The sequence below is a fragment of the Ixodes scapularis genome, unplaced genomic scaffold, assembly GCF_016920785.2.
Source record: "Ixodes scapularis isolate PalLabHiFi unplaced genomic scaffold, ASM1692078v2 PGA_scaffold6__148_contigs__length_123643588, whole genome shotgun sequence".
Classification (NCBI taxonomy): Eukaryota; Metazoa; Arthropoda; class Arachnida; order Ixodida; family Ixodidae; genus Ixodes; species Ixodes scapularis.
Window position 1 is genome coordinate 112,860,862 of NW_024609881.1, and position 144,179 is coordinate 113,005,040.

The window sequence follows — 144,179 nt, forward strand, 5'->3', positions numbered from 1 at the left end:
TTTTCTTCCTAAGCTGTGCAGCAGGGAAAGATAATTTGTATGGATTATGTGACACGATGTCATGTGAGAAGTGTCTTCACGAAACTTAGCGGAAAACTCTATCTTTTCATGGGCCACCTGAAATGAAATCTTGTGGTATCATTTTAGTGGGATATTGATAATTGGCGTTCAGGTAATGTGAAGTCGGTTTTCTCCCTAAGCTGTGCAGCAGGGAAAGAAAATTTGTATGGATTATGTGACATGATGTCATCTGACAAGTGTTTTCATGAAACTTAGCGGCAAACTCAATCTTTTCATAGGCCACCTGAAATGAAATCTTGTGGTATCATTTTAGTGGGATATTGATCATTGGCGTTCAGGTAATGTGAAGTCGGATTTCACCCTAAGCTGTGCAGCAGGGAAAGATAATTTGTATGGATTATGTGACACGATGTCATCTGACAAGTGTTTTCATGAAACTTAGCAGGGAACTCAATCTTTTTATGGGCCACCTGAAATAAAATCTTGTGGTATCATTTTAGTGCGATATTGATCATTGGCGTTCAGGTAATGTGAAGTCGGTTTTCTCCCTAAGCTGTGCAGCAGGGAAAGATAATTTGTATGGATTATGTGACACGATGTCATCTGACAAGTGCTTTTATGACACTTAGCGGGAAACTCAATATTTCATAGGCCACCTGAAATAAAATCTTGTGGTATCATTTTAGTGGGAAATTGATCATTGGCGTTCAGGTAATGTGAAGTCGGATTTCTCCCTAAGCTGTGCAGCAGGGAAAGATAATTTGTATGGATTATGTGACACGATGTCATCTGACAAGTGCTTTTATGAAACTTAGCGGGAAACTCAATCTTTTGATGGGCCACCTGAAATGAAATCTTGTGGTATCATTTTAGAGGGATATTGATCATTGGCGTTCAGGTAATGTGAAGTCGGTTTTCTCTCTAAGCTGTGCAGCAGGGAAAAATAATTTGTATGGTTTATGTGAAACGATGTCGTGTGACAAATGTTTTCATGAAACTTAGCGGGAAACTCAATCTTTTCATGGGCCACCTGAAATGAAATCTTGTGGTATCATTTTAGTGGGATATTGATCATTGGCGTTCAGGTAATGTGAAGTCGGTTTTCTTCTAAGCTGTGCAGCAGGGAAAGATAATTTGTATGAATTATGTGACATGATGTCATCTGACAAGTGTTTTCATGAAACTTAGCGGGAAACTCAATCTTTTCATAGGCCACCTGAAATGAAATCTTGTGTTATCATTTTAGTGGGATATTGATCATTGGCGTTCATATAATGTGAAGTCGGTTTTCTTCTAAGCTGTGCAGCAGGGAAAGATAATTTGTATGAATTATGTGACATGATGTCATCTGACAAGTGTTTTCATGAAACTTAGCGGGAAACTCAATCTTTTCATAGGCCACCTGAAATGAAATCTTGTGGTATCATTTTAGTGGGATATTGATCTATGGCGTTCAGGTAATGTGAAGTCGGATTTCACCCTAAGCTGTGCAGCAGGGAAAGATATTTTGTATGAATTATATGACACGATGTCATCTGACAAGCGTTTTCATGAAACTTAGCAGGAAACTCAATCTTTTCATGGGCCATCTGAAATGAAATCTTGTGGTATCATTTTAGTGGGATATTGATCATTGGCGTTCAGGTAATGTGAAGTCGGTTTTCTCCCTAAGCTGTGCAGCAGGGAAAGATAATTTGTATGGATTATGTGACACGATGTCATGTGAGACGTGTCTTCACGAAACTCAGCGGGAAACTCAATCTTTTCATGGGCCACCTGAAATGAAATCTTATGGTATCATTTTAGTGGGATATTGATCATTGGCGTTCAGGTAATGTGAAGTCGGTTTACTCCCTAAGCTGTGCAGCAGGGAAAGATAACTTGTATGGATTATGTGACACGATGTCATGTGACAAATGTTTTTATGAAACTTAGCGGGAAACTCAATCTTTTCATAGGCCACCTAAAATAAAATCTTGTGGTATCATTTTAGTGGGATATTGACCATTGGCGTTCAGCTAATGTAAAGTCCGATTTCTCCCTAAGCTGTGCAGCAGGGAAAGAGAATTGGTATGGATTATGTGACACGATGTCATCTGACAAGTGTTTTCATGAAACTTAGCGGGAAACTCAATCTTTTCATGGGCCACCTGAAATGAAATCTTGTGGTATCATTTTAGTGGAATATTGATCATTGGCGTTCAGGTAATGTGAAGTCGGTTTTCTTCCTAAGCTGTGCAGCAGGGAAAGATAATTTGTATGGATTATGTGACACGATGTCATCTGACAAGTGCTTTTATGAAACTTAGCGGGAAAATCAATCTTTTCATGGGCCACCTGAAATGAAATCTTGTGGTATCATTTTAGTGGGATATTGATCATTGGCGTTCAGGTAATGTGAAGTCGGTTTTCTCCCTAAGCTGTGCAGCAGGGAAAGGTAATTTGTATGGATTATGTGACACGATGTCATCTGACAAGTGCTTTTATGAAACTTAGCGGGAAACTCAATCTTTTCATGGGCCACCTGAAATGAAATCTTGTGGTATCATTTTAGTGGGATATTGATCATTGGCGTTCAGGTAATGTGAAGTCGGTTTTCTCCCTAAGCTGTGCAGCAGGGAAAGATAATTTGTATGGTTTATGTGAAACGATGTCATGTGACAAATGTTTTCATTAAACTTAGCGGGAAACTCAATCTTTTCATGGGCCACCTGCAATGAAATCTTGTGGTATCATTTTAGTGGGATATTGATCATTGGCGTTGAGGTAATGTGAAGTCGGTTTTCTCCCTAAGCTGTGCAGCAGGGAAAGATAATTTGTATGAATTATGTGACACGATGTCATCTGACAAGTGTTTTCATGAAACTTAGCAGGAAACTCAATCTTTTCATGGGCCACCTGAAATGAAATCTTGTGGTATCATTTTAGTGGGATATTGATCATTGGCGTTCAGGTAATGTGAAGTCGGTTTTCTCCCTAAGCTGTGCAGCAGGGAAAGATAATTTGTATGGATTATGTGACACGATGTCATGTGAGACGTGTCTTCACGAAACTCAGCGGGAAACTCAATCTTTTCATGGGCCACCTGAAATGAAATCTTATGGTATCATTTTAGTGGGATATTGATCATTGGCGTTCAGGTAATGTGAAGTCGGTTTTCTCCCTAAGCTGTGCAGCAGGGAAAGATAATTTGTATAGATTATGTGACACGATGTCATCTGACAAGTGCTTTTATGAAACTTAGCGGGAAACTCAATCTTTTCATAGGCCACCTGAAATAAAATCTTGTGGTATCATTTTAGTGGGATATTGGTCATTGGCGTTCAGGTAATGTGAAGTCGGATTTCTGCCTATGTCATCTGACAGGTGCTTTTATGAAACTTAGCGGGAAACTCAATCTTTTCATAGGCTACCTGAAATAAAATCTTGTGGTATCATTTTAGTGGGATATTGATCATTGGCGTTCAGGTAATGTGAAGTCGGATTTCTCCCTAAGCTGTGCAGCAGGGAAAGATAATTTGTATGGATTATGTCACACGATGTCATGTTAGAAGTGTCTTCACGAAACTTAGCGGGAAACTCATCTTTTCATGGGCCACCTGAAATGAAATCTTGTGGTATCATTTTAGTGGGATATTGATCATTGGCGTTCAGGTAATGTGAAGTCGGTTTTCTCCCTAAGCTGTGCAGCAGGGAAAGATAATTTGTATGGATTATGTTACACGATGTCATGTGAGAAGTGTCTTCACGAAACCTAGCGGGAAACTCAATCTTTTCATGTGCCACCTGAAATGAAATCTTGTTGTATCATTTTAGTGGGATATTGATCATTGGCGTTCAGGTAATGTGAAGTCGGTTTTCTCCCTAAGCTGTGCAGCAGGGAAAGATAATTTGTATGGATTATGTGACACGATGTCATGTGAGAAGTGTCTTCACGAAACTTAGCGGAAAACTCAATCTTTTCATGGGCCACCTGAAATGAAATCTTGTGGTATCATTTTAGTGGGATATTGATAATTGGCGTTCAGGTAATGTGAAGTTGGTTTTCTCCCTAAGCTGTGCAGCAGGGAAAAATAATTTGTATGGATTAGGTGACATGATGTCATCTGACAAGAGTTTTCATGAAACTTAGCGGGAAACTCAATCTTTTCATAGGCCACCTGAAATGAAATCTTGTGGTATCATTTTAGTGGGATATTGATCATTGGCGTTCAGGTAATGTGAAGTCGGATTTCACCCTAAGCTGTGCAGCAGGGAAAGATAATTTGTATGGATTATGTGACACGATGTCATCTGACAAGCGTTTTCATGAAACTTAGCAGGAAACTCAATCTTTTCATGGGCCACCTGAAATGAAATCTTGTGGTATCATTTTAGTGGGATATTGATCATTGGCGTTCAGGTAATGTGAAGTCGGTTTTCTCCCTAAGCTGTGCAGCAGGGAAAGATAATTTGTATGGATTATGTGACACGATGTCATCTGGCAAGTGCTTTTATGAAACTTAGCGGGAAACTCAATCTTTTCATGGGCCACCTGAAATAAAATCTTGTGGTATCATTTTAGTGGGAAATTGATCATTGGCGTTCAGGTAATGTGAAGTCGGATTTCTCCCTAAGCTGTGCAGCAGGGAAAGATAATTTGTATGGATTATGTGACACGATGTCATCTGACAAGTGCTTTTATGAAACTTAGCGGGAAACTCAATCTTTTCATAGGCCACCTGAAATGAAATCTTGTGGTATCATTTTAGTGGGATATTGATGATTGGCGTTCAGGTAATGTGAAGTCGGTTTTCTCCCTAAGCTGTGCAGCAGGGAAAGATAATTTGTATGGTTTATGTGAAACGATGTCATGTGACAAATGTTTTCATGAAACTTAGCGGGAAACTCAATCTTTTCATGGGCCACCTGAAATGAAATCTTGTGGTATCATTTTTGTGGGATATTGATCATTGGCGTTCAGGTAATGTGAAGTCGGTTTTCTTCCTAAGCTGTGCAGCAGGGAAAGATAATTTGTATGGTTTATGTGAAACGATGTCATGTGACAAATGTTTTCATGAAACTTAGCGGGAAACTCAATCTTTTCATGGGCCACCTGAAATGAAATCTTGTGGTATCATTTTAGTGGGATATTGATCATTGGCGTTCAGGTAATGTGAAGTCGGTTTTCTCCCTAAGCTGTGCAGCAGGGAAAGATAATTTGTATGGTTTATGTGAAACGATGTCATGTGACAAATGTTTTCATGAAACTTAGCGGGAAACTCAATCTTTTCATGGGCCACCTGAAATGAAATCTTGTGGTATCATTTTAGTGGGATATTGATCATTGGCGTTCAGGTAATGTGAAGTCGGTTTTCTTCCTAAGCTGTGCAGCAGGGAAAGATAATTTGTATGGATTATGTTACACGATGTCATGTGAGAAGTGTCTTCACGAAACCTAGCGGGAAACTCAATCTTTTCATGGGCCACCTGAAATGAAATCTTGTGGTATCATTTTAGTGGGATATTGATCATTGGCGTTCAGGTAATGTGAAGTCGGTTTTCTTCCTAAGCTGTGCAGCAGGGAAAGATAATTTGTATGGATTATGTGACACGATGTAATCTGACAAGTGCTTTTATGAAACTTAGCGGGAAACTCAATCTTTTCATGGGCCACCTGAAATGAAATCTTGATGTATCATTTTAGTGGGATATTGATCATTGGCGTTCAGGTAATGTGAAGTCGGTTTTCTCCCTAAGCTGTGAAGCAGGGAAAGATAATTTGTATGGATTATGTGACACGATGTCATGTGAGACGTGTCTTCACGAAACTCAGCGGGAAACTCAATCTTTTCATGGGCCACCCGAAATGAAATCTTATGCTATCATTTTAGTGGGATATTGATCATTGGCGTTCAGGTAATGTGAAGTCGGTTTTCTCCCTAAGCTGTGCAGCAGGGAAAGATAACTTGTATGGATTATGTGACACGATGTCATGTGACAAATGTTTTTATGAAACTTAGCGGGAAACTCAATCTTTTCATAGGCCACCTGAAATAAAATCTTGTGGTATCAGTTTAGTGGGATATTGATCATTGGCGTTCAGGTAATGTGAAGTCGGTTTTCTCCCTAAGCTGTGCAGCAGGGAAAGATAACTTGTATGGATTATGTGACACGATGTCATCTGACAAGTGTTTTCATGAAACTTAGCGGGAAACTCAATCTTTTCATGGGCCACCTGAAATGAAATCTTGAGGTATCATTTTAGTGGGATATTGATCATTGGCGTTCAGGTAATGTGAGGTCGGTTTTCTTCCTGAGCTGTGCAGCAGGGAAAGATAATTTGTATGGACTATGTGACACGATGTCATCTGACAAGTGCTTTTATGAAACTTAGCGGGAAACTCAATCTTTTCATAGGCCACCTGAAATAAAATCTTGTGGAATCATTTTAGTGGGATATTGATCACTGGCGTTCAGGTAATGTGAAGTCGGATTTCTCCCTAAGCTGTGCAGCAGGGAAAGATAATTTGTATGGGTTATGTGACACGATGTCATCTGACAAGTGTTTTCATGAAACTTAGCGGGAAACTCAATCTTTTCATGGGCCACCTGAAATGAAATCCTGTGGTATCATTTTAGTGGGATATTGATCATTGGCGTTCAGGTAATGTGAAGTCGGTTTTCTCCTTAAGCTGTGCAGCAGGGAAAGATAATTTGCATGGATTATGTGACACGATGTCATCTGACAAGTGCTTTTATGAAACTTAGCGGGAAACTCAATCGTTTCATAGGCCACCTGAAATAAAATCTTGTGGTATCATTTTAGTGGGATATTGATCATTGGCGTTCAGGTAATGTGAAGTCGGTTTTCTCCCTAAGATGTGCAGCAGGGAAAGATAATTTGTATGGATTATGTGACACGATGTCATGTGAGAAGTGTCTTCACGAAACCTAGCGGGAAACTCAATCTTTTCATGTGCCACCTGAAATGAAATCTTGTGGTATCATTTTAGGGGGATATTGATCATTCGCGTTCAGGTAATGTGAAGTCGGTTTTCTCCCTAAGCTGTGCAGCAGGGAAAGATAAGTTGTATGGATTATGTGAAACGATGTCATGTGACAAATCTTTTCATGAAATTTACCGGGAAACTCAATCTTTTCATGGGCCACCTGAAATGAAATCTTGTGGTACCATTTTAGGGGATATTGATCATTGGCGTTCAGGTAATGTGAAGTCGGTTTTCTTCTTAAGCTGTGCAGCAAGGAAAGATAATTTGTATGGATTATGTGACATGATGTCATCTGACAAGTGTTTTCATGAAACTTAGCGGGAAACTCAATCTTTTCATAGGCCACCTGAAATCAAATCTTGTGGTATCATTTTAGTGGGATATTGATCATTGGCGTTCAGGTAATGTGAAGTCAGATTTCACCCTAAGCTGTGCAGCAGGGAAAGATAATTTATATGGATTATGTGACACGATGTCATCTGACAAGTGTTTTCATGAAGCTTAGCAGGAAACTCAATCTTTTCATGGGCCACCTGAAATGAAATCTTGTGGTATCATTTTAGTGGGATATTGATCATTGGCGTTCAGGTAATGTGAAGTCGGTTTTCTCCCTAAGCTGTGCAGCAGGGAAAGATAACTTGTATGGATTATGTGACACGATGTCATCTGACAAGTGTTTTCATGAAACTTAGCGGGAAACTCAATCTTTTCATGGGCCACCTGAAATGAAATCTTGAGGTATCATTTTAGTGGGATATTGATCATTGGCGTTCAGGTAATGTGAGGTCGGTTTTCTTCCTGAGCTGTGCAGCAGGGAAAGATAATTTGTATGGACTATGTGACACGATGTCATCTGACAAGTGCTTTTATGAAACTTAGCGGGAAACTCAATCTTTTCATAGGCCACCTGAAATAAAATCTTGTGGAATCATTTTAGTGGGATATTGATCACTGGCGTTCAGGTAATGTGAAGTCGGATTTCTCCCTAAGCTGTGCAGCAGGGAAAGATAATTTGTATGGGTTATGTGACACGATGTCATCTGACAAGTGTTTTCATGAAACTTAGCGGGAAACTCAATCTTTTCATGGGCCACCTGAAATGAAATCCTGTGGTATCATTTTAGTGGGATATTGATCATTGGCGTTCAGGTAATGTGAAGTCGGTTTTCTCCTTAAGCTGTGCAGCAGGGAAAGATAATTTGCATGGATTATGTGACACGATGTCATCTGACAAGTGCTTTTATGAAACTTAGCGGGAAACTCAATCGTTTCATAGGCCACCTGAAATAAAATCTTGTGGTATCATTTTAGTGGGATATTGATCATTGGCGTTCAGGTAATGTGAAGTCGGTTTTCTCCCTAAGATGTGCAGCAGGGAAAGATAATTTGTATGGATTATGTGACACGATGTCATGTGAGAAGTGTCTTCACGAAACCTAGCGGGAAACTCAATCTTTTTATGTGCCACCTGAAATGAAATCTTGTGGTATCATTTTAGGGGGATATTGATCATTCGCGTTCAGGTAATGTGAAGTCGGTTTTCTCCCTAAGCTGTGCAGCAGGGAAAGATAAGTTGTATGGATTATGTGAAACGATGTCATGTGACAAATCTTTTCATGAAATTTACCGGGAAACTCAATCTTTTCATGGGCCACCTGAAATGAAATCTTGTGGTAACATTTTAGGGGATATTGATCATTGGCGTTCAGGTAATGTGAAGTCGGTTTTCTTCTTAAGCTGTGCAGCAAGGAAAGATAATTTGTATGGATTATGTGACATGATGTCATCTGACAAGTGTTTTCATGAAACTTAGCGGGAAACTCAATCTTTTCATAGGCCACCTGAAATCAAATCTTGTGGTATCATTTTAGTGGGATATTGATCATTGGCGTTCAGGTAATGTGAAGTCAGATTTCACCCTAAGCTGTGCAGCAGGGAAAGATAATTTATATGGATTATGTGACACGATGTCATCTGACAAGTGTTTTCATGAAGCTTAGCAGGAAACTCAATCTTTTCATGGGCCACCTGAAATGAAATCTTGTGGTATCATTTTAGTGGGATATTGATCATTGGCGTTCAGGTAATGTGAAGTCGGTTTTCTCCCTAAGCTGTGCAGCAGGGAAAGATAATTTGTATGGATTATGTGACACGATGTCATGTGAGAAGTGTCTTCACGAAACTTAGCGGGAAACTCAATCTTTTCATGGGCCACCTGAAATGAAATCTTATGGTATCATTTTAGTGGGATATTGATCATTGGTGTTCAGGTAATGTGAAGTCGGTTTTTTCCCTAAGCTGTGCAGCAGGGAAAGATAACTTGTATGGATTATGTGACACGATGTCATATGACAAATGTGTTTATGAAACTTAGCGGGAAACTCAATCTTTTCATAGGCCACCTGAAATAAAATCTTGTGGTATCATTTTAGTGGGATATTGATCATTGGCGTTCAGGTAATGTGAAGTCGGATTTCTCCCTAAGCTGTGCAGCAGGGAAAGAGAATTTGTATGGATTATGTGACACGATGTCATCTGACAAGTGTTTTCATGAAACTTAGCGGGAAACTCAATCTTTTCATGGGCCATCTGAAACGAAATCTTGTGGTATCGTTTTAGTGGGATATTGATGATTGGCGTTCAGGTAATGTAAAGTCGGTTTTCTTCCTAAGCTGTGCAGCAGGGAAAGATAATTTGTATGGATTATGTGACACGATGTCATCTGAAAGTGCTTTTATGAAACTTAGCGGGAAAATCAATCTTTTCATGGGCCACCTGAAATGAAATCTTGTGATATCATTTTAGTGGGATATTGATCATTGGTGTTCAGGTAATGTGAAGTCGGTTTTCTCCCTAAGCTGTGCAGCAGGGAAAGATAATTTGTATGGATTATGTGACACGATGTCATCTGATAAGTGCCTTTATGAAACTTAGCGGGAAACTCAATCTTTTTATAGGCCACCTGAAATAAAATCTTGTGGTATCAATTTTAGTGGGATATTGATCATTGGCGTTCAGGTAATGTGAAGTCGGATTTCTCCCTAAGCTGTGCAGCAGGGAAAGATAATTTGTATGGATTATGTGACACGATGTCATCTGACAAGTGTTTTCATGAAACTTAGCGGGAAACTCAATCTTTTCATGGGCCACCTGAAATAAAATCTTGTGGTATCATTTTAGTGGGATATTGATCATTGGCGTTCAGGTAATGTGAAGTCGGTTTTCTCCCAAAGCTGTGCAGCAGGGAAAGATAATTTGTATGGATTATGTGACACGATGTCATCTGACAAGTGCTTTTATGAAACTTAGCGGGAAACTCAATCTTTTCATAGGCCACCTGAAATAAAATCTTGTGGTATCATTTTAGTGGGATATTGATCATTGGCGTTCAGGTAATGTGAAGTCGGATTTCTTCCTAAGCTGTGCAGCAGGGAAAGAGAATTTGTATGGATTATGTGACACGATGTCATCTGACAAGTGTTTTCATGAAACTTAGCGGGAAACTCAATCTTTTCATTGGCCACCTGAAATAAAATCTTGTGGTATCATTTTAATGGGAAATTGATCATTGGCGTTCAGGTAATGTGAAGTCGGTTTTCTCCCTAAGCTGTGCAGCAGGGAAAGATAATGTGTATGGATTATGTGACACGATGTCATCTGACAAGTGCTTTTATGAAACTTAGCGGGAAACTCAATCTTTTCATGGGCCATCTGAAATAAAATCTTGTCGTATCATTTTAGTGGGATATTGATCAGTGGCGTTAAGGTAATATGAAGTCGGATTTCTCCCTAAGCTGTGCAGCAGGGAAAGATAATTTGCATGGATTATGTCACACGATGTCATGTTAGAAGTGTCTTCACGAAACTTAGCGGGAAACTCAATCTTTTCATGGGCCACCTGAAATGAAATCTTGTGGTATCATTTTAGTGGGATATTGATCATTGGCGTTCAGGTAATGTGAAGTCGGTTTTCCCCTTAGCTGTGCAGCAGGGAAAGATAATTTGTATGGATTATGTCACACGATGCCATGTTAGAAGTGTCTTCACGAAACTCAGCGGGAAACTCAATCTTTTCATGGGCCACCTGAAATTAAATCTTGTGGTATCATTTTAGAGGGATATTGATCATTGGCGTTTAGGTAATGTGAAGTCGGTTTTCTCCCTAAGTTGTGCAGCAGGAAAAGATAATTTGTATGGATTATGTGAAACGATGTCATGTGACAAATGTTTTCATGAAACTTAGCGGGAAACTCAATCTTTTCATGGGCCACCCGAAATGAAATCTTGTGGTATCATTTTAGTGGGATATTGATCATTGGCGTTCAGGTAATGTGAAGTCGGTTTTCTCCCTAAGCTGTGCGGCAGGGAAAGATAATTTGTATGGATTATGTGACACGATGTCATGTGAGAAGTGTCTTCACGAAACTTAGCGGAAAACTCAATCTTTTCATGGGCCACCTGAAATGAAATCTTGTGGTATCATTTTAGTGGGATATTGATAATTGGCGTTCAGGTAATGTGAAGTCGGTTTTCTCCCTAAGATGTGCAGCAGGGAAAGAAAATTTGTATGGATTATGTGACATGATATCATCTGACAAGTGTTTTCATGAAACTTAGCGGCAAACTCAATCTTTTCATAGGCCACCTGAAATGAAATCTTGTGGTTTCATTTTAGTGGGATATTGATCATTGGCGTTCAGGTAATGTGAAGTCGAATTTCACCCTAAGCTGTGCAGCAGGGAAAGATAATTTGTATGGATTATGTGACACGATGCCATCTGACAAGTGTTTTCATGAAACTTAGCAGGAAACTCAATCTTTTTATGGGCCACCTGAAATAAAATCTTGTGGTATCATTTTAGTGGGATATTGATCATTGGCGTTCAGGTAATGTGAAGTCGGTTTTCTCCCTAAGCTGTGCAGCAGGGAAAGATAATTTGTATGGATTATGTGACACGATGTCATCTGACAAGTGCTTTTATGAAACTTAGCGGGAAACTCAATATTTCATAGACCACCTGAAATAAAATCTTGTGGTATCATTTTAGTGGGAAATTGATCATTGGCGTTCAGGTAATGTGAAGTCGGATTTCTCCCTAAGCTGTGCAGCAGGGAAAGATAATTTGTATGGATTATGTGACAAGATGTCATCTGACAAGTGCTTTTATGAAACTTAGCGGGAAACTCAATCTTTTGATGGGCCACCTGAAATGAAATCTTGTGGTATCATTTTAGAGGGATATTGATCAATGGCGTTCAGGTAATGTGAAGTCGGTTTTCTCTCTAAGCTGTGCAGCAGGGAAAAATAATTTGTATGGTTTATGTGAAACGATGTCATGTGACAAATGTTTTCATGAAACTTAGCGGGAAACTCAATCTTTTCATGGGCCACCTGAAATGAAATCTTGAGGTATCATTTTAGTGGGATATTGATCATTGGCGTTCAGGTAATGTGAAGTCGGTTTTCTTCTAAGCTGTGCAGCAGGGAAAGATAATTTGTATGAATTATGTGACATGATGTCATCTGACAAGTGTTTTCATGAAACTTAGCGGGAAACTCAATCTTTTCATAGGCCACCTGAAAGGAAATCTTGTGGTATCATTTTAGTGGGATATTGATCATTGGCGTTCAGGTAATGTGAAGTCGGTTTTCTTCTAAGCTGTGCAGCAGGGAAAGATAATTTGTATGAATTATGTGACATGATGTCATCTGACAAGTGTTTTCATGAAACTTAGCGGGAAACTCAATCTTTTCATAGGCCACCTGAAATGAAATCTTGTGGTATCATTTTAGTGGGATATTGATCATTGGCGTTCAGGTAATGTGAAGTCGGATTTCACCCTAAGCTGTGCAGCAGGGAAAGATATTTTGTATGAATTATATGACACGATGTCATCTGACAAGCGTTTTCATGAAACTTAGCAGGAAACTCAATCTTTTCATAGGCCACCTGAAATAAAATCTTGTGGTATCATTTTAGTGGGATATTGATCATTGGCGTTCAGGTAATGTGAAGTCGGATTTCTCCCTAAGCTGTGCAGCAGGGAAAGAGAATTTGTATGGATTATGTGACACGATGTCATCTGACAAGTGTTTTCATAAAACTTAGCGGGAAACTCAATCTTTTCATGGGCCACCTGAAATGAAATCTTGTGGTATCATTTTAGTGGGATATTGATCATTGGCGTTCAGGTAATGTGAAGTCGGTTTTCTCCCTAAGCTGTGCAGCAGGGAAAGATAATTTGTATGGATTATGTGACACGATGCCATCTGACAAGTGCTTTTATGAAACTTAGCGGGAAACTCAATCTTTTCATAGGCCACCTGAAATAAAATCTTGTGGTATCATTTTAGTGGGTTATTGATCATTGGCGTTCAGGTAATGTGAAGTCAGATTTCTCCCTAAGCTGTGCAGCAGGAAAAGATAATTTGTATGGATTATGTGACACGATGTCATCTGACAAGTGCTTTTATGAAACTTAGCGGGAAACTCAATCTTTTCAAGGGCCACCTGAAATAAAATCTTGTGGTATCATTTTAGTGGGATATTGATCATTGGCGTTCAGGTAATGTGAAGTCGGATTTCTCGCTAAGCTGTGCAGCAGGGAAAGATAATTTGTATGGATTATGTGACACGATGTCATGTTAGAAGTGTCTTCACGAAACTTAGCGGGAAACTCAATCTTTTCATGGGCACCTGAAATGAAATCTTGTGGTATCATTTTAGTGGGATATTGATCATTGGCGTTCAGGTAATGTGAAGTCGGTTTTCTCCCTAAGCTGTGCAGCAGGGAAAGATAATTTGTATGGATTATGTGACACGATGTCATGTGAGAAGTGTCTTCACGAAACCTAGCGGGAAACTCAATCTTTTCATGTGCCACCTGAAATGAAATCTTGTGGTATCGTTTTAGTGGGATATTGATCATTGGCGTTCAGGTAATGTGAAGTCGGTTTTCTCCCTAAGCTGTGCAGCAGGGAAAGATAATTTGTATGGATTATGTGACACGATGTCATGTGACAAATGTTTTAATAAAACTTAGCGGGAAACTCAATCTTTTCATGGGCCACCTTAAATGAAATCTTGTGGTATCATTTCAGTGGGATATTGATCATTGGCGTTCAGGTAATTTGAAGTCGGTTTTCTTCCTAAGCTGTGCAGCTGGGAAAGATAATTTGTATGGATTATGTGACATGATGTCATCTGACAAGTGTTTTCATAAAACTTAGTGGGAAACTCAATCTTTTCATAGGCCACCTGAAATGAAATCTTGTGGTATCATTTTAGTGGGATATTGATCATTGGCGTTCAGGTAATGTGAAGTCGGTTTTCTCCCTAAGCTGTGCAGCAGGGAAAGATAATTTGTATGGATTATGTGACATGATGTCATCTGACAAGTGTTTTCATGAAACTTAGCGGGAAACTCAATCTTTTCATAGGCCACCTGAAATGAAATCTTGTGGTATCATTTTAGTGGGATATTGATCATTGGCGTTCAGGTAACGTGAAGTCGGCTTTCTCCCTAAGCTGTGCAGCAGGGAAAGATAATTTGTATGGATTATGTGACATGATGTCATCTGGCAAGTGTTTTCATGAAACTTAGCGGGAAACTCAATCTTTTCATAGGCCACCTGAAATGAAATCTTGTGGTATCATTTTAGTGGGATATTGATCATTGGCGTTCAGGTAATGTGAAGTCGGTTTTCTCCCTAAGCTGTGCAGCAAGGAAAGATAACTTGTATTTATTATGTGACACGATGTCATGTGACAAATGTTTTTATGAAACTTAGCGGGAAACTCAATCTTTTCATAGGCCACCTGAAATAAAATCTTGTGGTATCATTTTAGTGGGATATTGATCATTGGCGTTCAGGTAATGTGAAGTCGGATTTCTCCCTAAGCTGTGCAGCAGGGAAAGAGAATTTGTATGGATTATGTGACACGATGTCATCTGACAAGTGCTTTTATGAAACTTAGCGGGAAAATCAATCTTTTCATGGGCCACCTGAAATGAAATCTTGTGATATCATTTTAGTGGGATATTGATCATTGGCGTTCAGGTAATGTGAAGTCGGTTTTCTCCCTAAGCTGTGCAGCAGGGAAAGATAATTTGTATGGATTATGTGACACGATGTCATCTGACAAGTGCCTTTATGAAACTTAGCGGGAAACTCAATCTTTTCATAGGCCACCTGAAATAAAATCTTGTGGTGTCATTTTTAGTGGGAAATTGATCATTGGCGTTCAGGTAATCTGAAGTCGGATTTCTCCCTAAGCTGTGCAGCAGGGAAAGATAATTTGTATGGATTATGTGACACGATGTCATCTGACAAGTGCTTTTATGAAACTTAGCGGGAAACTCAATCTTTTCATGGGCCACCTGAAATAAAATCTTGTGGTATCATTTTAGTGGGATATTGATCATTGGCGTTCAGGTAATGTGAAGTCGGATTTCTCCCTAAGCTGTGCAGCAGGGAAAGATAATTTGTATGGATTATGTGACACGATGTCATCTGACAAGTGTTTACAGGAAACTTAGCGGGAAACTCAATCTTTTCATGGGCCACCTGAAATGAAATCCTGTGGTATCATTTCAGTGGGATATTGATCATTGGCGTTCAGGTAATGTGAAGTCGGTTTTCTCCCTAAGCTGTGCAGCAGGGAAAGATAATTTGTATGGATTATGTGACACGATGTCATCTGACAAGTGCTTTTATGAAACTTAGCGGGAAACTCAATCTTTTCATAGGCCACCTGAAATAAAATCTTGTGGTATCATTTTAGTGGGATATTGATCATTGGCGTTCAGGTAATGTGAAGTCGGTTTTCCTCCTAAGCTGTGCAGCAGGGAAAGATAACATGTATTTATTATGTGACACGATGTCATGTGACAAATGTTTTTATGAAACTTAGCGGGAAACTCAATCTTTTCATAGGCCACCTGAAATAAAATCTTGTGGTATCATTTTAGTGGGATATTGATCATTGGCGTTCAGGTAATGTGAAGTCGGTTTTCTCCCTAAGCTGTGCAGCAGGGAAAGATAATTTGTATGGATTATGTGACACGATGCCATCTGACAAGTGCTTTTATGAAACTTAGCCGCAAACTCAATCTTTTCATAGGCCACCTGAAATAAAATCTTGTGGTATCATTTTAGTGGGTTATTGATCATTGGCGTTCAGGTAATGTGAAGTCAGATTTCTCCCTAAGCTGTGCAGCAGGGAAAGATAATTTGTATGGATTATGTGACACGATGTCATCTGACAAGTGCTTAATGAAACTTAGCGGGAAACTCAATCTTTTCATGGGCAACCTGAAATAAAATCTTGTGGTATCATTTTAGTGGGATATTGATCATTGGCGTTCAGGTAATGTGAAGTCGGATTTCTCGCTAAGCTGTGCAGCAGGGAAAGATAATTTGTATGGATTATGTGACACGATGTCATGTTAGAAGTGTCTTCACGAAACTTAGCGGGAAACTCAATCTTTTCATGGGCACCTGAAATGAAATCTTGTGGTATCATTTTAGTGGGATATTGATCATTGGCGTTCAGGTAATGTGAAGTCGGTTTTCTCCCTAAGCTGTGCAGCAGGGAAAGATAATTTGTATGGATTATGTGACACGATGTCATGTGAGAAGTGTCTTCACGAAACCCAGCGGGAAACTCAATCTTTTCATGTGCCACCTGAAATGAAATCTTGTGGTATCATTTTAGTGGGATATTGATCATTGGCGTTCAGGTAATGTGAAGTCGGTTTTCTCCCTAAGCTGTGCAGCAGGGAAAGATAATTTGTATGGATTATGTGACACGATGTCATGTGACAAATGTTTTAATAAAACTTAGCGGGAAACTCAATCTTTTCATGGGCCACCTGAAATGAAATCTTGTGGTATCATTTTAGTGGGATATTGATCATTGGCGTTCAGGTAATTTGAAGTCGGTTTTCTTCCTAAGCTGTGCAGCTGGGAAAGATAATTTGTATGGATTATGTGACATGATGTCATCTGACAAGTGTTTTCATAAAACTTAGTGGGAAACTCAATCTTTTCATAGGCCACCTGAAATGAAATCTTGTGGTATCATTTTAGTGGGATATTGATCATTGGCGTTCAGGTAATGTGAAGTCGGTTTTCTCCCTAAGCTGTGCAGCAGGGAAAGATAATTTGTATGGATTATGTGACATGATGTCATCTGACAAGTGTTTTCATGAAACTTAGCGGGAAACTCAATCTTTTCATAGGCCACCTGAAATGAAATCTTGTGGTATCATTTTAGTGGGATATTGATCATTGGCGTTCAGGTAACGTGAAGTCGGCTTTCTCCCTAAGCTGTGCAGCAGGGAAAGATAATTTGTATGGATTATGTGACATGATGTCATCTGGCAAGTGTTTTCATGAAACTTAGCGGGAAACTCAATCTTTTCATAGGCCACCTGAAATGAAATCTTGTGGTATCATTTTAGTGGGATATTGATCATTGGCGTTCAGGTAATGTGAAGTCGGTTTTCTTCCTAAGCTGTGCAGCAGGGAAAGATAATTTGTATGGATTATGTGACACGATGTCATGTGAGAAGTGTCTTCACGAAACTTAGCGGGAAACTCAATCTTTTCATGGGCCACGTGAAATGAAATCTTGTGGTATCATTTTAGTGGGATATTGATCATTGGCGTTCAGGTAATGTGAAGTCGGTTTTCTCCCTAAGGTGTGCAGCAGGGAAAGATAATTTGTATGGATTATGTGACATGATGTCATCTGACAAGTGTTTTCATGAAACTTAGCGGGAAACTCAATCTTTTCATAGGCCACCTGAAATTAAATCTTGTGGTATCATTTTAGTGGGATATTGATCATTGGCGTTTAGGTAATGTGAAGTCGGATTTCACCCTAAGCTGTGCAGCAGGGAAAGATAATTTGTATGGATTATGTGACAAGATGTCATCTGACAAGTGTTTTCATGAAACTTAGCAGGAAACTCAATCTTTTCATGGGCCACCTGAAATGAAATCTTGTGATATCATTTTAGTGGGATATTGATCATTGGCGTTCAGGTAATGTGAAGTCGGTTTTCTCCCTAAGCTGTGCAGCAGGGAAAGATAATTTGTATGGATTATGTGACACGATGTCATCTGAGAAGTGTCTTCACGAAACTTAGCGGGAAACTCAATCTTTTCATGGGCCACCTGAAATGAAATCTTATGGTATCATTTTAGTGGGATATTGATCATTGGCGTTCAGGTAATGTGAAGTCGGTTTTCTCCCTAAGCTGTGCAGCAGGGAAAGATAACTTGTATTTATTATGTGACACGATGTCATGTGACAAATGTTTTTATGAAACTTAGCGGGAAACTCAATCTTTTCATAGGCCACCTGAAATAAAATCTTGTGGTATCTTTTTAGTGGGATATTGATCATTGGCGTTCAGGTAATGTGAAGTCGGATTTCTCCCTAAGCTGTGCAGCAGGGAAAGAGAATTTGTATGGATTATGTGACACGATGTCATGTGACAAATGTTTTAATAAAACTTAGCGGGAAACTCAATCTTTTCATGGGCCACCTGAAATGAAATCTTGTGGTATCATTTTAGTGGGATATTGATCATTGGCGTTCAGGTAATGTGAAGTCGGTTTTCTCCCTAAGCTGTGCAGCAGGGAAAGATAATTTGTATGGATTATGTGACATGATGTCATCAGACAAGTGTTTTCATGAAACTTAGCGGGAAACTCAATCTTTTCATAGGCCACCTGAAATGAAATCTTGTGGTATCATTTTAGTGGGATATTGATCATTGGCGTTCAGGTAATGTGAAGTCGGCTTTCTCCCTAAGCTGTGCAGCAGGGAAAGATAATTTGTATGGATTATGTGACATGATGTCATCTGGCAAGTGTTTTCATGAAACTTAGTGGGAAACTCAATCTTTTCATAGGCCACCTGAAATGAAATCTTGTGGTATCATTTTAGTGGGATATTGATCATTGGCGTTCAGGTAATGTGAAGTCGGTTTTCTCCCTAAGCTGTGCAGCAAGGAAAGATAATTTGTATGGATTATGTGAAACGATGTCATGTGACAAATGTTTTCATGAAACTTAGTGGGAAACTCAATCTTTTCATGGGCCACCTGAAATGAAATCTTGTGGTATCATTTTAGTGGGATATTGATCATTGGCGTTCAGGTAATGTGAAGTCGGTTTTCTTCCTAAGCTGTGCAGCAGGGAAAGATAATTTGTATGGATTATGTGACACGATGTCATGTGAGAAGTGTCTTCACGAAACTTAGCGGGAAACTCAATCTTTTCATGGGCCACCTGAAATGAAATCTTGTGGTATCATTTTAGTGGGATATTGATCATTGGCGTTCAGGTAATGTGAAGTCGGTTTTCTCCCTAAGCTGTGCAGCAGGGAAAGATAATTTGTATGGATTATGTGACATGATGTCATCTGACAAGTGTTTTCATGAAACTTAGCGGGAAACTCAATCTTTTCATAGGCCACCTGAAATGAAATCTTGTGGTATCATTTTAGTGGGATATTGATCATTGGCGTTAGGTAATGTGAAGTCGGATTTCACCCTAAGCTGTGCAGCAGGGAAAGATAATTTGTATGGATTATGTGACACGATGTCATCTGACAAGTGTTTTCATGAAACTTAGCAGGAAACTCAATCTTTTCATGGGCCACCTGAAATGAAATCTTGTGATATCATTTTAGTGGGATATTGATCATTGGCGTTCAGGTAATGTGAAGTCGGTTTTCTCCCTAAGCTGTGCAGCAGGGAAAGATAATTTGTATGGATTATGTGACACGATGTCATGTGAGAAGTGTCTTCACGAAACTTAGCGGGAAACTCAATCTTTTCATGGGCCACCTGAAATGAAATCTTATATGTATCATTTTAGTGGGATATTGATCATTGGCGTTCAGGTAATGTGAAGTCGGTTTTCTCCCTAAGCTGTGCAGCAGGGAAAGATAACTTGTATTTATTATGTGACACGATGTCATGTGACAAATGTTTTTATGAAACTTAGCGGGAAACTCAATCTTTTCATAGGCCACCTGAAATAAAATCTTGTGGTATAATTTTAGTGGGATATTGATCATTGGCGTTCAGGTAATGTGAAGTCGGATTTCTCCCTAAGCTGTGCAGCAGGGAAAGAGAATTTGTATGGATTATGTGACACGATGTCATGTGACAAATGTTTTAATAAAACTTAGCGGGAAACTCAATCTTTTCATGGGCCACCTGAAATGAAATCTTGTGGTATCATTTTAGTGGGATATTGATCATTGGCGTTTAGGTAATGTGAAGTCGGATTTCACCCTAAGCTGTGCAGCAGGGAAAGATAATTTGTATGGATTATGTGACACGATGTCATCTGACAAGTGTTTTCATGAAACTTAGCAGGAAACTCAATCTTTTCATGGGCCACCTGAAATGAAATCTTGTGGTATCATTTTAGTGGGATATTGATCATTGGCGTTCAGGTAATGTGAAGTCGGTTTTCTCCCTAAGCTGTGCAGCAGGGAAAGATAATTTGTATGGATTATGTGACACGATGTCATGTGAGAAGTGTCTTCACGAAACTTAGCGGGAAACTCAATCTTTTCATGGGCCACCTGAAATGAAATCTTCTGGTATCATTTTAGTGGGATATTGATCATTGGCGTTCAGGTAATGTGAAGTCGGTTTTCTCCCTAAGCTGTGCAGCAGGGAAAGATAACTTGTATTTATTATGTGACACGATGTCATGTGACAAATGTTTTTATGAAACTTAGCGGGAAACTCAATCTTTTCATAGGCCACCTGAAATAAAATCTTGTGGTATCATTTTAGTGGGATATTGATCATTGGCGTTCAGGTAATGTGAAGTCGGATTTTTCCCTAAGCTGTGCAGCAGGGAAAGAGAATTTGTATGGATTATGTGACACGATGTCATCTGACAAGTGCTTTTATGAAACTTAGCGGGAAAATCAACCTTTTCATGGGCCACCTGAAATGAAATCTTGTGATATCATTTCAGTGGGATATTGATCATTGGCGTTCAGGTAATGTGAAGTCGGTTTTCTCCCTAAGCTGTGCAGCAGGGAAAGATAATTTGTATGGATTATGTGACACGATGTTATCTGACAAGTCCCTTTATGAAACTTAGCGGGAAACTCAATCTTTTTATAGGCCACCTGAAATAAAATCTTGTTGTATCAATTTTAGTGGGATATTGATCATTGGCGTTCAGGTAATCTGAAGTCGGATTTCTCCCTAAGCTGTGCAGCAGGGAAAGATAATTTGTATGGATTATGTGACACGATGTCATCTGACAAGTGTTTTTATGAAACTTAGCGGAAAACTCAATCTTTTCATGGGCCACCTGAAATAAAATCTTGTGGTATAATTTTAGTGGGATATTGATCATTGGTGTTCAGGTAATGTGAAGTCGGTTTTCTCCCTAAGCTGTGCAGCAGGGAAAGATAATTTGTATGAATTATGTGACTCGATGTCATCTGACAAGTGCTTTTATGAAACTTAGCGGGAAACTCAATCTTTTCATAGGCCACCTGAAATAAAATCTTGTGGTGTCATTTTAGTGGGAAATTGATCATTGGCGTTCAGGTAATGTGAAGTGGGATTCCTCCCTAAGCTGTGCAGCAGGGAAAGATAATTTGTATGGATTATGTGACACGATGTCATCTGACAAGTGCTTTTATGAAACTTAGCGGGAAACTCAATCTTTTCATAGGCCACCTGAAATAAAATCTTGTGGTATCATTTTAGTGGGATATTGATCATTGGCGTTCAGGTAATGTGAAGTCGGACTTCTCCCTAATTTGTGCAGCAGGGAAAGATAATTTGTATGGATTATGTGACACGATGTCATCTGACAAGATTTTTCATGAAACTTAGCGGGAAACTCAATCTTTTCATGGGCCACCTGAAATGAAATCCTGTGGTATCATTTTAGTGGGATATTGATCATTGGCGTTCAGCTAATGTGAAGTCGGTTTTCTCCCTAAGCTCTGCAGCAGGGAAAGATAATTTGTATGGATTATGTGACACGATGTCATCTGACAAGTGCTTTTATGAAACTTAGCGGGAAACTCAATCTTTTCATAGGCCACCTGAAATAAAATCTTGTGGTATCATTTTAGTGGGATATTGATCATTGGCGTTCAGGTAATGTGAAGTCGAATTTCTCCCTAAGCTGTGCAGCAGGGAAAGAGAATTTGTATGGATTATGTGACACGATGTCATCTGACAAGTGTTTTCATGAAACTTAGCGGGAAACTCAATCTTTTCATAGGCCACCTGAAATAAAATCTTGTGGTATCATTTTAGTGGGAAATTCATCATTGGCGTTCAGGTAATGTGAAGTCGGTTTTCTCCCTAAGCTGTGCAGCAGGGAAAGATAATTTGTATGGATTATGTGACACGATGTCATCTGACAAGTGCTTTTATGAAACTTAGCGGGAAATTCAATCTTTTCATGGGCCATCTGAAATAAAATCTTGTGGTATCATTTTAGTGGGACATTGATCATTGGCGTTAAGGTAATGTGAACTCGGATTTCTCCCTAAGCTGTGCAGCAGGGAAAGATAATTTGTATGGATTATGTCCCACGATGTCATGTTAGAAGTGTCTTCACGAAACTTAGCGGGAAACTCAATCTTTTCATGGGCCACCTGAAATGAAATCTTGTGGTATCATTTTAGTGGGATATTGATCATTGGCGTTCAGGTAATGTGAAGTCGGTTTTCTCCCTAAGCTGTGCAGCAGGGAAAGATAATTTGTATGGATTATGTGACACGATGCCATGTGAGAAGTGTCTTCACGAAACCTAGCGGGAAACTCAATCTTTTCATGTGCCACCTGAAAAGAAATCTTGTGGTATCATTTTAGTGGGATATTGATCATTGGCGTTCAGGTAATGTGAAGTCGGTTTTCTCCCTAAGCTGTGCAGCAGGGAAAGATAATTTGTATTATTATGTGAAACGATGTCATGTGACAAATGTTTTCATGAAACTTAGCGGGAAACTCAATCTTTTCATGGGCCACCTGAAATGAAATCTTGTGGTATCATTTTTGTAAGATATTGATCATTGGCGTTCAGGTAATGTATAGTCGGTTTTCTCCCTAAGCTGTGCTGCAGGGAAAGATAATTTGTATGGATTATGTGACACGATGTCATGCGAGAAGTGTAGTCACGAAACTTAGCGGGAAACTCAATCTTTTCATGTGCCACCTGAAATGAAATCTTGTGGTATCATTTTAGTGGGATATTGATCATTGGCGTTCAGGTAATGTGAAGTCGGTTTTCTCCCTAAGCTGTGCAGCAGGGAAAGATAATTTGAATGGATTATGTGACACGATGTCATCTGACAAGTGTTTTCATGAAACTTAGCGGGAAACTTAATCTTTTCATGGGCCACCTGAAATGAAATCTTGTGGTATCATTTTAGTGGGATATTGATCATTGGCGTTCAGGTAATGTGAAGTCGGTTTTCTCCCTAAGCTGTGCTGCAGGGAAAGATAATTTGTATGGATTATGTGACACGATGTCATGTGAGAAGTGTCTTCACGAAACTTAGCGGGAAACTCAATCTTTTCATGGGCCACCTGAAATGAAATCTTATGGTATCATTTTAGTGGGATATTGATCATTGGCGTTCAGGTAATGTGAAGTCGGTTTTCTCCCTAAGCTGTGCAGCAGGGAAAGATAACTTGTATGGATTATGTGACACGATGTCATGTGACAAATGTTTTTATGAAACTTAGCGGGAAACTCAATCTTTTCATAGGCCACCTGAAATAAAATCTTGTGGTATCATTTTAGTGGGATATTGATCATTGGCGTTCAGGTAATGTGAAGTCGGATTTCTTCCTAAGCTGTGCAGCAGGGAAAGAGAATTTGTATAGATTATGTGACACGATGTCATCTGACAAGTGTTTTCATGAAACTTAGCGGGAAACTCAATCTTTTCATGGGCCACCTGAAATGAAATCTTGTGGTATCATTTTAGTGGGATATTGATCATTGGCGTTCAGGTAATGTGAAGTCGGTTTTCTCCCTAAGCTGTGCAGCAGGGAAAGATAATTTGTATGGATTATGTGACACGATGCCATCTGACAAGTGCTTTTATGAAACTTAGCGGGAAACTCAATCTTTTCATAGGCCACCTGAAATAATATCTTGTGGCATCATTTTAGTGGGTTATTGATCATTGGCGTTCAGGTAATGTGAAGTCGGATTTCTCCCTAAGCTGTGCAGCAGGGAAAGAGAATTTGTATGGATTATGTGACACGATGTCATCTGACAAGTGCTTTTATGAAACTTAGCGGGAAACTCAATCTCTTCATGGGCAACTGAAATGAAATCTTGTGGTATCATTTTAGTGGGATATTGATCATTGGCGTTCAGGTAATGTGAAGTCGGTTTTCTCCCTAAGCTGTGCAGCAGGGAAAGATAATTTGTATGGATTATGTGACACGATGTCATGTGAGAAGTGTCTTCACGAAACCTAGCGGGAAACTCAATCTTTTCATGTGCCACCTGAAATGAAATCTTGTGGTATCATTTTAGTGGGATATTGATCATTGGCGTTCAGGTAATGTGAAGTCGGTTTTCTCCCTAAGCTGTGCAGGAGGGAAAGATAATTTGTATGGATTATGTGAAACGATGTCATGTGACAAATGTTTTCATGAAACTTAGCGGGAAACTCAATCTTTTCATGGGCCACCTGAAATGAAATCTTGTGGTATCTTTTTAGTGGGATATTGATCATTGGCGTTCAGGTAATGTGAAGTCGGTTTTCTCCCTAAGCTGTGCAGCAGGGAAAGATAATTTGTATGGATTATGTGACACGATGTCATCTGACAAGTGTTTTCATCTAACTTAGCGGGAAACTCAATCTTTTCATAGGCCACCTGAAATGAAATCTTGTGGTATCATTTTAGTGGGATATTGATCATTGGCGTTCAGGTAATGTGAAGTCGGATTTCACCCTAAGCTGTGCAGCAGGGAAAGATAATTTGTATGGATTATGTGACACGATGTCATCTGACAAGTGTTTTCATGAAACTTAGCGGGAAACTCAATCTTTTCATAGGCCACCTGAAATGAAATCTTGTAGTATCGTTTTTGTCGGATATTGATCATCGGCGTTGAGGTAATGTGAAGTCAATTTTCCCCCTGAGCTGTGCAGCAGGGAAAGATAATTTGTATGGATTATGTGACACGATGTCATGTGACAAGTGTCTTCACGAAACTTAGCGGGGAACTCAATCTTTTCATAGGCCACCTGAAATAAAATCTTGTAGTATCGTTTTTGTGGGATATTGATCATCTGCGTTCAGGTAATGTGAAGTCACTTTTCCCCCTGAGCTGTGCAGCAGGGAAAGATAATTTGTATGGAATATGTGACACGATGTCATGTGACAAGTGTCTTCACGAAACCTAGCGGGAAACTCAATCTTTTCATGTGCCACCTGAAATGAAATCTTGTGGTATCATTTTAGTGGGATATTGATCATTGGCGTTCAGGTAATGTGAAGTCGGTTTTCTCCCTAAGCTGTGCAGCAGGGAAAGATAATTTGTATGGATTATGTGACACGATGTCATGTGAGAAGTGTCTTCACGAAACCTAGCGGGAAACTCAATCTTTTCATGTGCCACCTGAAATGAAATCTTGTGGTATCATTTTAGTGGGATATTGATCATTGGCGTTCAGGTAATGTGAAGTCAATTTTCCCCCTGAGCTGTGCAGCAGGGAAAGATAATTTGTATGGATTATGTGACACGATGTCATGTGACAAGTGTTTTCACGAAACTTAGCGGGGGAACTCAATCTTTTCATAGGCCACCTGAAATGAAATCTTGTAGTATCGTTTTTGTGGGATATTGAACATTGGCGTTGAGGTAATGTGAAGTCAATTTTCCCCCTGAGCTGTGCAGCAGGGAAAGATAATTTGTATAGATTATGTGACACGATGTTATGTGACAAGTGTCTTCACGAAACTTAGCGGGGAACTCAATCTTTTCATAGGCCACCTGAAATGAAATCTTGTAGTATCGTTTTTGTGGGATATTGATCATTGGCGTTGAGGTAATGTGAAGTCAATTTTCTCCCTGAGCTGTGCAGCAGGGAAAGATAATTTGTATAGATTATGTGACACGATGTCATGTGACAAGTGTCTTCACGAAACTTAGCGGGAAACTCAATCTTTTCATAGGCCACCTGAAATGAAATCTTGTAGTATCGTTTTTGTGGGATATTGATCATTGGCGTTGAGGTAATGTGAAGTCAATTTTCCCCCTGAGCTGTGCAGCAGGGAAAGATAATTTGTATAGATTATGTGACACGATGTCATGTGACAAGTGTCTTCACGAATCTTAGCGGGAAACTCAATCTTTTCATAGGCCACCTGAAATGAAATCTTGTAGTATCGTTTTTGTGGGATATTGATCATTGGCGTTGAGGTAATGTGAAGTCAATTTTCCCCCTGAGCTGTGCAGCAGGGAAAGATAATTTGTATAGATTATGTGACACGATGTCATGTGACAAGTGTCTTCACGAAACTTAGCGGGGAACTCAATCTTTTCATAGGCCACCTGAAATGAAATCTTGTAGTATCGTTTTTTTGGGATATTGATCATTGGCGTTGAGGTAATGTGAAGTCAATTTTCCCCCTGAGATGTGCAGCAGGGAAAGATAATTTGTATGGATTATGTGACACGATGTCATGTGACAAGTGTCTTCACGAAACTTAGCGGGAAACTCAATATTTTCATAGGCCACCTGAAATGAAATCTTGTAGTATCGTTTTTGTGGGATATTGATCATTGGCGTTCAGGTAATGTGAAGTCAGTTTTCCCCCTGAGCTGTGCAGCAGGCAAAGATAATTTGTATGGATTATGTGACACGATGTCATGTGACAAGTGTCTTCACGAAACTTAGCGGGAAACTCAATCTTTTCATAGGCCACCTGAAATGAAATCTTGTAGTATCGTTTTTGTGGGATATTGATCATTGGCGTTGAGGTAATGTGAAGTCAATTTTCCCCCTGAGCTGTGCAGCAGGGAAAGATAATTTGTATGGATTATGTGACATGATGTCATGTGACAAGTGTCTTCACGAAACTTAGAGGGGAACTCAACCTTTTCATTGGCCACCTGAAATAAAAACTTGTAGTATCGTTTTCGTGGGATATTGATCATTGGCGTTGAGGTAATGTGAAGTCAATTTTCCCCCTGGGCTGTGCAGCAGGGAAAGATAATTTGTATAGATTATGTGACACGATGTCATGTGACAAGTGTCTTCACGAAACTTAGCGGGGAACTCAATCTTTTCATAGGCCACCTGAAATGAAATCTTGTAGTATCGTTTTTGTGGGATATTGATCATTGGCGTTCAGGTAATGTGAAGTCAGTTTTCCGCCTGAGCTGTGCAGCAGGGAAAGATAATTTGTATGGATTATGTGACACGATGTCATGTGACAGGTGTCTTCACGAAACTTAGCGGGGGAACTCAATCTCTTCATAGGCCACCTGAAATGAAATCTTGTAGTATCGTTTTTGTGGGATATTGATCATTGGCGTTGAGGTAATGTGAAGTCAATTTTCCCCCTGAGCTGTGCAGCAGGGAAAGATAATTTGTATGGATTATGTGAAATGATGTCATGTGACAAGTGTCTTCACGAAACTTAGAGGGGAACTCAACCTTTTCATAGGCCACCTGAAATAAAAACTTGTAGTATCGTTTTTGTGGGATATTGATCATTTGCGTTCAGGTAATGTGAAGTCAGTTTTCCCCCTTCGCTGTGCGGCAGGGAAAGATAATTTGTATAGATTATGTGACACGATGTCATGTGACAAGTGTCTTCACAAAACTTAGCGGGAAACTCAATCTTTTCATAGGCCAAATGAAATGAAATCTTGTAGTATCGTTTTTGTGGGATATTGATCATTGGCGTTGAGGTAATGTGAAGTCGATTTTCCCCCTGAGCTGTGCAGCAGGGAAAGATAATTTGTATAGATTATGTGACACGATGTCATGTGACAAGTGTCTTCACGAAACTTAGCGGGGGAACTCAATCTTTTCATAGGCCACCTGAAATGAAATCTTGTAGTATCGTTTTTGTGGGATATTGATCATTGTCGTTGAAGTAATGTGAAGTCAATTTTCCCCCTGAGCTGTGCAGCAGGGAAAGATAATTTGTATAGATTATGTGACACGATGTCATGTGACAAGTGTCTTCACGAAACTTAGCGGGAAACTCAATCTTTTCATAGGCCACCTGAAATGAAATCTTGTAGTATCGTTTTTGTGGGATATTGATCATTGGCGTTCAGGTAATGTGAAGTCAGTTTTCCCCCTGAGCTGTGCAGCAGGGAAAGATAATTTGTATGGATTATGTGACACGATGTCATGTGACAAGTGTCTTCACGAAACTTAGCGGGGGAACTCAATCTTTTCATAGGCCACCTGAAATGAAATCTTGTAGTATCGTTTTTGTGGGATATTGATCATTGGCGTTGAGGTAATGTGAAGTCAATTTTCCCCCTGAGCTGTGCAGCAGGGTAAGATAATTTGTATGGATTATGTGACACGATGTCATGTGACAAGTGTTTTCACGAAACTTAGCGGTGGAACTCAATCTTTTCATAGGCCACCTGAAATGAAATCTTGTAGTATCGTTTTTGTGGGATATTGATCATTGGCGTTGAGGTAATGTGAAGTCAATTTTCCCCCTGAGCTGTGCAGCAGGGAAAGATAATTTGTATAGATTATGTGACACGATGTCATGTGACAAGTGTCTTCACGAAACTTAGCGGGGAACTCAATCTTTTCATAGGCCACCTGAAATGAAATCTTGTAGTATCGTTTTTGTGGGATATTGATCATTGGCGTTGAGGTAATGTGAAGTCAATTTTCCCCCTGAGCTGTGCAGCAGGGAAAGATAATTTGTATAGATTATGTGACACGATGTCATGTGACAAGTGTCTTCACGAAACTTAGCGGGAAACTCAATCTTTTCATAGGCCACCTGAAATGAAATCTTGTAGTATCGTTTTTGTGGGATATTGATCATTGGCGTTGAGGTAATGTGAAGTCAATTTTCCCCCTGAGCTGTGCAGCAGGGAAAGATAATTTGTATATATTATGTGACACGATGTCATGTGACAGGTGTCTTCACGAATCTTAGCGGGAAACTCAATCTTTTCATAGGCCACCTGAAATGAAATCTTGTAGTATCGTTTTTGTGGGATATTGATCATTGGCGTTGAGTTAATGTGAAGTCAATTTTCCCCCTGAGGTGTGCAACAGGGAAAGATAATTTGTATAGATTATGTGACACGATGTCATGTGACAAGTGTCTTCACGAAACTTAGCGGGGAACTCAATCTTTTCATAGGCCACCTGAAATGAAATCTTGTAGTATCGTTTTTTGGGGATATTGATCATTGGCGTTGAGGTAATGTGAAGTCAATTTTCCCCCTGAGATGTGCAGCAGGGAAAGATAATTTGTATGGATTATGTGACACGATGTCATGTGACAAGTGTCTTCACGAAACTTAGCGGGAAACTCAATCTTTTTATAGGCCACCTGAAATGAAACCTTGTAGTTTCGTTTTTGTGGGATATTGATCATTGGCGTTCAGGTAATGTGAAGTCAGTTTTACCCCTGAGCTGTGCATCAGGCAAAGATAATTTGTATGGATTATGTGACACGATGTCATGTGACAAGTGTCTTCACGAAACTTAGCGGGAAACTCAATCTTTTCATAGGCCACCTGAAATGAAATCTTGTAGTATCGTTTTTGTGGGATATTGATCATTGGCGTTGCGGTAATGTGAAGTCAATTTTCCCCCTGAGCTGTGCAGCAGGGAAAGATAATTTGTATAGATTATGTGACACGATGTCATGTGACAAGTGTCTTCACGAAACTTAGCGGGGGAACTCAATCTTTTCATAGGCCACCTGAAATGAAATCTTGTAGTATCGTTTTTGTGGGATATTGATCATTGGCGTTGAAGTAATGTGAAGTCAATTTTCCCCCTGAGCTGTGCAGCAGGGAAAGATAATTTGTATAGATTATGTGACACGATGTCATGTGACAAGTGTCTTCACGAAACTTAGCGGGAAACTCAATCTTTTCATAGGCCACCTGAAATGAAATCTTGTAGTATCGTTTTTGTGGGATATTGATCATTGGCGTTCAGGTAATGTGAAGTCAGTTTTCCCCCTGAGCTGTGCAGCAGGGAAAGATAATTTGTATGGATTATGTGACACGATGTCATGTGACAAGTGTCTTCACGAAACTTAGCGGGGGAACTCAATCTTTTCATAGGCCACCTGAAATGAAATCTTGTAGTATCGTTTTTGTGGGATATTGATCTGTGGCGTTGAGGTAATGTGAAGTCAATTTTCCCCCTGAGCTGTGCAACAGGGAAAGATAATTTGTATAGATTATGTGACACGATGTCATGTGACAAGTGTCTTCACGAATCTTAGCGGGAAACTCAATCTTTTCATAGGCCACCTGAAATGAAATCTTGTAGTATCGTTTTTGTAGGATATTGATCATTGGCGTTGAGGTAATGTGAAGTCAATTTTCCCCCTGAGCTGTGCAGCAGGGAAAGATAATTTGTATAGATTATGTGACACGATGTCATGTGACAAGTGTCTTCACGAAACTTAGCGGGGAACTCAATCTTTTCATAGGCCACCTGAAATGAAATCTTGTAGTATCGTTTTTGAGGGATATTGATCATTGGCGTTGAGGTAATGTGAAGTCAATTTTCCCCCTGAGCTGTGCAGCAAGGAAAGATAATTTGTATAGATTATGTGACACGATGTCATGTGACAAGTGTCTTCACGAAACTTAGCGGGAAACTCAATCTTTTCATAGGCCACCTGAAATGAAATCTTGTAGTATCGTTTTTGTGGGATATTGATCATTGGCGTTGAGGTAATGTGAAGTCAATTTTCCCCCTGAGCTGTGCAGCAGGGAAAGATAATTTGTATAGATTATGTGACACGATGTCATGTGACAAGTGTCTTCACGAATCTTAGCGGGAAACTCAATCTTTTCATAGGCCACCTGAAATGAAATCTTGTAGTATCGTTTTTGTGGGATATTGATCATTGGCGTTGAGGTAATGTGAAGTCAATTTTCCCCCTGAGCTGTGCAGCAGGGAAAGATAATTTGTATAGATTATGTGACACGATGTCATGTGACAAGTGTCTTCACGAAACTTAGCGGGGAACTCAATCTTTTCATAGGCCACCTGAAATGAAATCTTGTAGTATCGTTTTTTTGGGATATTGATCATTGGCGTTGAGGTAATGTGAAGTCAGTTTTCCCCCTGAGATGTGCAGCAGGGAAAGATAATTTGTATGGATTATGTGACACGATGTCATGTGACAAGTGTCTTCACGAAACTTAGCGGGAAACTCAATCTTTTTATAGGCCACCTGAAATGAAATCTTGTAGTATCGTTTTTGTGGGATATTGATCATTGGCGTTCAGGTAATGTGAAGTCAGTTTTCCCCCTGAGCTGTGCAGCAGGCAAAGATAATTTGTATGGATTATGTGACACGATGTCATGTGACAAGTGTCTTCACGAAACTTAGCGGGAAACTCAATCTTTTCATAGGCCACCTGAAATGAAATCTTGTAGTATCGTTTTTGTGGGATATTGATCATTGGCGTTGAGGTAATGTGAAGTCAATTTTCCCCCTGAGCTGTGCAGCAGGGAAAGATAATTTGTATGGATTATGTGACATGATGTCATGTGACAAGTGTCTTCACGAAACTTAGAGGGGAACTCAACCTTTTCATAGGCCACCTGAAATAAAAACTTGTAGTATCGTTTTTGTGGGATATTGATCATTGGCGTTGAGGTAATGTGAAGTCAATTTTCCCCCTGGGCTGTGCAGCAGGGAAAGATAATTTGTATAGATTATGTGACACGATGTCATGTGACAAGTGTCTTCACAAAACTTAGCGGGGAACTCAATCTTTTCATAGGCCACCTGAAATGAAATCTTGTAGTATCGTTTTTGTGGGATATTGATCATTGGCGTTGAGGTAATGTGAAGTCAGTTTTCCGCCTGAGCTGTGCAGCAGGGAAAGATAATTTGTATGGATTATGTGACACGATGTCATGTGACAAGTGTCTTCACGAAACTTAACGGGGGAACTCAATCTTTTCATAGGCCACCTGAAATGAAATCTTGTAGTATCGTTTTTGTGGGATATTGATCATTGGCGTTGAGGTAATGTGAAGTCAATTTTCCCCCTGAGCTGTGCAGCAGGGAAAGATAATTTGTATGGATTATGTGAAATGATGTCATGTGACAAGTCTCTTCACGAAACTTAGAGGGGAACTCAATCTTTTCATAGGCCACCTGAAATGAAATCTTGTAGTATCGTTTTTGTGGGATATTGATCATTGGCGTTCAGGTAATGTGAAGTCAGTTTTCCCCCTGAGCTGTGCAGCAGGGAAAGATAATTTGTATGGATTATGTGACACGATGTCATGTGACAAGTGTTTTCACGAAACTTAGCGGGGAAACTCAATCTTTTCATAGGCCACCTGAAATGAAATCTTGTAGTATCGTTTTTGTGGGATATTGATCATTGGCGTTCAGGTAATGTGAAGTCAGTTTTCCCCCTGAGCTGTGCAGCAGGGAAAGATAATTTGTATGGATTATGTGACACGATGTCATGTGACAAGTGTCTTCACGGTACTTAGCGGGAAACTCAATCTTTTCATAGGCCACCTGAAATGAAATCTTGTAGTATCGTTTTTGTGGGATATTGATCATTGGCGTTCAGGTAATGTGAAGTCAGTTTTCCCCCTGAGCTGTGCAGCAGTGACAGATAATTTGTATAGATTATGTGACACGATGTCATGTGACAAGTGTCTTCACGAAACTTAGCGGGAAACTCAATCTTTTCATAGGCCACCTGAAATGAAATCTTGTAGTATCGTTTTTGTGGGATATTGATCATTGGCGTTGAGGTAATGTGAAGTCTATTTTCCCCCTGAGCTGTGCAGCAGGGAAAGATAATTTGTATAGATTATGTGACACGATGTCATGTGACAAGTGTCTTCACGAAACTTAGCTGGGGAACTCAATCTTTTCATAGGCCACCTGAAATGAAATCTTGTAGTATCGTTTTTGTGGGATATTGATCATTGGCGTTGAGGTAATGTGAAGTCAATTTTCCCCCTGAGCTGTGCAGCAGGGAAAGATAATTTGTATAGATTATGTGACACGATGTCATGTGACAAGTGTCTTCACGAAACTTAGCGGGGAACTCAATCTTTTCATAGGCCACCTGAAATGAAATCTTGTAGTATCGTTTTTGTGGGATATTGATCATTGGCGTTGAGATAAAGTGAAGTCAATTTTCCCCCTGAGCTGTGCAGCAGGGAAAGATAATTTGTATAGATTATGTGACACGATGTCATGTGACAAGTGTCTTCACGAAACTTAGCGGGGAACTCAATCTTTTCATAGGCCACCTGAAATGAAATCTTGTAGTATCGTTTTTGTGGGATATTGATCATTGGCGTTCAGGTAATGTGAAGTCAGCTTTCCCCCTGAGCTGTGCAGCAGGCAAAGATAATTTGTATGGATTATGTGACACGATGTCATGTGACAAGTGTCTTCACGAAACTTAGCGGGAAACTCAATCTTTTCATAGGCCACCTGAAATGAAATCTTGTAGTATCGTTTTTGTGGGATATTGATCATTGGCGTTGAGGTAATGTGAAGTCAATTTTCCCCCTGAGCTGTGCAGCAGGGAAAGATAATTTGTATGGATTATGTGAAATGATGTCATGTGACAAGTGTCTTCACTAAACTTAGAGGGGAACTCAACCTTTTCATAGGCCACCTGAAATAAAAACTTGTAGTATCGTTTTTGTGGGATATTGATCATTGGCGTTGAGGTAATGTGAAGTCAATTTTCCCCCTGGGCTGTGCAGCAGGGAAAGATAATTTGTATAGATTATGTGACACGATGTCATGTGACAAGTGTCTTCACAAAACTTAGTGGGGAACTCAATCTTTTCATAGGCCACCTGAAATGAAATCTTGTAGTATCGTTTTTGTGGGATATTGATCATTGGCGTTCAGGTAATGTGAAGTCAGTTTTCCGCCTGAGCTGTGCAGCAGGGAAAGATAATTTGTATGGATTATGTGACACGATGTCATGTGACAAGTGTCTTCACGAAACTTAGCGGGGGAACTCAATCTGTTCATAGGCCACCTGAAATGAAATCTTGTAGTATCGTTTTTGTGGGATATTGATCATTGGCGTTGAAGTAATGTGAAGTCAATTTTCCCCCTGAGCTGTGCAGCAGGGAAAGATAATTTGTATAGATTATGTGACACGATGTCATGTGACAAGTGTCTTCACGAAACTTAGCGGGAAACTCAATCTTTTCATTGGCCACCTGAAATGAAATCTTGTAGTATCGTTTTTGTGGGATATTGATCATTGGCGTTCAGGTAATGTGAAGTCAGTTTTCCCCCTGAGCTGTGCAGCAGGGAAAGATAATTTGTATGGATTATGTGACACGATGTCATGTGACAAGTGTCTTCACGAAACTTAGCGGGGGAACTCAATCTTTTCATAGGCCACCTGAAATGAAATCTTGTAGTATCGTTTTTGTGGGATATTGATCATTGGCGTTGAGGTAATGTGAAGTCAATTTTCCCCCTGAGCTGTGCAGCAGGGTAAGATAATTTGTATGGATTATGTGACACGATGTCATGTGACAAATGTTTTCACGAAACTTAGCGGGGGAACTCAATCTTTTCATAGGCCACCTGAAATGAAATCTTGTAGTATCGTTTTTGTGGGATATTGATCATTGGCGTTGAGGTAATGTGAAGTCAATTTTCCCCCTGAGCTGTGCAGCAGGGAAAGATAATTTGTATAGATTATGTGACACGATGTCATGTGACAAGTGTCTTCACGAAACTTAGCGGGGAACTCAATCTTTTCATAGGCCACCTGAAATGAAATCTTGTAGTATCGTTTTTGAGGGATATTGATCATTGGCGTTGAGGTAATGTGAAGTCAATTTTCCCCCTGAGCTGTGCAGCAGGGAAAGATAATTTGTATAGATTATGTGACACGATGTCATGTGACAAGTGTCTTCACGAAACTTAGCGGGAAACTCAATCTTTTCATAGGCCACCTGAAATGAAATCTTGTAGTATCGTTTTTGTGGGATATTGATCATTGGCGTTGAGGTAATGTGAAGTCAATTTTCCCCCTGAGCTGTGCAGCAGGGAAAGATAATTTGTATAGATTATGTGACACGATGTCATGTGACAAGTGTCTTCACGAATCTTAGCGGGAAACTCAATCTTTTCATAGGCCACCTGAAATGAAATCTTGTAGTATCGTTTTTGTGGGATATTGATCATTGGCGTTGAGGTAATGTGAAGTCAATTTTCCACCTGAGCTGTGCAGCAGGGAAAGATAATTTGTATAGATTATGTGACACGATGTCATGTGACAAGTGTCTTCACGAAACTTAGCGGGGAACTCAATCTTTTCATAGGCCACCTGAAATGAAATCTTGTAGTATCGTTTTTTTGGGATATTGATCATTGGCGTTGAGGTAATGTGAAGTCAGTTTTCCCCCTGAGATGTGCAGCAGGGAAAGATAATTTGTATGGATTATGTGACACGATGTCATGTGACAAGTGTCTTCACGAAACTTAGCGGGAAACTCAATCTTTTTATAGGCCACCTGAAATGAAATCTTGTAGTATCGTTTTTGTGGGATATTGATCATTGGCGTTCAGGTAATGTGAAGTCAGTTTTCCCCCTGAGCTGTGCAGCAGGCAAAGATAATTTGTATGGATTATGTGACACGATGTCATGTGACAAGTGTCTTCACGAAACTTAGCGGGAAACTCAATCTTTTCATAGGCCACCTGAAATGAAATCTTGTAGTATCGGTTTTGTGGGATATTGATCATTGGCGTTGAGGTAATGTGAAGTCAATTTTCCCCCTGAGCTGTGCAGCAGGGAAAGATAATTTGTATGGATTATGTGACACGATGTCATGTGACAAGTGTCTTCACGAAACTTAGCGGGAAACTCAATCTTTTCATAGGCCACCTGAAATGAAATCTTGTAGTATCGTTTTTGTGGGATATTGATCATTGGTGTTGAGGTAATGTGAAGTCAATTTTCCCCCTGAGCTGTGCAGCAGGGAAAGATAATTTGTATGGATTATGTGACACGATGTCATGTGACAAGTGTCTTCACGAAACTTAGCGGGAAACTCAATCTTTTCATAGGCCACCTGAAATGAAATCTTGTAGTATCGTTTTCGTGGGATATTGATCATTGGCGTTCAGGTAATGTGAAGTCAGTTTTCCCCCTGAGCTGTGCAGCAGGGAAAGATAATTTGTATGGATTATGTGACACGATGTCATGTGACAAGTGTCTTCACGAAACTTAGCGGTAAACTCAATCTTTTCATAGGCCACCTGAAATGAAATCTTGTAGTATCGTTTTTGTGGGATATTGATCATTGGCGTTGAGGTAATGTGAAGTCAATTTTCCCCCTGAGCTGTGCAGCAGGGAAAGATAATTTGTATGGATTATGTGACACGATGTCATGTGACAAGTGTCTTCACGAAACTTAGCGGGGAACTCAATCTTTTGATAGGCCACCTGAAATGAAATCTTGTAGCATCGTTTTTGTGGGATATTGATCATTGGCGTTGAGGTAATGTGAAGTCAATTTTCCCCCTGAGCTGTGCAGCAGGGAAAGATAATTTGTATGGATTATGTGACACGATGTCATGTGACAAGTGTCTTCACGAAACTTAGCGGGAAACTCAATCTTTTCATAGGCCACCTGAAATGAAATCTTGTAGTATCGTTTTTGTGGGATATTGATCATTGGCGTTGAGGTAACGTGAAGTCAGTTTTCCCCCTGAGCTGTGCAGCAGGGAAAGATAATTTGTATGGATTATCTGACACGATGTCATGTGACAAGTGCCTTCACAAAACTTAGCGGGGAACTCAATCTTTTCATAGGCCACCTGAAATGAAATCTTGTAGTATCGTTTTTGTGGGATATTGATCATTGGCGTTGACGTAATGTGAAGTCAATTTTCCACCTGAGCTGTGCAGCAGGGAAAGATAATTTTTATAGATTATGTGACACGATGTCATGTGACAAGTGTCTTCAGGAAACTTAGCGGGGGAACTCAATCTTTTCATAGGCCACCAGAAATGAAATCTTGTAGTATCGTTTTTGTGGGATATTGATCATTGGCGTTGAAGTAATGTGAAGTCAATTTTCCCCCTGAGCTGTGCAGCAGGGAAAGATAATTTGTATAGATTATGTGACACGATGTCATGTGACAAGTGTCTTCACGAAACTTAGCGGGAAACTCAATCTTTTCATAGGCCACCTGAAATAAAATCTTGTAGTATCGTTTTTGTGGGATATTGATCATTGGCGTTCAGGTAATGTGAAGTCAGTTTCCCCCCTGAGCTGTGCAGCAGGGAAAGATAATTTGTATGGATTATGTGACACGATGTCATGTGACAAGTGTCTTCACGAAACTTAGCGGGGGAACTCAATCTTTTCATAGGCCACCTGAAATGAAATCTTGTAGTATCGTTTTGTGGGATATTGATCATTGGCGTTGAGGTAATGTGAAGTCAATTTTCCCCCTGAGCTGTGCAGCAGGGAAAGATAATTTGTATGGATTATGTGACACGATGTCATGTGACAAGTGTTTTCACGAAACTTAGCGGGGGAACTCAATCTTTTCATAGGCCACCTGAAATGAAATCTTGTAGTATCGTTTTTGTGGGATATTGATCACTGGCGTTGAGGTAATGTGAAGTCAATTTTCCCCCTGAGCTGTGCAGCAGGGAAAGATAATTTGTATAGATTATGTGACACGATGTCATGTGACAAGTGTCTTCACGAAACTTAGCGGGAAACTCAATCTTTTCATAGGCCACCTGAAATGAAATCTTGTAGTATCGTTTTTGTGGGATATTGATCATTGGCGTTGAGGTAATGTGAAGTCAATTTTCCCCCTGAGCTGTGCAGCAGGGAAAGATAATTTGTATAGATTATGTGACACGATGTCATGTGACAAGTGTCTTCACGAATCTTAGCGGGAAACTCAATCTTTTCATAGGCCACCTGAAATGAAATCTTGTAGTATCGTTTTTGTGGGATATTGATCATTGGCGTTGAGGTAATGTGAAGTCAATTTTCCCCCTGAGCTGTGCAGCAGGGAAAGATAATTTGTATAGATTATGTGACACGATGTCATGTGACAAGTGTCTTCACGAAACTTAGCGGGGAACTCAATCTTTTCATAGGCCACCTGAAATGAAATCTTGTAGTATCGTTTTTTTGGGATATTGATCATTGGCGTTGAGGTAATGTGAAGTCAATTTTCCCCCTGAGATGTGCAGCAGGGAAAGATAATTTGTATGGATTATGTGACACGATGTCATGTGACAAGTGTCTTCACGAAACTTAGCGGGAAACTCAATCTTTTCATAGGCCACCTGAAATGAAATCTTGAAGTATCGTTTTTGTGGGATATTGATCATTGGCGTTCAGGTAATGTGAAGTCAGTTTTCCCCCTGAGCTGTGCAGCAGGCAAAGATAATTTGTATGGCTTATGTGACACGATGTCATGTGACAAGTGTCTTCACGAAACTTAGCGGGAAACTCAATCTTTTCATAGGCCACCTGAAATGAAATCTTGTAGTATCGTTTTTGTGGGATATTGATCATTGGCGTTCAGGTAATGTGAAGTCAGTTTTCCCCCTGAGCTGTGCAGCAGGGAAAGATAATTTGTATAGATTATGTGACACGATGTCATGTGACAAGTGTCTTCACGAAACTTAGCGGGAAACTCAATCTTTTCATAGGCCACCTGAAATAAAATCTTGTAGTATCGTTTTTGTGCGATATTGATCATTGGCGTTCAGGTAATGTGAAGTCAGTTTCCCCCCTGAGCTGTGCAGCAGGGAAAGATAATTTGTATGGATTATGTGACACGATGTCATGTGACAAGTGTCTTCACGAAACTTAGCGGGGGAACTCAATCTTTTCATAGGCCACCTGAAATGAAATCTTGTAGTATCGTTTTGTGGGATATTGATCATTGGCGTTGAGGTAATGTGAAGTCAATTTTCCCCCTGAGCTGTGCAGCAGGGAAAGATAATTTGTATGGATTATGTGACACGATGTCATGTGACAAGTGCCTTCACAAAACTTAGCGGGGAACTCAATCTTTTCATAGGCCACCTGAAATGAAATCTTGTAGTATCGTTTTTGTGGGATATTGATCATTGGCGTTGAGGTAACGTGAAGTCAGTTTTCCCCCTGAGCTGTGCAGCAGGGAAAGATAATTTGTATGGATTATGTGACACGATGTCATGTGACAAGTGCCTTCACAAAACTTAGCGGGGAACTCAATCTTTTCATAGGCCACCTGAAATGAAATCTTGTAGTATCGTTTTTGTGGGATATTGATCATTGGCGTTGACGTAATGTGAAGTCAATTTTCCCCCTGAGCTGTGCAGCAGGGAAAGATAATTTGTATAGATTATGTGACACGATGTCATGTGACAAGTGTCTTCAGGAAACTTAGCGGGGGAACTCAATCTTTTCATAGGCCACCAGAAATGAAATCTTGTAGTATCGTTTTTGTGGGATATTGATCATTGGCGTTGAAGTAATGTGAAGTCAATTTTCCCCCTGAGCTGTGCAGCAGGGAAAGATAATTTGTATGGATTATGTGACACGATGTCATGTGACAAGTGTCTTCACGAAACTTAGCGGGAAACTCAATCTTTTCATAGGCCACCTGAAATTAAATCTTGTAGTATCGTTTTTGTGGGATATTGATCATTGGCGTTCAGGTAATGTGAAGTCAGTTTTCCCCCTGAGCTGTGCAGCAGGGAAAGATAATTTGTATGGATTATGTGACACGATGTCATGTGACAAGTGTCTTCATGAAACTTAGCGGGAAACTCAATCTTTTCATAGGCCACCTGAAATGAAATCTTGTAGTATCGGTTTTGTGGGATATTGATCATTGGCGTTGAGGTAATGTGAAGTCAATTTTCCCCCTGAGCTGTGCAGCAGGGAAAGATAATTTGTATGGATTATGTGACACGATGTCATGTGACAAGTGTCTTCACGAAACTTAGCGGGAAACTCAATCTTTTCATAGGCCACCTGAAATGAAATCTTGTAGTATCGTTTTTGTGGGATATTGATCATTGGTGTTGAGGTAATGTGAAGTCAATTTTCCCCCTGAGCTGTGCAGCAGGGAAAGATAATTTGTATGGATTATGTGACACGATGTCATGTGACAAGTGTCTTCACGAAACTTAGCGGGAAACTCAATCTTTTCATAGGCCACCTGAAATGAAATCTTGTAGTATCGTTTTCGTGGGATATTGATCATTGGCGTTCAGGTAATGTGAAGTCAGTTTTCCCCCTGAGCTGTGCAGCAGGGAAAGATAATTTGTATGGATTATGTGACACGATGTCATGTGACAAGTGTCTTCACGAAACTTAGCGGTAAACTCAATCTTTTCATAGGCCACCTGAAATGAAATCTTGTAGTATCGTTTTTGTGGGATATTGATCATTGGCGTTGAGGTAATGTGAAGTCAATTTTCCCCCTGAGCTGTGCAGCAGGGAAAGATAATTTGTATGGATTATGTGACACGATGTCATGTGACAAGTGTCTTCACGAAACTTAGCGGGGAACTCAATCTTTTGATAGGCCACCTGAAATGAAATCTTGTAGTATCGTTTTTGTGGGATATTGATCATTAGCGTTGAGGTAACGTGAAGTCAGTTTTCCCCCTGAGCTGTGCAGCAGGGAAAGATAATTTGTATGGATTATGTGACACGATGTCATGTGACAAGTGCCTTCACAAAACTTAGCGGGGAACTCAATCTTTTCATAGGCCACCTGAAATGAAATCTTGTAGTATCGTTTTTGTGGGATATTGATCATTGGCGTTGACGTAATGTGAAGTCAATTTTCCCCCGGAGCTGTGCAGCAGGGAAAGATAATTTGTATAGATTATGTGACACGATGTCATGTGACAAGTGTCTTCAGGAAACTTAGCGGGGGAACTCAATCTTTTCATAGGCCACCAGAAATGAAATCTTGTAGTATCGTTTTTGTGGGATATTGATCATTGGCGTTGAAGTAATGTGAAGTCAATTTTCCCCCTGAGCTGTGCAGCAGGGAAAGATAATTTGTATAGATTATGTGACACGATGTCATGTGACAAGTGTCTTCACGAAACTTAGCGGGAAACTCAATCTTTTCATAGGCCACCTGAAATAAAATCTTGTAGTATCGTTTTTGTGGGATATTGATCATTGGCGTTCAGGTAATGTGAAGTCAGTTTCCCCCCTGAGCTGTGCAGCAGGGAAAGATAATTTGTATGGATTATGTGACACGATGTCATGTGACAAGTGTCTTCACGAAACTTAGCGGGGGAACTCAATCTTTTCATAGGCCACCTGAAATGAAATCTTGTAGTATCGTTTTGTGGGATATTGATCATTGGCGTTGAGGTAATGTGAAGTCAATTTTCCCCCTGAGCTGTGCAGCAGGGAAAGATAATTTGTATGGATTATGTGACACGATGTCATGTGACAAGTGTTTTCACGAAACTTAGCGGGGGAACTCAATCTTTTCATAGGCCACCTGAAATGAAATCTTGTAGTATCGTTTTTGTGGGATATTGATCATTGGCGTTGAGGTAATGTGAAGTCAATTTTCCCCCTGAGCTGTGCAGCAGGGAAAGATAATTTGTATAGATTATGTGACACGATGTCATGTGACAAGTGTCTTCACGAAACTTAGCGGGAAACTCAATCTTTTCATAGGCCACCTGAAATGAAATCTTGTAGTATCGTTTTTGTGGGATATTGATCATTGGCGTTGAGGTAATGTGAAGTCAATTTTCCCCCTGAGCTGTGCAGCAGGGAAAGATAATTTGTATAGATTATGTGACACGATGTCATGTGACAAGTGTCTTCACGAATCTTAGCGGGAAACTCAATCTTTTCATAGGCCACCTGAAATGAAATCTTGTAGTATCGTTTTTGTGGGATATTGATCATTGGCGTTGAGGTAATGTGAAGTCAATTTTCCCCCTGAGCTGTGCAGCAGGGAAAGATAATTTGTATAGATTATGTGACGCGATGTCATGTGACAAGTGTCTTCACGAAACTTAGCGGGGAACTCAATCTTTTCATAGGCCACCTGAAATGAAATCTTGTAGTATCGTTTTTTTGGGATATTGATCATTGGCGTTGAGGTAATGTGAAGTCAATTTTCCCCCTGAGATGTGCAGCAGGGAAAGATAATTTGTATGGATTATGTGACACGATGTCATGTGACAAGTGTCTTCACGAAACTTAGCGGGGGAACTCAATCTGTTCATAGGCCACCTGAAATGAAATCTTGTAGTATCGTTTTTGTGGGATATTGATCATTGGCGTTGAAGTAATGTGAAGTCAATTTTCCCCCTGAGCTGTGCAGCAGGGAAAGATAATTTGTATAGATTATGTGACACGATGTCATGTGACAAGTGTCTTCACGAAACTTAGCGGGAAACTCAATCTTTTCATTGGCCACCTGAAATGAAATCTTGTAGTATCGTTTTTGTGGGATATTGATCATTGGCGTTCAGGTAATGTGAAGTCAGTTTTCCCCCTGAGCTGTGCAGCAGGGAAAGATAATTTGTATGGATTATGTGACACGATGTCATGTGACAAGTGTCTTCACGAAACTTAGCGGGGGAACTCAATCTTTTCATAGGCCACCTGAAATGAAATCTTGTAGTATCGTTTTTGTGGGATATTGATCATTGGCGTTGAGGTAATGTGAAGTCAATTTTCCCCCTGAGCTGTGCAGCAGGGTAAGATAATTTGTATGGATTATGTGACACGATGTCATGTGACAAATGTTTTCACGAAACTTAGCGGGGGAACTCAATCTTTTCATAGGCCACCTGAAATGAAATCTTGTAGTATCGTTTTTGTGGGATATTGATCATTGGCGTTGAGGTAATGTGAAGTCAATTTTCCCCCTGAGCTGTGCAGCAGGGAAAGATAATTTGTATAGATTATGTGACACGATGTCATGTGACAAGTGTCTTCACGAAACTTAGCGGGGAACTCAATCTTTTCATAGGCCACCTGAAATGAAATCTTGTAGTATCGTTTTTGAGGGATATTGATCATTGGCGTTGAGGTAATGTGAAGTCAATTTTCCCCCTGAGCTGTGCAGCAGGGAAAGATAATTTGTATAGATTATGTGACACGATGTCATGTGACAAGTGTCTTCACGAAACTTAGCGGGAAACTCAATCTTTTCATAGGCCACCTGAAATGAAATCTTGTAGTATCGTTTTTGTGGGATATTGATCATTGGCGTTGAGGTAATGTGAAGTCAATTTTCCCCCTGAGCTGTGCAGCAGGGAAAGATAATTTGTATAGATTATGTGACACGATGTCATGTGACAAGTGTCTTCACGAATCTTAGCGGGAAACTCAATCTTTTCATAGGCCACCTGAAATGAAATCTTGTAGTATCGTTTTTGTGGGATATTGATCATTGGCGTTGAGGTAATGTGAAGTCAATTTTCCCCCTGAGCTGTGCAGCAGGGAAAGATAATTTGTATAGATTATGTGACACGATGTCATGTGACAAGTGTCTTCACGAAACTTAGCGGGGAACTCAATCTTTTCATAGGCCACCTGAAATGAAATCTTGTAGTATCGTTTTTTTGGGATATTGATCATTGGCGTTGAGGTAATGTGAAGTCAGTTTTCCCCCTGAGATGTGCAGCAGGGAAAGATAATTTGTATGGATTATGTGACACGATGTCATGTGACAAGTGTCTTCACGAAACTTAGCGGGAAACTCAATCTTTTTATAGGCCACCTGAAATGAAATCTTGTAGTATCGTTTTTGTGGGATATTGATCATTGGCGTTCAGGTAATGTGAAGTCAGTTTTCCCCCTGAGCTGTGCAGCAGGCAAAGATAATTTGTATGGATTATGTGACACGATGTCATGTGACAAGTGTCTTCACGAAACTTAGCGGGAAACTCAATCTTTTCATAGGCCACCTGAAATGAAATCTTGTAGTATCGGTTTTGTGGGATATTGATCATTGGCGTTGAGGTAATGTGAAGTCAATTTTCCCCCTGAGCTGTGCAGCAGGGAAAGATAATTTGTATGGATTATGTGACACGATGTCATGTGACAAGTGTCTTCACGAAACTTAGCGGGAAACTCAATCTTTTCATAGGCCACCTGAAATGAAATCTTGTAGTATCGTTTTTGTGGGATATTGATCATTGGTGTTGAGGTAATGTGAAGTCAATTTTCCCCCTGAGCTGTGCAGCAGGGAAAGATAATTTGTATGGATTATGTGACACGATGTCATGTGACAAGTGTCTTCACGAAACTTAGCGGGAAACTCAATCTTTTCATAGGCCACCTGAAATGAAATCTTGTAGTATCGTTTTCGTGGGATATTGATCATTGGCGTTCAGGTAATGTGAAGTCAGTTTTCCCCCTGAGCTGTGCAGCAGGGAAAGATAATTTGTATGGATTATGTGACACGATGTCATGTGACAAGTGTCTTCACGAAACTTAGCGGTAAACTCAATCTTTTCATAGGCCACCTGAAATGAAATCTTGTAGTATCGTTTTTGTGGGATATTGATCATTGGCGTTGAGGTAATGTGAAGTCAATTTTCCCCCTGAGCTGTGCAGCAGGGAAAGATAATTTGTATGGATTATGTGACACGATGTCATGTGACAAGTGTCTTCACGAAACTTAGCGGGGAACTCAATCTTTTGATAGGCCACCTGAAATGAAATCTTGTAGTATCGTTTTTGTGGGATATTGATCATTGGCGTTGAGGTAATGTGAAGTCAATTTTCCCCCTGAGCTGTGCAGCAGGGAAAGATAATTTGTATGGATTATGTGACACGATGTCATGTGACAAGTGTCTTCACGAAACTTAGCGGGAAACTCAATCTTTTCATAGGCCACCTGAAATGAAATCTTGTAGTATCGTTTTTGTGGGATATTGATCATTGGCGTTGAGGTAACGTGAAGTCAGTTTTCCCCCTGAGCTGTGCAGCAGGGAAAGATAATTTGTATGGATTATCTGACACGATGTCATGTGACAAGTGCCTTCACAAAACTTAGCGGGGAACTCAATCTTTTCATAGGCCACCTGAAATGAAATCTTGTAGTATCGTTTTTGTGGGATATTGATCATTGGCGTTGACGTAATGTGAAGTCAATTTTCCACCTGAGCTGTGCAGCAGGGAAAGATAATTTTTATAGATTATGTGACACGATGTCATGTGACAAGTGTCTTCAGGAAACTTAGCGGGGGAACTCAATCTTTTCATAGGCCACCAGAAATGAAATCTTGTAGTATCGTTTTTGTGGGATATTGATCATTGGCGTTGAAGTAATGTGAAGTCAATTTTCCCCCTGAGCTGTGCAGCAGGGAAAGATAATTTGTATAGATTATGTGACACGATGTCATGTGACAAGTGTCTTCACGAAACTTAGCGGGAAACTCAATCTTTTCATAGGCCACCTGAAATAAAATCTTGTAGTATCGTTTTTGTGGGATATTGATCATTGGCGTTCAGGTAATGTGAAGTCAGTTTCCCCCCTGAGCTGTGCAGCAGGGAAAGATAATTTGTATGGATTATGTGACACGATGTCATGTGACAAGTGTCTTCACGAAACTTAGCGGGGGAACTCAATCTTTTCATAGGCCACCTGAAATGAAATCTTGTAGTATCGTTTTGTGGGATATTGATCATTGGCGTTGAGGTAATGTGAAGTCAATTTTCCCCCTGAGCTGTGCAGCAGGGAAAGATAATTTGTATGGATTATGTGACACGATGTCATGTGACAAGTGTTTTCACGAAACTTAGCGGGGGAACTCAATCTTTTCATAGGCCACCTGAAATGAAATCTTGTAGTATCGTTTTTGTGGGATATTGATCACTGGCGTTGAGGTAATGTGAAGTCAATTTTCCCCCTGAGCTGTGCAGCAGGGAAAGATAATTTGTATAGATTATGTGACACGATGTCATGTGACAAGTGTCTTCACGAAACTTAGCGGGAAACTCAATCTTTTCATAGGCCACCTGAAATGAAATCTTGTAGTATCGTTTTTGTGGGATATTGATCATTGGCGTTGAGGTAATGTGAAGTCAATTTTCCCCCTGAGCTGTGCAGCAGGGAAAGATAATTTGTATAGATTATGTGACACGATGTCATGTGACAAGTGTCTTCACGAATCTTAGCGGGAAACTCAATCTTTTCATAGGCCACCTGAAATGAAATCTTGTAGTATCGTTTTTGTGGGATATTGATCATTGGCGTTGAGGTAATGTGAAGTCAATTTTCCCCCTGAGCTGTGCAGCAGGGAAAGATAATTTGTATAGATTATGTGACACGATGTCATGTGACAAGTGTCTTCACGAAACTTAGCGGGGAACTCAATCTTTTCATAGGCCACCTGAAATGAAATCTTGTAGTATCGTTTTTTTGGGATATTGATCATTGGCGTTGAGGTAATGTGAAGTCAATTTTCCCCCTGAGATGTGCAGCAGGGAAAGATAATTTGTATGGATTATGTGACACGATGTCATGTGACAAGTGTCTTCACGAAACTTAGCGGGAAACTCAATCTTTTCATAGGCCACCTGAAATGAAATCTTGAAGTATCGTTTTTGTGGGATATTGATCATTGGCGTTCAGGTAATGTGAAGTCAGTTTTCCCCCTGAGCTGTGCAGCAGGCAAAGATAATTTGTATGGCTTATGTGACACGATGTCATGTGACAAGTGTCTTCACGAAACTTAGCGGGAAACTCAATCTTTTCATAGGCCACCTGAAATGAAATCTTGTAGTATCGTTTTTGTGGGATATTGATCATTGGCGTTCAGGTAATGTGAAGTCAGTTTTCCCCCTGAGCTGTGCAGCAGGGAAAGATAATTTGTATAGATTATGTGACACGATGTCATGTGACAAGTGTCTTCACGAAACTTAGCGGGAAACTCAATCTTTTCATAGGCCACCTGAAATAAAATCTTGTAGTATCGTTTTTGTGCGATATTGATCATTGGCGTTCAGGTAATGTGAAGTCAGTTTCCCCCCTGAGCTGTGCAGCAGGGAAAGATAATTTGTATGGATTATGTGACACGATGTCATGTGACAAGTGTCTTCACGAAACTTAGCGGGGGAACTCAATCTTTTCATAGGCCACCTGAAATGAAATCTTGTAGTATCGTTTTGTGGGATATTGATCATTGGCGTTGAGGTAATGTGAAGTCAATTTTCCCCCTGAGCTGTGCAGCAGGGAAAGATAATTTGTATGGATTATGTGACACGATGTCATGTGACAAGTGCCTTCACAAAACTTAGCGGGGAACTCAATCTTTTCATAGGCCACCTGAAATGAAATCTTGTAGTATCGTTTTTGTGGGATATTGATCATTGGCGTTGAGGTAACGTGAAGTCAGTTTTCCCCCTGAGCTGTGCAGCAGGGAAAGATAATTTGTATGGATTATGTGACACGATGTCATGTGACAAGTGCCTTCACAAAACTTAGCGGGGAACTCAATCTTTTCATAGGCCACCTGAAATGAAATCTTGTAGTATCGTTTTTGTGGGATATTGATCATTGGCGTTGACGTAATGTGAAGTCAATTTTCCCCCTGAGCTGTGCAGCAGGGAAAGATAATTTGTATAGATTATGTGACACGATGTCATGTGACAAGTGTCTTCAGGAAACTTAGCGGGGGAACTCAATCTTTTCATAGGCCACCAGAAATGAAATCTTGTAGTATCGTTTTTGTGGGATATTGATCATTGGCGTTGAAGTAATGTGAAGTCAATTTTCCCCCTGAGCTGTGCAGCAGGGAAAGATAATTTGTATGGATTATGTGACACGATGTCATGTGACAAGTGTCTTCACGAAACTTAGCGGGAAACTCAATCTTTTCATAGGCCACCTGAAATTAAATCTTGTAGTATCGTTTTTGTGGGATATTGATCATTGGCGTTCAGGTAATGTGAAGTCAGTTTTCCCCCTGAGCTGTGCAGCAGGGAAAGATAATTTGTATGGATTATGTGACACGATGTCATGTGACAAGTGTCTTCATGAAACTTAGCGGGAAACTCAATCTTTTCATAGGCCACCTGAAATGAAATCTTGTAGTATCGGTTTTGTGGGATATTGATCATTGGCGTTGAGGTAATGTGAAGTCAATTTTCCCCCTGAGCTGTGCAGCAGGGAAAGATAATTTGTATGGATTATGTGACACGATGTCATGTGACAAGTGTCTTCACGAAACTTAGCGGGAAACTCAATCTTTTCATAGGCCACCTGAAATGAAATCTTGTAGTATCGTTTTTGTGGGATATTGATCATTGGTGTTGAGGTAATGTGAAGTCAATTTTCCCCCTGAGCTGTGCAGCAGGGAAAGATAATTTGTATGGATTATGTGACACGATGTCATGTGACAAGTGTCTTCACGAAACTTAGCGGGAAACTCAATCTTTTCATAGGCCACCTGAAATGAAATCTTGTAGTATCGTTTTCGTGGGATATTGATCATTGGCGTTCAGGTAATGTGAAGTCAGTTTTCCCCCTGAGCTGTGCAGCAGGGAAAGATAATTTGTATGGATTATGTGACACGATGTCATGTGACAAGTGTCTTCACGAAACTTAGCGGTAAACTCAATCTTTTCATAGGCCACCTGAAATGAAATCTTGTAGTATCGTTTTTGTGGGATATTGATCATTGGCGTTGAGGTAACGTGAAGTCAGTTTTCCCCCTGAGCTGTGCAGCAGGGAAAGATAATTTGTATGGATTATGTGACACGATGTCATGTGACAAGTGCCTTCACAAAACTTAGCGGGGAACTCAATCTTTTCATAGGCCACCTGAAATGAAATCTTGTAGTATCGTTTTTGTGGGATATTGATCATTGGCGTTGACGTAATGTGAAGTCAATTTTCCCCCGGAGCTGTGCAGCAGGGAAAGATAATTTGTATAGATTATGTGACACGATGTCATGTGACAAGTGTCTTCAGGAAACTTAGCGGGGGAACTCAATCTTTTCATAGGCCACCAGAAATGAAATCTTGTAGTATCGTTTTTGTGGGATATTGATCATTGGCGTTGAAGTAATGTGAAGTCAATTTTCCCCCTGAGCTGTGCAGCAGGGAAAGATAATTTGTATAGATTATGTGACACGATGTCATGTGACAAGTGTCTTCACGAAACTTAGCGGGAAACTCAATCTTTTCATAGGCCACCTGAAATAAAATCTTGTAGTATCGTTTTTGTGGGATATTGATCATTGGCGTTCAGGTAATGTGAAGTCAGTTTCCCCCCTGAGCTGTGCAGCAGGGAAAGATAATTTGTATGGATTATGTGACACGATGTCATGTGACAAGTGTCTTCACGAAACTTAGCGGGGGAACTCAATCTTTTCATAGGCCACCTGAAATGAAATCTTGTAGTATCGTTTTGTGGGATATTGATCATTGGCGTTGAGGTAATGTGAAGTCAATTTTCCCCCTGAGCTGTGCAGCAGGGAAAGATAATTTGTATGGATTATGTGACACGATGTCATGTGACAAGTGTTTTCACGAAACTTAGCGGGGGAACTCAATCTTTTCATAGGCCACCTGAAATGAAATCTTGTAGTATCGTTTTTGTGGGATATTGATCATTGGCGTTGAGGTAATGTGAAGTCAATTTTCCCCCTGAGCTGTGCAGCAGGGAAAGATAATTTGTATAGATTATGTGACACGATGTCATGTGACAAGTGTCTTCACGAAACTTAGCGGGAAACTCAATCTTTTCATAGGCCACCTGAAATGAAATCTTGTAGTATCGTTTTTGTGGGATATTGATCATTGGCGTTGAGGTAATGTGAAGTCAATTTTCCCCCTGAGCTGTGCAGCAGGGAAAGATAATTTGTATAGATTATGTGACACGATGTCATGTGACAAGTGTCTTCACGAATCTTAGCGGGAAACTCAATCTTTTCATAGGCCACCTGAAATGAAATCTTGTAGTATCGTTTTTGTGGGATATTGATCATTGGCGTTGAGGTAATGTGAAGTCAATTTTCCCCCTGAGCTGTGCAGCAGGGAAAGATAATTTGTATAGATTATGTGACGCGATGTCATGTGACAAGTGTCTTCACGAAACTTAGCGGGGAACTCAATCTTTTCATAGGCCACCTGAAATGAAATCTTGTAGTATCGTTTTTTTGGGATATTGATCATTGGCGTTGAGGTAATGTGAAGTCAATTTTCCCCCTGAGATGTGCAGCAGGGAAAGATAATTTGTATGGATTATGTGACACGATGTCATGTGACAAGTGTCTTCACGAAACTTAGCGGGAAACTCAATCTTTTCATAGGCCACCTGAAATGAAATCTTGTAGTATCGTTTTTGTGGGATATTGATCATTGGCGTTCAGGTAATGTGAAGTCAGTTTTCCCCCTGAGCTGTGCAGCAGGCAAAGATAATTTGTATGGATTATGTGACACGATGTCATGTGACAAGTGTCTTCACGAAACTTAGCGGGAAACTCAATCTTTTCATAGGCCACCTGAAATGAAATCTTGTAGTATCGTTTTTGTGGGATATTGATCATTGGCGTTCAGGTAATGTGAAGTCAGTTTTCCCCCTGAGCTGTGCAGCAGGGAAAGATAATTTGTATAGATTATGTGACACGATGTCATGTGACAAGTGTCTTCACGAAACTTAGCGGGAAACTCAATCTTTTCATAGGCCACCTGAAATAAAATCTTGTAGTATCGTTTTTGTGGGATATTGATCATTGGCGTTCAGGTAATGTGAAGTCAGTTTCCCCCCTGAGCTGTGCAGCAGGGAAAGATAATTTGTATGGATTATGTGACACGATGTCATGTGACAAGTGTCTTCACGAAACTTAGCGGGGGAACTCAATCTTTTCATAGGCCACCTGAAATGAAATCTTGTAGTATCGTTTTGTGGGATATTGATCATTGGCGTTGAGGTAATGTGAAGTCAATTTTCCCCCTGAGCTGTGCAGCAGGGAAAGATAATTTGTATGGATTATGTGACACGATGTCATGTGACAAGTGTTTTCACAAAACTTAGCGGGGGAACTCAATCTTTTCATAGGCCACCTGAAATGAAATCTTGTAGTATCGTTTTTGTGGGATATTGATCATTGGCGTTGAGGTAATGTGAAGTCAATTTTCCCCCTGAGCTGTGCAGCAGGGAAAGATAATTTGTATAGATTATGTGACACGATGTCATGTGACAAGTGTCTTCACGAAACTTAGCGGGAAACTCAATCTTTTCATAGGCCACCTGAAATGAAATCTTGTAGTATCGTTTTTGTGGGATATTGATCATTGGCGTTGAGGTAATGTGAAGTCAATTTTCCCCCTGAGCTGTGCAGCAGGGAAAGATAATTTGTATAGATTATGTGACACGATGTCATGTGACAAGTGTCTTCACGAATCTTAGCGGGAAAATCAATCTTTTCATAGGCCACCTGAAATGAAATCTTGTAGTATCGTTTGTTGGGATATTGATCATTGGCGTTGAGGTAATGTGAAGTCAATTTTCCCCCTGAGCTGTGCAGCAGGGAAAGATAATTTGTATAGATTATGTGACACGATGTCATGTGACAAGTGTCTTCACGAAACTTAGCGGGGAACTCAATCTTTTCATAGGCCACCTGAAATGAAATCTTGTAGTATCGTTTTTTGGGATATTGATCATTGGCGTTGAGGTAATGTGAAGTCAATTTTCCCCCTGAGATGTGCAGCAGGGAAAGATAATTTGTATGGATTATGTGACACGATGTCATGTGACAAGTGTCTTCACGAAACTTAGCGGGAAACTCAATCTTTTCATAGGCCACCTGAAATGAAATCTTGTAGTATCGTTTTTGTGGGATATTGATCATTGGCGTTCAGGTAATGTGAAGTCAGTTTTCCCCCTCAGCTGTGCAGCAGGCAAAGATAATTTGTATGGATTATGTGACACGATGTCATGTGACAAGTGTCTTCACGAAACTTAGCGGGAAACTCAATCTTTTCTAGGGATGTCGCGAACCACCCTAGGTTCGATTTCGAAAGGTTTCGATATTTGCGAAGCGAACTGAGGTTCGATTTCGAAAAATTTCGATATTTTCGTACCGACCGAGGTTCGATTTCGAAAAATTCGCAACTTTTGACCACAGCGGAGTTTCGAATTCGAAAATTTCGAAGCTTTCACGGTTTCCAAAACTTCGAATTCGAATATTTCGAATATTTTTTTACTTCAGGTTCGATAAATTCGAAGATCTCGAAATTCTTTGTAAAAAAAATTCGAAAACTTCGAACGCTTCGAATTTTTATAGACATGAAGTTCGAACAATTCGAAGATTTCGAATTTCTTTTTGCATACAGTTCGAAAAGTTCGAAGGGTTCGATTCTCTTTTAACGCTAAATTAAAAAAAAAAAAAAAAAAAAAAAAAAAACTTCGAAGATTTTGAATTTTTTTCTAATCCAAGTTTTCAAAGTTCGAAGTCCGATTTTCAAGTTTTTCCACAGTTTCAGTTTCAAATAACGTTTTCACGACTCACTGGTTTTCACGAAATCAAGTTTAGAAAAGTTAGGGTGTGATATCTAGATTCTGCGAAGTTGGTCAGGCAATTAAAGGGGACGACGAGTGTCCCGGACGTGCTAGAATATTTGCCAGTGCAGAATTGTGACCGCCAGCCCCGAAGGGGGAAGGGGGGGGGGGGGGGGGGGGTCTTTAACCTGCATCACGCAGTAGTGATTGCACGAACACACTGTTTTACGAGACTCATCCAGCCCGAAACGGCCATGGGCGAGCGGGAGGTTGAGGCTCAGATAAACCTTGAAGCGACCTGGCAAACTAGCTCGCCACCCCTTGCACGCTGGTAGTAATCCGATCCGGTGCAGTTTATAATTGTCCTGGAGGTTTATTTTCTGGGACGGAGGAATCGCCTCGCAAAAAGCACAAAAGCCGACACAACTCGAGGTCGAGGAGCGTTCTACCATACAAGTGGCGTCGGAAGAGGAAAAACGGGGGAAAGAGGGTAGCGGGGGGCTTCAGCCTCCTTCTCCTATTGCAGGTATTTCGAACTGTTAAAGAAAACAATACGGGGAAAGAGGGCGTGGTCGAGCTTATTTTAATCTGAAATTATTTATGCATATGTATAGCTACTGTCGCTCTTCACTGCATAAAAGGTTGCGTAGATGGTCATTGTTAGAAACTCGTTGTCAGAAGGCACTGCTCGTCACATGCTTAGTGGTTCGGAAGTTCAAAGCTGTCTTTTCGACCTAAACACCTGTGCCGATAGTAACAAAAAAAAAAAAAAAAAGAATAAATGCGGAAATAAAAAGCAGGAGAAAAAAAAAACTATCAAGAATTTGTCGGAAGTGTTCTATTCTTGCATATTCAGAGGTTTAGAACTTCGAAACAAGTTTCTTTTACCAAAATGTGTAGAGGCTAAAAGAAACACGTCCCAGGAACGTGAAGCGAAAAAAAAAAAAAAAGTTTTCTTTTAATGACGTGCTGAACTTGAACACTATTAGAAATCTTCTCCCATGAGTTAATTTATTCCTTAACGTGAAAAAACAATAAATATATTATTTCGTATTCTGCAGATGGCAATGATATGTACTGTCTGTGGTGTTAATTTAAATGCGATACCTCAAACAACTTAGACGAAAATAAATATCAAGTTTAGGTTATAATTGTATGCAGATACATGTTTGGACATTTCTTCGAAACTCACGTTGAATAACAATAATCACATCTTAAGACGGTACTTACCTAGGCTATACATAGATCATTCTTAAAAAAAGTATAACATATCTACCATAAATAGCTCCGGCTGCAGCGTGCTTCAAATCTGGCACAAACGATAATCGTCAAAAACCCGTCGTCCTTCCTCGCCCCTTCGGGGATTTATTTCTTTAAACCTAAGCATGCCAGAACATTGAAATAAACGACATTGTCTTTCGTAAGGAACGCAGCACCGCGTGTAAAAGTTCGAGAAAAAAAATTACGAATGTACCCCACTACTTGAAATCAAATGAAACCGTCCGCCGGTCTTTCGAAGTTCGGCGAACGTCGAACTTTTACCCTAAAAGTTCGAAGTTCGTCGAACTTCTGACTTTTCAGAATCCGAAAGTTCGAAACTTTTCGAATTCTCTTGATAAATAAGTTCGAAAGTTCGAAATACATCGAATTTTTTGGTCAGTCAAGTTCGAAAGTTCGACAAGCATCGAACCTTGCCGCGCAATAAGTTCGAAAGTTCGAAAAAGATCGAATTTTTTAGCGTAATAAGTTCGACGGTTCGAAAAGCGTCGAACTTCTTAGCTTAACAAGTTCGAAAATTCGACCTCCGTCGAATTTTACGATATAGACAATTCGAAAAATCGAAATCTTTCGAACCTTTCGAACCGCTTGATTCGATCATCGAAACTTCGATTCGAAAAAAGTTCGCGGCATCCCTAATCTTTTCATAGGCCACCTGAAATGAAATCTTGTAGTATCGTTTTTGTGGGATATTGATCATTGGCGTTCAGGTGATGTGAAGTCAGTTTTCCCCCTGAGCTGTGCAGCAGGGAAAGATAATTTGTATGGATTATGTGACACGATGTCATGTGACAAGTGTCTTCACGAAACTTAGCGGGGGAACTCAATCTTTTCATAGGCCACCTGAAATGAAATCTTGTAGTATCGTTTTTGTGGGATATTGATCATTGGCGTTGAGGTAATGTGAAGTCAATTTTCCCCCTGAGCTGTGCAGCAGGGAAAGATAATTTGTATGGATTATGTGACACGATGTCATGTGACAAGTGTTTTCACGAAACTTAGCGGGGGAACTCAATCTTTTCATAGGCCACCTGAAATGAAATCTTGTAGTATCGTTTTTGTGGGATATTGATCATTGGCGTTGAGGTAATGTGAAGTCAATTTTCCCCCTGAGCTGTGCAGCAGGGAAAGATAATTTGTATAGATTATGTGACACGATGTCATGTGACAAGTGTCTTCACGAAACTTAGCGGGGAACTCAATCTTTTCATAGGCCACCTGAAATGAAATCTTGTAGTATCGTTTTTGTGGGATATTGATCATTGGCGTTGAGGTAATGTGAAGTCAATTTTCCCCCTGAGCTGTGCAGCAGGGAAAGATAATTTGTATAGATTATGTGACACGATGTCATGTGACAAGTGTCTTCACGAAACTTAGCGGGAAACTCAATGTTTTCATAGGCCACATGAAATGAAATCTTGTAGTATCGTTTTTGTGGGATATTGATCATTGGCGTTGAGGTAATGTGAAGTCAGTCTTCCCCCTGAGCTGTGCAGCAGGGAAAGATAATTTGTATAGATTATGTGACACGATGTCATGTGACAAGTGTCTTCACGAAACTTAGCAGGGAACTCAATCTTTTCATAGGCCACCTGAAATGAAATCTTGTAGTATCGTTTTTGTGGGATATTGATCATTGGCGTTGAGGTAATATGAAGTCAGTTTTCCCCCTGAGCTGTGCCGCAGGGAAAGATAATTTGTATGGATTATGTGACACGATGTCATGTGACAAGTGTCTTCACGAAACTTAGCGGGAAACTCAATCTTTTCATAGGCCACCTGAAATGAAATCTTGTAGTATCGTTTTTGTGGGATATTGATCATTGGCGTTCAGGTAATGTGAAGTCAGTTTTCCCCCTGAGCTGTGCAGCAGGGAAAGATAATTTGTATAGATTATGTGACACGATGTCATGTGACAAGTGTCTTCAGGAAACTTAGCGGGAAACTCAGTCTTTTCATAGGCCACCTGAAATGAAATCTTGTAGTATCGTTTTTGTGGGATATTGATCATTGGCGTTGAGGTAATGTGAAGTCAATTTTCCCCCTGAGCTGTGCAGCAGGGAAAGATAATTTGTATAGATTATGTGACACGATGTCATGTGACAAGTGTCTTCACGAATCTTAGCGGGGGAACTCAATCTTTTCATAGGCCACCTGAAATGAAATCTTGTAGTATCGTTTTTGTGGGATATTGATCATTGGCGTTCAGGTAATGTGAAGTCAGTTTTCCCCCTGAGCTGTGCAGCAGGCAAAGATAATTTGTATGGATTATGTGACACGATGTCATGTGACAAGTTTCTTCACGAAACTTAGCGGGAAACTCAATCTTTTCATAGGCCACCTGAAATGAAATCTTGTAGTATCGTTTTTGTGGGATATTGATCATTGGCGTTCAGGTAATGTGAAGTCAGTTTTCCCCCTGAGCTGTGCAGCAGGGAAAGATAATTTGTATGGATAATGTGACACGATGTCATGTGACAAGTGTCTTCACGAAACTTAGCGGGGGAACTCAATCTTTTCATAGGCCACCTGAAATGAAATCTTGTAGTATCGTTTTTGTGGGATATTGATCATTGGCGTTGAGGTAATGTGAAGTCAATTTTCCCCCTGAGCTGTGCAGCAGGGAAAGATAATTTGTATGGATTATGTGACACGATGTCATGTGACAAGTGTTTTCACGAAACTTAGCGGGGGAACTCAATCTTTTCATAGGCCACCTGAAATGAAATCTTGTAGTATCGTTTTTGTGGGATATTGATCATTGGCGTTGAGGTAATGTGAAGTCAATTTTCCCCCTGAGCTGTGCAGCAGGGAAAGATAATTTGTATAGATTATGTGACACGATGTCATGTGACAAGTGTCTTCACGAAACTTAGCGGGGAACTCAATCTTTTCATAGGCCACCTGAAATGAAATCTTGTAGTATCGTTTTTGTGGGATATTAATCATTGGCGTTGAGGTAATGTGAAGTCAATTTTCCCCCTGAGCTGTGCAGCAGGGAAAGATAATTTGTATAGATTATGTGACACGATGTCATGTGACAAGTGTCTTCACGAAACTTAGCGGGAAACTCAATGTTTTCATAGGCCACCTGAAATGAAATCTTGTAGTATCGTTTTTGTGGGATATTGATCATTGGCGTTCAGGTAATGTGAAGTTAGTTTTCCCCCTGAGCTGTGCAGCAGGGAAAGATAATTTGTATGGATTATGTGACACGATGTCATGTGACAAGTGTCTTCACGAAACTTAGCGGGGGAGCTCAATCGTTTCATAGGCCACCTGAAATGAAATCTTGTAGTATCGTTTTTGTGGGATATTGATCATTGGCGTTCAGGTAATGTGAAGTCAGTTTTCCCCTGGGCTGTGCAGCAGGGAAAGATAATTTGTATGGATTATGTGACACGATGTCATGTGACAAGTGTCTTCACGAAACTTAGCGGGAAACTCAATCTTTTCATAGGCCACCTGAAATGAAATCTTGTAGTATCGTTTTTGTGGGATATTGATCATTGGCGTTCAGGTAATGTAAAGTCAGTTTTCCCCCTGAGCTGTGCAGCAGGGAAAGATAATTTGTATAGATTATGTGACACGATGTCATGTGACAAGTTTCTTCAGGAAACTTAGCGGGAAACTCAATCTTTTCATAGGCCACCTGAAATGAAATCTTGTAGTATCGTTTTTGTGGGATATTGATCATTGGCGTTGAGGTAATGTGAAGTCAATTTTCCCCCTGAGCTGTGCAGCAGGGAAAGATAATTTGTATAGATTATGTGACACGATGTCATTTGACAAGTGTCTTCACGAAACTTAGCGGGGGAACTCAATCTTTTCATAGGCCACCTGAAATGAAATCTTGTAGTATCGTTTTTGTGGGATATTGATCATTGGCGTTGAGGTATTGTGAAGTCAATTTTCCCCCTGAGCTGTGCAGCAGGGAAAGATAATTTGTATAGATTATGTGACACGATGTCATGTGACAAGTGTCTTCACGAAACTTAGCGGGGAACTCAATCTTTTCATAGGCCACCTGAAATGAAATCTTGTAGTATCGTTTTTGTGGGATATTGATCATTGGCGTTGAGGTAATGTGAAGTCAATTTTCCCCCTGAGCTGTGCAGCAGGGAAAGATAATTTGTATAGATTATGTGACACGATGTCATGTGACAAGTGTCTTCACGAAACTTAGCGGGGAAATCAATCTTTTCATAGGCCACCTGAAATGAAATCTTGTAGTATCGTTTTTGTGGGATATTGATCATTGGCGTTCAAATAATGTGAAGTCAGTTTTCCTCTGAGCTGTGCAGCAGGCAAAGATAATTTGTATGGATTATGTGACACGATGTCATGTGACAAGTGTCTTCACGAAACTTAGCGGGAAACTCAATCTTTTCATAGGCCACCTGAAATGAAATCTTGTAGTATCGTTTTTGTGGAATATTGATCATTGGCGTTGAGGTAATGTGAAGTCAATTTTCCCCCTGAGCTGTGCAGCAGGGAAAGATAATTTGTATGGATTATGTGACATGATGTCATGTGACAAGTGTCTTCACGAAACTTAGAGGGGAACTCAACCTTTTCATAGGCCACCTGAAATAAAAACTTGTAGTATCGTTTTTGTGGGATATTGATCATTGGCGTTGAAGTAATGTGAAGTCAATTTTCCCCCTGAGCTGTGCAGCAGGGAAAGATAATTTGTATAGATTATGTGACACGATGTCATGTGACAAGTGTCGTCACGAAACTTAGCGGGAAACTCAATCTTTTCATAGGCCACCTGAAATAAAATCTTGTAGTATCGTTTTTGTGGGATATTGATCATTGGCGTTCAGGTAATGTGAAGTCAGTTTCCCCCCTGAGCTGTGCAGCAGGGAAAGATAATTTGTATGGATTATGTGACACGATGTCATGTGACAAGTGTCTTCACGAAACTTAGCGGGGGAACTCAATCTTTTCATATGCCACCTGAAATGAAATCTTGTAGTATCGTTTTTGTGGGATATTGATCATTGGCGTTCAGGTAATGTGAAGTCAGTTTTCCGCCTGAGCTGTGCAGCAGGGAAAGATAATTTGTATGGATTATGTGACACGATGTCATGTGACAAGTGTCTTCACGAAACTTAGCGGGGGAACTCAATCTTTTCATAGGCCACCTGAAATGAAATCTTGTAGTATCGTTTTTGTGGGATATTGATCATTGGCGTTGAGGTAATGTGAAGTCAATTTTCCCCCTGAGCTGTGCAGCAGGGAAAGATAATTTGTATGGATTATGTGAAATGATGTCATGTGACAAGTGTCTTCACGAAACTTAGAGGGGAACTCAATCTTTTCATAGGCCACCTGAAATGAAATCTTGTAGTATCGTTTTTGTGGGATATTGATCATTGGCGTTCAGGTAATGTGAAGTCAGTTTTCGCCCTGAGCTGTGCAGCAGGCAAAGATAATTTGTATGGGTTATGTGACACGATGTCATGTGACAAGTGTCTTCACGAAACTTAGCGGGAAACTCAATCTTTTCATAGGCCACCTGAAATGAAATCTTGTAGTATCGTTTTTGTGGGATATTGATCATTGGCGTTCAGGTAATGTGAAGTCAGTTTTCCCCCTGAGCTGTGCAGCAGGGAAAGATAATTTGTATGAATTATGTGACACGATATCATGTGACAAGTGTCTTCACGAAACTTAGCGGGGGAACTCAATCTTTTCATAGGCCACCTGAAATGAAATCTTGTAGTATCGTTTTTGTGGGATATTGATCATTGGCGTTGAGGTAATGTGAAGTCAATTTTCCCCCTGAGCTGTGCAGCAGGGAAAGATAATTTGTATGGATTATGTGACACGATGTCATGTGACAAGTGTTTTCACGAAACTTAGCGGGGGAACTCAATCTTTTCATAGGCCACCTGAAATGAAATCTTGTAGTATCGTTTTTGTGGGATATTGATCATTGGCGTTGAGGTAATGTGAAGTCAATTTTCCCCCTGAGCTGTGCAGCAGGGAAAGATAATTTGTATAGATTATGTGACACGATGTCATGTGACAAGTGTCTTCACGAAACTTAGCGGGGAACTCAATCTTTTCATAGGCCACCTGAAATGAAATCTTGTAGTATCGTTTTTGTGGGATATTGATCATTGGCGTTGAGGTAATGTGAAGTCAATTTTCCCCCTGAGCTGTGCAGCAGGGAAAGATAATTTGTATAGATTATGTGACACGATGTCATGTGACAAGTGTCTTCACGAAACTTAGCGGGAAACTCAATGTTTTCATAGGCCACCTGATATGAAATCTTGTAGTATCGTTTTTGTGGGATATTGATCATTGGCGTTGAGGTAATGTGAAGTCAGTCTTCCCCCTGAGCTGTGCAGCAGGGAAAGATAATTTGTATAGATTATGTGACACGATGTCATGTGACAAGTGTCTTCACGAAACTTAGCGGGGAACTCAATCTTTTCATAGGCCACCTGAAATGAAATCTTGTAGTATCGTTTTTGTGGGATATTGATCATTGGCGTTGAGGTAATGTGAAGTCAGTTTTCCCCCTGAGCTGTGCAGCAGGGAAAGATAATTTGTATGGATTATGTGACACGATGTCATGTGACAAGTGTCTTCATGAAACTTAGCGGGAAACTCAATCTTTTCATAGGCCACCTGAAATGAAATCTTGTAGTATCGTTTTTGTGGGATATTGATCATTGGCGTTCAGGTAATGTGAAGTCAGTTTTCCCCCTGAGCTGTGCAGCAGGGAAAGATAATTTGTATGGATTATGTGACACGATGTCATGTGACAAGTGTCTTCACGAAACTTAGCGGGAAACTCAATCTTTTCATAGGCCACCTGAAATGAAATCTTGTAGTATCGTTTTTGTGGGATATTGATCATTGGCGTTCAGGTAATGTGAAGTCAGTTTTCCCCCTGAGCTGTGCAGCAGGGAAAGATAATTTGTATAGATTATGTGACACGATGTCATGTGACAAGTGTCTTCAGGAAACTTAGCGGGAAACTCAATCTTTTCATAGGCCACCTGAAATGAAATCTTGTAGTATCGTTTTTGTGGGATATTGATCATTGGCGTTGAGGTAATGTGAAGTCAATTTTCCCCCTGAGCTGTGCAGCAGGGAAAGATAATTTGTATAGATTATGTGACACGATGTCATGTGACAAGTGTCTTCACGAAACTTAGCGGGGGAACTCAATCTTTTCATAGGCCACCTGAAATGAAATCTTGTAGTATCGTTTTTGTGGGATATTGATCATTGGCGTTGAGGTAATGTGAAGTCAATTTTCCCCCTGAGCTGTGCAGCAGGGAAAGATAATTTGTATAGATTATGTGACACGATGTCATGTGACAAGTGTCTTCACGAAACTTAGCGGGGAACTCAATCTTTTCATAGGCCAAATGAAATGCAATCTTGTAGTATCGTTTTTGTGGGATATTGATCATTGGCGTTGAGGTAATGTGAAGTCAATTTTCCCCCTGAGCTGTGCAGCAGGGAAAGATAATTTGTATAGATTATGTGACACGATGTCATGTGACAAGTGTCTTCACGAAACTTAGCGGGGAACTCAATCTTTTCATAGGCCACCTGAAATGAAATCTTGTAGTATCGTTTTTGTGGAATATTGATCATTGGCGTTGAGGTAATGTGAAGTCAATTTTCCCCCTGAGCTGTGCAGCAGGGAAAGATAATTTGTATGGATTATGTGACATGATGTCATGTGACAAGTATCTTCACGAAACTTAGAGGGGAACTCAACCTTTTCATAGGCCACCTGAAATAAAAACTTGTAGTATCGTTTTTGTGGGATATTGATCATTGGCGTTGAGGTAATGTGAAGTCAATTTTCCCCCTGGGCTGTGCAGCAGGGAAAGATAATTTGTATAGATTATGTGACACGATGTCATGTGACAAGTGTCTTCACAAAACTTAGCGGGGAACTCAATCTTTTCATAGGCCACCTGAAATGAAATCTTGTAGTATCGTTTTTGTGGGATATTGATCATTGGCGTTCAGGTAATGTGAAGTCAGTTTTCCGCCTGAGCTGTGCAGCAGGGAAAGATAATTTGTATGGATTATGTGACACGATGTCATGTGACAAGTGTCTTCACGAAACTTAGCGGGGGAACTCAATCTTTTCATAGGCCACCTGAAATGAAATCTTGTAGTATCGTTTTTGTGGGATATTGATCATTGGCGTTGAGGTAATGTGAAGTCAATTTTCCCCCTGAGCTGTGCAGCAGGGAAAGATAATTTGTATGGATTATGTGAAATGATGTCATGTGACAAGTGTCTTCACGAAACTTAGCGGGGAAACTCAATCTTTTCATAGGCCACCTGAAATGAAATCTTGTAGTATCGTTTTTGTGGGATATTGATCATTGGCGTTCAGGTAATGTGAAGTCAGTTTTCCCCCTGAGCTGTGCAGCAGGGAAAGATAATTTGTATGGATTATGTGACACGATGTCATGTGACAAGTGTCTTCACGGAACTTAGCGGGAAACTCAATCTTTTCATAGGCCACCTGAAATGAAATCTTGTAGTATCGTTTTTGTGGGATATTGATCATTGGCGTTCAGGTAATGTGAAGTCAGTTTTCCCCCTGAGCTGTGCAGTAGGGAAAGATAATTTGTATAGATTATGTGACACGATGTCATGTGACAAGTGTCTTCACGAAACTTAGAGGGGGACTCAACCTTTTCATAGGCCACCTGAAATAAAAACTTGTAGTATCGTTTTTGTGGGATATTGATCATTGGCGTTGAGGTAATGTGAAGTCAATCTTCCCCCTGAGCTGTGCAGCAGGGAAAGATAATTTGTATAGATTATGTGACACGATGTCATGTGACAAGTGTCTTCACGAAACTTAGCGGGGAACTCAATCTTTTCATAGGCCACCTGAAATGAAATCTTGTAGTATCGTTTTTGTGGGATATTGATCATTGGCGTTGAGGTAATGTGAAGTCAATTTTCCCCCTGAGATGTGCAGCAGGGAAAGATAATTTGTATGGATTATGTGACACGATGTCATGTGACAAGTGTCTTCACGAAACTTAGCGGGAAACTCAATCTTTTCATAGGCCACCTGAAATTAAATCTTGTAGTATCGTTTTTGTGGGATATTGATCATTGGCGTTCAGGTAATGTGAAGTCAGTTTTCCCCCTGAGCTGTGCAGCAGGGAAAGATAATTTGTATGGATTATGTGACACGATGTCATGTGACAAGTGTCTTCATGAAACTTAGCGGGAAACTCAATCTTTTCATAGGCCACCTGAAATGAAATCATGTAGTATCGGTTTTGTGGGATATTGATCATTGGCGTTGAGGTAATGTGAAGTCAATTTTCCCCCTGAGCTGTGCAGCAGGGAAAGATAATTTGTATGGATTATGTGACACGATGTCATGTGACAAGTGTCTTCACGAAACTTAGCGGGAAACTCAATCTTTTCATAGGCCACCTGAAATGAAATCTTGTAGTATCGTTTTTGTGGGATATTGATCATTGGCGTTGAGGTAATGTGAAGTCAATTTTCCCCCTGAGCTGTGCAGCAGGGAAAGATAATTTGTATAGATTATGTGACACGATGTCATGTGACAAGTGTCTTCACGAATCTTAGCGGGGGAACTCAATCTTTTCATAGGCCACCTGAAATGAAATCTTGTAGTATCGTTTTTGTGGGATATTGATCATTGGCGTTCAGGTAATGTGAAGTCAGTTTTCCCCCTGAGCTGTGCAGCAGGCAAAGATAATTTGTATGGATTATGTGACACGATGTCATGTGACAAGTTTCTTCACGAAACTTAGCGGGAAACTCAATCTTTTCATAGGCCACCTGAAATGAAATCTTGTAGTATCGTTTTTGTGGGATATTGATCATTGGCGTTCAGGTAATGTGAAGTCAGTTTTCCCCCTGAGCTGTGCAGCAGGGAAAGATAATTTGTATGGATAATGTGACACGATGTCATGTGACAAGTGTCTTCACGAAACTTAGCGGGGGAACTCAATCTTTTCATAGGCCACCTGAAATGAAATCTTGTAGTATCGTTTTTGTGGGATATTGATCATTGGCGTTGAGGTAATGTGAAGTCAATTTTCCCCCTGAGCTGTGCAGCACGGAAAGATAATTTGTATGGATTATGTGACACGATGTCATGTGACAAGTGTTTTCACGAAACTTAGCGGGGGAACTCAATCTTTTCATAGGCCACCTGAAATGAAATCTTGTAGTATCGTTTTTGTGGGATATTGATCATTGGCGTTGAGGTAATGTGAAGTCAATTTTCCCCCTGAGCTGTGCAGCAGGGAAAGATAATTTGTATAGATTATGTGACACGATGTCATGTGACAAGTGTCTTCACGAAACTTAGCGGGGAACTCAATCTTTTCATAGGCCACCTGAAATGAAATCTTGTAGTATCGTTTTTGTGGGATATTAATCATTGGCGTTGAGGTAATGTGAAGTCAATTTTCCCCCTGAGCTGTGCAGCAGGGAAAGATAATTTGTATAGATTATGTGACACGATGTCATGTGACAAGTGTCTTCACAAAACTTAGCGGGAAACTCAATGTTTTCATAGGCCACCTGAAATGAAATCTTGTAGTATCGTTTTTGTGGGATATTGATCATTGGCGTTCAGGTAATGTGAAGTCAGTTTTCCCCCTGAGCTGTGCAGCAGGGAAAGATAATTTGTATGGATTATGTGACACGATGTCATGTGACAAGTGTCTTCACGAAACTTAGCGGGGGAGCTCAATCGTTTCATAGGCCACCTGAAATGAAATCTTGTAGTATCGTTTTTGTGGGATATTGATCATTGGCGTTCAGGTAATGTGAAGTCAGTTTTCCCCTGGGCTGTCCAGCAGGGAAAGATAATTTGTATGGATTATGTGACACGATGTCATGTGACAAGTGCCTTCACGAAACTTAGCGGGAAACTCAATCTTTTCATAGGCCACCTGAAATGAAATCTTGTAGTATCGTTTTTGTGGGATATTGATCATTGGCGTTCAGGTAATGTAAAGTCAGTTTTCCCCCTGAGCTGTGCAGCAGGGAAAGATAATTTGTATAGATTATGTGACACGATGTCATGTGACAAGTTTCTTCAGGAAACTTAGCGGGAAACTCAATCTTTTCATAGGCCACCTGAAATGAAATCTTGTAGTATCGTTTTTGTGGGATATTGATCATTGGCGTTGAGGTAATGTGAAGTCAATTTTCCCCCTGAGCTGTGCAGCAGGGAAAGATAATTTGTATAGATTATGTGACACGATGTCATTTGACAAGTGTCTTCACGAAACTTAGCGGGGGAACTCAATCTTTTCATAGGCCACCTGAAATGAAATCTTGTAGTATCGTTTTTGTGGGATATTGATCATTGGCGTTGAGGTATTGTGAAGTCAATTTTCCCCCTGAGCTGTGCAGCAGGGAAAGATAATTTGTATAGATTATGTGACACGATGTCATGTGACAAGTGTCTTCACGAAACTTAGCGGGGAACTCAATCTTTTCATAGGCCACCTGAAATGAAATCTTGTAGTATCGTTTTTGTGGGATATTGATCATTGGCGTTGAGGTAATGTGAAGTCAATTTTCCCCCTGAGCTGTGCAGCAGGGAAAGATAATTTGTATAGATTATGTGACACGATGTCATGTGACAAGTGTCTTCACGAAACTTAGCGGGGAACTCAATCTTTTCATAGGCCACCTGAAATGAAATCTTGTAGTATCGTTTTTGTGGGATATTGATCATTGGCGTTCAAATAATGTGAAGTCAGTTTTCCTCTGAGCTGTGCAGCAGGCAAAGATAATTTGTATGGATTATGTGACACGATGTCATGTGACAAGTGTCTTCACGAAACTTAGCGGGAAACTCAATCTTTTCATAGGCCACCTGAAATGAAATCTTGTAGTATCGTTTTTGTGGAATATTGATCATTGGCGTTGAGGTAATGTGAAGTCAATTTTCCCCCTGAGCTGTGCAGCAGGGAAAGATAATTTGTATGGATTATGTGACATGATATCATGTGACAAGTGTCTTCACGAAACTTAGAGGGGAACTCAACCTTTTCATAGGCCACCTGAAATAAAAACTTGTAGTATCGTTTTTGTGGGATATTGATCATTGGCGTTGAGGTAATGTGAAGTCCATTTTCCCCCTGGGCTGTGCAGCAGGGAAAGATAATTTGTATAGATTATGTGACACGATGTCATGTGACAAGTGTCTTCACAAAACTTAGCGGGGAACTCAATCTTTTCATATGCCACCTGAAATGAAATCTTGTAGTATCGTTTTTGTGGGATATTGATCATTGGCGTTCAGGTAATGTGAAGTCAGTTTTCCGCCTGAGCTGTGCAGCAGGGAAAGATAATTTGTATGGATTATGTGACACGATGTCATGTGACAAGTGTCTTCACGAAACTTAGCGGGGGAACTCAATCTTTTCATAGGCCACCTGAAATGAAATCTTGTAGTATCGTTTTTGTGGGATATTGATCATTGGCGTTGAGGTAATGTGAAGTCAATTTTCCCCCTGAGCTGTGCAGCAGGGAAAGATAATTTGTATGGATTATGTGAAATGATGTCATGTGACAAGTGTCTTCACGAAACTTAGAGGGAAACTCAATCTTTTCATAGGCCACCTGAAATGAAATCTTGTAGTATCGTGTTTGTGGGATATTGATCATTGGCGTTCAGGTAATGTGAAGTCAGTTTTCGCCCTGAGCTGTGCAGCAGGCAAAGATAATTTGTATGGATTATGTGACACGATGTCATGTGACAAGTGTCTTCACGAAACTTAGCGGGAAACTCAATCTTTTCATAGGCCACCTGAAATGAAATCTTGTAGTATCGTTTTTGTGGGATATTGATCATTGGCGTTCAGGTAATGTGAAGTCAGTTTTCCCCCTGAGCTGTGCAGCAGGGAAAGATAATTTGTATGGATTATGTGACACGATATCATGTGACAAGTGTCTTCACGAAACTTAGCGGGGGAACTCAATCTTTTCATAGGCCACCTGAAATGAAATCTTGTAGTATCGTTTTTGTGGGATATTGATCATTGGCGTTGAGGTAATGTGAAGTCAATTTTCCCCCTGAGCTGTGCAGCAGGGAAAGATAATTTGTATGGATTATGTGACACGATGTCATGTGACAAGTGTTTTCACGAAACTTAGCGGGGGAACTCAATCTTTTCATAGGCCACCTGAAATGAAATCTTGTAGTATCGTTTTTGTGGGATATTGATCATTGGCGTTGAGGTAATGTGAAGTCAATTTTCCCCCTGAGCTGTGCAGCAGGGAAAGATAATTTGTATAGATTATGTGACACGATGTCATGTGACAAGTGTCTTCACGAAACTTAGCGGGGAACTCAATATTTCATAGGCCACCTGAAATGAAATCTTGTAGTATCGTTTTTGTGGGATATTGATCATTGGCGTTGAGGTAATGTGAAGTCAATTTTCCCCCTGAGCTGTGCAGCAGGGAAAGATAATTTGTATAGATTATGTGACACGATGTCATGTGACAAGTGTCTTCACGAAACTTAGCGGGAAACTCAATGTTTTCATAGGCCACCTGAAATGAAATCTTGTAGTATCGTTTTTGTGGGATATTGATCATTGGCGTTGAGGTAATGTGAAGTCAGTCTTCCCCCTGAGCTGTGCAGCAGGGAAAGATAATTTGTATAGATTATGTGACACGATGTCATGTGACAAGTGTCTTCACGAAACTTAGCGGGGAACTCAATCTTTTCATAGGCCACCTGAAATGAAATCTTGTAGTATCGTTTTTGTGGGATATTGATCATTGGCGTTGAGGTAATGTGAAGTCAGTTTTCCCCCTGAGCTGTGCAGCAGGGAAAGATAATTTGTATGGATTATGTGACACGATGTCATGTGACAAGTGTCTTCATGAAACTTAGCGGGAAACTCAATCTTTTCATAGGCCACCTGAAATGAAATCTTGTAGTATCGTTTTTGTGGGATATTGATCATTGGCGTTCAGGTAATGTGAAGTCAGTTTTCCCCCTGAGCTGTGCAGCAGGGAAAGATAATTTGTATGGATTATGTGACACGATGTCATGTGACAAGTGTCTTCACGAAACTTAGCGGGAAACTCAATCTTTTCATAGGCCACCTGAAATGAAATCTTGTAGTATCGTTTTTGTGGGATATTGATCATTGGCGTTCAGGTAATGTGAAGTCAGTTTTCCCCCTGAGCTGTGCAGCAGGGAAAGATAATTTGTATAGATTATGTGACACGATGTCATGTGACAAGTGTCTTCAGGAAACTTAGCGGGAAACTCAATCTTTTCATAGGCCACCTGAAATGAAATCTTGTAGTATCGTTTTTGTGGGATATTGATCATTGGCGTTGAGGTAATGTGAAGTCAATTTTCCCCCTGAGCTGTGCAGCAGGGAAAGATAATTTGTATAGATTATGTGACACGATGTCATGTGACAAGTGTCTTCACGAAACTTAGCGGGGGAACTCAATCTTTTCATAGGCCACCTGAAATGAAATCTTGTAGTATCGTTTTTGTGGGATATTGATCATTGGCGTTGAGGTAATGTGAAGTCAATTTTCCCCCTGAGCTGTGCAGCAGGGAAAGATAATTTGTATAGATTATGTGACACGATGTCATGTGACAAGTGTCTTCACGAAACTTAGCGGGGAACTCAATCTTTTCATAGGCCAAATGAAATGCAATCTTGTAGTATCGTTTTTGTGGGATATTGATCATTGGCGTTGAGGTAATGTGAAGTCAATTTTCCCCCTGAGCTGTGCAGCAGGGAAAGATAATTTGTATAGATTATGTGACACGATGTCATGTGACAAGTGTCTTCACGAAACTTAGCGGGGAACTCAATCTTTTCATAGGCCACCTGAAATGAAATCTTGTAGTATCGTTTTTGTGGAATATTGATCATTGGCGTTGAGGTAATGTGAAGTCAATTTTCCCCCTGAGCTGTGCAGCAGGGAAAGATAATTTGTATGGATTATGTGACATGATGTCATGTGACAAGTATCTTCACGAAACTTAGAGGGGAACTCAACCTTTTCATAGGCCACCTGAAATAAAAACTTGTAGTATCGTTTTTGTGGGATATTGATCATTGGCGTTGAGGTAATGTGAAGTCAATTTTCCCCCTGGGCTGTGCAGCAGGGAAAGATAATTTGTATAGATTATGTGACACGATGTCATGTGACAAGTGTCTTCACAAAACTTAGCGGGGAACTCAATCTTTTCATAGGCCACCTGAAATGAAATCTTGTAGTATCGTTTTTGTGGGATATTGATCATTGGCGTTCAGGTAATGTGAAGTCAGTTTTCCGCCTGAGCTGTGCAGCAGGGAAAGATAATTTGTATGGATTATGTGACACGATGTCATGTGACAAGTGTCTTCACGAAACTTAGCGGGGGAACTCAATCTTTTCATAGGCCACCTGAAATGAAATCTTGTAGTATCGTTTTTGTGGGATATTGATCATTGGCGTTGAGGTAATGTGAAGTCAATTTTCCCCCTGAGCTGTGCAGCAGGGAAAGATAATTTGTATGGATTATGTGAAATGATGTCATGTGACAAGTGTCTTCACGAAACTTAGAGGGGAACTCAATCTTTTCATAGGCCACCTGAAATGAAATCTTGTAGTATCGTTTTTGTGGGATATTGATCATTGGCGTTCAGGTAATGTGAAGTCAGTTTTCCCCCTGAGCTGTGCAGCAGGGAAAGATAATTTGTATGGATTATGTGACACGATGTCATGTGACAAGTGTCTTCACGAAACTTAGCGGGGAAACTCAATCTTTTCATAGGCCACCTGAAATGAAATCTTGTAGTATCGTTTTTGTGGGATATTGATCATTGGAGTTCAGGTAATGTGAAGTCAGTTTTCCCCCTGAGCTGTGCAGCAGGGAAAGATAATTTGTATGGATTATGTGACACGATGTCATGTGACAAGTGTCTTCACGGAACTTAGCGGGAAACTCAATCTTTTCATAGGCCACCTGAAATGAAATCTTGTAGTATCGTTTTTGTGGGATATTGATCATTGGCGTTCAGGTAATGTGAAGTCAGTTTTCCCCCTGAGCTGTGCAGCAGGGAAAGATAATTTGTATAGATTATGTGACACGATGTCATGTGACAAGTGTCTTCACGAAACTTAGCGGGAAACTCAATCTTTTCATAGGCCACCTGAAATGAAATCTTGTAGTATCGTTTTTGTGGGATATTGATCATTGGCGTTGAGGTAATGTGAAGTCAATTTTCCCCCTGAGCTGTGCAGCAGGGAAAGATAATTTGTATAGATTATGTGACACGATGTCATGTGACAAGTGTCTTTACGAAACTTAGCGGGGAACTCAATCTTTTCATAGGCCACCTGAAATGAAATCTTGTAGTATCGTTTTTGTGGGATATTGATCATTGGCGTTCAGGTAATGTGAAGTCAGTTTTCCCCCTGAGCTGTGCAGCAGGCAAAGATAATTTGTATGGATTACGTGACACGATGTCATGTGACAAGTGTCTTCACGAAACTTAGCGGGAAACTCAATCTTTTCATAGGCCACCTGAAATGAAATCTTGTAGTATCGTTTTTGTGGGATATTGATCATTGGCGTTGAGGTAATGTGAAGTCAATTTTCCCCCTGAGCTGTGCAGCAGGGAAAGATAATTTGTATGGATTATGTGACATGATGTCATGTGACAAGTGTCTTCACGAAACTTAGAGGGGAACTCAACCTTTTCATAGGCCACCTGAAATAAAAACTTGTAGTATCGTTTTTGTGGGATATTGATCATTGGCGTTGAGGTAATGTGAAGTCAATTTTCCCCCTGGGCTGTGCAGCAGGGAAAGATAATTTGTATAGATTATGTGACACGATGTCATGTGACAAGTGTCTTCACAAAACTTAGCGGGGAACTCAATCTTTTCATAGGCCACCTGAAATGAAATCTTGTAGTATCGTTTTTGTGGGATATTGATCATTGGCGTTCAGGTTGTGTGAAGTCAGTTTTCCGCCTGAGCTGTGCAGCAGGGAAAGATAATTTGTATGGATTATGTGACACGATGTCATGTGACAAGTGTCTTCACGAAACTTAGCGGGGGAACTCAATCTGTTCATAGGCCACCTGAAATGAAATCTTGTAGTATCGTTTTTGTGGGATATTGATCATTGGCGTTGAGGTAATGTGAAGTCAATTTTCCCCCTGAGCTGTGCAGCAGGGAAAGATAATTTGTATGGATTATGTGACATGATGTCATGTGACAAGTGTCTTCACGAAACTTAGAGGGGGACTCAACCTTTTCATAGGCCACCTGAAATAAAAACTTGTAGTATCGTTTTTGTGGGATATTGATCATTGGCGTTGAGGTAATGTGAAGTCAATCTTCCCCCTGAGCTGTGCAGCAGGGAAAGATAATTTGTATAGATTATGTGACACGATGTCATGTGACAAGTGTCTTCACGAAACTTAGCGGGGAACTCAATCTTTTCATAGGCCACCTGAAATGAAATCTTGTAGTATCGTTTTTGTGGGATATTGATCATTGGCGTTGAGGTAATGTGAAGTCAATTTTCCCCCTGAGATGTGCAGCAGGGAAAGATAATTTGTATGGATTATGTGACACGATGTCATGTGACAAGTGTCTTCACGAAACTTAGCGGGAAACTCAATCTTTTCATAGGCCACCTGAAATTAAATCTTGTAGTATCGTTTTTGTGGGATATTGATCATTGGCGTTCAGGTAATGTGAAGTCAGTTTTCCCCCTGAGCTGTGCAGCAGGGAAAGATAATTTGTATGGATTATGTGACACGATGTCATGTGACAAGTGTCTTCATGAAACTTAGCGGGAAACTCAATCTTTTCATAGGCCACCTGAAATGAAATCATGTAGTATCGGTTTTGTGGGATATTGATCATTGGCGTTGAGGTAATGTGAAGTCAATTTTCCCCCTGAGCTGTGCAGCAGGGAAAGATAATTTGTATGGATTATGTGACACGATGTCATGTGACAAGTGTCTTCACGAAACTTAGCGGGAAACTCAATCTTTTCATAGGCCACCTGAAATGAAATCTTGTAGTATCGTTTTCGTGGGATATTGATCATTGGCGTTCAGGTAATGTGAAGTCAGTTTTCCCCCTGAGCTGTGCAGCAGGGAAAGATAATTTGTATGGATTATGTGACACGATGTCATGTGACAAGTGTCTTCACGAAACTTAGCGGTAAACTAAATCTTTTCATAGGCCACCTGAAATGAAATCTTGAAGTATCGTTTTTGTGGGATATTGATCATTGGCGTTGAGGTAATGTGAAGTCAATTTTCCCCCTGAGCTGTGCAGCAGGGAGAGATAATTTGTATGGATTATGTGACACAATGTCATGTGACAAGTGTCTTCACGAAACTTAGCGGGGAACTGAATCTTTTGATAGGCCACCTGAAATGAAATCTTGTAGTATCGTTTTTGTGGGATATTGATCATTGGCGTTGAGGTAATGTGAAGTCAATTTTCCCCCTGAGCTGTGCAGCAGGGAAAGATAATTTGTATGGATTATGTGACACGATGTCATGTGACAAGTGTCTTCACGAAACTTAGCGGGAAACTCAATCTTTTCATAGGCCACCTGAAATGAAATCTTGTAGTATCGTTTTTGTGGGATATTGATCATTGGCGTTGAGGTAACGTGAAGTCAGTTTTCCCCCTGAGCTGTGCAGCAGGGAAAGATAATTTGTATGGATTATGTGACACGATGTCATGTGACAAGTGCCTTCACAAAACTTAGCGGGGAACTCAATCTTTTCATAGGCCACCTGAAATGAAATCTTGTAGTATCGTTTTTGTGGGATATTGATCATTGGCGTTGAGGTAATGTGAAGTCAGTTTTCCCCCTGAGCTGTGCAGCAGGGAAAGATAATTTGTATAGATTATGTGACACGATGTCATGTGACAAGTGTCTTCACGAAACTTAGCGGGAAACTCAATCTTTTCATAGGCCAAATGAAATGAAATCTTGTAGTATCGTTTTTGTGGGATATTGATCATTGGCGTTGACGTAATGTGAAGTCAATTTTCCCCCTGAGCTGTGCAGCAGGGAAAGATAATTTGTATAGATTATGTGACACGATGTCATGTGACAAGTGTCTTCACGAAACTTAGCGGGGGAACTCAATCTTTTCATAGGCCACCAGAAATGAAATCTTGTAGTATCGTTTTTGTGGGATATTGATCATTGGCGTTGAAGTAATGTGAAGTCAATTTTCCCCCTGAGCTGTGCAGCAGGGAAAGATAATTTGTATAGATTATGTGACACGATGTCATGTGACAAGTGTCTTCACGAAACTTAGCGGGAAACTCAATCTTTTCATAGGCCACCTGAAATGAAATCTTGTAGTATCGTTTTTGTGGGATATTGATCATTGGCGTTGAGGTAATGTGAAGTCAATTTTCCCCCTGAGCTGTGCAGCAGGGAAAGATAATTTGTATGGATTATGTGACATGATGTCATGTGACAAGTGTCTTCACGAAACTTAGAGGGGAACTCAACCTTTTCATAGGCCACCTGAAATAAAAACTTGTAGTATCGTTTTTGTGGGATATTGATCATTGGCGTTGAGGTAATGTGAAGTCAATTTTCCCCCTGGGCTGTGCAGCAGGGAAAGATAATTTGTATAGATTATGTGACACGATGTCATGTGACAAGTGTCTTCACAAAACTTAGCGGGGAACTCAATCTTTTCATAGGCTACCTGAAATGAAATCTTGTAGTATCGTTTTTGTGGGATATTGATCATTGGCGTTCAGGTAATGTGAAGTCAGTTTTCCGCCTGAGCTGTGCAGCAGGGAAAGATAATTTGTATGGATTATGTGACACGATGTCATGTGACAAGTGTCTTCACGAAACTTAGCGGGGGAACTCAAGCTGTTCATAGGCCACCTGAAATGAAGTCTTGTAGTATCGTTTTTGTGGGATATTGATCATTGGCGTTGAGGTAATGTGAAGTCAATTTTCCCCCTGAGCTGTGCAGCAGGGAAAGATAATTTGTATGGATTATGTGACATGATGTCATGTGACAAGTGTCTTCACGAAACTTAGAGGGGGACTCAACCTTTTCATAGGCCACCTGAAATAAAAACTTGTAGTATCGTTTTTGTGGGATATTGATCATTGGCGTTGAGGTAATGTGAAGTCAATCTTCCCCCTGAGCTGTGCAGCAGGGAAAGATAATTTGTATAGATTATGTGACACGATGTCATGTGACAAGTGTCTTCACGAAACTTAGCGGGGAACTCAATCTTTTCATAGGCCACCTGAAATGAAATCTTGTAGTATCGTTTTTGTGGGATATTGATCATTGGCGTTGAGGTAATGTGAAGTCAATTTTCCCCCTGAGATGTGCAGCAGGAAAAGATAATTTGTATGGATTATGTGACACGATGTCATGTGACAAGTGTCTTCACGAAACTTAGCGGGAAACTCAATCTTTTCATAGGCCACCTGAAATTAAATCTTGTAGTATCGTTTTTGTGGGATATTGATCATTGGCGTTCAGGTAATGTGAAGTCAGTTTTCCCCCTGAGCTGTGCAGCAGGGAAAGATAATTTGTATGGATTATGTGACACGATGTCATGTGACAAGTGTCTTCATGAAACTTAGCGGGAAACTCAATCTTTTCATAGGCCACCTGAAATGAAATCATGTAGTATCGGTTTTGTGGGATATTGATCATTGGCGTTGAGGTAATGTGAAGTCAATTTTCCCCCTGAGCTGTGCAGCAGGGAAAGATAATTTGTATGGATTATGTGACACGATGTCATGTGACAAGTGTCTTCACGAAACTTAGCGGGAAACTCAATCTTTTCATAGGCCACCTGAAATGAAATCTTGTAGTATCGTTTTTGTGGGATATTGATCATTGGCGTTGAGGTAACGTGAAGTCAGTTTTCCCCCTGAGCTGTGCAGCAGGGAAAGATAATTTGTATGGATTATGTGACACGATGTCATGTGACAAGTGCCTTCACAAAACTTAGCGGGGAACTCAATCTTTTCATAGGCCACCTGAAATGAAATCTTGTAGTATCGTTTTTGTGGGATATTGATCATTGGCGTTGAGGTAATGTGAAGTCAGTTTTCCCCCTGAGCTGTGCAGCAGGGAAAGATAATTTGTATAGATTATGTGACACGATGTCATGTGACAAGTGTCTTCACGAAACTTAGCGGGAAACTCAATCTTTTCATAGGCCAAATGAAATGAAATCTTGTAGTATCGTTTTTGTGGGATATTGATCATTGGCGTTGACGTAATGTGAAGTCAATTTTCCCCCTGAGCTGTGCAGCAGGGAAAGATAATTTGTATAGATTATGTGACACGATGTCATGTGACAAGTGTCTTCACGAAACTTAGCGGGGGAACTCAATCTTTTCATAGGCCACCAGAAATGAAATCTTGTAGTATCGTTTTTGTGGGATATTGATCATTGGCGTTGAAGTAATGTGAAGTCAATTTTCCCCCTGAGCTGTGCAGCAGGGAAAGATAATTTGTATAGATTATGTGACACGATGTCATGTGACAAGTGTCTTCACGAAACTTAGCGGGAAACTCAATCTTTTCATAGGCCACCTGAAATGAAATCTTGTAGTATCGTTTTTGTGGGATATTGATCATTGGCGTTCAGGTAATGTGAAGTCAGTTTCCCCCCTGAGCTGTGCAGCAGGGAAAGATAATTTGTATGGATTATGTGACACGATGTCATGTGACAAGTGTCTTCACGAAACTTAGCGGGGGAACTCAATCTTTTCATAGGCCACCTGAAAGGAAATCTTGTAGTATCGTTTTGTGGGATATTGATCATTGGCGTTGAGGTAATGTGAAGTCAATTTTCCCCCTGAGCTGTGCAGCAGGGAAAGATAATTTGTATAGATTATGTGACACGATGTCATGTGACAAGTGTCTTCACGAAACTTAGCGGGAAACTCAATCTTTTCATAGGCCACCTGAAATGAAATCTTGTAGTATCGTTTTTGTGGGATATTGATCATTGGCGTTGAGGTAATGTGAAGTCAATTTTCCCCCTGAGCTGTGCAGCAGGGAAAGATAATTTGTATAGATTATGTGACACGATGTCATGTGACAAGTGTCTTCACGAATCTTAGCGGGAAACTCAATCTTTTCATAGGCCACCTGAAATGAAATCTTGTAGTATCGTTTTTGTGGGATATTGATCATTGGCGTTGAGGTAATGTGAAGTCAATTTTCCCCCTGAGCTGTGCAGCAGGGAAAGATAATTTGTATAGATTATGTGACACGATGTCATGTGACAAGTGTCTTCACGAAACTTAGCGGGAAACTCAATCTTTTCATAGGCCACCTGAAATGAAATCTTGTAGTATCGTTTTTGTGGGATATTGATCATTGGCGTTGAGGTAATGTGAAGTCAGTTTTCCCCCTGAGCTGTGCAGCAGGCAAAGATAATTTGTATGGATTATGTGACACGATGTCATGTGACAAGTGTCTTCACGAAACTTAGCGGGAAACTCAATCTTTTCATAGGCCACCTGAAATGAAATCTTGTAGTATCGTTTTTGTGGGATATTGATCATTGGCGTTGAGGTAATGTGAAGTCAATTTTCCCCCTGAGCTGTGCAGCAGGGAAAGATAATTTGTATAGATTATGTGACACGATGTCATGTGACAAGTGTCTTCACGAAACTTAGCGGGAAACTCAATCTTTTCATAGGCCACCTGAAATGAAATCTTGTAGTATCGTTTTTGTGGGATATTGATCATTGGCGTTGAGGTAATGTGAAGTCAATTTTCCCCCTGAGCTGTGCAGCAGGGAAAGATAATTTGTATAGATTATGTGACACGATGTCATGTGACAAGTGTCTTCACGAAACTTAGCGGGGAACTCAATCTTTTCATAGGCCACCTGAAATGAAATCTTGTAGTATCGTTTTTTTGGGATATTGATCATTGGCGTTGAGGTAATGTGAAGTCAATTTTCCCCCTGAGATGTGCAGCAGGGAAAGATAATTTGTATGGATTATGTGACACGATGTCATGTGACAAGTGTCTTCACGAAACTTAGCGGGAAACTCAATCTTTTCATAGGCCACCTGAAATGAAATCTTGTAGTATCGTTTTTGTGGGATATTGATCATTGGCGTTCAGGTAATGTGAAGTCAGTTTTCCCCCTGAGCTGTGCAGCAGGCAAAGATAATTTGTATGGATTATGTGACACGATGTCATGTGACAAGTGTCTTCACGAAACTTAGCGGGAAACTCAATCTTTTCATAGGCCACCTGAAATGAAATCTTGTAGTATCGTTTTTGTGGGATATTGATCATTGGCGTTGAGGTAATGTGAAGTCAATTTTCCCCCTGAGCTGTGCAGCAGGGAAAGATAATTTGTATAGATTATGTGACACGATGTCATGTGACAAGTGTCTTCACGAATCTTAGCGGGAAACTCAATCTTTTCATAGGCCACCTGAAATGAAATCTTGTAGTATCGTTTTTGTGGGATATTGATCATTGGCGTTGAGGTAATGTGAAGTCAATTTTCCCCCTGAGCTGTGCAGCAGGGAAAGATAATTTGTATAGATTATGTGACACGATGTCATGTGACAAGTGTCTTCACGAAACTTAGCGGGGAACTCAATCTTTTCATAGGCCACCTGAAATGAAATCTTGTAGTATCGTTTTTTTGGGATATTGATCATTGGCGTTGAGGTAATGTGAAGTCAATTTTCCCCCTGAGATGTGCAGCAGGGAAAGATAATTTGTATGGATTATGTGACACGATGTCATGTGACAAGTGTCTTCACGAAGCTTAGCGGGAAACTCAATCTTTTCATAGGCCACCTGAAATGAAATCTTGTAGTATCGTTTTTGTGGGATATTGATCATTGGCGTTCAGGTAATGTGAAGTCAGTTTTCCCCCTGAGCTGTGCAGCAGGCAAAGATAATTTGTATGGATTATGTGACACGATGTCATGTGACAAGTGTCTTCACGAAACTTAGCGGGAAACTCAATCTTTTCATAGGCCACCTGAAATGAAATCTTGTAGTATCGTTTTTGTGGGATATTGATCATTGGCGTTCAGGTAATGTGAAGTCAGTTTTCCCCCTGAGCTGTGCAGCAGGGAAAGATAATTTGTATGGATTATGTGACACGATGTCATGTGACAAGTGTCTTCACGAAACTTAGCGGGGGAACTCAATCTTTTCATAGGCCACCTGAAATGAAATCTTGTAGTATCGTTTTTGTGGGATATTGATCATTGGCGTTGAGGTAATGTGAAGTCAATTTTCCCCCTGAGCTGTGCAGCAGGGAAAGATAATTTGTATGGATTATGTGACACGATGTCATGTGACAAGTGTTTTCACGAAACTTAGCGGGGGAACTCAATCTTTTCATAGGCCACCTGAAATGAAATCTTGTAGTATCGTTTTTGTGGGATATTGATCATTGGCGTTGAGGTAATGTGAAGTCAATTTTCCCCCTGAGCTGTGCAGCAGGGAAAGATAATTTGTATAGATTATGTGACACGGTGTCATGTGACAAGTGTCTTCACGAAACTTAGCGGGGAACTCAATCTTTTCATAGGCCACCTGAAATGAAATCTTGTAGTATCGTTTTTGTGGGATATTGATCATTGGCGTTGAGCGTTGAGGTAATGTGAAGTCAATTTTCCCCCTGAGCTGTGCAGCAGGGAAAGATAATTTGTATACATTATGTGACACGATGTCATGTGACAAGTGTCTTCACGAAACTTAGCGGGGGAACTCAATCTTTTCATAGGCCACCTGAAATGAAATCTTGTAGTATCGTTTTTGTGGGATATTGATCATTGGCGTTGAGGTAATGTGAAGTCAATTTTCCCCCTGAGCTGTGCAGCAGGGAAAGATAATTTGTATAGATTATGTGACACGATGTCATGTGACAAGTGTCTTCACGAAACTTAGCGGGGAACTCAATCTTTTCATAGGCCACCTGAAATGAAATCTTGTAGTATCGTTTTTGTGGGATATTGATCATTGGCGTTCAAATAATGTGAAGTCAGTTTTCCTCTGAGCTGTGCAGCAGGCAAAGATAATTTGTATGGATTATGTGACACGATGTCATGTGACAAGTGTCTTCACGAAACTTAGCGGGAAACTCAATCTTTTCATAGGCCACCTGAAATGAAATCTTGTAGTATCGTTTTTGTGGAATATTCATCATTGGCGTTGAGGTAATGTGAAGTCAATTTTCCCCCTGAGCTGTGCAGCAGGGAAAGATAATTTGTATGGATTATGTGACATGATGTCATGTGACAAGTGTCTTCACGAAACTTAGAGGGGAACTCAACCTTTTCATAGGCCACCTGAAATAAAAACTTGTAGTATCGTTTTTGTGGGATATGGATCATTGGCGTTGAGGTAATGTGAAGTCAATTTTCCCCCTGGGCTGTGCAGCAGGGAAAGATAATTTGTATAGATTATGTGACACGATGTCATGTGACAAGTGTCTTCACAAAACTTAGCGGGGAAATCAATCTTTTCATAGGCCACCTGAAATGAAATCTTGTAGTATCGTTTTTGTGGGATATTGATCATTGGCGTTCAGGTAATGTGAAGTCAGTTTTCCGCCTGAGCTGTGCAGCAGGGAAAGATAATTTGTATGGATTATGTGACACGATGTCATGTGACAAGTGTCTTCACGAAACTTAGCGGGGGAACTCAATCTTTTCATAGGCCACCTGAAATGAAATCTTGTAGTATCGTTTTTGTGGGATATTGATCATTGGCGTTGAGGTAATGTGAAGTCAATTTTCCCCCTTAGCTGTGCAGCAGGGAAAGATAATTTGTATGGATTATGTGACATGATGTCATGTGACAAGTGTCTTCACGAAACTTAGAGGGGAACTCAACCTTTTCATAGGCCACCTGAAATAAAAACTTGTAGTATCGTTTTTGTGGGATATTGATCATTGGCGTTGAGGTAATGTGAAGTCAATCTTCCCCCTGAGCTGTGCAGCCGGGAAAGATAATTTGTATAGATTATGTGACACGATGTCATGTGACAAGTGTCTTCACGAAACTTAGCGGGGAACTCAATCTTTTCATAGGCCACCTGAAATGAAATCTTGTAGTATCGTTTTTGTGGGATATTGATCATTGGCGTTGAGGTAATGTGAAGTCAATTTTCCCCCTGAGATGTGCAGCAGGGAAAGATAATTTGTATGGATTATGTGACACGATGTCATGTGACAAGTGTCTTCACGAAACTTAGCGGGAAACTCAATCTTTTCATAGGCCACCTGAAATTAAATCTTGTAGTATCGTTTTTGTGGGATATTGATCATTGGCGTTCAGGTAATGGGAAGTCAGTTTTCCCCCTGAGCTGTGCAGCAGGGAAAGATAATTTGTATGGATTATGTGACACGATGTCATGTGACAAGTGCCTTCATGAAACTTAGCGGGAAACTCAATCTTTTCATAGGCCACCTGAAATGAAATCTTGTAGTATCGGTTTTGTGGGATATTGATCATTGGCGTTGAGGTAATGTGAAGTCAATTTTCCCCCTGAGCTGTGCAGCAGGGAAAGATAATTTGTATGGATTATGTGACACGATGTCATGTGACAAGTGTCTTCACGAAACTTAGCGGGGAACTCAATCTTTTGATAGGCCACCTGAAATGAAATCTTGTAGTATCGTTTTTGTGGGATATTGATCATTGGCGTTGAGGTAATGTGAAGTCAATTTTCCCCCTGAGCTGTGCAGCAGGGAAAGATAATTTGTATGGATTATGTGACACGATGTCATGTGACAAGTGTCTTCACGAAACTTAGCGGGAAACTCAATCTTTTCATAGGCCACCTGAAATGAAATCTTGTAGTATCGTTTTTGTGGGATATTGATCATTGGCGTTGAGGTAATGTGAAGTCAGTTTTCCCCCTGAGCTGTGCAGCAGGGAAAGATAATTTGTATGGATTATGTGACACGATGTCATGTGACAAGTGCCTTCACAAAACTTAGCGGGGAACTCATTTTTTCATAGGCCACCTGAAATGAAATCTTGTAGTATCGTTTTTGTGGGATATTGATCATTGGCGTTGAGGTAATGTGAAGTCAGTTTTCCCCCTGAGCTGTGCAGCAGGGAAAGATAATTTGTATGGATTATGTGACACTATGTCATGTGACAAGTGTCTTCACGAAACTTAGCGGGGAACTCAATCTTTTCATAGGCCACCTGAAATGAAATCTTGTAGTATCGTTTTTGTGGGATATTGATCATTGGCGTTGAGGTAATGTGAAGTCATTTTTCTCTGAGCTTTGCAGCAGGGAAAGATAATTTGTATGGATTATGTGAGACGATGTCATGTGACAAGTGTCTTCACGAAACTTAGCGGGAAACTCAATCTTTTCATAAGCCACCTGAAATGAAATCTTGTAGTGTCGTTTTTGTGGGATATTGATCATTGGCGTTGAGGTAATGTGAAGTCAATTTTTCCCCTGAGCTGTGCAGCAGGGAAAGATAAATTGTATGGATTATGTGACACGATGTCATGTGACAAGTGTCTTCACGAAACTTAGCGGGAAACTCAATCTTTTCATAGGCCACCTGAAATGAAATCTTGTAGTATCGTTTTTGTGGGATATTGATCATTGGCGTTGAGGTAATGTGAAGTCAATTTTCCCCCTGAGCTGTGCAGCAGGGAAAGATAATTTGCATGGATTATGTGACACGATGTCATGTGACAAGTGTCTTCACGAAACTTAGCGGGGAACTCAATCTTTTCATAGGCCACCTGAAATAAAATCTTGTAGTATCGTTTTTCTGGGATATTGATCATTGGCGTTCAGGTATTATGAAGTCAGTTTTCCCCCTGAGCTGTGCAGCAGGGAAAGATAATTTGTATGGATTATGTGACACGATGTCATGTGACAAGTGTCTTCACGAAACTTAGCGGGGAACTCAATCTTTTCATAGGCCACCTGAAATAAAATCTTGTAGTATTGTTTTTGTGGGATATTGATCATTGGCGTTCAGGTAATGTGAAGTCGGTTTTCCCCCTGAGCTGTGCAGCAGGGTTTGATAATTTGTATGGATTATGTGACACGATGTCATGTGACAAGTGTCTTCACGAAACTTAGCGGGAAACTTAATCTTTTCATAGGCCACCTGAAATGAAATCTTGTAGTATCGTTTTTGTGGGATATTGATCATTGGCGTTGAGGTAATGTGAAGTCAATTTTCCCCCTGAGCTGTGCAGCAGGGAAAGATACTTTGTATGGATTATGTGACACGATGTCATGTGACAAGTGTCTTCACGAAACTTAGCGGGAAACTTAATCTTTTCATAGGCCACCTGAAATGAAATCTTGTAGTATCGTTTTTGTGGGATATTGATCATTGGCGTTGAGGTAATGTGAAGTCAATTTTCCCCCTAAGCTGCGCAGCAGGGAAAGGTAATTTGTATGGGATGTGTGACACGACGTCATGTGACAAATGTTTTCACGAAACTTAGCGGGAAACTCAATTTTTGCGTAGATCTCCTGAATTTAAATCTTGCCTATCATTTAGTGGGAAATTGAATTGGCGTTCAGGTCATGTGAAGTCAGTTATCCCCCTAAGCTGTGCAGCTGGGAAACATAATTTATATGCGTTATATGACACGATGGTATGTGACAAAATGTTTTCACGAAACTTAGCTGGAAACTCAATTTTTGCATAGGTCACCTGAAATGAAATCTGATATCATTTTTGGGGGAAATTGAATTGGCATTCAGGTTATGTGAAGTCAGTTTTCTCCCTAAGCTGTGCAGCAGGGGAACATAATTTGTACGGGTTATGTGACACGATGTCATGTGACGAATGTTTTCACGAAACTTAGCGGGAAACTAAACTTGTTCATAGGTCACCTGAAATCAAATCTTGTGACATCGTTTTAGTGAGAAACCTGAACTAGCGTCAGGTCATGTGACGTCAGTTGTCCGCCTAAATCGTGCAGAGAAGCAGAATTTGTATGGGTTACGTGGCACGATGTCACGTGATAATTTTTTTCATGAAGTTTAACGGAGAACTAAATGTGTGCAAAGGTCACCTGAAACGAGATCTTGTGACATCATTTTAGTGGCAAAACTGAATTGTTGTTTAAGTCATGTGAGGTCAGGTTTCACCCTAAATCGTCCAGGGACACATAATTTGTATGGAACACGTGGAACAATGTTACGCGACAAACTGTTTCACACAATTTAGCGGGGAACTAAATTTGTCCATATGTCACCTGAAATGAAATCTTGTGACATCATTTCAGTGAGAAAACTGAATTGGCATTCGTGCCATATGATGTCAGTTCCCCCCCCCCCCCTAAATCGTGCAGAGCAACAGAATTTGTGTGGGTTACGTGACACAATGTCACGTGAGATACATTTTTTCACACTATTTAGCGGGAGATTGAATTTGTGCATAGATCACCTGAAGTGAAATCTTCTAGCATCATTTTCGTGGGAAATATAATTGGCGTTACACTCCTATGACGTCAGTTTTCACCCTAAATCGTGCGGGGAAACAGAATTTGTATGGGTTACGTGACTCGATGCCACGTGACATAAATATTTACACAAAATTTAGCAGGAAACTAAACTTGTGCATACCTCCACTCAAATGTAATCTTGTGACATCATTTAGTGAGAAAACTGAATTAGCTTTCAGGTCATGTGCATAGGTCGGCAATTTAAGTTCACCATTTTTTCCTCAATCAGAACTGACGCCTAATGACGTTCACAATTTCTTGAAGATAGGGTCATCACACGGACTCACCCTCACGGTTTAACATAAAACCAAAACCAAAGCTTTTTCTTTGTAAGCATTGCCTGCTGTGGTCTATATGGGCTGTATGTTGAAACATACCGCGAGTAACGGCCTCTTGTTGCACTGGTGCGGAGCACTTTTCACGTGAAGCTCAACCCATAAACATATTCTGTGGTCCAAAGGGCGATGCAACGTGATTGGGTAAGAATGGTTTTTATTTTACACGAGCTTACATGCAGTAGTGGGACCCAAATATACTCGCACGCAACGTCACGGACCAAGCACTCTTTTTGCAGCCGCGTAATCTCCAGAGTAAAAGAGGACTTTATTTTGTTCGGTCTTTCCATCGCAAAGCTTGATGACAAGTTGTGGGGATTTCACTATTGGTGTCGTCGACTATGCGATCAGCAAGATTTTGTCATCAATCTTTGCGATCTTCACGGTGACGATATTCCAATGCGAATCGGACAGTAGACAGGAGCTTTCCGTGAACGTGAAAATTTGGCTCGCGACAATCAATGCCTCGAGATACATTGTGGTGGTGGCTCGTGACCATTGGCTGCAATGACGGAAATTGGCGAAATTTCACAATGTCTGATGCTCAGCAAGTGTCCCGCGCCAAACTAGCGCGTGGCTATGATACCTTTCGCGGTATCTATTCGACTCCACATCGCGTGGCTTCCGCTTCGGACTCTGAAGCAATGGCGAATTCCACGTCTTGGAGCGCGCCGGGATCAGTTGACCAGATCCGGACTGGAGCACACGATCCGAACTGGGTAGCGCCGCCTACGGATCCCCAGTGGAACATGACCACTGCTCCGGGATCGGCGGATGCCGTCATTCAACTGCCCGGGAATCCCCTCTCCGGGGCCACCGCGGTCGTTTCGAAGACGTTTTCGCAATCCCGGCGCTAACACGTGCTCGACGCACGAGGGGCAGGAATGGCTCAGGCGCTTCTAGCAAAGATTGCCGGAATGCCTGTAGCGCGGCAAATACCTTCTCTTTTCCCTCCTGGAAAACGGACCGGCTGTCGAGCCAAGGGGTAAGCAAGCGGCCATTACGAATTCTTCTGATGTCGAGACAATCTAGGAGCTTGCGGCGTGCTTCTCCTTCTTCTGAGGCGAGATCAGGCGCCCCACGAGAAAGGAAGTCACGTGTGTGCGCCGAGGGCTGGCCCGGCTGGCTTCCGGTTGAATCCCCCCAAATCGTCGGAGCGACTTTTCTCGGATCCAGATCGAGATCTGGAGCGGGAGCTAAACCGAAACGACCACTGAAACACGTCGGTCTTTGCTCATTCCGTGCAAAGACCGGCAACGGTCTTTGCACGAAATTAGAAAAGACTTACGCGTGTTGTATAGGTCTTACTAGCCAAACAGTATTCTAAGCGGTATTTACTGAAAGTACTTACATCTTTGCATCACCCTTTTAAAATTAAGATAGGTCAACTTACCTCGGCAATGCCGCTGATAGCAATAAATGTAGTTTCATGTGTCGCTCCCTGTTCTCGAGTAGGCTTGCAATGTGGTTCTGGGCAAGACGTTCCATTTGGGCGTGTTAGTTTGTAAGTGAACCTTTCATTTTTAAAGGTGCTAAGACGCACTACAGTTTTCAAGCCGTCCGTGTCCTGTATCTTGAACTTCAATGGTTCATTACTCTTTGCTTCTTTCAAGGTGTCCAGTACCTTAAAAAAATTGGTTAAAACATTGTAACTTGATAATACCTCGGCCATCTGGGCTGAGTCACACAAAACAAAAGCGCGGGTGAGTATTATGGCGCGACGAAGAGTGTGTGTGTGTTTGTGTGGCCACTTCGAGCCGCCCAACCCACCGTGGTACCACCGGGTCCTTTCCTTCCCCCCCTGGACAGCGCCACGCAAGACCGTCACTCCCGGACACTGTGAGACGAGATTTGCCCTCCACTCGCATTTTTCTCTATAGTAATTAAGGTAGCGGTATTTCCGTAGTTGGTTTTTATTCTCACGGGTGTCCGATTGTATTAACTGATAACATTTAAGCTCCCAAGTTGTTATCTTTCCATGTTCGGGGAAGCTCCCGCGTAAGAGATGGTTAATGCATTGTGCTGAGCTGTAGACTGGGTTTTGCCTAATTCGTTGTGTGTTGAGTGCTTTTATCTTCGCCACCAGTGCACCGGGCGGGTGAAGTGCGTTCGAGTCCTATTGTTTTCGCAGCTCGGCACTTGTTAACTGATTTCTTTTCTTTTTGTGTGTTCTTTGTTTTGTTTGTAGTATTAAAATTCGTTTCGTTGCAAACTATGGTCTCCCCTTCATTGGCAATACTCCACCGAGGCGTGGACCTATCGCCTGGTCGGCAGTCCTTTGTGTTTAAGTAGAAGACATCTGCAAACCTGTGTCACCACGGCCGCTTCACAGCTCTTCACGCGCGCCAGCACGCACGCACGGACGTGCGTGCGTGCGTGCGAGTGTGAGCATGTGTGTAGAAGAGGTTCCTCGCGTTGTCTTACAAAATGTTGTCTAACCTGTGCAGTAGTTCGCAACGACTAACTAAATTTGTCCTCAATACCCTTTGCTTCTTCAAATTAGTATTTTGTGATCAATCAGATTTAACACAAATGTTATATAAACTTATCAATGAAGAAACTGTGAGTGCGCAGGCGAGCTGGTGGATGTTGATCATAATGTAGAAAACCCGAGACTGTGGTAAAAGCAAGGAAACGGAGTCGAAGAAGAAAGACAGGGGAAAAGAACCCCTGTCTTTCTTCTTCGACTCCGTTTCCTTACTTTTACCACAGTCTCGGGTTTTCTCCATTATGATATATATAAACTTAGTTTACACCAAATCAAGTAATTTTTTAATTGGTCGCGATCGTTTTTTTATATTGTATAATGCTTAAAATGGAGCATTTAAGGCAGAATTGCTTCAACTTAATGACAAGGCGTTGAACAGACGTTTCAATGAGTGATTAGTCTTTTTTTTTTCGTTATTTACTGGGGATAACTACTTGATATATACGTCATGCGCCATTCATTTATCCTCCCAATTTAGCCGGGAAACTAAATTTATAATCATTTACTCGTGACGTCAAGTAACGTGATGACAATCCGTGAAGTACTCGGATGCCGCAAGAAAGACGTAGAATCAACATCTGGAACGCGAAAAGGAGTAAGGGGTCTCACACCGACGCCGACAAAATTACTAGTGTTTGTTCATGCACTCTAAAGGCCTGTTCACACTCTTGCGACCTTTTAAACATGGGTTCCCTAAAACTTCTTAAACCAGAGAACGCACTGGCGCCATCTATTGGGAAGCAGTGTAAACTCGGCGGTCCGTCATATTTTTTGTTTTTATTTCTCGCGCATTATCCTTTCTTTCTCGGCTCGAAAAACTTTTGTCAATGTTATAAACGAGCCTTTCTATGGGTATTACGCACATTTGACCTCGGAAATCCCGCAAAACCTTCGCTCTTGTGAAATGCAGTTCCAGGGAAACCGCATAGATGGCGCCACAAGGCCAGTGTGTCCCCTCATTCTAGAAACATTTAAGAAGTTTTAAGAGATCTCGTCTCTCTCAGTCGTACTCGATCGCAAGAGTGTGAACGGGCCTTAAGAAAAAATGAAGGAAAAAAATAGCAACGGCGCGTCTTCCTCCCTTCTACTGACGCGCCCCCAAGCGGACACGAGAAAAGTGGAGGAACGAAACGTTTTTCTCCTTCTCCAGGTAGACGGGAGAAAGCTTTCGCCCTCCCGACTCATCTTCTTTCGGCTTCGATTTTCGAGCAGGTCGCGCACGTTGTTTAATAAATAGCTGTTGAGTTCATTGAGCTTCAGCGGCAGCAAAGGCCGCCTGTAATTCCGTCTTCTTGTCTAAACGTGCAGAACATTTCGGTTGCATTGACGTTTTTATCACTAATTTTATCAAACGAGCAAACGAAGCCGCTAGAAACAGCGAAGTTCCGGAGCAGTGGCAGCAGCGCCACGTACACTGTGGGACGGCCGTCTCCGGATTGCGGGATTCGCGCTATGCTCGCGCGGCACGGAACTACAGTAGCGAAACCAAGCGGAACTGTGTCGACGTTTTCGACGTCATGGAAACCGCAGGAACTGCGTCCAAGACAGGCAGGTTTTGCTGCCAGCTGCCTCCGTGCCGAACTCGGCCTTCCGTGCTGAGTTCGGTTCTGTTTTCCGATGCCGAGTGCAACCGGCTTTCAACGTGGTTCTGTATTTGTGCGTGTCAGCAACATAGCTGCAACATCGGGATGGCAGTACTGTGGGTTGGGAACAGAAGACTGGAATTATCGCCGATGTGACCGTGTGTTCGCGTATCAGTGGTGTAACAAGATGAGAAGGCGTAAACTGTTGGGCATTGATGCCGCTGGTCGGGCCGTGATCGGAGGGGGCGGGTATCGCAGGTTGACATTCCGCTTTACATTAAAAAGTTTAATACCACTTGAGGGATTACGTGTAATCGATCAACGTGTGGATAGTCATGTTGGAACGCTGGTCTGAACAGTATAAGCTCCTATCGTACAGTGGCCAATGTGACTGTCGGAATTGTCTCGTCCCCGAGAGCGATTGCGCTCTGGGGTAAGGACTGAACAGTACGAAATCGTGACGGAAAGTACGTATATTTACAGTATAGAATTTTGGCATTAAAAAACAATAGTATGTAAAGTCGAAAAAAAAAAGCTACCCTTTATTTTGCTGTTTAAATATACTACGGTTCGTGGAGAAACTGCCCTCCAAGTGGCGCGCTGGGATGAGCGCTAGACGTTTTCGGGCTCGCCGGCGTAGCTCCATACACTTAACACCTGCCGCAAGTCGCGGCTTTGACGGCATGCATTCAAGCTGATCGAAAAGCGATTTCTCAGCCCGTGAAGCGTCACTTCCAGCTAAGTGAATATCCGCTCTACAGAGATTAATTCAAGACGGCAATTGCAGCTTTGCGCAAACAGCACAAATAGAAAAACCAACAGAAATACGGGCTACGACGTGCCGAGTGGGGCAACAAACTCATGGCTTCAAACCGCATTGGAGCGGCTTGATTAATTGGCTTTCAAATAATTACGGTATGCTCGAGCGTTTACTTTTAATAAGAGATTCATCCCCTGGGCCATTCAAAATACTCTCAGAGGTATGACATTGCTGGGAAAAGATCAATATGCTGGGAATATTTTCTATTGCTTAGGGAGTCACCGAAAACTTCCGTACGTTCAAAACGACCTGTATAAAAGACGGAAACGCAGAGCACGGGTGTAGTTTTCGGGTTAGTGTGGTGTTCCGTTGTATTTATATTTGTGTGTGCCGTGTATGTCCTCAATGTATGTTCACCTGATGCTTGTCATAAGCGTAATGTGTGTATATAGTAGAGGATTCCCAAGCGGTGTAGTGGCCTGAGAAGCCTGAGAAAGACAAATAATTTTTTGTAAAACATGAATTGGGCAGTACCTTGCGCCACCTAGCCTAGCTACTTGCAATTACTCTGCTTAACCCCGCCATCTGGTGGCTATCGATTTAACCTTCTTTCACGCTACGCGATAAACAGCGGCTTCGAGTTTGTTCTTTCGAGAGCGGCTTTTGTTTCGCGGATTGAGTTTGCCCTTCTCCGTGATGTGTGGTTGACGAAGGAATTGTGACTCGAGGAACACCAAAGGTAAGACGCAAAGTGCGCGAAGTAACTGGGTATCGGTTGTCTCCGTTTAACATCGCAGTGATGTCGAGGAGAAGACTGAGTAACTGCTTTCGAAACGCAAGTTTCTGTACCTGTGGGGGGAATCTGGCTTCGGAAATAAACACAGTTTGCGGAAAGCTCGTGTTACGCTTTTATTTGCTGCTCCTCTCGTCCCGTACAAGAGACGTAGCGTCCTCGTCAAGCCTTATTGGGCTGGATTTGCTCGATTCGGGGCCGCCATATTGAGATGCAAGCGACGGAGGAACTTTGCTCCCCTGCTTCGGGGACGAAAGTTTGTCCCTTTCTAAAGGAACATAAGTTACAAGACCGTTCCTCCCCTAAGGGAGGACTATCCATACCCTTTTTTCCAAGAGTGTGGCGGACGGCGCGCTCTTTGCCCACACACCATCGGGCGTGTGTGTCACCGAAGGCGGGTTGCTGTGGTCACTGTTGTTTGTTTGGATAGGTCAGTTGCTGTATAGACCCTTTTTATAACAGCACCATCATCTTCAATTGTCATCACTTCCAGTTTGGGCGAAAATATTTGTTTTGCAGTCACCACGCCACTAGAAGACATTTAGGATATGAGCGTAAACTTCCCACATTCTCGTTTCGTCTCCCCTCTTTTTCTTTTCTAACTATTTGCAGGTTGAAACGATTTATTTTGTTTTGTCGCCCATGCAGCATACGCCTATTAGGTAGCTGGGGACGAGAGTGCACAAAAAAAGGTCTATAGAGGTTCGCAAGTGGGCTCCCAGCAGAGACCCGGCCCGCGCGGCATAGAGGGTGCCCGCACTCTCATACCTGCAGGGCGTCCGCTTCCTGCCTTCGCGCTTTGCATGCTGGTCGTGATTGCATGAAAATGTAGAATCACCCAAAACACCTGGCGTAGGATGTGGGAAATGGCGTGGGCTCCACGACCTCCAAGCTGAGAATTCAGTTTTCGTGCAAAATGCTATTCTTGAATGTGGTGACACTCTATAGACGCGTGTCGCGATGGTAAACCAGCAAGCCCAAGAAAAAAACCTATCCGTCCGCAAGCTGCCTCGCCGTAGTGCGCCTAAAACGAAAGAAACGTTCTTACTATATGCTTGTTCACCTTGTCTGCGGTAGTGGTTTTTGATCGTCTACTTCCTCGGACTTCCCAGGCTTTTCGCGTACATGTGTGTGTTCATGTTCAAGTTATTGCTGCTGCGTATATTTTGTGTGCGTGTGGGCGTGTGGCTGTCTAGAGAGTGCCAATTTTTGCTGGGTTCATACATTTCGTCGAACGAGTTAGACCTAGCTTTTCTGGACTTTCACTCTATATACGTGATTTCGAAAGCATATCGCGCTGTTGCTGTTTCTCGGCAAGAATGGCATCTGCTTCTACCATTGCGGCAGAGGAATAAGGTGAGATTTCTACTATTGCTACGATCTTGTGTTGTTGACGTCCACGTCGTCCCAGGACGGCCTGTCGCTTTTTTTTCTATTCTGACCTGCCAGTGTGCTATCTAGAAACTGAAAATGAGCATTCTGTCTGTCATAAATTGCCTGTTCGCTTAACGTTATTCCACAGAACTACAACGCGACCCCTGATTTGAATCTTTGGCGGAAACAGTTAACTGCGACGAATAAGGTGCTATCGCGGTACCGACAGCCATTTTTGCTCTGTGTCTTTGCACTCGTCATAGGAGAGCCTACGTACTGCCCAAAGGGTCGTCATGGCCACAAATGACGCAGCCCTGAAGCCCTTGACGGAAATGTCACAATCGGTCACAAGTGTGCGGCACGGAGCTGAGTTTATGGGTGTGAGAATTCCATTTCGCAATCCGAGCAAGAGCAGACGCCAGCGCTTCTGGACTTGCGATGACACAAAAAGGCCTATTAAAAATATCTAGGAATCGACTGTGGCCGCGACCGTATTGAAAATATTGGAATAAAAGTTAGAGGCCACAAATCAATCGACCGAAATCTTAAAAAAAGGATACTGGGAGTTGAAAAGAAATAAAAATCGATGCCCCGGCGGCATTTGCGCACTCAAAAAAAAAGGGTGTAAAAGGGTTATTGTTACACCCTTTGTCGCATATAATACACCCCAAAACTTCAATTTGACGTACAGCGCCCTGCAGTCGAACAGACGGCCCCAAATTTTACGAGCGGCTTGATAGCCCTGTTGTACAACTTATTAAATTGGTTAGTGTACGTGTCACTGACTACAAAAAAAAATAATAATCGGGGTTTTCTTGGCCCTACTGCAAAACCTCAGTGTTTTCTTTCTGTGGCCATTGATACGCACTGTAGCTATCTAAAAAGTTATAGCGTACCGTTAACAAGCCCCTCGTAAAATTTTGGGCCGTCTGTTCGACTATAAGGCACTGTACGTCGAAATAAAGTTCTGGGGTGTATTATATGGGACGAAAGGGTGTAAGCTGATACCCTTTTTCACAGAGTGCGTAGGGCCTGCTGGATGACGGAAAAATTTCCCCACCCTAACATGGTGGAAACACGCCGCGCGCCAGACGGCGCTCGCGTTTTCAATGACGACAGCTTCCTAGAGCACGTTATTAAAACGTGTGTAAACCTCATGACATGTCACCTAAATTTTGCTTTTCGCTAAATTTTGTGTGGAAACTAAATCGGTGCCTCGGTCACGTGCCGGCAATTTAAACCAAATTTTAGCTGGAAATGCACAAAGAGACGGACGGACTGAAAAACAAATGGGGGAAGTTCGAGGTGAAAGGTGTTTCCTTAAAACGCTTTTTATGCTTCAAGAAACTGAAGACGCCGTAAAGTTCAAAATGCTGCGAAGTGTTTGCCTCACTTGTGTAACCGATTAAATATGTGGTCTGTTTTAAGATATTCATAGCTATAGAATAAGGCGATGTCAGGTGCCTATTCCTGGTAGTCACAGGGCGTTGTATATTTAAGATTTCGAAAGGCTTTATAATAAGGCGACAATATCGGGGCTTGAAATTTCAAGAAAACGAATTGCGATGTGTTCTTGAAGTCAACTATTATCGAGGCGGCACCTAAGCTTTGAAAACAATATTCAGAAATGTGTTTTCAACCTGCTCTATACATCCAAATGTTGTTGTTATTGCAATCGCAAGCACTAACCTTTTATAGGTATGTACTAAAGCCCGATGGTATCGACCACCAACGTATTCGCGTAAAAATTAAAAAAAAATTAAAAAAAATTCTGAACATTAGCAGTGTTGCCAAATGTCTGTGGAAGGCCTGGTGTGCCTGCTAAGAATGGTGGGGTTTCGTGTTCTTGGAGGCATAGTAAACGCGACTGGTATCTATATGCATTTAAGAATCGCTAATAACTTCCTGTTTTAATAAAATGTGGATGTTCCTGAAAGTGTTTATATTATGAGAATTCAAAACCACATAGCAACTTTCTCATAGTGTCAGAAATTTTTCCGCTCTGCTTCGTTACCAAAGTCAAACTATAAAAGTACGCAGCTGGAAAAGTTTGAAGTCCGTACTATCGCTATTTTTTTTTTAAAAAAAGACAGATACTCCAAAGCAAGAATAACAAAAAAAATGTTTTTTTCTTCTCAGAAACCACGTCTCGACTTAATTTAGGAGAACTCTATCTCTCTTCCCCAAGTTTCATCTTAAATATTTCTTGGTGTCTATATACTCTATCGTTGTTCTTGGCAAACTTTCACTGAGTGCATAACCAGTAATTTCAATCGAACGCATGGATATCTAAAGCGAAACATTTCACTGGTTTCGTTTAACCCAGTGGTTCTCAAATGGGGTTCCGCGGACCTTTTGGGGTCCGCGAAGGCATTGTAGGGCTCCGCGAAGCCATGCATCATCTGTCAAAGCCGTTAAAAAGGGTTGTCTTTGCTCAGATTGAGAAGAAACGTTCCAATTTTCGGGAAAGTTTTCTCGTATGTATATCAATTAGAGAGGTCTACTTCTCACAGCCCTTCGTTAAATACATTTAATAAATCATTATCATACCTAACCTATACATGTTCCTTCCATTCACCACGAACGGTGTCCTCCATCATCTTCGCCAATCCACAAGGGGTCCGCAAAACATACATGGATGAGAACCACTGGTTTAACCTGAAGCAATTACCCCCAGTGCAAACCTCTACTAACAACTAAACATCAGTATGCATCGTCGATTTAAAACCCTACAACCCCCCCAAAAAGCTCATTCTTACCATAAATGCCTTCCAATATCCCTGTTTTATTTTTTTCAACTATTTCTAAACTGCCAGCGTAGTTAGTTCAATGAAGTATAATCTACACTTGACTTGCTTTTTCTTGTGCATTAATATTCCTCACTTTTGCCTATTTCATAAGATTTACAATTGTAACCCGACATTTAGCGCGTCTTTGGCCAACCGTCGTACATTTCATCCCGTAGCGACCATCAGTGCGGCTGCAACGCACGCTAACCTTTTAAGGTGAGCGTGCACTGCAGCCGCACTAATTGCCCTTCGGTTCCTTCACCCCGAAGACTTGGACAGACTGGAACTATTTCCTCACCTCCATCCTTCAATCGCCGGCACCGACTTGTTCAAACGTGGCGTTGTAACTAGTTTGTATAATCCTTTCAGTGTTTAATTTGCCGTTACTGCTTGAACCCACTCGACTATGTATTGCGTTGGCCTTGAGAGTCAATAAAAAACGCAACAATTATCTGTCGTGTTCCAACAACATTTTTTTTTTTTTTATTTCTCTATCTTTGTCTTTTCGGAAGATTGGTCTGTACACATAAAAATAAGTCCTATACAATGTTTCACTTCAAGCGCAATCGAGGCCGAAGCTACAAGTGGGAGCATGTGTCCCTGAACGGTGCTTGCACAGCACGAGCGCGCGTGCTTGGCAGGGACAACGAAAGCCCAGAGCTCGCTCTTGTAGCTTCTAAAGCCCCTTGATAAAGGCCAGTAGCTTCTGCCACGCTCCCGCATCAAGTGAAACGGAGTATGACTAATCGAAAGTAAAAATAATTCGGTTCTGTGTATGTTTATACAACCCAGTCGGACTGAACGGGCGCCGGTACGATGCTCATCCCGAGCGAAGCGGGCAGGCGTGTCGATCGAACCCAGGATCCCTGGGTTTTGCAGCGCGGGCTTTCGCTCCACCTGCTCCTAACTCGTGTGCACTAGACCGCTCGGCCGCCGATCCCCCTTAACTAATTTACTCACCGTGATTGGTCTGTCCACTTCATCTTTTTGCGAGGCCAAGGATTGCGCAAAGGCGATGTTCATCTGTGGTGCTACATAATCCGCTAGGTCGTCAAAAAAGTAGGTTGTTCCACCGGTCAGAGCACTTAGCTCTTCCAGTCGATTTTCCGCTCTGGTTCCCAGTGCCATTGAGTCCACAACAACATTAGACTCGATCAAGCTCGGCAGGACATCGGCCAATTTTGGTGGGCCAGTGTTTTCCTCACCGTCGCTTAGGAACACTATTAGAGATCCTGTGACATGATTTGTTTCTTCGAGCATCTGGCATAAAGGAAAACGTCCAATTACTGAACGCGCTATACTAATTCTTCCGTCAATGTTCTTACAAAGGTCAAAGAAACTCTATTTGTTTTCATGATTCCAAGTGGTCAAGTTTAAAATGGGCCAACCTATAATAATAACTGAAATTGGACTTTTTTTTCACACTGAAGATTATATGAAATAAAACAAATCACAATAAATGGAAACGCAAATAAAAACACTACCAAGCAAAGGAAATATGTTAATGCAGTCATAAGGCTTTTTCCCGAAATTCTAATCTATTATCTACTTGGAATCAAGGTCCTTTGATAAATGGAGGCACGACACAGCTATGCCGATACTAACAAGCTTCGCAACTCCGCTGCTTCAATATACAGACCACGTCCTATCTTTTGGTCGTTCAAATTGATGTGCGAGCGGAACAAAAGAACCTAAAGGCGAAGTCAGAGTCAGATATCTCTGCAACAGTAGCACCATAATGATGTCGCGCACGCAAGTCAACGGATCACATCTGGCGTCTGATATTCTTCTTAGATACTCGTAAGATGGCTGACCTCCGCGGCCGGGTTTCAGGATTGCAGCCGCGCGCCAACAATGCATGTTGTTTGTGCCAAAGTTAATGCAACTTTAGTTCGAGCTACCGTAATGTCGTGCTGCAGAGGGTAGTTTGAGGAAATTGTCAAATTTCGGTCGGTCGAGCTGCATCCCGACATATTCGTCAAATAACCAGTCCCGAATACGTTCTCGCCTCGACGGCTTCAACCAGAAAATTTCCATTCCACTCAAACAAACAAAAAGAAAAAGATGAGGCGGGAAATATAACCGAAATTCATCGATTTTGCGTACTTCAGGAGAGTCATGACAGTTTGTTGCTGAGGAATATAGTGGCACAGGAAGATCGTGGTAAAGGAACTTAGAGCCAATCGCAGGAAAAAGAAAACAACGTCCTAGGACTACACTTGCAAAAATTAGCAGCCCTAGAGCGGTATTGCTTATAGTCGAAAGGTTTCTTCAATTGATCAGCCACACAATGCTGGTTGAAGCTTGCCTGGGTGAAAAGTGCTTGCCTTTTGCCTGGTTCGACAACTGCTTACTCTGCAAAACCCAGAAGATAATTGAACGCGTTTTTCTACATTGCTGGGACGCAGTCTTCTTTTGGGACGTACTTAAAAGGACGCTCAAAAGATACCTCCCTTTATCGCCCTGTGGCATTCACAGTTACCAGTTGAACGAGACGACACTGTCCTCTACGACAGCATCACGCTGCTGGGCCTGCGCGGCTTAAGGCAGTGCCGCATGGCCGTACGCTACGAGTGAATCTTATTTGGGTATTTTTTTTATTCACTTTTATGTTTAATTCTAACTCTAATCCACAATAAAGCTTTGCAACCGCATTCCACAACAAACGTGAGTTGCGACGAGACGAGCAGCATGATTTTCATGGCTATTAAAGGAGAGAACACCTGGATATGGATGAATCCTAAACTATCATGTTATCGTGATCTAATGTCCACCAACTAAATCAAGGTCGCCAATAAATGGCCCAGTGCTATTATCAATTCCAATTTAATATTGAAGAATAAAATAAAGTCAAACATATGTTAACCCTTTTTACATAGCTACCACCACATTGTTTCTTCATGGTGCCGTAGGGTGTCGCATGGTCGTTTCATAACGTTCAGAAAGCGCGATTTTTAAACGGGGTTTATAAAATACAGTCAATATTTTGCCGTAAGTTATAATTCTTTGTGGCTCAATGTGTACAAAACAAATTAAAATCCGGAAGATGCTGGATAATAATCTTCGACTTATGATCGAATTTTCGACCAATTATCTAAGCCCAAAAATTATTTGACCCTACTTTGTATATCTGTGTTCAGTGCATACAAGCCGCGCGTAAAGCCCCTTGATGTGTTTGCGCTTGTCTTGCAAGTCGCGTCAAATGCGCGAGTGCACGAGGCCCATGTCTCGAGCGGCCCTTGGAAGCAAATGGCGGCGCAGCACTGAAATGAGCGGGCCTTGGAAGCGAATGGCGGCGGAGGACCCGCTCATGGCACGTGTCTCGCGCGCTTGCGCAACAATGGTTGGCGGTACTTGTAAAAAACGCTTTTATCAAGGGGCTTTAGCCGCGCGCTGAGCGCCCCGACCCCATCCGCAAAGAAAAGAGCTGCAAGGAGCAAGAGCGCTGGCTTTTCTAGAAGCTGCCGGGACCACGTGAGTACACGCGGCTTTTGATAAACTGTTAACGGCAGCGCCGTTATCTATAACATTTCCACCCGCTTAAAACAGTGTTATGTCGGGGAATAGCGGTCCGGAGGTCTTCGGGTTCTTGTGGGGTATCTGGGAGCAGGAGGCGGCGAAACGGTGGCTGGTGCCGCTCGCGGACTTCCAGGAATCTCAGCAGGCGTTGCTTGAGGCAAGGATGCTTGAGGACTGCCGGTCACGTGAGGGGTGCCGCTGGCTGCCGGTGTAGAAGAGCACTCCCACGAGGTGTCTTCTGCCTGCTGCTCTTGGTTGACGCTGGGAACACTGCGCAGAAGCTGATCTTGATGACGATGCCACACTGCGGGGCCACGTGACGTTTGCACCTTCACTGCGTAAGAAAACTGGTCCCTTGTGCTGTACCGCGACGCACGGAACCCATCTTGGCTGTCCCCTGTAATTAGGAACCATAACGGCATCGCCGACCGTGATAGAACGGGGCGTGGAGGGACGCTGGTAGCACTGCATGAATTGGCTATGCCCAACTCGCCCTTCTGTCATCGGTTTGAAAATGTCTAGCCTAGATCGCAGGCGCCGACCGAACATCAGATTCGCCGGGGCCTCTTTTGTCGTAGCGCGGGGCGTGTTCCTGTAGCAAGGCATGTAGTTGGGCTAGTTGGTGGTACATACTGTTTGGAGGGAGCAGCGCAAAAAGGACGTAGGACGAGGTCGAAGAAACACACAGACAGGGCGCTGATTTACAACTGAAAGTTTATTGCTCTGAAGAAAGAGAAATAAACACAGAAAGGAGGAAGGGGAGAGAACAAACAAATCAAACTAATAACATGCGGCATCACCCACGCCCACGCTCCGTCACACGAACCTGCCACACTTTCTTACAAAATCCACCTCGTCATTTGCAAGGGCAACCGAAGGAGCGCTCACACACGTGTCAGCTCCGATAGACGCGATAAAAAATGCTTCGTCTATCTCCCTCGCAGTTTTGTTTTTGTGACGAGACAAAATCTTTATGTCACGCAATGACGGCGTGCAGCCACACCTGTCACAATGAACCGCTAGGTTTCCTGAGGGCGAGGAACGCAAAGAAAGGGAATATTCTCTTGCCCTTACGTTAACACAACGCCCGGTTTGACCAATATACACCCTGCCGCAGGACAGGGGGATCTGGTACACGACCCCGCTTACACGGGCGACGTACGGGGTGCGATGTTTGACGTCGCACACAACGGAAGGGCGTCCCTCTCTACTAACAGCAGCACAAAGGTATGAAAGCTTAGATGGCGCCGAGAAGACGACAGGCACCTCAAACTTACCGGCAACACGCTTAATTCGGTGGGACAAGGCGTGGATATACGGAAGAACGACAGGTCTAGTGGATGGCCTTTGTTTTTTCCCAGGACTAGCGTGCCCCCTAAACATCCGAACAAGGGACTCAGCAACACCCCCCACAACCGCCGAAGGGAAGCCCGCAGAGGCAAGCCTATCAACCTGAGTCATAAGACTTGACCCACACCTATGGTGACAGGATTTTAACAAAGACGCCCTGAGGCACGACCCAGCAATAGCTCTTTTCACCAATTTTGAGTGTGCCGAGTCATAAGGAAGTGATCCCTTCTTTGATCTAGGATCATAGGCCCAGCACACGTGTGACGTCCCAAGGCGGAGATTAATGTCCAAATATTGCAAAGCCCCTTCTGTCGGGACCTCGAGCTTAAAACTTAGGCCCTGGGAACATTCACTAAAAATGTCCACAATTCCTTTAACCGTTTCAACACAGTCGTTGTCAAGGCTGGGTTTAAGGACAATGAGATAATCATCTACATATCTTAGCACTTTCAAAACGCGTCCATCCAGCCTGCCAGCAATGCCTCTATCACACCTCGCCAAATAGATATCATTAAGCACCGGTGCTACACTCGACCCTATACAAATGCCACTCTTTTGCAAAAAGGTATCACCCTCGTAGGTAACGTAGGTTGGCTGGATGTAGAAATGCAGCAAATCTAGAAACGAATCACACGACACCCCCGAGGAGCTACTGAACGCCACGGCCCCATTGGTATGGATACATTCCTTCACAGCCGTCATGAGCTCTCCGTGGGGAATGGAATAGAACATATCCTCAACATCGAGTGACACTATGTCACAGGACCCTGGGTTATCCCCCCTCAAATATTCAACCAGAGCGTCTGAATTACGTATCAAAAAAGGGTCATTTAGGGTGAGCGAGGACAGGTGGCGCTGAAGGAACGAAGACACATGCAGCTGCCACGAATCCTTTTGAGTGACAATAGCCCTAAACGGCATCAACTCCTTATGAGTTTTCACCGTAAAGAAAGCCTCTAAGCTGAGACATTTCGCTCCTAACACCGATACGCCGCCAGGAAGGGGACAGGACTGAGGTGATTGCCCTTTTCGGGCTGGTGGCCCCGTCGACAGGACACGCCAGGCGTGTGTGCAAGATTCTTCGTTCGGAATCATGGAGGCAAGTGCGACTTCTAGATGAGGCCTTGAGGCTTTGGTGCTTTCGAACGTCGGGTGATGAGTGCGTCGCTGAAAGAATTCTTTGATCGCGTAAAAGAGAGTCCGCGCAAGTCGCAGATTTCTTGTGGGAGCGTCTTCGCGCCTCGTTTCCCAAGAGGCCTAAGGATATCCGAGGCGGAGAGGGCAAGGTTGTGTTCCTGGGGGACTCTTCGGCTCCAGCCGCGATTGTGAAGATTCTGGAAAAGGGACCAAAGTTTGCCACGGAGCCTTCAGTCAAGCCAACGGAAATGCTGGCCCTCGTGCGTCAGGTGTCTTGAGAGGCATTGCGATAAATCACCGTACAACAGAACGAAGGAACCGGCTAAGCCTACGGCTTGGCTTGGCTACTTTCGGTCAATACTTGAAAGACTGAAAAAACAGTTCTTTCCTCTAGCGCTAGATGGCGCTAAAATACACTATAAAGCATCTGCGGGTCTGTTTTATATATCCAGTTGGAAGAACGCTAACGCACGTCAAACGCGTCCAACTAAAAGTGTCGTGGACGCGTCACTTTCTGCGTACGCAACGCACCGAAGGTTGCGTACGCAAGCTTCCTGCGTACGCCCAACTAAAAGTGTCTATTGTCGGGATTCCAGTCTTTGGTCCCAGCATCATTTGCAATGGCTAGTGATCTGTTATCAGTATAAACTTCCGGCCGTACAGACAACAGTGAAACTTTTCTACACCAAAAATAAGCGCGAGCGCTCCTTTCTCAAGTTCACTGTACTTTTGCTCTGTATCCGACAACGTTCTTAATGCGTAGGCGACAGGACGAACCTTTCCATTTGTGAAGATGTGCGAAAGTACGGCACTTACCCCGTACTGTGACGCGTAGCAGGCCAGCTGAAGGGGCATCCTCGGATCGTAGTGGGCCATGACCTCCGTGGAAGCCAGGGCGCTCTTGATGTTGTCGAAGGCGTTCTGGCAGGCACGGGTCCACGACCATCTCTGGTCCTGACGCAGGAGTCTGTACTAGCGGGGGTGCCATCGTCGCTAGACGTGGGAGACACTTGCCGTAGTAGTTGATAGCTCCAAGCAGTCAACGAAGCTGCTGTTTGTTGGCTGGTGCGGGCGCAGCTCTGATAGCGTCGGTCTTCTCCGTCGTGGTGTGGATGCCAGCTGCACTGAGCCTGTGGCCAAGGTAGTTGAGCTCTTTCTGGAATAAGGTACATTTTTCAGCCTTGACACGGACTCCTCGTTCAGCCAACCGCTTGAGCACTGCTTCTAAATTTTGGAGATGCTCAGTCCTTGACTTCCCAGTAACCAGGATATCATCCAGATAACAAGCGACGCCCTTAAGGTCGCTTACCATAGTGTGCATGATACGTTCCAAAATTCCTGGGGCTGACGAGACCCCGAAAGGGAGTCTGTTCATGGCAAACAAGCCTTTATGCGTGTTAATTGCAAGGACACGGCGCGCAGAATCAGCCAGCACAACTTGTTGGTAGGCTCTATTCAAGTCAATTTTTGAAACTCCTTGCCACCCAGCAACCGCAGCGAAGATTTCTTCAACTCGCGGCAAAGGGTAACGGTTGATGTCGAGCATGGAGTTTACAGTAGTCTTATAATCCCTACAAAGGCGAATGTTTCCATCTTTCTTCACAACCGGTACAACGGGTGTTGCAAATTCGCACTTCATGATTGGGGTGATGACCCCCGAAGCCTCCATTCTTTTCAGTTCTTTTTTCAACCGCAGGGAGAAGGGCAAATGGTGCACTCCGTGCTTTTAGGAACCTCAGGCGAGCGTCTTCCTTCAGAAACACCTCGGCTTTCTCTCCCTTTATGCATCCAAGCTCTTCTTTAAAGAAGCTACTGTATTTGCTCGAAAGTTTGCTTACCTCGGCTTTGGCTCCCTTTTCAGTCGTTTCGAGCGCCGAGGAAAGCTTGTTGCACGTGAAGATAGTGTTCCAGTCCAAGCGCAAACGCTGAAGCTAGTGTCGGCCCAGGAGCGGTGGCCCTTCCTGCTCGATAACATACAACGGCAGGACATGTATTTGCCCGTTGTGTTGGACTGTTACGTCCACAACACCTTTCGGTTCCACATTGCTCCAGTGTACGTCCGGAGGCGCAACGCCGTCGCTGTCAGCTGCAGAGAAGGAATCAATCGCTGTTGCTGCTTTGCCGATATTACAGACACCGCCGCTCCCGTGTCGATCTCCATCTTGAGGGGCATTTAATTGACGATGACGCGGACGTTTATCGGTTTTTGCTCTGGACACGTGACTCCGTTCAGTGCCACGTCAGACGCTCTACTCAGAACTTTCAAGTTATTTCTGCGGTTCGACTCCTTTGCACGCTTATCAGCTTGACATATCCGCTGGATGTGTCCTTTCTTTCCACAGCAAAATCAAGTTGCTGACGCGTGCACGGAATCTTTGCTCATGTGCTTCGGCGACCCACATCGGCAGCAATACTTAGAGGGCGGCTTCCCTTCTGTGCCTCTCGGTTTTGTCGAAACTTGTTTCTGGAGTTGTTTCTTTGTCGCGTTGAATTTATGCACGCCTCAAAAGTCTTCTTCTCTCCCTTGAGCTTCCGCGACATTTCTCGTTGCGGCTTCCATTGCCAGGCTCTTTCGACAGCCTTTGCAAACGTTAGTTTCTTATCTTCCGCAAACAAAACCCTTTGTATATCTACTCGCCGTAAACCGTAGACAAACCTATCACCGCAAAGCTTCGTCCAAAAATCCTTCAAAGTCGCACGACTGCGAGAGCTTTCGTCGTTCCGCCACAAAGTCGGCAGTGGATTCGGTTTCATTTTGTGAACGACGGTAAAATTTGGATCGCTCACCGATCACCGACGGTCTGGGTGCCAAGTGGTTGCCAAGTATCCTCCGCAACTCGTCGAAGGTCTTGCTGGACGGCAGACTCGGTGCGGTCAGGGACTTGAGGAGGCCGTACGTTTTGGGTCCAATGAAACTGAGGAACGCGTGTACCTTGTCCTCTTCGGGGACCTTGTTGAAGCGAAGAAATGACGTCAAACGTTCGTCGTACGAGATCCAGTCACTTGCGAAGTCGACAAATGCCTCCATGTGACCGAGTCGCCCCACGACTTGTGTGACTCACGTCGCCATACCTTCGTCCAGCTTGGCAGTGTGTGCTCCAGACAGAATAACCGCATCAGCTGCTTCTTGAGTTTTGTAGATTCACCGCCGCCCCGCTGTTCGTCGTCGCCACTTGTTGTGTATGAAGGTAGACGACAGCTTGAAGACTGAATAGGCGTTTATTACTACATGGTGCAACTTGACCAGTACCAAGCGTGAGAAGAGCAGCAAGGAGCAAGAGCGCTGGCTTTCCTAGAAGCTGCCGGGACCACGTGAGCACAGGCGGCTTTTGATAAACTGTTATCGGCAGCGCCGCTATCTATAACAGGTTAGTCTACGATGCTGACCTTAAGGAGAACGCAGAAAGTAGAGAAAACAGACCACCGAGAAAAGTGCCATTTGCCATCATGGATGACGTCAAGAAAGAACTTGACAACATGAAGGACGGTGGAATCATTAAAAACAAATTAGCCAACTCCATTCTGCAGTCAGATGGTCGTAGTCAAGCAGAAAGGCAAGCTGAGAATTTGCCTAGACCCAACAGATCTCAACAAGATCCTACTCAGAAAAAATTTCCCACTCAAGACGCTGGAAGAAATCGCAGCCGAAGTCAGTGGATCCAAAGTCTTCACGCTGCTCGACTTGAAGAAGGGCTTTTGGCGACTAACGATGTCCGAGAAGACCCAGAAATACCTGGCGTTTAGCACGCCCATGGGGGGAGGTACAGCTTCCTACGTGTTCCTTTTGGAATAGCAACGGCACCCGAGGTATTTCAACAAGTGATCACAGAAATCCTGAAAGGCCTCCCGAACGTCGCAAAGTCCATGGATGACATACTCATATATGCCAAGACGATGGAGGAGCTGAACAAACACACCGAAGCAGTCTTGGAAAGACTCCGACAAGCAGGTGCCAAACTCAACCAACAAAAATATGTCTACAACCAAGCAAGAGTCAAGTTCCTAGGACACGTCCTAACAGACAAAGGCCTTTAAATAGACAACGAAGAGGTTGAAGCCATCGAGAATATCAAAGACCAAGAAACAAGGTTGAACTACGACGTCTCCTTGGCATGCTGCAATACCTGCAGAAGTTCATACCCAACCTAGCAGAGAAAGCAGTCCCACTGAGAAAGTTGCTGAAGCAAGACACAGCATTGCTTTGGACAGAGGAGCAGAGCACCGCACTTCGAGTGATCAAGAAGGACCTCAAAGAAGCCCCAACCTTACAGTACTACGACGTCAATGGAGAGCTGACTCTATCAGTGGACGCCAGCCCAAAAGCACTAGGCGCAGCACTCATGCAGGATGGAAAGCCCATGTGCCTACGCATCAGCCACGCTAACTCCAGCACAGATGAACTATCCACAGATAGAAAATGAAGCCTTGGCAATACGATACGGCTGCAAGAAATTCCACTCCTACATCTTGTGGGGATTCCTCTGGTCTCCCTTCCCCGATGGCAGCGATAACGGCCGCGGGTCGGAACGCTCGGCCACCTTCGCCGTGAGCTCCGACCTGTTCGTGAGGCGGAGGGCCGCCTGGCTTGGGGTGCCCTCCTCTCACTCTCTCCCGGGGGGACCTCATTCCGTCCCCCCGCTTGGGTGCGGATCACTGCTGACATGCGAGGAGTTTCGCCTCTTGTTTTCCCGCTTTCAGGAAAGGGATTCGTCCGGCGACAGCGAAAGAGATAGGACGTGTGTCGGCGACTTCTCCGATGCTTCCCCTGTCTTGGCTCTCCGGAACCCCGCGTCTGGCAGGTAAGGACCTTTTCTTACCTTGCCGGCGCGGGGGGCATTTTGGATGGGGACATGGTAGTTCATTTAGAAGAGTATGTTAATAAATGCTCTTGGACTCTGTCCTTACTCTGGTACGTGTGTCTTCTCTTCCGCTATATTTGAGAGAGTGAGACAAGGTAGACGATCATTGGCACCGACGGAGGTAAATTATCGAACCGACCCGCGGTAATGTGGCCCTAACCGTCGTCTGTATTACCACGGAGATGTGGGGACCGCGCTACTAGGTTTGACGTCTCCTTTGAGATGTCGCCGCTGTTGAGAAAACCCTTTGGTTACTCTATCGGTACCTGAGAAAAATCCCACATAAAATGGCGTCCAACGTGGGGCCACGGCTTCCTTTATCGTGGTCGTGGCTCCAGGCCTTCGTCCCTTTGTCCGGCCTATTTGCCCGCATTCATTGCCTTTGATCGCCCCGTACCACGAGCGTCCTGATCTCGCCACTTATGGTTGAGCGATTAATGCCGAGTCGGCAACCCACAGTGCCACTCCTTGGAGCGAGCGCAGTGTGATCGTACGTGTGTTCCTTTTTTCGATTGGCGTGCGTCAAGCAACATTCGTTGTTACGGGAGGCCCTTTGTTCTCCATGCTTGAGGCGAACCCTTCACCTGCGTGTATTTGGGTTCCCAGCGCGCCAACAACAACTCGTCATGAAGGGAAATGTATATAGAAGTTTTGATGATGCTTTTGAGAACCGGGTGGACTTTTATGTCCGGCGGAGAGCGAGGCTTGGCAGAAAAGAGTAGCGAAGGATCAGCAGTGCAATCTAGGAATGTAAATATTCGCATTTTCTTTGACTCGGAGTAGTCGCGGACACTCATTTAGAGTCGGACGGTACGCCTGCCAATAACGTCGATAAGTAGCTGGTACTGCTCTGACGGGCTCCGGGAGCCGGACCGCGTAACCGTCGGCGTCGAGAAGCAGTTTGCACACTGTTGACGCGCGCGCTGTATTCACTGCTGGTATTGCAGTGGGCGCGGAGGGTTTTCTTTGGGAAAGATCTGTATATGCATGATGCCAACGTACTCCTGTAGCCTGATGTTGTTTTCCAAGAACGATACTAGTTTTGCGTTCATGGTGGTGGCGCTACGCGGTCTGAGGCGCACTGTGACAGTATCTGGGTGGACGAGTGACTCTAAGACTTTCAGACGTTATGTTGCTCTGAAACCCGGGCGCCATGTAGCCAGAGCGCCCTTTGGCGATATCTGTCAGACTCACGTACTCCAGGTGGAAGAGTGACTCTAAGACTCTCAGCAGTTACGTTGCTCTGAAACCTGGTCTTGCCTCAAAAGAAGGGCACACACCTTTGTGGGCCCTTGATCAAGCCGTATCGAATGCAAGACATGTTTTTCTAGCTTCGGTAAGCTAGCTAGCTCAAATATTTGGCGAAGCTCGCAGGTTTGAGCGTGTGAGCTGCGGCCCCTTTTTGTCTTCCTCCCTGGGGAGCAAGATGGCGGCTATTTTGCGCGGGTACTTGCGTCTTCTCCGCTCGCAGACGCGCATGCATGGCGGTTTCTTTCTATCCGCCCCTTCGAAGTCCCCGTATGCCTTTACCTCGACTTCAGAAGACGGGCCAGCTGCAAACCGTTATCTGTTTTTGGTCACTTATAGTCTACGGACTCTTCCGGTAACTATAAAACCGGGTAGTGTAGGCAGTCTCTGTTAGCTGCCTGCGCAAAAGGTTCAGAAATCGGCGTTTTTCCGACAAGCTCTCTCCCCGGTGTCTACATTAAGTGAACTCAATTAGTTTGCTTGGTTTGTGGACGCGTTTCGAACGGAGGGGCCCCCTTTTATGGCTTCTTCTTCCGGTCTCGAAGCGGGTCACTCTGGCATATGTCCTATTGCCGCTCGTCGGGTCCGTTTCCCAACTGAGCGCCTTCCTGTCACCGTTGACAAATTGGCCACCTTTTTTTTTTGTGTGTGTGGTTTTGTTTGTCGTTTGCTCCTGCCCGTTTCTGCCGCCTTTGCGGCCCGGCAGGCAAGCGACGGTTGCGCGCGCCCCCTCGTTTGGAGGCTGCGGCGCCCTTTCTTCCCTTTCGGGAGGTCTACGGCCGGTTCTGGGCGTGTTGGCTGCTGGCGCATTACGACTTCGCAGGTCTGCTCCGAGGTCGTCCACCCCCCTTCACCAGCCCAGTGCGGCCGAAATGGCGCCGAACCCCCCGGGCGGCGTATCTGGGTCTTCCCCAGCTGGTCTTCGCTGGTGGGCGGAGAAGTACTAGGAGGGGGCACGTTGCAATATTGGTGAAGCCTAGTCATAAAAAGTTTAAACGATTTTGTGCCCAGCGTGACCGCAGATCTCTCTGGCGATTGGTGCGCGTGACATGTCACGTGTGAGATGGATGGTTGATTGTAGAAGGACTCCTTGCAGGCTTGCGCGCGCTCCGTCCGGTAGGTTTTATCAGGTCGAAGTCTAGACTGTGGTGTATTCTAGTACCCCACAGCAAGACGAAGTCTAGCTACGGTCACGTGATGTGGTCACGTTGGCATGGTAAGTGGGGAGAGTAAGGAGGAAAATGAGAAAGAGGCGAGGCGTCAAGGGAGCATGGCTTGTGGAGGCTACGCGGCCGACGTCATGCCCTCTCCTACCCTTCTATTCTCCATGCCAATAGTGCTTCCGCTTTCACGACCGCCTGACTGCCCCCGCTGCAGGTCAGCTCGTACCGCGACACCTGCGTCCAGCTGCATCGGCACGGTGTTTGTGATGCTCTGCGGGGCTGTGGCGGCGACTTGGGGACATGAACTTTCCGGGTCTTCGGTCCTGCGGGCCAGCTGTTAACGGCGGACACTGTGAAGACGCGTGCTGGCTGTCGCGTGTATTTGTTGGGGGTGCGCAGAGAGATATCTTATTTTATGAGAGCAGGTGGGCCTCCGTTATTCTTTATTGAGACCCACCCACCGTTTTAAGGAGGGGGGATGTGGGGATTCCTCTGGTCTCCCTTCCCCGATGGCTGCGATAACGGCCGCGGGTCGGAACGCTCGGCCACCTTCGCCGTGAGCTCCGACCTGTTCGTGAGGCTGAGGGCCGCCTGTCTTGGGGGCAGAGCTGGCACTAATGTAATTACTATAATGAAAATACAGTAATTTAATTACTTTTTGCAGTAATTAGTAATGTAATTCATTACTTTTTGTAGCAGGTAATTTAGTAATGTAATGAATTACTCCAGCGACGATAATTATAATTAAATTACCCAATTACTTTTTCGTACCAGGCATATTTTTGTGTCCACAATACACAAGAGCGCTTTTCTTTTTATTTTACTTTTTCTTTTTCCTCTACACCTTTCCAAAAAACGCTCTTCGGCCGCCGCTATGTTGCTGATGCTAATGCGGCTGGTGCGACTCTCGCGCCCGCTATCAGCTAGACATTTTCTGCCACTCTCTTGAACTGTGAAAACCCGCTCAGCGCGGTTCTCTACCTACGTTTTTGCGGTTTTGCATTCGACGTTTTCTGGCCCCTCTTGAAAGTGTCCGCTTACTTTTTCTGATGCATGCTGCGTACCCTCGCTGTGTTATCTTCCACTGTGAGAAATAGGGCTGGTAAGTGCCTGCCATTCGAGCTTTTCTGCTTGACATTCTCGGGAAACGAAGGAGGTCGAACTAAGGCCCCTGGTGGAACGGCCTCGACGCGATTTTGCGAACAATGACAATTGTTCTCCCCCCACCCAGCGATAATCCCCTTTCGGGTCCTCAGTCATCTCCAAAAATAGTTGTCCGGGTTGGGGTGGGAAACGGATCAGTCGCGTGCGTTCCTCTGTCCATCGGTAAACATGCAACAGAGAGTTGTAGCTGTGTGCCATGAACTGTGTAAATAATGTAAATAAAGTTATCTGTAAAAGAAGTTATCAATAGCTCCTTTATATTTAAAAGTATACAAAAGTAATGCGAAAGTAATGTCATTACTTTTAAAAGTAATTTGTAATGGTAATTAATTACTTTCTGACTGTGGTAATTTGTAATGGAATTTAATTACATTTCAGCAATTTTCAGCAAAGTAATTAGTAATGTAATTTAATTACAAAATATGAGTAATTTGGCCAGCTCTGCTTGGGGGGCCCTCCTCTCACTCTCTCCCGCGGGGACCTCTTTCCGTGCCCCCGTCAACACCACCTAGATGGAAAGCCGGAGCGCTTCCCTCTCTCCCTTCAAGGAGCGTCGGCATGAGTAGGCTGAACTGGTAGTGCGCTTCTCCGCAAGGCTCCCCTTGACAGTTGGCTTCTTTGCAATGCACGTTCTCTTTTACTTTTTCTTTCCCTCTACGCTTGCACGCTTGACGCGGCGCAAACAAGAAACAAAAAAGGCGCCACGGTGTCGCGTTTTTTTTTTTTTTTTTCCTTTTTCTTTTTCAACGGTCGTCGTCGTCCGTCGTGTTCCTTACTTCGACGGCTTTTTGAGCTCCTCCTGCGGGTTGGGTCACGTGACAATAAGGCTGGAGGAATCCACTGGAACAACTCCAGAAGCGAGTAGGTTTTTGGACGCCGAGAGTCAGAAGTTCAACTCTCGAGTGAGATCGAGCACTTTTTGGAATACAACACAACCGCGGCGTCGTGTGTGAACATGAGCGTCGCTTTTCGATTGTCGGTGGTGTCATTCCGTACAGATGTTTCTTATCCGCGCTTTGGTGGAAAACTGGATGTGAAAGTGTCCATATTTGTGTTTCTGCGAGGGTGACTACGAAAGCGACGGGAAGATCTCGCTCCTTGACGGCATGGCAGGGTGAGAACTTTTCAATTTTTAAGATCCTGGTTTCGTTTCTTGTTTTTACTTTTCGCTGAATGCATGCTTGGGAGTGATTTGATTGTGGCCTGGAAGCAACATATTCAAACGCTGGCGCTACTTGCAGGTGCAGAACTAAATAAAAATGACTTGATTTATGAGTTAGATTGGAAAATTTTTTCGCAAGGTATGCAAGTGATGGGTTATCGCGGTTGCAACCAGCACATCAGTTTAAAAACAACAACAACAGAAGCACATTGTGTCGTTTCTGCGTATCCTCGTCGGAGCGCAGAAAGGATCCACTACAACTAACTAGTAAGATCTACATTTTAGCGGGTCTCTGAGCTGTAGTTTGGAGTGCACGCAAGCCGGAATATGGTTCATTGACCAGTTTACTTATCCATACACCAGAGCCATATACTAACAATATAGCTGGAGCTCCTTCAGGCTCCCCAAGGGATCCCACCACACACCAGGAAGCTCTTTGGAGCATATTTTTATTATTATTTATTATTATTATTATTTTCTGTACCTGGTTTTGTGATCGCGCAATAAGGATTATTATTATTATTATTATTCCGCCCGGTCGGTGTCAGGGGCACTAAAAAACGTGTATGGGCGCACTGCCTTTCCCTGAATACCTGCACACCAGGCGGCACTGTACAATAAAAGTGCAATACAATACAGTACAATACAATATAGTGCATTCGGCACATCAAATTCAAGAATAATTTTGATGTTTGTGATTCAAAATAGCAGATCGAAACACTGCCAGTGTTTTCTCTCAAATACAGAACCCTTCAGCTGCACTTTAAAGAAGAGCATTATTTTTTTCATGTTTTGTATTTTTATAACCATTTTTGATTACATTACCTTTTTTTGGATTAATATGATTTTATCCTTTTTCGTTCTATTTCCTGCAGAAAAGGTGATTTGATGCTTTGATGAACTCGGGCTACTGTACGGCCTCCATGGGACAAGCTGAAAACTGACAACTTAGAAGAGTGCTTCGGAATGTATAGGCAACAAGCTTCTTCTAATATCACGCGTCTACAAGGCACATTTACGAAGATTAAAACAAAATACTGCTGAGGAGCACGCTGTGAACGATCACTAAAGCTAGCAAGGATGGAAACTAAAAAGATCTCCCCAAGCGAGCGGATACTTGACGCCCTACCTGCAACGTGGTATACCTGCAATATCCCAATATTGCAAAGCTGAAACTCTGCAATCAAAGATACTCGCTGCCAACCGTCACGGATGTCAAGAACCGAACTTGGACCAAGGAAGAGTATGTCTGACGCCTGTGATAATGAACCCATCGTGAGTTCGAGCTGAAGCATGTGTTGGACTGCAGTGAAAACATTCAACTGAGAAACCTTTGTTGGAAGATGACAACAATATTATAAGTGCCAGGCAGAATCTAAAAGAAAAGAAAAAGCTAAGGGGTCAAGGCTAAACAAATTAGTTCCTGTCCGGCCAGCAACATGCTTGCGCTTCATCCTCATGCAAAGGCAACTGCTCTCTGAAGTCAGTGAATCTGTGTGTGTGTGTGTTTATGTGCAGATAGTCGGTGTCCTTGTAGCAGTCTCTTGGGTATCTTGTGGTGCTACAGCGTAAATGCCAACATGCTGCACAGATATTGTGTGTCTCGGTGTCACGAAATCTACAGCATCGAAGATGCATGTGTATAAATGTTTTTCAAGACGGATATTTTCAGAACTTATGGATACCAGGAGGCTCGTTTCGCAGTGTTCAAAGGTGACCAATTTTTTATTTGTGACTCTCTTCTGTATTGTAAATGCAAGTAACTTTGAATATGAAGCTCCCATACCCACTTCCGCTTGTGTACAAAACTTGTTTTTAGCCTCCCTAACTGTGTCGTTTCACAGTCTCGGTACTGTCGAAGTCCATCAGCGTATGGGGCAACGCTCGGGCATTACGGTACTTTTTTTTTTTTGCAAATATAAAGTTTTTACATTATGACAGTGCCAAGAAATAGGTCACATGTGTTTTTTTCGATGTAGTAACCAGATAGGTTGCTTGCTGCAGAACAAGAACTATATTTGAACAGGCAGAGTGCATTGAATTGCTGAACCTATGCAGGTTTATCACAGGTCTAAGAAAAGTTTGTGAAAATATGTGCAATACATTTTTCGAACTATGTGCAATACATTTTTGTAACCAGCACATCACAATTTCAGAATGTTATTACTTTTATACTTGTCTGGCAATTTGCGTCCCGTTGCTGTTGCATCAGGTGTCCCTAAGGGTAGTGTACTCGGGCCTTAAAGGGACCATGAAGGCAATTTAATGTTTTTAAAAAAAGAAGGCGTTTTCGGAAGCATTGGGGTCCTGGCATTCCACACAATGTTTTCTAGAACGTTGTGACTCTTATTTCTGTACCTGCAAATAGATTTGCGAAACCGAAACAAACATTCAGATATCTTCCTTTTTTCGACTCTGGAAAGAGAAGTGACGTCAGGGAGCACTGTCGGCATCGGTAGGATTTAGTGCACACTCAGTGTGGTTCCCGTGGTTCGCTCTAGTGCAAGGCGGTCTGTGAAGAAAACCTGGAAGAAATGGACGACAACGCCGCGCTCGCAAACGAGTTTGAGCTCCCGTTCAGCGACCTCACGCCGACTGAACGGGAGATGCTGCTAAGGACGCAAAACTCTGGATTGGCGCTTTACGAGGGCGCCCCAGACCTACCACCAACTCCTCGGTAGCCGCCTCCCAGAGCGACTCCCCGCCCCACTTTTACCCAGACTCCGGCTGACGTGAAGGTGCTGCTCAAAGTCTTCTGGTCGGAAATGCAACGAACAAATCCTGACACCGCTGTCCACAGCTCTACGCAAGACGACGGCGCGCAACGAAATGCTGCGCATTACTGCAGCGGTCGGCAGTTTATGCAAACTAACATCGCCCGATCGACCGCACGTCTTTAGCCGACCTTTCGCGCAACCTACTACAGCACATAAACGCGGCATGATTGGTGAGACCCCAGTTCGCAAAGCGAACACGAGACGACGCACGAAACCAAAACCAAAAGTCCGCCGCCCCCGGCGCTCGTCCCTTTTTCTTTTTCTTTTTTTTGCCCATGGTTGCTCGATGCTTGTTACGCGCCCGAGGTAGCAGTGCGGGATGCGTTCCACCAGTGACAAACGGAGGGTTACGCCTTCAAAATAATGCTTTTATACACGGTATGAAACCTATTAATTCCCAACTACAACTTCAAAACATTATCCAACGTTCAAATAAACTTTTTTCATCACATCTCACCACCGAAATCGAAACCAAGAGCGCGTCTATCGTTTGAACCAATCGCCAGACGAGGAGCCCGTTGTCGTCACGCCTCGACGGCGCACTTTAGTTCACCTTTCTGCCGCCGCCTCGGTGGGGTCTCAGGCATCGTTCCCGGCGCTATTATTACCGCGCCTGTTTGCTCGATTGATGCGGCACCCAAACTTCTGTTCGGGCCAAAACTTGGTCAACAGTATCTGAGACGAGCCTGACATCCATTTCGATCGTCGAATAAAACTTCGAAACTGCCTTCATGGTCCCTTTAAAGGTAGTGTACTCGGGCCTTTATTGTGTCTAATATATATATCACTGACCTACCATCATCAATTAAAGTGACAATTAGACTTTTCGCCAATGCTTGAGTTATTTACCGGAAAATTGATACACCTATAGTGATCACAATATTGTCCAAGACGATTTAGATACAATATCATCATGGTGTTCCCTATGGCAAATGAACATCAACACATGTAAATGCAAAGAAATGTCTGTAATTAAGTCCTGCACTAAAACACTAACCCAGTACTCGTTACTTTCCCAACCACTAGAACAATCATTGTCGTACAAGTATTTGGGCGTGTATTTTATGAACTCATTATCATGGATTGAGCAAATAAAAAATAGCGCACTAAAAACACTTTGTTTGGGGAAAAGCCATTTGTATGAGGAAATTCTTGTGTTCAATAAGCACATGAATCATACAAGGTATATAATAACCATATAAAAACTATATAAGAACTATATAAAATAGATAAGAAACTTCTTACAAGTTTCTTACGTGTTCTTATATCTTATAGGGGTTGTATATATCTTGTATGATTCATATGTGTATTGGACACAGAAATTCCTCATACAAATGAGATTTTTCAGTAGGGATCTAGCTCCCATCAAGACAAAACTACTCGCATGCAAAACATTTATCCCTCCGAAATTAGAATATGCAAGCATCATTTAAAATCCACACCTAAGTTACCTAATGTCGGGGCTCGGATCTTAGAACAAAGCAGCCAGATTTATATGCAGTGATTATTCATCTGAAACTAGTGTCACCGCTTGAAAAGCTAGCATAAACCTTCCTAACCTAGAAAGAAGACGAAAAATAGCCCGATTGTGTTTTTCCAAGATGTATATTACTCAGATTCCAATTTTCAATCCATTTAGTGCTGGGCTGCCAATTTCATATCATCCATATTAGATAATTCCTGCTAGATTGAACCATTTCATTGCCATACTTACACTTTCCTCTTTTCTTCTTTAGTACTTTGCAACACTGACTGGAACAAACTATTTGACCATATTGTAACTGAGAGATATCCCATTTCATTTAAAAAGAAGTGCATCATTTTGTGTAACTGAACCTTGATTTGTAAAACTGCATCATAACAATAACCTGCTAATAAGCGTTGTTTTTTTTTTGTGTGTGTGACATTTTTTTGTTGGTGTCTATTCTTATGTTAATTACTTTTTTGTCTTATTTTTGAACCCCCCGTGATGTAATGCGTCTTTGAATGCCTTTGAGGTGAATAAAATTAAATGGCACGAATGCCTCTGCATCATTTATTCAATTGTTACTTTAGTTCACTTTATCTGGTCCTACTACCTCGATTATTGCCATTTCATAGGAATTTCTTTTTTATACAACTCCCATGTCGTTCAGAAATAATTGCACCATCCAGTTTATTGCTTAAAAAAATAACACAGCTGTCTCAAGATATCACTTTCTTGTATTTCACTACAATAATTGTAGGTTATATTAATTTTCCTGCTTTCTAAAATTGGTTCTTTAAATCACTCGGCGTTCACAGCTCTCATGTTAGCTCATAAAAAATAAATAGTGCGAAAACCCGCATTTTTACGACGTGAAAGCTACGCGCGAAGCCTTCGGCTCAGCTTTATGCGCGGCGCTCGTCAGCCTCCTGCCGTGACGTCACTGGAGGCGTGTGCTGGCCTTCTCCTCTAGGTGGTGTTGCCCCCGCTCGGGTGCGGATCATTGCTGACATGCTAGGAGGTTTCGCCTCTTGTTTTTCCGCTTTCGGGAAAGGGACTCGTCCGGCGACCGCAAAAGAGATAGGACGTGTGTTGGCGACTTCTCCGATGCTTCCTGTCTCGGCTCTCCGGAAACCCGCGTCTGGCAGGTAAGGACCTTTTCTTACCTTGCCGGCGCGGGGGACATTTTGGATGGGGACATAGTGGTTCATTTGGAGAGTGTTCTAATAAATGCTCTTGGACTTTGTCCTTACTCTGGTACGTGTGTCTTCTCTTCCGCTACATTCGAGAGAGGGAGACAAGGTAGTCGATCATTGGCACCGACAGAGGTAATTTATCGAACCGACCCGCGGTAATGTGGCCCTAAACGTCGTTTATATTGCTGCGGAGATGTGAGGACCGCGCTACTAGGTTGGACGTCTCCTTTGAGATCGCCGCCGCTGTTGAGACAACCCTTTGGTTACTCTATCGGTACCTGTGTCGGTAGCTAGCGAGATCCCACAATCTATGGGCGACCACTGACCATAGAACCTGATCATCGTCGTCTTGAAAGCATCAGAAAGAAACCACTGGAACTTGCACCACCTCGAGTGCAGACTCCTCTTTGAGATACAACACTACGCTCCCAAGATTGTATACAAGAAAGGGAAAGATCTTCACATCGCAGACCTCCTAGGCCGTGACTGCGAAACTGATGAGAGTGCCAACACATGTACCGAAGACTTGGAGGTACTAGCCATCTTGCCAATGTCGGAAGAAACCTTCAGAAAACTCAGAACATCAATCAAACACGACGAAGCACTGCAAATCGTAATGCAGTCAGTAAAGAACGGACGGCCTCACACGACAAGAATGACGGAAACACAAAAACTCTTCTCACCAGTGCGTGAAGAGCTATCAGCTTACGAAGGATTGCTGTTCCGTGGTGACCGTATAGTCATTCCAAAGACGTGGAAATACAGGGGTCTACAAGCAGCACACTTTGGACACCTTGGGATCAACAGCAGCCTCAAACGTGCACGAGAGACACTATACTGGCCAGGAATGTCAAACCACATCTGAGATCATGTCCAGGCATGCAGTGTCTGTGAGACATCACACAAGAGACCACCGAAGGAGCCACTCATCCCAAAAAAAGTTTCCAACCTGCCCTGAGAACGACTATAGCTGTGGACTTGTCTGACTGCAAAGGAAAACGACACATCGTGATTGTGGATAGCTACTCCGGGTACACAGACTTTGCTGAACTTCGAAACAGCACGGCAGCAGAAGTAATTAACGCAATGAAACGCTGGTTTGCAACTCATGGCATACCACGAGTTGTAGAGTCAGACAAGGGGACCTGCTTCACAGCACGGGCATTCCGCACCTTTGAAGAGGAGTGGCAGTTCCAGCTACGAACGTCAAGCCCATTGTACCGCAGGTCCAAGGGCCTCGCTGAACGGGCAGTACATACTGTCAAGAACATACTTAAGCGGTGCGCCATGGATGGTAGTGATGTTTACCTAGCAATGCTGAACTCCAGAAACGTGCCTCGCGACGGGGACCTTGGCTCACCTGCACAACGTCTCTATGGAGGACGAACGAACACAACATTGCCGACAAAAAGCGACCCACTGAAGCCGAAAAGAATCCAGGGGGTCAAAAGCAAAATGGAAGAAGCACGCATGAAGCAGAAGTTCCATGCAGATAAGGGCGCAACAGCTGCACCTGCCGTAAATATAAGTGACAGTGTGCGTGTCTGGAAAAGTCCGAGGAAGGGGATACCAGGCTGTTATCAGCAAGCGTGGTGCACCAAGATCGTACGTGCTCCAGACACACCACGGTATTATCAGAAGAAACACTTCAATGATACGGCCCGCCAAAGCGCAGCGTATACCAGCTGCGGGGATGCTACAACACGCATCGCTGAACCCAGCCAGGAAGCTCAAGAGACGCAGCCACCATCGCAAGGATACACACCCCCTTCTGTGCCAAGCGGCCCAAGCAGCATCACAGTAACTCTGGCCGGCCGCACCTCTTACTTTTGTTGTTAAAATGCTTCACTTTCTTATTGTCTTTTTCTATTAAAACGTTAGTTGTGAGTGTAGCGCTCTGTCCTGTCTTACCTTTCTCTTCTCTTGTCGTTTGCGCTAATTTTATCTGATCATGTGTAACAACTAGCCCAACAGATGATATTGACGTCACACATAGTATAGTAACCTCATGGCTCATCATCACACCGCGGATACTGCTCTCTCGTCTGGTTACCGCATTGCCTCGAGATTTCACCAGTTCACGACACCGCGAGGTAACCCTACTTATGAGGGTATCAAAGAATACAGCGCATGATTACCTGGGAGACTGCACAGGACTTCCCAACAGAACGGCACCAGACTACGAGGTCTGCTCCTCGTCCCCTTCGGACCCATCTTAACTAAATAAAAAGTTAGTTTCCTTACCAACCGTTCCGGATCAGTTTACCCTCGAGTCTAAAAACAATCCAAGACACTACAATCATATATACTGCCGGGTAGGATGTTTCTCGCTACTGCGTCCTTATATCTGAGCTGCGGTTCAGCGACGAAGCGAGGACTTTTTTTCCGGAAAAGGGGGGGGGGGGGGGGGGGCAAAGCTGAGGTGGCTGGGATGTCCATGACTTCGGGTGCGGAAAGGGGGAGGGGCGTCAAAATCCATGTGTATGTTATAAGGTCGCCTGTATGTCGGGCCGGGGGGGGGGGGGGGGGGGGGGGGGGAGAGCTAAGGCCCATAAGCCCCCCCCCCTCGCTACGACCCTGCTGTGTCGTTCCCCTAAAAGCTGTAACGTTAACAATGTAAAGCGTACAAGCGTCATGCGTTATGACCGATAAATATTACTATGCGTTTGGTTTATTTCAAGAACTGTCAAACATTCAAATTAATTATTCAAACGTATTTACTCATGTACTGCCTAAGGTTTCAAAAAGCTTATCTGCTTACCTTCAAGGCTGCCCTCAATCCACATCCAATGCACGTTGTCCACACAGGTTTCAAGTTATCAGCAATCGAGCGTAATTCAGACACATTGTAGGACTCGAACTTCCCCATTTCAAGGACACGGGTTGCATTTGTGCTAAAGGTTACTACTCCAAACGTATCCTTCTCAGTGAGATCGTATGAAACCATCGATCTGAATGCATCTTTCAAAGCGTCAATGCGGCCAAAGTGCTGCAAAACAAAAATTGAGAGCCACGTTGCGTTGGCTTACGTATGTCGTGCTTCTACATCTAACAAATAACTCTAGATAGTGATGCTTACCGACATACTCTCGGATATATCCAGCACAAAAACGGTGAAAGGAACGAAGGAGGGTTCGCCTATTTGTACTTCCTTGAAGGCCGTGTCAACATTACCCGTGTTGCTGGAGCTTGTGGTGCTGGAGAGAAAACCAAAAAGCGCGGGGATTTAGAAAAAAAAAGTAAAAGAGAGTCATTCTTTCCGGATATAAATTAATGACTTGGTGAACACCTGCAGAATCTTGAAAGCGAGTGTGATAATACTGTTTGACCTGCGATCTCATTAAGGCATGAGAAAGCCAGTGTGCAATATCTAAACTATATATGTCCATTCATCTTAGAGAGCGAGCTGTAACGATCTAATTTGAAAGGAAGATTAATGGAAGAATTAACCATTTAGCATTTGATATTGAAGAGCCCTCACTCTTTCTAGGGTCTTGCCCGCCGCCAGTACATCCTACAGATACCAAGCAAATAGAACTACATTTTTGGCGGCGTCTAAAATGACCAAGGTCTGTTACACAGGCTACGAGTCGATTGTTGAAGGAAAATTTGTAGCAGGACAACTAGTGGTAGTGCCATTGTTCACGTAAGACAATTCGTCATAGAACAGTTTGTCCCTGCATCAACTGGTTTAGAAGCGGAAAAGGCGTGGCATGGAACATGTACACGTAGAAGATGAAGCTTCAACGACGCCTTTCTTGCACGCCTACTTTATAATTTTGGAGCGATCAGTCCCTTTTGTTTTCTAGATTCTGCGTTTAAACCAGTTTAAGGAGTTCTCGACGCCTTGTGTTGAAAAGCTTTGAAGGCAGTTTGTTGCCCGCTTCGTATTGATTTTTTTCTGCGGCCGAGTTTCCCTATTTTTCTTCAAAACACTTTTTGGTGTAAAGGTGACTGCTTTGACTTGTGTCAAGCTTGGACGCTTTTGTTATTTTGGTTTTCTTTTGTTCAATAAAAGACTGAGAAAGGTGCCTTCTCGTTATATTGAAGAGGGACCCAAGCTTCGCGTTGTTAAGACAACGAACGACCAAAATCATGTTCCACATCACGCTGAAATCAACTGTCTTCAGGTTGGTTCACGAATAAAGACAAGCGCAGGCGCAAAGGCAGGGGTATTCATTCTATCACCGTGAAAAATCTACAAATTTAGTCGGCCTTTAGTAAAAAATTATGGTATTCCCTTCAGCCCGTTTACATAAGATACGAAATTGTTCCAGTGAAGAAAGGGCTCGGCTTCTGAACAATAAGTTTAGAGCAATATGCTGAGAAAAAAATATTAAACAAACATAAATCACTTCGCCTATATGTGTGACAAACTGCCACCAAAACGAAGCACCCTATTACGAATGACCCCATGTGACCGGGTAGGATTGCACACTGGATACGTGCGCTGCCTCAGCGTTGGACTGAGATTCGTGTTTTATCAGAGAGAAAAGCTCTCGCTGAAAATTCGGCCCCAGGGCCTTCTACCTCACAGGCGCGTCTGACTATAGCCTGAATTCGGGTGTGGCATCCGAAGGCAGATACCGTTTTTGACCAACAAGATGCATTTTTGACCAATCAAATATCTTTTTCTTTTGTTGCGATACAAACACGCAACGTCATGACAGGAGGCCAAGGCTCAGCACGACGGCTATAGTGCCACCTAGCCTAGCAACTTGCTATTACTCTACTTTACCCTGTTATCCGGTGTGGGATTCCCCTCTGGGGTACCACTTAGAAACACAAAGAAGGTTCGTTTGGTCCGGATAAAGACGTGTTTATTGACTGAAATGCCAACGCGCTTCGCTCTTAGACAATGAAAAGTCTGGGCGCTGGCTCAATTGCCAGTATCACCCGATCGGTTTCCCGCGCTGCCGCATTACACAGATTCACAGAAAGTCGGAGGCCCACAAAGAGAAACCGAGCTCCGTAGAGCCAGGGCCTCCGCTGACGAGAGCCCGTGACTCTCCATCGGGGCCAGCTTATGTAGGCTCGGAGAATGGACGCGCCCGGGGAGGCCGCTAGCAGTCGCGTCCATTACACCTCTCAAGGGTGCGCCGGTGGCACATTTACCCAACCTGGGCAAGGGAGCGCCGGCCCCTTCGGGGAATTCGGCCTCGGTTCCTTGTATTCGGGAGGCCGCCGCCATTGGTGACGACAATTCCCACGGCCTGCTCGTAGCTAGACCCAGATAGGGAAGCCCATGATTCCCACACTCCCCCCTTTCAAGGCTAAGGTAGGCCTAACAAAATAAAATCAAAAAAGAATAAAAATGCTAGAGCTAAAAAAGCCTGCCGCAAAGAAATACACAAAGAAATAAAAAGGAAAACGGTCAGCGCGGTACATTCTGAAAAGCACTAGCTCGCTGCTTGGAAGTGAACCCCGGGTGCTGTCGAACTCTGCAGCCCACGCTTCTTGGCAGCCTTACTGGGAGCAGCATTGAACGGTCCGTGTAGTGGCCGGCCTTGGGCAGGAAGGAAGGCCTGGTCACTCTACAATGAAATGTTCGAAGAACCACGGAAAGTACGGCGGCTGGGCGCCTCTTCCTGGGGACGACCATGTGGCACGGGCACTGTTACTGGGTTCGTGACGGGATGCGAGCTGCTTGTAGTCGGCACCGGTCCACTGTCCACAGCTTGGTTCCGCGACTGAATGCCACGTGTTGCTGGCCTGGAGGCGAGTCCAGGCAGCGGCCCAGCGGGAGGGTGGCTGCCGCCATCTTGGCCAGCCGCCGATGAGCCGGGTCTGGACAGGCAGGCCGGCGACGCTGCGGCGACGATGACGCCCCCTGGCGTCGATACCACCTCGATGTGGCCCCATGACTCAGGAACCACCGGGCACTGGAATGCAGCTTGCGCACTGGCCCCTCTCCCGTTTCGTTTCCCAAGAAGGAAGCTTCGGAAACTCCGAGCAAGGTGGAGCCGTCCTACTGGGGACACTCGACCAATCTCTGGGTGCACAAGGCCCAGAGATACAAAAAAGAGGCAGAGACAAAAGTGTCTTTTCTGCCTTGAGTCGCGTGCTCCGCACTGGATCGGCTTGCGGAGTTATTGTGAAAATAGTTACTCGACTCCGCTTAACGTGAACATGGATGTCCACATACCGAGCTGACTGGCTGCGTCCGGACATTTCATCGAATGCCGTTTCATCGAACACCGTTTTATCGAACGCCGTTTCCTCGAACGCAGTTTCCTCGAGCACCGTTTCATAAAAACCTTTTCATCGAACAACGTTACGGTCTGTAATATTTTGGAATTTACTTTAATTTTTATACACAACTTCATCTAATTCTGTTGTTTTTTTTTGTTTCTGTTTTTATATCACTGGGTGCAGTGACGAAATAAGTTCCATCGTGAACATATCCTGCTTCGAGAAGAAAGCCTCCATGAAACAATGACCCCTCTCCATGTCGCATGAAACAATTAAAAATGAGACAAAAAATGAAAGCCGTTTACAACTCTCTGTAACGCCGAATTAGAGCGCAGCTCTTGAGGAGGAGGAGGGAAGGGTACTGGGGGGTGGGTCAAGTGACCTCGGGGGGCGGGGGGGGGTCACGTGACCTTGTGGGTCACGTGACCTTGTGGGAGTCACGTGACCTTGGGGCGTCACGTGACGTCGGGGGGTCACGTGACCTGGGGCCACGTGACGATACCGATGACGTCATCAGTAGCGTCATTGATGACGCCATCAGTGATGATGATGACGATGCGGATGCCGGTGACGTCATCAGTGACGTCAATAATGACGTCATCAGTGATGATGACGATGACGATGCGGATGCCGGTGACGTCATCAGTGACGTCACTGACGACGTCATCAGTGCCTATGACGTCAACGGGGGGTCACGTGACCTCGGGGGGTATCCCCAGGTCACGTGACCCCAGGGGGGGTCACGACCTGGGTAACCATCGTGACCCTCGTGAGGGTAACCCTAGTAACCCTTGTGAGGGCAACTCTCGTGACCCTCGTGAGGGTAACTCTCGTGACCCTCGTAAGGGTAACTCTCATAACCCTCGTGACCCTCGTGAGGGTAACTAACCCTCGTAACCCTCGTGAGGGTTACGAGGGTGAGTAACCCTCGTGAGGGTAACTCTCATAACCCTCGTGACCCTCGTGAGGGTAACCCTCGTGAAGGTTACCCTCACGAGGGTTACTAACCCTCGTAACCCTCAAAAGGGTTACCTTCACGAGGGTTACCCTCACGAGGGTTACTAACCCTCGTAACCCTCGTGAGGGTTACAAGGGTAAGTAACCCTCGTGAGGGTAACCCTCGTGAAGGTAACCCTCGTGAGGGTTACGAGGTTAAGTAACCCTCGTGGCCCTCGTGATCCTCGTGAGGGTAACCCTCATGAGATTAACCCTCGTAACCCTCGTAACCCTCACGAGGGTTACGAGGGTTGCGGTTACGCCGACGCCGACGGCGACGGCGACGGCGACGGCGACGCCGACGCCGACGGCGACGCCGCTCAAGCCGGGAACGGGCCCCTAAGAGCTGCGCTCTAAAACAGAAAGCACACCCAAGCAGCACATAATATTGAGGCGATATTCGCCTCGGGTCGGGAAGGTCGTGCGAGTATTGCCGATTTTTTCGTTGTATCGGGAAAATTGTGCTGCTACTATTTTGATTCTGATGATGTCGACAAAATATCTGTTATATTGCGGCGACGCAACCATGATATGTATGGTACACGAACCGTGCTTTTCCCTGAATATCGTTTCTGAATCGGCAAGAACTGCGCAGCATTAGGCATTTTTGGCCGATTTGAAAATGATATTGAAAAAAAGCCGGTATCATTTTCACCCGGCCGATGTCCATAGAATATCTGTTATATTGCACCGACGCAAACCGGGTAACCACGATTGCACGAATATTTTTTTTTTCCTCCCAAAAAGATAAGTTGGAAGGGGAGACGAGAGAAACGGGACGACACGAGCGAGAGAGGAGGCATAATAAGAAAGAGAGTGAACCCAACCTTTTTAGTTCAACCTCACGTGACCAGACTCGCTGGTGCCTTGGAAAGCCAACTTGAAAAGAAGAGGGAGAGAGACAGTTGTGACGTACCCGTCTTCGGTTAATCCTTCGAAATAGGGCACTCGGCAGTGTTGCCAGATTGGGCTTCATATAGCCGAATTGGGCGGCATTTTTTTCTAGTTGGCGTCAAAATTTTGTAGTTGGCTATGTGGCTATTTTGGGCTATTTCTAAGAATGCGGCGAACTTTTGTCGAACCTCAAGGTCGACGCCGAACTTTGTGGTTCGGCTAGTTAATTTTCAAACTTTTAATCAGTTTCGAAAAAAAAAATTATTTCTCTTTCGGCTAGTCGAGAGGAAAGAGAGGAAGGAGAAAGGCTTCAAACTTCTACAAACTTCGGGGTTTTCACAATGCGCAGCGAAGCAGTGTTTGCAGAGTTCATGCGGTCTCCCTACTGTGCAGTGGAGCAAACAAAACAGATTGCACTATTACCTCAGGCCCGGTAGCGTGCCTTCAACCCGGACGCATATGGCTCTGCCCGGACGTAGACTGAACTCTCCAAATGCAGCTTTGGTGCCCATTGTGAGAATCTTTAGGCACCCAGGTTTGTAAAATTGAGAAGTCCGCAGTTTTACCGCGAAACAATTGACTACCTTCCAGTCGTTGTCCACCCCAAGAAAGGACAACACGATAAAAAATAGCGTGAACATGAATGGGTGACACTAATATTCTTCACAAAGAAAAAGAGACGGGTGGGATATCAGTAAGGACCTCAGATAGTGGGGTTCTGGTTTGAAATACATAGTGCTCTGACTGTTCTAAGTCTGTATTTTGTTCTTTTACTGTATGATCCTATCTACCGGGCTTCACAATAAAGCTGTCTGTGTGTTTTGTACTTCTGAAAACCTACGAAGGTAGGTCCAGTTTTGTACGAATTTTCATTCTATCGAAGCTTTTCTTGAAAAAAAAATTCAGAAGTAACATAATGTACACAAAAGGAGGTGCATCTGAGGGTTGAAACAGAGATTGTAACGTGTATTGTATGACTGTGAGAAATCGTCAATATAAGCTTAAAAATCATTGTTTTCAGTCTTGGCTATTTTGGGCTATCGTTTTTTTACGGCTTTGGCTATATTTGGGCTATACCTCCCAGTCGTTTGGCGGTTTTTTGGTGGGACCATCTGGCAACACTGGCACTCGGGCCCAAAGCAAGATCCGGTTAGGTGTGCGCGCGGGTGTGTTGGTGTGCGTGTTTCAAGAAGCGAGAGGGCAACGTGCGGTGACTCATGGCGATCGCGACATAGTTCGGAGAGGGCGCCCCCCCCCCTTGCCCCCCCCCCCCCCCCCTTTTTGACGTGAAAATCTACTGGCCTCCTTCCCCTCACCACGAGCATGAGGAGGACCACGTTGCCCAAGCAAACAGAAACAGAAACGGGCGACGGACATTTCAGCAAAGCCTCCGACTGGAAAGAATTCTCCCCACCTTTTCTGCGGCAGAAATGGAGCACCTCGGAGGGGAACAAAAAGGAAGGAAAAACGGGGCCAGGTGCTGGGCGTACGGGCGGTGCGGAGACCAGGACGCCGATTTTTCCTTGGACGGGACGGCGTGGAGGCAGCGAGACATCGACGGACATTGATGAAAGGGATATTGATGAAAGGATGATTTCCAACGCTGTGGGAACTCGACGCGTCTTCTCCAAGACCACCAGATCCGCGAGTGCTTGCCGGATGGTTTTCGATTTTAGAGCGCAGCTCTCAGGGGCCCGTTTCCAGCCTGAGCGGCGTCGCCGTCGGCGTCGGCGTAACCGGGAGGGGGGGGGGGGTCACGTGACTTCCCCCCCGAGGTCACGTGACCCCCCCCCCCCCCCCGAGGTCACGTGACCCCCCGGGGTCACGTGACTACCCGCAGGTGACGTGACCCCCCTCAGTACCCTTCCCTCCTCCTCCTCAAGAGCTGCGCTCCGATTCGGCGTTACAGGGATTTGTGAACGGCTTTCATTTTTTTTGTTCGCTTGATACTACGCCAGTTCCGTGGATTCGGCGAGCAAGTCCCGCTACGGTTTCAGTGACATCTGAGGCAACTAGTCAACGATGACACTGGTCATTATCGAAAGACCCACTTTCGACAAAGAGTCTTCTTGGAGTTCGTGTTCAAATGTTTTCGTGGCGGATAAAGCGGGACATGTGGATACGATAGACAGGTGAGAAACAACTTATTTACGGGTTTTCATGGTCATGTAGGACGCAAGCAAAGTGCTGCAGTCGATTTTTTTTAAGTCTCGTGATAAAATGGAATCGTGTTCTTCGTCGTTATCCGCGTGCTGTTGCGTTGACATTTGTAAATGTGCGTGGTATACTTCGTTTCATATTATTTCCAAGCGAAGCCAAAGCTAGAAACGCGAGACCAGCGCTTTTTGCGTTTCTCCCCAGCTCGCGCGCTCGAGCGAAGCCTGAACGCACGGAACCTTCGCGCTCGCGCTTCCAGCTTTGCCTTTGCTCGCACATAAGTCTAGTTTCCATTGGAGGTGAATAAAAAGTCTGATTATTGAACGTGCGTTGCTGGTACTTGTGTGTGTATTTATTGGCCTCCTGCGTTGCCCAGGGCCGGTTTGCTCATCTTGCGGCCGCGGCTGCGGCCAAGAGGGATTTTTCTGTCACGTGACCAGCTCCATGGGGACAAGGAAGTACCTAGCGTCCCTGCCTAATGGCGGAGAAATCCGTATCGCTTCAAGCACAAAAACCTAATTTCGCTCGCAGAAACTGACTGCAGGGACTTTCAACTGGAGTCCAATTGACCGCCCCGTTATACTGTAGGAGCCGCAGGTAAAGTTACGGCCGGGGAGGGTAAAAATGAGCCAAAATAAAGGAAAAACCACTCGAGATGAAAGTGGTGGCAGAATATTTATATGCCAGCGCCTGCGTCTCGCGCTTTCTACTGTGGTCGAGAGGTAAGAAAGAAAAAAAAAGTGGTCGAGAGGTTAGAGCGTCGGTACTTATCGTCACGGCGTGAAAGTCCCGGGTTCAAATCGCGCTAGGAATTTTTTTTTTTGTATTTTTCGCGTGTCTTACTTTTTAACTGTGATCCTTTTTAGAAATCATCCACTTGCACTACTGCGCCTTACAAGCTTTTACTGTTAGTCCCACCTGTTCAATCGAAACACCGGTAAGAAAAAAAAAGATCGAGGCAAGTTAACGCGCTAATACAATCATTTCATAATGTTCATTAAAAGGAAACCAAGGTAACAGCATCGGTATGGCTTTCACACAAACGGAGCCGAAAGAAGCATCCTTTCCCCAGCAACTAATTTTATGTGTTTTTAAATATACAACGCTCTTGCTACGACTCCTTTCAATAACAGGAGACGCCTAGCAAAGACGCCGTCCGAAGCTCCAACGTCTCCTTTCTTGATTTTTTTTTTCTTTTTATTAACTTTGTTACTTCATTTTGATGTTGGGTTCGACTGCTCCCTTCTCTGTGACGATGCCGTCTGTGGACATACGTTTGGCAGGACTCTGGTTTGGCGTCTGTTTTGTCACGCGATGGTGTGGTCCGACCGTTCAACCAACGAGTTTGTTAGAATTGTGTCACGAGGTATAAAATGGCGGATGAAATAAAAATAATAAATACAAAGAAGCGCGCAGTTCCCCCTCGGCGCTTTATTCTTCCAGAGGCGAGCATCGCAGTGCCATGGCGTTCAACTTGTGCCGTCTTCATGGCGCCATGAAAGACCCTCTTGAAGCAATTAATTTGCTTTAGCGCGTTGGCCTGCTCCTGGCTCCTGGGTTTTCTTGCGTGTCCAGAGTGCGAAGCTGGAATGACAAGCTGCAAGTCCGCGCTAGATCTGCGGATGGCTACACGGGGGGTTGGGGTGCGGTGTGCGGATGACTCGTGAGGTGCCCAGGAGGAAGCCGGTCAAAGTTCAGTGCCGGGGCGAGGTCTCTGTACCGAGCGGTTCCTTTTTCGAAGGATCGCACCTGACGCTTCTCCAACTCGTGAAAATCATCCTCCGGATGCCAGAACCTACCGTGCGCCGTCATTCAGCGGGAGGCTGATATCGCAAGTAAGACAATAACTGATTGGGCGAGTCTTTGTCGGAAGGTTGTGGTAAATGCCGTCTTTAAGCATTCAGACATGATTGGTGGCGAAAGCGTGACTGTAGAACTAGACGAGAGTATGTTCGGTCGGCACAAGTACCATCGCGGGTATTTAAGGCCTGGCCAGTGGGTTTTCGGCGGTGTGGCGCGTTGCAGCGGGTGCTGCTTTCTTGTTCCCGTGGGGACCCGTGACGCTAAAACCGTGCAAGGGCTAATAGCCGAGTGGGTCCGCCCTGGAACAAGAATAATCACTGATTGTTGGGCTGGCTATCGCAAGCTTGCAGATGACGCTCGCTTCACGCACCTCACCGTCAACCACAAGCTGCACTTTGTCGACGCGAACACTGGTGCGCACACCAATACGGTGGATTGCACATGGGCCCACGTCAAATACTCTCTTCCATCTGGATGGCGCGAGAGCCACCATTTCACTGGTCACCTTGCAAAGTTCATATTTTGGAGGAGAGACAAGGCGCGCGGAAACACTGATTCCAGTCGTTCGTCGCCGCGGCCGCCAAAATCTAGAGCCCCGACGCAGACAGGGCCAGGATTCTGACGGCCCCGGTGACTTCGAGTGATCCGCTGCGCTGAGCCCGTCACCTGCCTGCATGCATAAAGACGACTTATGCGCCAACCGCTTGTCAAGTGCTCGTTACGTCAGTTATAGGTTCTGGTAGCGGTCTAAACGGTCCTTTTCAGGGCCCCCATATTTTGCAAACAGAGCTGTGTTTTGAATGCGGCACCCCGTGTCTCTGTAAAAAGTTCACAGGAAAGACCCTGCAAACATATGTGGTTCCCAACTTGGATATCGGGTGTTATGATTAAAAAAAAAAATTTTTCTTGCTTATTTCGCGCCTTTGATCCGAATAAATGCCGCAGTTGCAGTCATCCCGCGGTGCTGTTGCTCGCCCATTCGCCGTCGGCGTGCCTCAGCTTCGTCGTCTTTGCTATCGGCGCACCGGCGAAGGCGGCCTTTGATCCGAATAAATGCCGCCGTTGCAGTCGCCCCGCGGTGTTGTTGCTTGCTCGATCGCCGTCGGCGTGTCTCAGCTTCGTCGTCTTTGCTAGCGGCGCACCGGCGGAGGCGGCCTTTGATCCGAATAAATGCCGCCGTTGCAGTCGCCCCGCGGTGTTGTTGCTTGCTCGATCGCCGTCGGCGTGTCTCAGCTTCGTCGTCTTTGCTATCGGCGCACCGGCGAAGGCGGCCTTTGATCCGAATAAATGCCGCCGTTGCAGTCGCCCCGCGGTGTTGTTGCTTGCTCGATCGCCGTCGGCGTGTCTCAGCTTCGTCGTCTTTGCTAGCGGCGCACCGGCGAAGGCGGCCTTTGATCCGAATAAATGCCGCCGTTGCAGTCGCCCCGCGGTGTTGTTGCTTGCTCGATCGCCGTCGGCGTGTCTCAGCTTCGTCGTCTTTGCTATCGGCGCACCGGCGAAGGCGGCCTTTGATCCGAATAAATGCCGCCGTTGCAGTCGCCCCGCGGTGTTGTTGCTTGCTCGATCGCCGTCGGCGTGTCTCAGCTTCGTCGTCTTTGCTATCGGCGCACCGGCGAAGGCGGCCTTTGATCCGAATAAATGCCGCCGTTGCAGTCGCCCCGCGGTGTTGTTGCTTGCTCGATCGCCGTCGGCGTGTCTCAGCTTCGTCGTCTTTGCTATCGGCGCACCGGCGAAGGCGGCCTTTGATCCGAATAAATGCCGCCGTTGCAGTCGCCCCGCGGTGTTGTTGCTTGCTCGATCGCCGTCGGCGTGTCTCAGCTTCGTCGTCTTTGCTATCGGCGCACCGGCGAAGGCGGCCTTTGATCCGAATAAATGCCGCCGTTGCAGTCGCCCCGCGGTGTTGTTGCTTGCTCGATCGCCGTCGGCGTGTCTCAGCTTCGTCGTCTTTGCTATCGGCGCACCGGCGAAGGCGGCCTTTGATCCGAATAAATGCCGCCGTTGCAGTCGCCCCGCGGTGTTGTTGCTTGCTCGATCGCCGTCGGCGTGTCTCAGCTTCGTCGTCTTTGCTATCGGCGCACCGGCGAAGGCGGCCTTTGATCCGAATAAATGCCGCCGTTGCAGTCGCCCCGCGGTGTTGTTGCTTGCTCGATCGCCGTCGGCGTGTCTCAGCTTCGTCGTCTTTGCTATCGGCGCACCGGCGAAGGCGGCCTTTGATCCGAATAAATGCCGCCGTTGCAGTCGCCCCGCGGTGTTGTTGCTTGCTCGATCGCCGTCGGCGTGTCTCAGCTTCGTCGTCTTTGCTATCGGCGCACCGGCGAAGGCGGCCTTTGATCCGAATAAATGCCGCCGTTGCAGTCGCCCCGCGGTGTTGTTGCTTGCTCGATCGCCGTCGGCGTGTCTCAGCTTCGTCGTCTTTGCTAGCGGCGCACCGGCGAAGGCGGCCTTTGATCCGAATAAATGCCGCCGTTGCAGTCGCCCCGCGGTGTTGTTGCTTGCTCGATCGCCGTCGGCGTGTCTCAGCTTCGTCGTCTTTGCTATCGGCGCACCGGCGAAGGCGGCCTTTGATCCGAATAAATGCCGCCGTTGCAGTCGCCCCGCGGTGTTGTTGCTTGCTCGATCGCCGTCGGCGTGTCTCAGCTTCGTCGTCTTTGCTATCGGCGCACCGGCGAAGGCGGCCTTTGATCCGAATAAATGCCGCCGTTGCAGTCGCCCCGCGGTGTTGTTGCTTGCTCGATCGCCGTCGGCGTGTCTCAGCTTCGTCGTCTTTGCTATCGGCGCACCGGCGAAGGCGGCCTTTGATCCGAATAAATGCCGCCGTTGCAGTCGCCCCGCGGTGTTGTTGCTTGCTCGATCGCCGTCGGCGTGTCTCAGCTTCGTCGTCTTTGCTAGCGGCGCACCGGCGAAGGCGGCCTTTGATCCGAATAAATGCCGCCGTTGCAGTCGCCCCGCGGTGTTGTTGCTTGCTCGATCGCCGTCGGCGTGTCTCAGCTTCGTCGTCTTTGCTATCGGCGCACCGGCGAAGGCGGCCTTTGATCCGAATAAATGCCGCCGTTGCAGTCGCCCCGCGGTGTTGTTGCTTGCTCGATCGCCGTCGGCGTGTCTCAGCTTCGTCGTCTTTGCTATCGGCGCACCGGCGAAGGCGGCCTTTGATCCGAATAAATGCCGCCGTTGCAGTCGCCCCGCGGTGTTGTTGCTTGCTCGATCGCCGTCGGCGTGTCTCAGCTTCGTCGTCTTTGCTATCGGCGCACCGGCGAAGGCGGCCTTTGATCCGAATAAATGCCGCCGTTGCAGTCGCCCCGCGGTGTTGTTGCTTGCTCGATCGCCGTCGGCGTGTCTCAGCTTCGTCGTCTTTGCTAGCGGCGCACCGGCGAAGGCGGCCTTTGATCCGAATAAATGCCGCCGTTGCAGTCGCCCCGCGGTGTTGTTGCTTGCTCGATCGCCGTCGGCGTGTCTCAGCTTCGTCGTCTTTGCTAGCGGCGCACCGGCGAAGGCGGCCTTTGATCCGAATAAATGCCGCCGTTGCAGTCGCCCCGCGGTGTTGTTGCTTGCTCGATCGCCGTCGGCGTGTCTCAGCTTCGTCGTCTTTGCTATCGGCGCACCGGCGAAGGCGGCCTTTGATCCGAATAAATGCCGCCGTTGCAGTCGCCCCGCGGTGTTGTTGCTTGCTCGATCGCCGTCGGCGTGTCTCAGCTTCGTCGTCTTTGCTAGCGGCGCACCGGCGAAGGCGGCCTTTGATCCGAATAAATGCCGCCGTTGCAGTCGCCCCGCGGTGTTGTTGCTTGCTCGATCGCCGTCGGCGTGTCTCAGCTTCGTCGTCTTTGCTATCGGCGCACCGGCGAAGGCGGCCTTTGATCCGAATAAATGCCGCCGTTGCAGTCGCCCCGCGGTGTTGTTGCTTGCTCGATCGCCGTCGGCGTGTCTCAGCTTCGTCGTCTTTGCTATCGGCGCACCGGCGAAGGCGGCCTTTGATCCGAATAAATGCCGCCGTTGCAGTCGCCCCGCGGTGTTGTTGCTTGCTCGATCGCCGTCGGCGTGTCTCAGCTTCGTCGTCTTTGCTAGCGGCGCACCGGCGAAGGCGGCCTTTGATCCGAATAAATGCCGCCGTTGCAGTCGCCCCGCGGTGTTGTTGCTTGCTCGATCGCCGTCGGCGTGTCTCAGCTTCGTCGTCTTTGCTATCGGCGCACCGGCGAAGGCGGCCTTTGATCCGAATAAATGCCGCCGTTGCAGTCGCCCCGCGGTGTTGTTGCTTGCTCGATCGCCGTCGGCGTGCCTCAGCTTCGTCGTCTTTGCTATCGGCGCACCGGCGGAGGCGGCCTTTGATCCGAATAAATGCCGCCGTTGCAGTCGCCCCGCGGTGTTGTTGCTTGCTCGATCGCCGTCGGCGTGCCTCAGCTTCGTCGTCTTTGCTAGCGGCGCACCGGCGAAGGCGGCCTTTGATCCGAATAAATGCCGCCGTTGCAGTCGCCCCGCGGTGTTGTTGCTTGCTCGATCGCCGTCGGCGTGCCTCAGCTTCGTCGTCTTTGCTATCGGCGCACCGGCGAAGGCGGCCTTTGATCCGAATAAATGCCGCCGTTGCAGTCGCCCCGCGGTGTTGTTGCTTGCTCGATCGCCGTCGGCGTGTCTCAGCTTCGTCGTCTTTGCTAGCGGCGCACCGGCGGAGGCGGCCTTTGATCCGAATAAATGCCGCCGTTGCAGTCGCCCCGCGGTGTTGTTGCTTGCTCGATCGCCGTCGGCGTGTCTCAGCTTCGTCGTCTTTGCTATCGGCGCACCGGCGAAGGCGGCCTTTGATCCGAATAAATGCCGCCGTTGCAGTCGCCCCGCGGTGTTGTTGCTTGCTCGATCGCCGTCGGCGTGTCTCAGCTTCGTCGTCTTTGCTAGCGGCGCACCGGCGAAGGCGGCCTTTGATCCGAATAAATGCCGCCGTTGCAGTCGCCCCGCGGTGTTGTTGCTTGCTCGATCGCCGTCGGCGTGCCTCAGCTTCGTCGTCTTTGCTATCGGCGCACCGGCGAAGGCGGCCTTTGATCCGAATAAATGCCGCCGTTGCAGTCGCCCCGCGGTGTTGTTGCTTGCTCGATCGCCGTCGGCGTGTCTCAGCTTCGTCGTCTTTGCTATCGGCGCACCGGCGAAGGCGGCCTTTGATCCGAATAAATGCCGCCGTTGCAGTCGCCCCGCGGTGTTGTTGCTTGCTCGATCGCCGTCGGCGTGTCTCAGCTTCGTCGTCTTTGCTAGCGGCGCACCGGCGAAGGCGGCCTTTGATCCGAATAAATGCCGCCGTTGCAGTCGCCCCGCGGTGTTGTTGCTTGCTCGATCGCCGTCGGCGTGCCTCAGCTTCGTCGTCTTTGCTATCGGCGCACCGGCGAAGGCGGCCTTTGATCCGAATAAATGCCGCCGTTGCAGTCGCCCCGCGGTGTTGTTGCTTGCTCGATCGCCGTCGGCGTGTCTCAGCTTCGTCGTCTTTGCTATCGGCGCACCGGCGAAGGCGGCCTTTGATCCGAATAAATGCCGCCGTTGCAGTCGCCCCGCGGTGTTGTTGCTTGCTCGATCGCCGTCGGCGTGTCTCAGCTTCGTCGTCTTTGCTAGCGGCGCACCGGCGGAGGCGGTTGATCTGACACACCGCGTTCGGCTGTGGCTAGCAGACGGCGTTCGTAAAATGGCGTCAGCAGTTGCTAGCTTCACGCGGCGGTACCGTGCGTGCTCTATTCATTCGGCGTTCGTTGCCATGGTGACGGCGAGTTGCCATGGTGACGGCGAGGAAAGCAGACGAACTTTTTGATGCGGAAGAACGCTGCGGCGCAGCGATACCGGGTGCGTTTTAAGGCCCTTCCCGCATGCTTTTCAATGGGCGGAAGGCGAACAAAAAGAGTTCGAAATAAGGACTCATAATTTGACGAGCCTTGCACGAAAAGCATGTTTTTTTGGCCATCCCGCGTCCTGTTTTTTTTACCCGTAACATGGGTCTAAAGTATCAAATTGCCGTACAAACTTTAGCGTCTCAAACCGTCACGCATGCAGAAGCTTGCCTGCTCTGGAGCGGAGCTCGAGATCACGATGAAAATAAAAAAGAAACAACAAAAATTCGAACGCCGTCAAAACTGAGCGTGAGCCAAGAGTTGCCGTTTCACGCGTTCCAAAGTAGACATGACAAAGAAAAAGAAAAATGTAAGCGTCGCGACACAGGTGTTTTGACGTCATCACCCAGAGATAAGAGACGCGTACCCTAGCGGTGGTGTCATGAATTTGGCACTTTTGATTGTCTTGCGGCGTTGAGTTTCGCCGATCTCTGGCGTCCAAAGGTGTTTTTTCGTTTTTCAGCACCAGACAGAATTAAAAAAGGCTCCACCAACGTGCCATAAATAGTGCGAGGCTCAATCAGCTGAGCTTGTACTACCCAAAATGAGGGAGCTACAGTTTGTTCAAAGCTTCAGCGCAGGAGGCCTATACTAATGTTACTTTATTACCTTTACCGCGTTTATACTAAAATCTTAACTGTATTAAGGTTATATTACCATTGTATACAAAATGAGTTATATTTTGTTCTAAGGCAGGTCAAGCCCATAGGGAGGAGCAAATTAGTTGAATAAATAGTAAATTTAGTACCCCTGTCACACGAAAAAGTGAACATATTTTCATTAAATGATATGGAATTTAATCAGTTCGCGGATTTGAGTGATCATGCGAGTGTCGCAAGCTGATTTGTCGACCGCATAATGTTATGCGATCGAAATTACATTAATTTTGTCATGTAGCCGGGGTATAATGCAAGAATTCAGTGACTGCACGCGATAACGTTCGCTTACATTTATCGTAAGTGACACTTCTCTAGCCGTGTCCGCGTTGACTACGTCTACCTAATTTTTGACTGTGATCTGTGTTCCTGTGTCCAATCACTCCGTGTCTCGCCATTTTGCCGAAGTATTTCTGCATAAGACATGCGTTCCTACAGCAATAATCGCGACTCAACGTTTTCGACTTAAAACAATCACATTTTTATAGACGCCTTATCCGCATAGCTCGTGCCATTTCGTGCCGATTATTCAGCGGTGTTTTGCCCATGTAATGTTTTCTAGACCAGTTTCTATGTGCAGCATTCATTTTAGCTAATAAGACACGCGTATGTGACTAAAAACGCGTTACGACGGTCGGTCCACGCGCGTTGCCTTCGCTTCGACGCGCGCCCCCGATGGCCTTCCTTTGCGACGTCACAAGAAGAGCGCTACGGTCTTATTTCTAGGAGGTGTTGGCTGTTGGGCTTATGTTTGCATGTGCCGTGTATGTGTATGCGCTCAATGCTGATGCCAATGCGCTCAGCTGATGCTTGTGGTATGTGTAATGTATCTACATGTGTGTATAATAAAGGTGCCAAAAAAGCCCGAAGCGTAATGGGTGCGTGAGCAAGTAAAAATATTTTTGCACCACATAAATTGGGCGAAATCGACAGTCCATTTCAACTCGAGAAGGCGAGGGTAAGACAGGCCGGGGAGGAGGAAGCAGACGGAACGCTAAAGAGACGAGGATGTTTCCGCCTCTCTTCTCCAGCGTTCCATCTGCTTCCTCCTCCCCGGCCTTCTTACCCTCGCCCTACCATCTTGAGGCGCCGAGGCTCCAAGTACTCTATACACCAACTCATGTTTACAAACAAACCGGAGCGCCCCTAGCGGACGCCACCGGCACCGCGCATGCGCGATGGGTGTGTGGGCAAGGAGCTCGCCGTCGCCCATAAACAAACCATTGAAATGCGATGTTGTCGGCGTCGGTGTGAGTCCCCCTGTCCTTTTTCGCGTTCGAATTGTTGGTTCTATGTCTTCCTGGCGATGTCTGACAATCTTGAGCGGCGTCAGCGAAATTACCGAGGCTCGTTACACCGCAAAACTTCACGTGAAAAATGTGACATGTGGCGATTCATTCCGCGTGGACGCCGCAGATTGTACGCTCAAGCCTGATTCACATGATGAGATTTCGCTCGGAATTTTCAGTCGCGACGCCGCTCGGGCTGCAAAAGCGTGAACCGTAGCTGAGATGGTCGACGACGGTACTGAAGTCGCAAGCAGAATCGGACCAACTGAATTAGGCATAACAACAAGTCGGTGTTGGTCACTGGTAACAATGACCAACATCTCCTTGTATCTACTGTTAACATCGAGCCTGCTTACCAACCTTCAAATTTGAGTCTTTTGAGGCCTGCACTCACTTCTTATCGCAAGTACCGGGCCAACATTTGGTCTACGGACCGGCGTCGTCTAAGAGAGCAGACGACAAGCGGAAACGTTTGAAAGAGCAGACGACAATTCGAACAATCAGGCGGCCGTTTGAACTTGAAGACGCACTGAACATAGTCCACAGGTGGTCCGCACAACTTGACAGTTTTCTGGCGTTCATGTTGGAACAAAACAAATAAATCTGATGACCAAAAGTATCCGTGAATTCAACCCAAAGTGCTTCCCGCCCAAGCAGTCGTCGTCCGAAGGCGTCTGCTTTTCCCTTTTCACGGCACATATCCAGATTCTCGGACGAACCCAGCACGTGAAAACTGACCTTCAAACCTTTCTCGACACTTTTGGTTCGGCCCAGTCACGGCGTTTTGACGAGAAGGCAGGTTTTTGTCTGGTTCCTTTCAAAATAACGCAGGAATACACGTCTGGCATGGGGACTTCTGCCCACAGCCCCAGACCGGAAGTGCGACCGACGCGCCACCACCGCACCGTGACGTCACAGAGATGAGTTCGTGTATAGGTATACACTCCGTGCGGGAACTATAGGGGGCGCTTTGAAAAACGTGCGCAGCGCCGCTAGCGGAGGAGCTGGCGTTCGACTGTGAGGCGCGTTCAGCAGCCTGCGGCGCCTTTTCGCATGGCAAGCTGTGGCGGCGGAAGCGCGCACGGACGAAACTTTTGCTTTTTGTGCCGATAAGTTGAGAGTGACGTTGCATGAGGGCTCTGACAGACCTAAGAAGGGCATCTAGCTGTTCTCTACTTCTTGTATATTGAGTTTGAGTCGTTATTAGGGGTAATTTCTCTAGTTGCGGCCGAAAAAGGAGTTGGAGCAATTTTCCGAAAAACAAGACGGCCGCCACCATAATTGCTCTGAGTGGGAAATTTATTTCGCTCGTCGCTGTAAGCCTAGGACTGCTGGAACGATGATATTTGGAGGCGAGTGAGATGTTCACTAAGTTTGTGCACGAAGAGTGCCAAGTTTCTTTAAGACAGCAGGTGTGAAAGTTATGTTTCTAACGAATAAAGAAATAAAGATGTACGGGATATCAAATATTGGACCCAAATTGTTGTGTAATAGCGGGCTGTGCAAAGTGCAGATTTGGGCACACAGGTGCTTCGACTTGACAGTAACATGGTACAGCACTTATTATACAAAAAAAGAATAAAAATTGGCATAGGGAAACTAGGTGAAAATTTGGTTTGGGTGGCGTAACTGAATGGGAACCGGTTTTGACCATGAAAAGGCTGTCAAGAGAATACCACTGGTCGGGGGAGGTGGAGACTTTAGAGGTAGGAAGGGACTAGTGGACTGTACTTCCAATTGAAACAACTTTACGAAAGGTGGTTCCAAAGCCGAGAAAACAAAGTTGTCGGCCAACACACGGTTTGGCCGCCAAGGGCTTTTGCGGTCAGCTGTTGTGTAGTAATCTGGTTGTGCGAGGTGCTGATTTTCGGCACACAGGTACTTCGACATGACCGTCACTTGGCACAACACTTGTTATAACAAAAAGAGTTGGCATAGCGAAACCAGGTGGAAATTTAGTTTGGGCGGCGTAACTAAATGGGAACTTGCTTTGACCGTCAAAGGCTGTCAGATAATACCACTCATCGTGGGAGGTGCACACGGTAGGAAGGGACCAGAGGACGGTACTTCCAGTTCGAACCACTTTCCGATAGGTGCATGGCTCTAAAGCCGAGAAAAAAAAAAATTGTTGTCTACAGAACTCGGGGTGTCAGTGTTTCCACATCCAAAAGGAGGCTGATCAAGAAAGAAAGCACACCACACAAACTTCCATACTCAAACGTCGAGTCTCCAGTGATTCCGAGTTTCATTGTTGTTTTCTTAAGATTTATATTTGTCACTTTTTTTACCGTTCGAATCTTTCTTCATGAAGTACAGATTGCGTGCCATACTTGTCCGGAAATATCATCGACACGTACGATGGGGACGAAACTTCTTTGGAGGGCATTCCTCCAACGAAATTGGCACTGCATACCCGCGAGTGTGGGATGGCATTTCAGTTCGTCCCATCGGCGCTGACACATGTGCGCGTTACTGGTACGAAAACAAACGCAGAGCGCAAAGCGGCAGTGTAGAAAATGTCAGCATTGCAGACACAGTGGCAGACAAGATCGGGAGACCAAATTCCTCGCGTCGTACGGCACGGCTCCATCGTTGTCGCTGTCTTACAAAACATCGGCGAGGTGAAAAACTGTGAAACTTTGTCTCCACGAGATACGACGCATAACTAATGAAGCACTTAATGATGCAGCACAGACAGCACTTCATGCTGTGAACCCAGCTCAACCGCGCCACTCCGACTTCAATGCGTACCAACGTACGCGGCGTGGTTTCGGTTTCGTTTTCTCTGGGGTTCTCACTGCCTAACTTCGGTACCAGCCGCGCGGCGGCGCGCCAGTCGCGTCGCACGTAGAGTTCCTGTATAGCTACCTTTCGCACGGAGTGTATACGTGCAATATCTTGCGGGTGCTCGGACTACACGGCCAGTACAAAATTGAAATTCTCGACCTCCGGCTGATACTCATGGCGAATTCGCCTGGTTCTTTCTGCGCGCTCTCAAGCGCTCTTTCCAGAGCGCGCAAAATCGGGTGGTCGAAAAAGAGTGCTGTGGCCTGATCGGGTGGTTTCATTCCGAGGACGCCTCTCCCCCTCAGAGCGCTCTCTGGCGCTCCGTCTGTAGCCGTCGGAGTGCGGAGCGGCGTAAGCGTCACGTGGTAGCTGGACGGTGATCACGTGGTTTTGTTGACGATGGCCGGCAGTGGTCTGTGCTGGTGTGCGGGGTCCGGCAGGACGGTGATTGATGTGTGGTTCTACAAAGTGCTTGTGCATTCGACGGTGCGAGGATTACAACGGACGGGACGACATTCGTTTGCGACCGCAACAAAAAAAGCCGACGTGAAGTGTTCCCAGTGCTTTCGCAAGATCGTTCATCCCACGGCGGTGAATCCGCTAAGTCTAACCGACGACGAAACCGCTCGCAGAGCTCGCCGCTGTTTTACCGGATTTTGTAGTCGCCTCAAGAAATTTTTGAGGTTTGGTAAAAGTGCGTTCAAAGGTGTGTGTTGTAAAATAAAGGGAGAGCACTGTGATTTGGGTCACATTGCGATGCTTGCGCGATATTTCGCCTTGAGAAAAATGAGGTTTATTAACCATTTTAAATTCGCCTGCTCAGTCGTACGCATGGCCGCTATCGCACCGCATTCACTGTCGAGAACGCGATGAGTTGACTAGTGTTTCCAAGCCTTGGCTTTCGTTCCGTTCTGCAAAAATCGATTCGCGTACTGGCGTTTTCTTTTTCTTTTTACATGCCGATGAGTAAAGCAATTTACGTCAAAGCCGTTATTTCATCACGTTGCGAGCGTAAATTTTGCTCAATCGTCCACCGTAAACTGTAAGATCGTGTTGTTTTAATGCATTACCAATGTGCAGAAAGTTTACTTCCGTGACTGGTCTGAGAATCTCGGAGCGCTCTGAAGCCAGCAGTTGTGATCGGCTGAAAAGGATCCCGAGTAGCTCTGGCGGCGAGGAGGGGGCGCTCTGCTGAATCGAGGTCAGAGGAGAGAGGCGGCCACCCGAATTCACCATCAGTCGACGCTCTAAGTACTCCCGAGATATACCCGCGATATCCAGCAGGTGCTCAGACGACACGCCAGCTCGATTGTCCTACGCGATGCCCGGTGGATACTCAGCCGACGCTTCAAGTACTCTATGGATATACGGGCGATGTCCGGCGGGTACTCCGACGACTCGAATGACATTGGATTAACATACGATGACCGGCGTGCACTCAGCCAGTGGCGTTGTTCTGAGTGGGGGGGCAAGACAACCCCCGCTCCCCCTCCCCTCCCCCCCGCCCCCTTCCGGTCGCAAATTTCTACTATTTTACTAGTAATGGGCCGAACATTTGCCGAATCGAAAGTTCGGCGCCGATTCGGCGGAGCCGAACTTTCGCCGAACTTTTCTAAAAATTTGGCAAATATTCGACAAAGATTTGGTAAAAGGTTTACGTTTTTTCTCTTCTTAACTTAAAAGCAACTTGTAGTGCCTATTGACACAGTTATTACTAAATAAGGTGACATTCTGCAAGATAATTGTATCGGTGTCGCTTTTGTGTGTTTACTTTTGCAATTTTAGTGTCTGCTTCCAGAAAGTGGCGTGACAACGAGGTTGGGTAGCAGCCGCCGCAGTCATGAATCACGCTACGAGAGTTTTGATTTTAAGACTTCATCAGCGCAGGCCTAGATGTGTGTTTACATCTTTAAAATAAAAGCAATCACTACGTTCTTACTTTCTCTAAAAGTCGCCGTTTCGTGCGCGAATACGATTGCAACGGTTGCTGAGCCTTCACCTGAAGAGATAGCAATATTGGAAATATGCATGTTTTTCGATCTGAGTCACTTGACGTCAGCTTGGCAAGAAAGTGCGCGTTCCATATTCGCAACGTGCCGTTTGTAGCCTTTCAAATTCCGGTTTCTGGTGTTAGGACACACACGGACGTTCAGGAAGATGGGGAGAGTTAGGAATACCGGATATCCAACGTCGAGCATGAAAGTTCTGTGTTTAGTTTTATGCAGATACATGAAAATCGCGAAATAATGCGAACTAAAATGCAATATTATTCTGTCTTGGCACAAACTACTTGTAAGCCGAAAACAGGATTTTTATAATAATAATAATATATTTATTTGGACATACTGGGGGGGGGGGGGGGGGGGGGGGGCCCATGTGGTGGTGTGCGGGGCTAGGCAGATAGCTGAAAACCCTTACTCAGAGCGCCTGCCAGCCCGCCACCACATGTGAAAAAAAAAAAAAAACAGACAAATAAATGTACAGAATATACGCACTACAGAAAGTGCGTAAAAAGAAAAAAGAAGGGGGAAAACATGTATCACATTATGACGGGAATGCCAGCTGCATCCCATACATTCTGGCTAGGGCTGGGCGTCGATTAAAACGTTTAACCCGATTAATCGCGACCTTTCAATGGATTAATTAATCAACTAATCGGCCTCGTTCATTTTCGTACAAAGTATAAAAAAAAAAAAAGAAAATTGGTTTTTGATTTTGTTGAATTTGTGACAAACGGCGGAATATACCATTTGGATTTCGAATCTGCCTCCACGTGTAATTCAGAACAGTTCAAAGACACTCACGCTCACAGGTCATTACTTCATCTGCATGAGGAAAAGAGGTTCGTTGATATTCTCCGGCAAGAGCGACCTTCCTTGATTGTTCACAATTGCCTCCGCTGCGCTAAACAGACACTCAAACGGCGTTGAACTAGATGGGTCAAGTGTAAGCTAATCCAATTGTCTGAGGTTACCAATCTCGCCCCTACAGCTTACTTTAGGCTCAAATTTAGCCTAAAGTTTGCTCTTCATACAGATGTACTCGTCCTCTCTGCGTGGTGATAGCGCTGACTTTCAACCGTTTTAGTTTCGTCAAAATTTTACCGATTAACCGGTTAAAAATTAATCACGATTAAATCATTAGTTGATTAATCGATAGGTTACTCGATCGACTTCCCAGCCCTAATTCTGGCAAGCTTCGTGACTCTCCCGTTTGACGGCAGTGGGCTGCGGGCACTGAGCGTAATTGTCCAGTTGTCAGTCAATGCTTCAACTACCTCGTTTCATGAATGGAAAGATCAAATGAAAATCACGTTATCCAGAATGCACCGCCTGTCACTTGCACAGTGAGCCGCGTAAATTACTGGTCGACTTGTGTTCTTGAGGCAGAAAATATTGAAGACAACCACACTCGCAAAAGCTCACGAACGCCCAGTTATCGTGCCGCCTACTCCAGACCTCGCCGTAACCGCTGGTTGTACTAGAGCGATGGTAACCGCGCAACTGCGCGGCGTCCATTTGCGATCTATGGCCCCGTCGCGTTCCTGCGCGTGCGCAGACATTTGCCGAATTTTTATCGAATCTTTGTCGAACTTACCTTCTAAATTTCGGCATGTGCGGAAATTTGCCGCATCTGAAGTTCGGCAGATTCGGTCCATCACTAACTTTTACGGCGCAGGTGATAGGCCCTCTGGCACCGACGCTCACGCCGGATTGGCCGTTCGGCAACGTGCGGAAACTTAAATTTCGAATTCGGACGGCGCGTATATCACTCAACGAGCGTTAACCCCCTCCCGCCCTTCTACCCCCGTACACGCCGCTTTGCAGCCGGCAACCCAAGCCCCGCTGTCCCCCATTCACATCCGTAAAGAGAGTCCCATACAATTTAGTTCAGCGCGTCCACAACATTCGTTTTTCTTTCAGCGCTAATTGTAAAAAAAAAAAAAATGTAAATATCGCCAAATGCCTCTACAATACAAAATGTTCGACGAAAACAAAAAACAGAAAAAGAAAGTATAAGTAAGTCCAAAGCGTAGATAGAACCGTGGTCTGCTACGTATGAGGTAGACATCTTACAACTAAGTTACGCTACCGCTTCGGAAACTCGCATTGTAACCACTGCATATGTTGACGGCGGCAGCGCCTATCTCCACAAACCTGCCAATCCGGCGTGAGCGCCGTTGCTAGGGTTTGTATCGCCTGCCAGTTTTCTCCTCGGGTTTCTATCGCCTGCCAGTCCTCGGGCGCCGCCGGCCAGTGTTTGCCATTGCCCAGTGGCGGCTGTTTCAGGGGGGAAACTGGGGGGGCAAGTGCCCCCCTTGCCCCCCCGGTTGGTACGCCCATGAACTCGGCGTCCGGTGGGTACCCATCCTGACGGTGGCGGTACTCCAGTGATATTCTGCTGGTATTGCCCCGCTTTCGAAACGACATTTCGTAGACATCGTGTGGATGGGAAGAACCGTACATTCGGAGTATTTGCCAACAATATTGCGTAGATACTCGAATAATATTCTGCTCGTGGTTTCAGTCATGTATGTGCACGAGTAAAGCTTTTCAGTAAGTCGCATACCCAATTGCTTTTATTTCTTTTTATGCCAATTGTTTTTATTTTTAGTAATTTGACATCACCTTCCAAACAATTTCACAAGTGACTACCTTAGTCTTAACAAAGGCAAAGTGAAACATCTATAAATCACTGTTATGCACCAAAACTCAGTACAGAGCCATAACAGAGAAATTCGATGAACGGCCCTTAGCGATTCGATTAAACGGCGTTCGATGAAACGGCGTTCGATGAAATGTCCGTTCATTTGATGAAACGGCTTTCGATGAAATGACGTTCGACGAATTGTCCGCTACCCCTGACTGGCGGCACCCAGGACAATTGATTTGTTGATGACAGTTTGACGAGCAAAGTTTTTGTAGCTGCTTTTGCTAACGATGCCTAATCGCTTCAATTTGCGGGAGCAATGAAATATCAAATGCACCACGGTTCCCGGACATTTCATCGAACGCAGTTTCGTCGAACGCCGTTTCATTGAAAAAATGGACGTTTCATCGAACGCCGTTTTATCGAATCGCTGACGGCCGTTTCATTGAATGCCTTTTATACAAAAAGTGTGAAAGATTCTCTTTTATTCACGGATCGAGTGCATTTTCGCGTCATTCACCCATTTCATCGTCATGTATTGTAATGTCCATACTTGTAGCTGTTACAATTTATTTTGATGCCACTAACCCATGAGGATATCTGTACCGATTTTTATGTTTGTTTCGCATATTGTGCTTATCTGTTCACCCTCTCTGTATTACCCTATGGGCCTTGAGGGTACTGTAACAAATAAATAAAAAGTCGCACCCCCGGTAAGAGCGCACTCCAACTCATGGAGGCCAGAAGGCGAGTTAGGTTTTGCGCAGGTGCAACAGCTTTAGCCATGTGAGCCTCCTAGCCTCTCATGTCTTGCCAGTGGCGGATCCAACGGCCCAGGCAGCACAAAACGTCGTGGAAACGTCGAGAAAAAGTCCCGGACGTCCGTGACGTCCCGCATGACTTCGATCACGTTTTTTCGATGTTGAGGTGACGTCCTTATATAACGTTCCATTAGAGTCCAATCAGTGACGTTGTGACGACGTTGTATTTCAACTCAAACGTCGTCAACGTTCCCACGACGTCGATGCACGACGTTCTCACAACGTCCAACGCTCACGTTTTGTTGACGTTGAACTGAAGTTCATAAATGACGTCCCATTATCGTCCTGTCCGTGACGTGCTGGCGACGTCACGTTTCAACTTTAACGTCGTCATCGTCACCACGACATCACGATAAGACGTTTTAGCAACGTCGAACACTCACGTGTCTTCAAAGTTAAAATAAAGTCCTGGGTGACGTTGCATTATTGCCCCGTCAGTGACGTTTCAGTGACGTCGCGTTCACACCTAAATGTCGTAAACGTCATACAAGACGTGCTGGCAACGTCGACCACTCACGTTTTGTTCGACGTTTTTAGATTTTCCAGCTCAATCTCCAGCCGCAGAATCACTGTGGTCAAGGTGACAGTGTTCAAGAGCCACAAATAAAACTTAATTTTTGAGAGTTTCAAAATGCTATTATTGCACATCGATGACGCTAAAGAGGGCATTTACAAAACTCAATGTACACGGAAGAAAAAAAATAATATGAAAGCATGTTGGAAATATCATTCTTTTTAGATGTGCTTGTTATAATTTTCGTTTGTTTAAAATATTGTTACGGGTTTAATTTGCGAAGCCCATGGCGTCTAGAACGGATCGAATTGTACTATTCTTGCATTTTGCACGCGCGCTGTCGTCTTCCATGGGTCCTGGGCCCTGGCACGTGCCTCAGGGGCGCCGCTACACTATCCCCTCTCCAGGTGATTTCAGGCCTGCATCCTTTCCTAGGAGCATCCATAATGCTCCGCGACTACCCGAGATTGTTTTAAGGTTCGTAAATTTTTTTTCGTATTTTGTAACCCATGCTCACCTGCGCAAAACCAAAAAATTCGCATCAACATTACAGTTCATTCATAACACCAACTTCCAGCACCTTAGCGCTTTTGGTAGATCGGGGCGCAAAGTCTTGTCACGTGACTGTCAGTACAGATCTGGCTTTCGTTGCTACTGGTGACGTAGCCAAACGAAAATCGCATGCCAGCACACACTATATCAGTGCACGACTTCACTGTATAAAGAGAAAAGAGTCAAAGTACTGGCTAGCTGGTGGAAGTCAACCATTTCGTCGTTTACCCTGAGACTGGGGGTTTTTTTGAAGAGCAGAAGTAACAGAAAAAACAGACAGGTCTCA